The sequence below is a fragment of the Thalassophryne amazonica genome, chromosome 8 (assembly GCF_902500255.1).
Source record: "Thalassophryne amazonica chromosome 8, fThaAma1.1, whole genome shotgun sequence".
Classification (NCBI taxonomy): Eukaryota; Metazoa; Chordata; class Actinopteri; order Batrachoidiformes; family Batrachoididae; genus Thalassophryne; species Thalassophryne amazonica.
In genome coordinates, this window is record NC_047110.1 from 5,484,566 (window position 1) to 5,628,744 (window position 144,179).

The following is a 144,179-nucleotide window of genomic DNA, read 5'->3' on the forward strand; positions in this document are numbered from 1 at the left end:
TAAGGTGGCAGCTCGAGGGGGAGCCATCGTCACGTCTTCCGAAGAGGAAGCAGAGACTGGGGACTCAGAGGCGGACTCATCCATTACCCAGGCTGAAGTCACCGAGGTGGTTAGAAAGCTCCTCGGTGGCAAGGCTCCTGGGGTGGATGAAATCCGTCCTGAGTACATTAAGTCTCTGGATGTTGTGGGACTGTCTTGGCTGACACACCTCATCATCGCGTGGCAATCGGGGACAGTGCCTCTGGATTGGCAGACCGGGGTGGTGGTCCCTCTGTTTAAGAAGGGGGACCGGAGGGTGTGTTCCAACTATAGGGGGATCACACTCCTCAGCCTCCCCGGTAAGGTCTATTCCAGAGTACTGGAGAGGAGAATTCGACCGATGGTCGAACCTCGGATTCAGGAGGAGCAGTGTGGTTTTCTTCCTGGTTGCGGCACACTAGACCAGCTCTACACGCTCCATCGGGTGCTCGAGGGTTCATGGGAGTTCGCCAAAACAGACCACATGTGGTTTGGGGATCTGGAGAAGGCGTTCGACCATGTCCCTCGGGGCACCCTGTGGGGAGTGCTCTGGGAGTACGGGGTCCTTTGCTAAGGGCTATCCGGTCCCTGTACGACCACAGCAGGAGCTTGGTTCACATTGCCGGTAGTAAGTCAAACCTGTTTCCTGTGCACGTTGGCCTCCGCCAGGGCTGCCCTTTCTCACCAGTTCTGTTCATTATTTTTATGGACAGAATTTCTAGGCGCAGCCAGGGTGTAGAGGGGGTCTGGTTTGGGAACCACAGAATCTCGTCTCTGCTGTTTGCGGACGATGTGGTTCTGTTGGCTTCGTCAAATCAGGACCTTCAGCGTGCACTGGGGCGGTTTGCAGCCGAGTTGTCATGTATTGTGTTTATCCTCTATTGTGTGGTTGGGTTTTGGTTTTGGATTATGTTGCTTTTCTGGCTGGGTGTGCTTTGCTTGGGTTTTCTGGTCCGTATGTCTCTTGGCTGCCTTCTTTGAGCTTGGTGGGGGGCGGTTCACTTTGGTTGGGTCACGCCTTGTTCTGGGTCTTTCTGCACTTATCACTGGGAGTATTTAAACACCACTGGTTGCACCGGGTTTTTGCCTGATCGTTGTGCCCTGTGCCATCGCTTCTAGCTCTGTACCTTGCTCTTTCTAAGTCCTGCTTCCACCTTGTGTTTTGACCACCTGCCTGTATTTTTTGACCACGCCATTGCCTGATGTTTTGGATCTGTTTGCTTCTCTTGGACTGCCTCTCTGTGTACCGAACTCAGCTAAGCCTTTCAGTAAACGCCTCAGTCCTGCATTTGTCTCCAGCCTTCTTTTTCTGACAACCCTGATATAACAATCAGGCCAACAATGGAGACAGCGGACTCAAACCCGTTCCAGTTAGCTGTTCGTCACCATAGCCACCAGCTGGCAGAACAAGAGGACCGCATCACCGCCTTAAGCACCGGAATCTCTGACCTGGCCAAGAGACAGGACGCCTTCATGTCCTCAGTGAGCACACAGATTAACCAGCTTATAACCTCCCTGACACCTCAGGCTCCATCCGCCTCTGCCTCTACCAACCAGCCACCGACAGGACCGAGTGCGGCCCCGCCGGTACCTACAGCTGCCCCTGTCGTCTGCAACCAGCTGTCTCGACCTGAGCATTTCTCCGGAGAATCCGGAGACGTCAAGCCCTTCCTTACACAATGCGACCTGCACTTCGAGTTAATGTCAGCAATGTTTCCGTCCGACAGCACGAAGACGCAGGCAGTCTCCGGCGTGTGGATCGCTCCAGGCATTCAAGACCGCACTCCTCCAGGTCTTCCAGCATACGTCACCGGGCCGCGAGGCAGCCCGTTCCCTGATGCGTCTTCAGCAGAGAAACAGACGTGTCACCGACTACACCATTGATTTCCGCATTCTCGCGGCGAAGAGCGAGTGGAACCCGGCCGCACTCCATGGTGTGTTCTTCCAAGGTCTATCAATGCAGATCCAGGATCAGCTGATAGCCGTCGATCTCCCGGAACAACTGGACAAGCTTATTGCACTAGCCATCCACACTGATCGCCGGCTGGCGGACCGGCCCCGACGAGATGTGCGCGCCTCGTCCCAGCACTTGGAATCTTCGTCCGCTCATCACGTCGGGTCCTCTGCTTCCAGCTCCAGCTCGTCTCATGCAGCTTCAGAAGACGGGTACGCCGGGTAAGTCAGTATTCTATCACTTCTGTTACTCCTCATTTTAATTTCCGATCATTCATCATGCTCTGTTCCGATATTTATTGATTCAGGTTCTGACGCAAATTTAGTGCAATCTTCTCTCGCCATCTCTCACGGCCGCTGGTAATGCATGCCGTGGATGGTCATGTGTTGGGTCACATCACCCACCGCACTCAGTCTGTTCAGTTGATCATAGCCGGTACCCATTCAGAAACGATAAGCTTTCATGTATTTGATAAAATGACTCACTCCGCCATTCTGGGGCATCCCTGGTTAAAAATACATTGTCCACAACTAAACTGGTCCAACGGACGAATCACTTCCTGGGGCTCCGGGCGCTGTTTCGCGACGTCCGCGAGGATCACTAATCCTCTTAATCCTGATTTGGCAGGAGTACCTACTGAGTACCACGATCTTACAGAAGTATTTAGCAAAGTCGAGGCAAAGTCGCTGCCACCACATCGTGCTTATGACTGTGCCATTGAGCTACTTCCGGGCACGAGTCCCCCACGGTTAAAACTTTTTTCTCTGACCGGTCCTGAACGCATTGCCATGAACGAATACATCCAGGAATCCTTGGAGGCCGGTTTGATTCGCCCATCATCATCTCCGGCAGGGGCGGGGTTTTTCTTTGGTATAACTCACAAACTCGTAGCTTAAAGCAGATAACCCGTAAGTTGGAGAGGAAATGGCGTCTCACTAATTTAGAAGATCTTCACTTAGCCTGGAAAAAGAGTTTGTTGCTCTATAAAAAAGCCCTCCGTAAAGCTAGGACATCTTTCTACTCATCACTAATTGAAGAAAATAAGAACAACCCCAGGTTTCTTTTCAGCACTGTAGCCAGGCTGACAAAGAGTCAGAGCTCTATTGAGCTGAGTATTCCATTAACTTTAACTAGTAATGACTTCATGACTTTCTTTGCTAACAAAATTTTGACTATTAGAGAAAAAATTACTCATAACCATCCCAAAGATGTATCGTTATCTTTGGCTGCTTTCAGTGATGCCGGTATTTGGTTAGACTCTTTCTCTCCGATTGTTCTGTCTGAGTTATTTTCATTAGTTACTTCATCCAAACCATCAACATGTTTATTAGACCCCATTCCTGCCAGGCTGCTCAAGGAAGTCCTACCATTATTTAATGCTTCAATCTTAAATATGATCAACTTATCTTTGTTAGTTGGCTATGTACCACAGGCTTTTAAGGTGGCAGTAATTAAACCATTACTTAAAAAGCCATCACTTGACCCAGCTATTTTAGCTAATTATAGGCCAATCTCCAACCTTCCTTTTCTCTCAAAGATTCTTGAGAGGGTAGTTGTAAAACAGCTAACTGATCACCTGCAGAGGAATGGTCTATTTGAAGAGGTTCAGTCAGGTTTTAGAATTCATCATAGTACAGAAACAGCATTAGTGAAGGTTACAAATGATCTTCTTATGGCTTCGGACAGTGGACTTATCTCTGTGCTTGTTCTGTTGGACCTCAGTGCTGCTTTTGATACTGTTGACCATAAAATTTTATTACAGAGATTAGAGCATGTCATAGGTATTAAAGGCACTGCGCTGCGGTGGTTTGAATCATATTTGTCTAATAGATTACAGTTTGTTCATGTAAATGGGGAATCTTCTTCACAGACTAAAGTTAATTATGGAGTTCCACAAGGTTCTGTGCTAGGACCAATTTTATTCACTTTATACATGCTTCCCTTAGGCAGTATTATTAGACGGTATTGCTTAAATTTTCATTGTTACGCAGATGATACCCAGCTTTATCTATCCATGAAGCCAGAGGACACACACCAATTAGCTAAACTGCAGGATTGTCTTACAGACATAAAGACATGGATGACCTCTAATTTCCTGCTTTTAAACTCAGATAAAACTGAAGTTATTGTACTTGGCCCCACAAATCTTAGAAGCATGGTGTCTAACCAGATCTTTACTCTGGATGGCATTTCCCTGACCTCTAGTAATACTGTGAGAAATCTTGGAGTCATTTTTGATCAGGATATGTCATTCAAAGCGCATATTAAACAAATATGTAGGACTGCCTTTTTGCATTTACGCAATATCTCTAAAATCAGAAAGGTCTTGTCTCAGAGTGATGCTGAAAAACTAATTCATGCATTTATTTCCTCTAGGCTGGACTATTGTAATTCTTTATTATCAGGTTGTCCTAAAAGTTCCCTAAAAAGCCTTCAGTTAATTCAAAATGCTGCAGCTAGAGTACTGACGGGGACTAGCAGGAGAGAGCATATCTCACCCGTGTTGGCCTCTCTTCATTGGCTTCCTGTTAATTCTAGAATAGAATTTAAAATTCTTCTTCTTACTTATAAGGTTTTGAATAATCAGGTCCCATCTTATCTTAGGGACCTCGTAGTACCATATCACCCTAATAGAGCGCTTCGCTCTCAGACTGCAGGCTTACTTGTAGTTCCTAGGGTTTGTAAGAGTAGAATGGGAGGCAGAGCCTTCAGCTTTCAGGCTCCTCTCCTGTGGAACCAGCTCCCAATTCAGATCAGGGAGACAGATACCCTCTCTACTTTTAAGATTAGGCTTAAAACTTTCCTTTTCGCTAAGGCTTATAGTTAGGGCTGGATCGGGTGACCCTGGACTATCCCTTGGTTATGCTGCTTTAGACGTAGACTGTGGGGGGGTTCCCATGATGCACTGTTTCTTTCTCTTTTTGCTCTGTATGCATCACTCCGCATTTAATCATTGGTGATCGATCTCTGCCCCCCTCCACAGCATGTCTTTTTCCTGGTTCTTTCCCTCAGCCCCAACCAGTCTCAGCAGAAGACTGCCCCTCCCTGAGCCTGGTTCTGCTGGAGGTTTCTTCCTGTTAAGAGGGAGTTTTTCCTTCCCACTGTTGCCAAGTGCTTGCTCACTGGGGGTCGTTTTGACCGTTGGGGTTTTTCATAATTATTGTATGGCCTTGCCTTACAATATAAAGCGCCTTGGGGCAACTGTTTGTTGTGATTTGGCGCTATATAAAAAAAAAGTTGATTGATTGAAAAGAAAGATAAGTCACTCCGTCCCTGTATTGACTATCGCGGGCTAAACGACGTCACTGTAAAAAACCGTTATGCCCTGCCACTAATAGCTTCCGCGTTTGAACTACTAGAGGGTGCCACAATCTTCACCAAGCTCGATCTCCGCAATGCCTATCATTTAGTGCGGATCAGACAGGGAGATGAATGGAAGACCGCTTTCAATACTCCCACTGGCCATTATGAATATTTAGTCATGCCCTTTGGCTTAACCAATGCACCTGCAGTATTTCAGAACCTGATCAATGACGTGTTACGAGATTTTCTAAATAAGTTTGTGTTTGTGTATCTTGATGATATTCTGATTTTTTCCCCGGTTGCAGAAACACACTCTCGACATATGCGTACAGTGCTTGAGACCCTGTTACGCAATCAGTTATTCGTAAAAGCACAAAAATGCGAATTTCACAAGTCCACCGTATCATTTCTAGGATTCATAATTGCACCAGGGTCAATTCGGATGGACCCAGCTAAGGTAGCCGCAGTGCGTGATTGGACAACCCCAAAGGATCGCAAGGAGCTCCAAAGGTTTCTAGGATTTGCAAACTTTTACCGGACGTTCATGGTCGAAGTGGACGCTTCCGATGTGGGGATCAGAGCTATCTTGTCTCAGATCCATCCCACTGATAAGAACCTTGCTCTTTCTAAGTCCTGCTTCCACCTTGTGTTTTGACCACCTGCCTGTATTTTTTTGACCACGCCATTGCCTGATGTTTTGGATCTGTTTGCTTCTCTTGGACTCCCTCTCTGTGTACCGAACCCAGCTAAGCCTTTCAGTAAATGCCTCCTTGAACCAGAGCTACGTAAGCGAGTCCTGCATTTGTCTCCAGCCTTCTTTTTCTGACAACCTTGATACAAGTGTGAAGCGTCCGGGATGAAAATCAGCACCTCCAACTCCGAGGCCATGGTTCTCGACCAGAAAAAGGTGCTTTGCCCTCTTCAAGTCGGTGGAGTGTCCTTGCCTCAAGTGGAGGAGTTTAAGTATCTCGGGGTCTTGTTAACGGGTGAGGGACGGATGGAGCGTGAGATCGATAGACGGATCGGTGCAGCATCTGCAGTGATGCGGTCGCTGTATCGGACCGTCGTGGTGAAGAGAGAGCTGAGTAGGGGGGCAAAGCTCTCAATTTACCGATCGATCTACGTTCCGATCCTCACCTATGGTCATGAGATTTGGCTCATGACTGAAAGAATGGGATCTCGAGTGCAGGCGGCCAAGATGAGTTTCCTCCGCAGGGTGGCTGAGCGCTCCCTTAGAGATAGGGTGAGGAGCTCGGTCACTCGGGAGGAGCTTGGAGTCGAGCCGCTGCTCCTCCATGTCGAAAGGAGTCAGTTGAGGTGGCGCAGGCATCTTTTCCGGATGCCCCCTGGACGCCTCACTGGAGAGGTGTTCCGGGCACGTCCCATTGGGAGGAGGCCCCGGGGAAGACCCAGGACATGCTGGAGGGACTACATCTCTCAGCTGGCTTGGGAACGCCTTGGGGTTCCCCCGGAGGAGCTGGGGGAGGTGTGTGTGGATCAGGAGGTCTGGGCGGCTTTGCTTGAGCTGCTGCCCCCGCAACCCGACTCCAGATAAAGCGGAAGAAAATGGATGGATGGATGCTTTTGAACTGTGTATTGTGTGTACCAAATTAAAGGCATGTTATATTTATGATTACATTTGCTTTTGCTTTAAGTTTTGCTTTTGCTTCATTATTTTAGTTTCTTAGCATGCTGTTATAAAGATGATTTACTTATATAATCATTTTCAAAGTGTTGTAAATGTGATGTGTCCCTTTTTCAGTGAGGCCCAGAAAGATACACTGAGAAACATCCACATGTTGCAAACAGCACATGGAACAGGATGTCAGTACTGACCACTAACAGTCAGATAACGCGGGTATGATTAGACTTGTTTGTTAGAATGTTGTTCAGTTTTGAGATGTGCTAATGTTCTTGTGGTATAACCGCGGTGATGAGACTTGCTGACAGTCTTTCAGTTAGCAGTTTTCTGGCCCAAAACAATTTCCTATCAGTTTAGGCACAGGTGTCACTTTAGGAGAAAGAGGAAGCAAGAACACTCCACGGCACACGTGGGCAGGACCAATGCCACGAAACAGAGGGATGAGACCACTCAGATGAAGGACAACACCTCAGATTAGCATGAATCACTGTATTAGCATAGGAAGACAGAGGAGTATATAAACAGAGCCCATCCCACTGTTGGGGGTTCCTCTTTGCTGAGAGCTTGCTGGAACACCAGCCACCTGGTTGGAAGCTCTCAGCTCCTGGGACCCTCAGAACATCTGGGTATGATGTCATTCATTATGTAAAACTTGCATTCTGTTAAATTCTGTGACATTTAAACTCTGTTTAATAAATCTCTGAGTGGTGGTCTCGCCCTCAGAGTAATTATGTTCACACTTAAATAACTACTCAAAACCTTTCAAATCATTGGACGTGTGGGATAAGAGAGACACGGGACAGCGAGGACACTGGAGACCCCTGAATTATCCCAAGAACTGGTGAACCTGACGTAATTTGAAGAAGGTAATTAATGAATTAAAATTGTAATGATTATTTGTTGAAATTCTTTTTTTTCCCGGTGACTGGGCCTCTACAGATAATTCCATGAAGATTCAGTGATGGTGACTGAGCCAACGTGAATGACATTGAATCCCTTCAGACATCAAAAGGACCCTATTTGTAAAAGGCAAGCAGAAGCCTTTTTAATAAAATTGTGCATTTTGGACATTGTAAAAATTGATGTCTGTAAGTGAGGCAAATGTCCCGTCGTTAAAATAGAGTGAGTGAGATTTGGGGAAGATGCGCATAACAAAAAGAGATTTTGAGTTAAGGTAACCCACAAAAAAAGAGATATTGGGCTAATGTAAGCCACAAAAAAAAGATACTGGGTTAAGGTAACCCACAAAAAAGATACTGGGTTAAACCTCTGGGGCCGACGTCATCGTATACGACAGCTAAGACCAAGCTTTACTAAATTATAAATAACTTTTTAATGAAATGAGATAGAAACTTACTTTTTTTGCTGAAAAATTAACTCCGTGGACTTTTGAGCCAGCCATTGGACATCTTTGTACTCCTCATAGAAGCTGTGTCTGACGTGCGCAATGTGAGTGTCCAATCAGAATTGGTTCACCGTCACATGGTTTTCCAAAATCCAATCGTAGCGCAGATTTACCTCACGTGAAAAGCCAAAGATCGTTTTCAGGAGTGATATATTACTAGTTGGTCTGTTTGAGTAGCCCCCTGGGTGCTCCAATGAGTACATACTATTAGTACATACTCAGTGTGCCCTGCGTAATTATGCACAGCGATCAGTGAAAGCAGGAGCACATGGAGAGCCTCTGATGACAATCTCACGTGCTCAAACAAAGAGAGTGTAACTATCAGGATTGCTCCACTAGTTTGCATGTGAATGTTACTGGATAACTCTGTTGCTTTCTCTGCATAAAGCACTGTTTACCATATCAATGGACAACAAAATGCATAAACCATTTTGTATATATTGTTCAAAATGTGCATTTGTGTTTATTGTTTGAACCTTTTTGTTGTACAGTCTTTCACACAAGACCTCAAATTACCTTTATAAAATGTCCAAACAGTTGTTTATTATAGTTTGCTCTGTGTTTTGAATAAATGTGTGTGGAAAATTATTTCCCGCTTTACTTTTTCCTTTCTTATTTCTGATTGTAAACCTTTATTACAGTTATAAAATGCATATATATTATGAAAGCACAGGTTGTCCTGAAAAAAGAGGCATAAAACTTGATTGTGGGATGCAGGGAGAACTGTTAACAGCAATAATAAAACATTTGTGCCAGGCGAGTGAACTATCCAAAAAAATGCCCTTGGACCCCAGAGGGATAAGGTAACCCACAAAAAAGAGATATTGGGTTAAGGTAATCCACAAAGAGAGAAATAAAGGTAAAATGTATGTTATAAGAGATAGTGAGATATTAAAAAAAAAAAAACCTGGTACCTTGCGAAGCTTTATAAGTTGCTGTAAATTGCTGAGCTTTATAATTTGGCAAAATATTATTGTGTGTAATTGCCGTGAATATAATTCTGTGACTTTATTTTGTTAAGAATTAAAAAAAAAAAGACAGGAGGGAGAAGTAAGATTCTGCCTGGCCTGTGGATATTGTGTATTGTGGGGTTTGGGTGTGAATATGACTAACTCAACATGACGGACAAACACCTGTTCATAACCTAAGACTAACACTGGCTGTTTAAGAATCAGTGTACCGCGGATGTCTGTTGTTGTCATATGTGTGTTTGTGTATATGTGTGAGTCTGTGTCCAGGGTGAAAAGAAAAAATCTTTAAGGGGAAAATTCTGAGAAAACCCTATTAATGAAGTAAATTTATTCAGCTTGGTAAGATGATAACTCAAAAACAATAAATACAATTACCTTCTTACTTACCTGGGTGGTTGGCTCTCACTGCGGTATTGTATCACTTCTTGTTCCGGAGCACAGCGGTGTTTTGCTGTATCTGTTAGCTGTTTAGTCTGCATAGTTAGATTGATCTAGATAACTAGATAACGATTTGTTTCACAGTGTAATCTTCACGTGCCTTAACTAAAGCACTCCCGCTGCTGAATTCACCTCTAAATTATTTACACATTATTCACTTTGTGTGTTTTTAGTAGTGTTTTGGGTAGGTTTTAGACTACCCAGCAGTGGGGAATAAGTTTCATTACAGTAGGTCTTTCGGCAAGCACTGTAACTACGTTTAAGGATATGATTCATTCTTTATGTTCTCCAATGCCATATACCAACACAGGGCAGAGTAGCTACCTAAACTCTGTGAGTGAGATAGATTATCTCGTCAGAAAAACACCCCTAAAGCATGATGCTTCCACCCCCATGCTTCACAGTAGGGACGGTGTTTTTGGGATGGTACTCAGCATTCTTCTTACTCCAAACACAGCGAGTAGAATTAAGACCAGAAAGTTCTATTTTGGTCTCATCTGACCACATAACTTTCTCCCATGACTCCTCTGGATCATCCAAATGGTCATGGGCAAACTTAAGACAGGCCTGGACGTGTGCTGATTTAAGCAGGGGAACCTTCCGTGCCATGCATGATGTTAACTCATGACATCTTAGTGTATTATAGTAACCTTGGAAACAGTGGTGCCAGCTCTCTTCAGGTCATTGACCAGCTCCTCCCGTGCAGTTCTGGGCTGATTCCTCACCTTTCTTAGGATCATTGATACACAGGTGGGATCTTGCATGAAGCCCCAGTCTGAGGAAGATTGACAGTCATGTTTAGCTTCTTCCATTTTCTAATAATTGCTCCAACAGTTGATCTTTTTTCACCAAGCTGCTTGGCAGTTGCCCCGTAGCTCTTTCCAGCCTTGTGGAGGTCCACAATTTTGTCTCTGGTGTCTTTGGACAGCTCTTTGGTCTTAGCCATGTTAGCAGTTGGAGTCTTACTGATTGTGTGGGGTGGACAGGTGTCTTTATGCAGCTAACCTGTTGTGAAAGTGTAGGGACACGGACCCACAACAGGGGGCGCAAATGAACGGACACTGGAATAAGCCAAAATATAACAATTTAATGTTGTGAATGTGCACAACAGAGCAACAGACAAAAAAATTGAGATCAACAGTAAGTAAGTCACGGTGACGTATGGGCAGGCTCGAGGATAGAAGACGTCCGTCCAGAAAAGAGCCGGATCCCACACGCTTTCCACTGCCACTGGATCTGAAGCACCCCGGAGCCACCAAGCGCTGGGTCCCCAGGTGGCCACTGCCTCCGGATGTCAGATCGGGTACTGCTGGCAGGAAGAACAGACAGGTGATGGTGGGTGCGTGAACACCCAGCAAACAGTCAGAAAGGGTGGGAAACACCTCCACCTCTCAAGCACAGTCACACAGGAACAAAAACGTGCAGCGCCTGAAGGACTACTTATCCGAGGAGCGAAGATGTCGTCTCATTGTATTACAGACAAGAAACCACAATCGACTAAAACGTTTTTTTCCCCCCAAAATGAGACCTGCTGCCTTACGCGTAGCCAAGGGTGGGCCTGGATGGGCCTGGGCCCGCCCACTTGTCAGCCAGGCCCGTCCCATCCAATGAGAAGGCTGAGTCAACACTCGACAGTCTCCTGTTGTTGCCTCATTGTATTCCTATGATATGGTATTGCATTAGCACTGAGCAACAATTAATAAATTTTGTCAAAAAAAATCTGATTCATCTTCTGTGATTTTTATTAATTCATTTTCAGAGTACAGTGGTCCCTCGATATAACGCAGTTCACCTTTCGCGGCCTCGAAGTTTCGCGGATTGTTTTAGTGCAATTTTGCATGCTTTTTTTTTTAACGGTGCATTGTGTTCTGTGTCCTTATCAGGCGGGCCGTTCGCGGCACTGGTCGGCATCACCGCGATTGCTCTCACTGCCTCCGATGCGCTTTCTGCGGGCTCGGTAAATGCAGCAGCGGGCCACCTCCTCCTGTCTGCTGTGCGGAATTGCGCCAAATCTGGCAACAGGTCCAGAGATACACTCGCTGTTTTGATGCGGATGTTGATCGCAGCCACAGAGCTCCGTGACCACCGAGAGAGGACTTGGATTCTTTGCGGGTCCCGCATCCGTACCTCCGGAGGCAGTGAGCGAAGGGAGAGCTGCGCATTGTGTTCTGCGTGTGTCTGTTTATAATCTTCTCGCCCAGAAGAAAAAAGAGAGTGTTTACACTGGAGGGAAAAGTGAGAAAATGTTAATGCCTGTTTGAGAAAAGTGTATAAAGTGTGTAGTGAGGGGTTTTACAGCCTTAAAACATCTATAATAATTGTAAAAACTAACGCTGACTACTTCGCCGGATTTCGTTTATCGCAGGTTATTTTTGAACGTAATTCCCGCGATAAATGAGGGACCACATTTTTCCTCAAATAAATAGTCTTCTGCGGGCCCTCATCACAATGTCAATAACAACATGCACCGTCGAACGGCTGTTTTCTACTGTTAAATGGATAAAAACGTCCACCAGAACATCCATGTTGACTCACAGACTGAATGCACTCTCCGTGCTTTCCCTTGAAAGAGAACTGACTGAATCGTTGGACTATGATGACGTGATAAGAGAGTTCAACAAAAACCCTGTCGTCTCCTGCTGTAGCATTAAAAGGATTCGTCAAATGTAAGTGTGAGACCATTAATTACTTTTTTCTTCTAAATAGGCCTAATTGTTAATATTATATTGCAACTGCCATGAATCATGTTGGTGTCCGTTCTGATGGTTTTTAATTTGGTTTCCATTGTTTATCAATTTCATAATTTGGCCGCCGAGCCAACCTGTTTTCATGTTGCGGATGTATTTTGAATTTTTATTTTAAAGGACTTTACATAACTAAGCGTCGCGTTGCTGCTTGCATTGTCCATGGGGTGCTTGTGTCTGACACTTTGCATCTGTGTAACTGTGCACACAGCATCTGTGCAGTTGGCTGAGATGTGTTCATCATTAAACGTGGAATTCAGTTTTGAAACAATGCCTTATTTAAATACCTATTGACGTTTTGGGTTTAGGCCGAGCCAAGTAGGCTCCCAGACTTGAACTGAATGTGTGTGTGTGTGTGTGTGTGTGTGTGTGTGTGTGTGTGTGTGTGTGTGTGTGTGTGTGTGTGTGTGTGTGTGTGGCGCCATGAAGAGTACTTGTGTCTGACGTGTTGTGTCTGTGTGCTCACTTTGCCAGTGCTGTAGGCTAAGTGATAACGTTGCTTGCGATGTCCAAACGAGGCACACTTTTTCAAACGGTGTATTATAATACCTACACCTTACCTACAACCCCAAAGGTTGGGCCCGTCTGATTTTTTCTGGGCCCACCCATTTTATGATTTCTGCCTACGCCCCTGCCTGCTGCATTCTTTACAAATTACATGCTGACATGCAAGAGCTCAGCTCAAATGTATGGAAAGACATTCATGCCAATAATGTCTGAAAGGAAATGCTTTTGACAAAAACTACAGATTTTGTTTATTTCTATTCATGTCCAGAGATCAAGGATCCACCATGTAGAGTTTATTATGTCCAAAGTTTAAGGATCCAGTGACCAATTTCATATTTATGTTATGGACTGGGGTGTTTGGCTGGCTTTGGTTTTGTTTTCTGTCTCTCCCACCAGGTGGTACGTGTTCAGTGCTGAGTGGAGGAGTAATTTGTGACTGTGAAGAAGGACCTCACCCTCATCACCATCATCACCTGAAGCTTATTATCACATGCAGTTCATCACGGCTTAATCAGGACTCACAGCTGCGGTGCATCTTTCCTGATCAGGGCATGCTGCATTTAAACCCTGAATACACAGTGCATGATTGCCAGACTCGACTTTGTGACCAAACGTGTGAGATCGACATTGTGAGAACAACCTCGTTACAACGGACGCTGAGGCCGCTCCAGGTTTGACGCCACTTTCTGTGATAGAGGATTGGGTGAGGTCTCACGCTCTACAGCACACTTCCTGCGGTACTTTGGTTTCTGTGATTCTCATTAATTGAAGCCAGTAAATTTGGTGTCCCTCACGCCTTGCTGTATTGAGCTGCTGTGCTATACTAATTGCTTAATCAGCTTCTAACTGAAGTTGAGATTTGAACTTAGTTGTTCCGTGCCTGCGGGGAGAAAGGTGATTCTAAATTTAAGCCTGGAAGTGTTTGCTGACTGTGTGCACCTTGGAGCTGTCCCTCTGTGTGGAGAGTGTTGGACTCACCTCACTTTTTCTTCTTTCACAGACTCGGGGGTGTCAGCGGGGTTCCTGGGTCCAGAACTGCTGTGGCTCCGGTCCTTTTGCGCTACTGGGAGCTGTTGTGCGGGCCGCTGAAGAGGAGGTACTGCTGGCCCACCACCACCAGATGGCGCCCTGTTTGGAGTGCGGGCTCCAAGCACGAGAGGGCGTCGGAGCCGCTGGAAGTGACAGCTGTCATCTATCAACACCAACTGTCACCAATCACCACCACTATAAAGACCGGACTGCAACTCCACCTCCTCGCCGAGAAATCTTCTACCTTACAGGTAACTTTCTCTGCTGACTCAAAACATTGAGTAATAACCTGAACTTCTTTGCAGCCGTTTTCCTGTGGTGTGTCCTTATCTGTGGGATTGGCGTTTGGTGTGATCAGCAACGGCTTCGCTTCACACCCCAACCAGATAAGTGGTTAGACAGGAGCTGCACGAGTGTGTGATTGGAGGTGGAGGTGCTCCCTCCTTACTGAACACAGACTGTGGGATTACTGAGTGTGCGAACTCACACTCATCCAGAACTGTTTCTGTTTTCTGCCAGCAGTACCGGGTCTGACTGCTGAAGACAGTGGCCACCTGGGGCGCAGGGCTTGGCGGCTCCGGTGTTCTTCAGGTCCGTTGGTGGTGAGGCTTGTGTGGGTTCCAGCTTTTCTCTCGCCGGACGTCTCCTATCTTCGAGCCTGCCACACGTCACCTTTTTTGTCGGATTGATATAACGCATATTTGTATCTGTCTGTATTACGTTGTGCACCTTCACAACATTAAATTGTTACTTTTTGGCTATTCCATTGTCCCTTCATTAACGCCCCCTGTTGTGGGTCCGTGTCACGACACTTCCCAAACAGGAGCGCCCCGTTCTCCACCTCACCAGACCGCTGACTCTTGGTTGATTATCACCTTATTCACTATTTGTTAATTAAAATCTGTTTTCCTTTGAACCGCTCTCTGCTTCTTTCACGCTGGGTCCAGTCAAACACTGGGTCGGTTCTCCACCTGCGTCCAACACATAATTTATTTATTTTAAGACTCAAAATGTTGTTCAATTTCAATTTAATCGGCTTATAAAGCGCCAAATCACAAGAAAAGCCATCTCAAGGCACCTCACATAGAACAGCTAAACATAAAAAACTGAAATAAATAAAAAAAAAAAAAAAAAAAATTCAAATACATAATTAAAAACAGAAGTAAAAGAATAAAACAGATAAAAAATAAAAACTATTCATAAGAAAAAGAATACAAATAGGCTTTAAGTCTTGACTTAAAAATGTCCATGGACTCCGACTGTCTCACGGTCACAGGAAGACCGTTCCACAGAGTGGGTGCATGATAAGAAAAAGCTGTTTGACCCGCTGACATAGAAAACCTGTAAAGCCTACTTTTAGTACACAAAAAAATTCACAAGAGGTATCGATAAGGGAATCGATAAGGAATCGGATAAATAAGTGGAACTGATAATCGTATCGATATAATCTTACCAATACCCATCCCTAATAAACACAGAGGCGAAGTCGAGGATCATCGACATGCCAGTGTTATGTGTAAGACGCAGGTGGAGGAGCGGTCCAGCGTCTGACTGAAACCCAGCGCTAAATAACCAGAAGCAGTTCCAAAAAGAAACAAATTTATTTTTCTTCCCACTGTGCTATACACAAATACAAAGTAAATGAGTCTGGTGGGGTGAAGAGGTGGCGCGCTCTCCCCGCGCCTCAACGGATCGGAGCCCGAACATTCTGGACTCAAGAGTTCCGCCGACACCCCCCAGGTGGCTTTTCCCGAGACTGTACTCTGCGAAGGAGGAACAGAGGTAAGGTTATTCAGTACTTTTATCAAGAAAAACTATTTAGAGGCACACTTATCAGCAACACGTTCAGGACTGATTTCAGGCTTAATTCAAAAGAACAGCTGCTCACAGCTTGTGGAGGATTATCAATCCACACGCCACAGCCACGAGGAGCAAACGAGACGATTCTCTTCAATACTTAATTTTAGCTGCGCACAATGCCACGTTATATTCACAGATAAGCTTATACGGATAATCACCTCTGACATGTGCTGACAGCGCTTGCCTCTCACCCTCGTCCTCCTTCACAGACACAATGTCAGATTCTGGAGCGGCCCTCAGCATCCTCAAACGGTCGTCACACGGTCGTATTCTCCGGCAATTAAGCCCAGATCACTGCTGGCTTAAATGCAGTTCTTCATCTCTTCATTGGTACCAGCTGAGAGTCCTCAGAACTGCACGTGAATGTCACAGGTGTCATAGATCGTCCTGATTAGAGAATCGCACATGAGTGCAACAGGTGCAGCAGATCACTGTGACAGAGGTGAGAGACTCTTCTGCAGCACATTCTCCCCAGAGATCAGCCCCAAACCACCTGGGAAGGAAAACAAACACAAAAACCACAAAACAATGTCCAGCCAAGCCCCCCAACACACAACAGTACCCCCCGTCAACGGGAAGCCTCCCGGCGACCGCACAGACCCGACCCGAAAACCGCCCCTCTCATCGGGGTCCAAAACAGGAGGCAGGCAGTGACGACGCTCCCCAGAGTCCACAGTAGGCAACAGGGCCAGGAGATGCGGCTGGAAGGCCAGCTGGCAACAAAACAAACACACCCCCAAAAAACCCCAAAAGAGTCCCAACACAACCCAACGTAAAACAAAAACACAAAAAAAGCCCCCAGCATCCCCCCCAGAGAACACCACTAACACACCGGGGAAAAACACAAAAGAAAAACATAACACCCAACCCAACACCTCCCCAGGGGACCGTCCCATCAAACCCCGGGGAGAAACGAAAAACATACAACCCCAAAAACCCCAATAAAAACCCCCCAACGCCCTCCCCCAACATGTGGAGCCCGACTTCCCCCAGGGGACATCGTCGTCAACCCCAGGAGCAACAACCACGGCAGGAGCCATCCAGGAATCCCCAGGCATACACGGGAGCCTTAACGTCCCCCAGAGGACCGTCCCATCAAACCCCAGGAGACACCCCCACAACCCAGGAACCCCACCCCAGCCCAACCCCCCACAGCCAACCTCCTCCCCAGAGGACCGTCCCATCAAACCCCGGGGGGAAACAGGAGGAAACAAAAACCCCAAACCCCCAGGGATTCCCAAAAACCACCCCAGGAGCAAACAAAATCAACGGGAAGCCCCGTTGACCTCCCCAGCACCCCGAAAGACCCCGGAACTCCCCCAGAGCCTATCAGCAGACACGTCGTGGCAATCGGCTCAGGACTACTGAGCCGGGGAAGACAACAGGAAAAACGCAACCCAGCTCCACCCCCAAGGGCAGGGGAAAACCGGCAAGATGGCCGGTGTCGACCCCCCGACTACACTCCAGCCTACCGGGAGGGGTGGGCAGCGGAAAAGGCGTACGGCACTGATCGGCCCCACCGCTCCGACTGGAGTATATCCCCACTGCCCTACACCTCAGTGACGCCAATGGCGAACGGTCAGAGGCTCACTGAGGCTGGAGTGGAACTGGGAATTAACTAAATCCAAGAAAAAAGCCCTGGACCCCCCCCCAGGTGCAGAGGTCCTCATGGAAATGCGCAGTAACCAACCTGCACCACCCCACAACACTAAAGACGAACGGTCAGAAGTGTGTGAGGTTGGGGTTAGAGGACAGGGAAATAAAAAAAAACAAAACAAAACGACCCACTCCGCTAACTAAATCTAAACAACTATAAATAATGAAAACTCACGCTTACCTGAGTCCAAGCGAACTCCGATCAGCTAGCCCGTTCACTCCACCAGAACTGCCTCAAGTGCTGTGCAAATAAACAGTTTACAAAAACCACCCATTTAAGTCCCACTTAATTCCCCAAAACACCTGGAGCCATGTTACAGTCCTATCTCCTGACGCTCGTTTGACCGGAGCAATATGGCTGTTCAACCCTTCCGAGTTGAATTGGCTCGTCCACTAGAGGAGCTAGAGGTCCCGTCGGAGGAGTCTCAGTGGAGCGAAGAAGAGGCGGTCCGAACTTATGTCGGGGAGCGCCTCGAGACACAAACCCCACTCGGACGCTTGCCCTCTCTTCCGTCCACGCTCCTTAATCCGATCGTCTTGACGACCAAAGAAGGATATAAACTCTTTTACATCATTCGGTTCGTCCCGGACGACTAGCTCGTCTTTCAGGGAAAGATTCAACCCGTCTACAAACACCCCCCTCAAAGCAGCTGCACTCCAACCGGACTGCGCGGAAAAGACTCGAAAATCCACAGAATAATCAGCTGCGCTTTGTCGCCCCTGTCGGAGGACCAGCAATTGCTGAACCGCAGCATCTATCTGCTTAATTTGAATCGATAGGTGCTGTACTTGCTCCCAATTCATCTCCAGGTGTTTCTGGAATTTTTATTTTTTTTTCTGAAAAGGAACTGCTTCTGCTGCTGGGTCCATACTGATTTGGCCGGAGAATTCTGTTATGTGTAGGACGCAGGTGGAGGAGTGGTCCAGCATCTGACTGAAACCCAGCGCTAAATAACCAGAAGCAGTTCCAAAAAGAAACAAATTTATTTTTCTTCCCACTGTGCTATACACAAATACAAAGTAAATGAGTCTGGTGGGGTGAAGAGGCAGCGCGCTTTCCCCGCGCCTCAACGGATCGGAGCCCGAACATTCTGGACTCAAGAGTTCCGCCGACACCCCCCAGGTGGCTTTTCCTGAGACTGTACTCTGCGAAGGAGGAACAGTGGTAAGGTTATTCAGTACTTTTATCAAGAAAAACTATTTAGAGGCACACTTATCAGCAACACGTTCAGGATTATCAATCCGCACGCCACAGCCGCGAGGAGCAAACGAGGCGATTCTCTTCAATACTTAATTTTAGCTGCGCGCAATGCCACGTTATATTCACAGATAAGCTTATACGGATAATCACCTCTGATGTGTGCTGACAGCGCTTGCCTCTCACCCTCGTCCTCCTTCACAGACGCAATGTCAGATTCTGGAGCGGCCCTCAGCGTCCTCAAACGGTCGTCACACGGTCGTATTCTCTGGCAATTAAGCCCAGATCACTGCTGGCTTAAATGCAGTTCTTCATCTCTTCATTGGTACCAGCTGAGAGTCCTCAGAACTGCACGTGAATGTCACAGGTGTCATAGATCGTCCTGATTAGAGAATCGCACGTGAGCGCAACAGGTGCAGCAGATCACTGTGACAGAGGTGAGAGACTCTTCTGCAGCACATTCTCCCCAGAGATCAGCCCCAAACCACCTGGGAAGGAAAACAAACACAAAAAACACAAAACAATGTCCAGCCAAGCCCCTCAACACACAACAGCCAGTCTGCAACATCGGCACTGGTGAGGCGTATTTTCAATACACTTAATGAAGTTCTGAGGTATGTTTTATTTTGTTCATTATATTTATTTTTCAGAATTTTATTAATGTATTTCCATTAGTGACACCCAGTTGTTGTTTCTGTAAAAAATAACTAAATTTGACACATTCATCGACACATTCATTGACTCTCATCAGCCATTAAAATTTTCACAGAAAACCAGCTGAATTTCTCGAATCGTGTCCACTTCAATGTGCCTCACAGTCTTTGAAAATTTTTGATCAAGCAAAGCATCAGTCTCTCAGGAAGTTCTCAGACAAAGAGATTCAGACGGGAGGGGTGGACCACTCCTCACTCAAAGCCAGCCCACAGGCGAATGACGTAACCGACAGGCGTGAAAAAACTCTCGCATGCCCACGAGGGTACAAGCTTGTTTGATGTAATTGCACGTGAATCAAATCCATATAGTTTTTGAAAAAAATAAAAAGGTCTGATACTTTTCTAACAGACCTCGTATTGTGCATATCTTATTGTAAATTGGATGTTTAATTTTAATATGTAATCATCCTTTTCATATTGTATAAACCCCCCTTCATCATAAAATGAGGGCCAGGTTTAAGATTAGTATTAATTAAACTGGCTGTTGTCAGTCTACATTCTATTACCTGTAAACCATCAATAAAATAAAGATCATTATTATTACGTAATATTATCATTAATATTTTTTTATTTTTGTATGCAAGCATACGCCACTGACACTTCTTGCTGGGCGAATAGTGAAATGAGAGTTATGGACACAACCGCCGTGCGAATAGGGTCGGCCTTACCTTAAAGGTACACCGCACACCAACATACCACACTTACAATAAGTTGTAGCGGGAAGAAAGTCCCGGGTCCCAATTGGAAAGACGTTCCCACTAGCTTGGCTAACGGGGAGTTCCCCTTTGGCTGACCTGGTATTTTTTCGGCCTCTACTGGTGGTTGGCTCTCACTGCAGTATTATATCACTTCCTGTTCCGGAGCACAGCGGTGTTTTTCTGTATCTGTTAGCTGTTTAATCTGCACAGTTAGATTGATCTAGTTAACTAGATAATTTGTTTCACAGTGTAATCTTCACGTGCCTTAACTAAAGCACTCCCTCTGCTGAATCACCTCTAAATTATTTACACATTATTTACTTTGTGTGTTTTTAGGAATCCGCTAGCTTAGCGCAGTTACTAGCTCTTAGCCGGTTTAGCATGGTGGCTTCTCCTGTCTCTCCCGCACTTTTCTGCTCTGGGTGTGAAATGTTTAGTTATTCCTCGGCCTCCTTTAGCAGTAATGGTACTTGTAAAAAGTGTAGCTTATTCGTAGCTTTGGAGGCCAGGCTGGGCGAATTGGAGACTCGGCGCAGCACCTTGGAAAATCCTACAGCTAGCCAGGCCCCTGTAGTCGGTGCGGACCAAGGTAGCTTAGCCGCCATTAGTTCCCCTCCGGCAGATCCTGACCAGCCGGGAAAGCAGGCCGACTGGGTGACTGTGAGGAGGAAGTGTAGTCAATCAATCAATCAATTTTTTTATATAGCGCCAAATCACAACAAACAGTTGCCCCAAGGCGCTTTATATTGTAAGGCAAGGCCATACAATAATTATGTAAAACCCCAACGGTCAAAACGACCCCCTGTGAGCAAGCACTTGGCTACAGTGGGAAGGAAAAACTCCCTTTTAACAGGAAGAAACCTCCAGCAGAACCAGGCTCAGGGAGGGGCAGTCTTCTGCTGGGACTGGTTGGGGCTGAGGGAGAGAACCAGGAAAAAGACATGCTGTGGAGGGGAGCAGAGATCGATCACTAATGATTAAATGCAGAGTGGTGCATACAGAGCAAAAAGAGAAAGAAACAGTGCATCATGGGAACCCCCCAGCAGTCTACGTCTATAGCAGCATAACTAAGGGATGGTTCAGGGTCACCTGATCCAGCCCTAACTATAAGCTTTAGCAAAAAGGAAAGTTTTAAGCCTAATCTTAAAAGTAGAGAGGGTGTCTGTCTCCCTGATCTGAATTGGGAGCTGGTTCCACAGGAGAGGAGCCTGAAAGCTGAAGGCTCTGCCTCCCATTCTACTCTTACAAACCCTAGGAACTACAAGTAAGCCTGCAGTCTGAGAGCGAAGCGCTCTATTGGGGTGATATGGTACTACAAGGTCCCTAAGATAAGATGGGACCTGATTATTCAAAACCTTATAAGTAAGAAGAAGAATTTTAAATTCTATTATAGAATTAACAGGAAGCCAATGAAGAGAGGCCAATATGGGTGAGATATGCTCTCTCCTTCTAGTCCCCGTCAGTACTCTAGCTGCAGCATTTTGAATTAACTGAAGGCTTTTCAGGGAACTTTTAGGACAACCTGATAATAATGAATTACAATAGTCCAGCATAGAAGAAATAAATGCATGAATTAGTTTTTCAGCATCACTCTGAGACAAGACCTTTCTGATTTTAGAGATATTGCACAAATGCAAAAAAGCAGTCCTACATATTTGTTTAATATGCGCTTTGAATGACATATCCTGATCAAAAATGACTCCAAGATTTCTCACAGTATTACTAGAGGTCAGGGTAATGCCATCCAGAGTAAGGATCTGGTTAGACACCATGTTTCTAAGATTTGTGGGGCCAAGTACAATAACTTCAGTTTTATCTGAGTTTAAAAGCAGGAAATTAGAGGTCATCCATGTCTTTATGTCTGTAAGACAATCCTGCAGTTTAGCTAATTGGTGTGTGTCCTCTGGCTTCATGGATAGATAAAGCTGGGTATCATCTGCGTAACAATGAAAATTTAAGCAATACCGTCTAATAATACTGCCTAAGGGAAGCATGTATAAAGTGAATAAAATTGGTCCTAGCACAGAACCTTGTGGAACTCCATAATTAACTTTAGTCTGTGAAGAAGATTCCCCATTTACATGAACAAATTGTAATCTATTAGACAAATATGATTCAAACCACCGCAGCGCAGTGCCTTTAATACCTATGGCATGCTCTAATCTCTGTAATAAAAGTTTATGGTCAACAGTATCAAAAGCAGCACTGAGGTCTAACAGAACAAGCACAGAGATGAGTCCACTGTCCGAGGCCATAAGAAGATCATTTGTAACCTTCACTAATGCTGTTTCTGTACTATGATGAATTCTAAAACCTGACTGAAACTCTTCAAATAGACCATTCCTCTGCAGATGATCAGTTAGCTGTTTTACAACTACCCTTTCAAGAATTTTTGAGAGAAAAGGAAGGTTGGAGATTGGCCTATAATTAGCTAAGATAGCTGGGTCAAGTGATGGCTTTTTAAGTAATGGTTTAATTACTGCCACCTTAAAAGCCTGTGGTACATAGCCAACTTACAAAGATAGATTGATCATATTTAAGATCGAAGCATTAAATAATGGTAGGGCTTCCTTGAGCAGCCTGGTAGGAATGGGGTCTAATAAACATGTTGATGGTTTGGATGAAGTAACTAATGAAAATAACTCAGACAGAACAATCGGAGAGAAAGAGTCTAACCAAATACCGGCATCACTGAAAGCAGCCAAAGATAACGATACGTCTTTGGGATGGTTATGAGTATTTTTTTCTCTAATAGTTAAAATTTTGTTAGCAAAGAAAATCATGAAGTCATTACTAGTTAAAGTTAATGGAATACTCAGCTCAATAGAGCTCTGACTCTTTGTCAGCCTGGCTACAGTGCTGAAAAGAAACCTGGGGTTGTTCTTATTTTCTTCAATTAGTGATGAGTAGAAAGATGTCCTAGCTTTACGGAAGGCTTTTTTATAGAGCAACAGACTCTTTTTCCAGGCTAAGTAAAGATCTTCTAAATTAGGGTTGCCGTGCTGTTCTGTCCCTTTTGCCTAAGAAAGGGGATCTAGCTTCGTTACAGAATTGGAGGCCAGTCGCACTTCTTTGTGCGGATTACAAACTTTTTTCTAAGGTGTTGGCGAACAGGTTAAAGACTGTTTTGGATTTGATCATTCATAAGGATCAGTCTTATTGTGTGCCTGATAGAACTATTTTGGACAATCTTTTTTTGATGAGAGATATGTTTGATTTGTGTACTATGGGGGTCTTGGATTGTGGGTTTGTGTCACTGGATCAAGAAAAGGCGTTTGATCGGGTTCACCACGGGTTTTTGTTCTCTGCTTTGAGGGCGTTTGGTTTTGGTGACGGGTTTATTTCTTTTGTTAAGGTACTGTTCCACGGGGCTTCAGTTTTGGTTAAGGTAGGGGGAGGGCTGACCTGCCCTGTCCCCGTGACACGGGGTATACGACAGGGCTGCCCCATTTCGGGTCAACTGTATTCTATAGTCATTGAACCGCTTTTGTGTCGCCTCAGGGCCCGGCTGTCTGGCCTTGTTTTGCCGGGCTTTCACCAAGGTGCTCCTCTGGTGCTCTCGGCATATGCAGATGACATCATGGTTTTTGTTAAGAATCAGGCGGATGTTGATGAGTTATTGGATAGTTTACGGCTTTATGAGACGGGAACCGCTGCCAGGGTAAATGGGGGGAAGAGTGAGGCTGTTCTGATGGGGAGGTGGCGGGACGCTGCTGCTCCCCGTCTGCCGCATGGTTTGCGGTGGGGAGTGGAGAGGTTGAAGGTGCTGGGTGTGTTTCTGGGAACGGAAGGGTATTGTCAGAAGAATTGGGAGAGCATGGTGGAGAAGGTGTGTGCCAGACTGTCCAAATGGCAATGGTTGCTGCCCCAGTTGTCTTACAGGGGGTGGGTTCTGGTCGCTAATAACTTGGCCGCTTCGGCGCTGTGGCACAGACTGTTTGTTCTCCCTCCACCACACGGCCTTATTGAGCAGCTGCAGCGGATGTTGGTGGATTTTTTCTGGTCGGGTCATCACTGGATCAGGGCTCCCGTGCCGTATCTGCCTCTTCACGAAGGAGGTCAAGGGTTGGTGGACATTGCTGCCCGGGTGTCGGCCTTCAGGCTGCGGGCTGCTCAGAGACTGTTGTATGGCTCGGGTTTGAGCTGGCAAGATACTGCCCGTGTCCTGCTGAGAAGGGAGGCTGCTTTGGGATACGACAAACATCTGTTCCTCCTACGTCAGTGGGACGTCGGTGGGACGCGTACCTCAGTTTTTTACCGTTCTGTTCTCCAAGCATGGCGGGTCCTCTCCGTGTGCAGGGACGCTGTCGGTACACCAGGGATGTGGCTGTTTGAGGAACCCCTCTTCTTCAATGACTTTGTTTGTTCTCCTGCTTTGTCATCTGCCACTCTGCGGTCCCGCTTGAGGGCGGCGGGGTGCACCAAACTGGGTCATCTGCTGCGCACGTCTGTTGGGAGGCTGAGGGAGGCGTCGGGAGTTCGGTCCTCCAGGATGCTGCTTAGGGTGGTGGAGGAGGTCTGTGCTTCCCTGCCGGGGCCCCACAGAGCGTTTGCTGAGACTCGTATTCTGTCTGACCAGTGGGATGATGACTGTGAATACGTGTTCCCCTCTCTAACTGTCTCGCCCTCGGTGGGGGGGGTGGCAGGAGGAGCAGGGGGCTCTCCTATCTTTCAGGTCACCTGTTTTGGGAGAGTTTGAGGATATTGACAAAAAGGCACTCTACTTTGCCTGCGTTAAGGTGTCACACTTACGCTCGTTGGCAGGGTTGGCGTCGTCGAAGTGGTCGGGGTTTTTTGGTGCCGCCGTGTCTCGTCGCAGATGATACCCAGCTTTATCTATCCATGAAGCCAGAGGACACACACCAATTAGCTAAACTGCAGGATTGTCTTACAGACATAAAGACATGGATGAGCTCTAATTTCCTGCTTTTAAACTCAGATAAAACTGAAGTTATTGTACTTGGCCCCACAAATCTTAGAAACATGGTGTCTAACCAAATCCTTACTTTGGATGGCATTACCCTGACCTCTAGTAATACTGTGAGAAATCTTGGAGTCCTTTTTGATCAGGATATGTCATTCAATGCGCATATTAAACAAATATGTAGGACTGCTTTTTTGCATTTGCGCAATATCTCTAAAATTAGAAAGGTCTTGTCTCAGAGTGATGCTGAAAAACTATTTCATGCATTTATTTCCTCTAGGCTGGACTATTGTAATTCAATATTATCAGGTTGTCCTAAAAGTTCCATGAAAAGCCTTCAGTTAATTCAAAATGCTGCAGCTAGAGTACTGACGGGGACTAGAAGGAGAGAGCGTATCTCACCCATATTGGCCTCTCTTCATTGGCTTCCTGTTAATTCTAGAATAGAATTTAAAATTCTTCTTCTTACTTATAAGGTTTTGAATAATCAGGTCCCATCTTATCTTAGGGACCTCATAGTACCATATCACCCCAATAAAGCGCTTCACTCTCAGACTGCAGGCTTACTTGTAGTTCCTAGGGTTTGTAAGAGTAGAATGGGAGGCAGAGCGTTCAGCTTTCAGGCTCCTCTCCTCTGGAACCAGCTCCCAATTCGGATCAGGGAGACAGACACCCTCTCTACTTTTAAGATTAGGCTTAAAACTTTCCTTTTTGCTAAAGCTTATAGGTAGGGCTGGATCAGGTGACCCTGAACCATCCCTTAGTTATGCTGCTATAGACTTAGACTGCTGGGGGGTTCCCATGATGCACTGAGTGTTTCTTTCTCTTTTTGCTCTGTATAATTTATAATTTATTAATTTATATAGCGCCAAATCACGACAAAGTCGCACCAAGGCGCTTCACATAATTCACAACAACACAAATTAATCTAAATTCAAAATTAAAAGCAAGAAAAGCACAGTTAAAAGATAAAACACAGTAGAATAAAAAGAAATTACAAAGCAAACACAAACAGAGTAAAAAATTAATGATAAGACAGTCTAAAAAAGTGGGTCTTCAGTCTTGATTTAAAAATCTCCACCGTGTCAGACTGCCGAATAACAGCAGGTAGATCATTCCAAAGAGCCGGACCACGGTAGGAAAAGGCTCTATACCCCACAGACTTTTTGTTCATCCTCGGAACACACAGAAGCCCTGGGCCCTGCGAACGCAAAGGCCTCACAGGTACGTAGGGCTTAACCAAGTCCGCCAAGTAGGAAGGCGCCAGTCCATGAACAATTTTATAAACCAACAATAAAACTTTAAAATCCAATCTGGCAGAAACCGGTAGCCAATGAAGGGATGTGGTCAAACCTTCTACTTTGTGTCAAAATTCTGGCAGCAGCATTCTGCACCAACTGAAGTCCTCGAATGCTAGACTGCGGCAGACCAGAAAATAAAGCATTACAATAATCCAATCTAGAAGAGACAAATGCGTGAATCAGAGTCTCAGCATCAGCCATAGACAGGATGGGGCGAATCTTTGCTATATTTCTCAGATGAAAGAAAGCAGTCCTCGTAATGTCCCTAATGTGGACAACGTAGGATCAAAGATTACCCCAAGGTTCCTCACTTTGTCAGTATGATGTATAACACATGAACCTAGGCTAAGCGCCAGCTGATCAAATTGGTGCCGATGTCTTGCTGGGCCAAGAACCATCATTTCAGTCTTATCGGAGTTCAAAAGTAGAAAGTTGCTAGACATCCAACTTCTCACTGCTGCAAGACAGTCCTGTAAAGATTTTATGTATGCACCACTCTGTATTTAATCATTAGTGACTGATCTCTGCTCCCCTCCACAGCATGTCTTTTTCCTGATTCTCTCCCCTCAGCCCCAGTCAGTCCCAGCAGAAGACTGCCCCTCCCTGAGCCTGGTTCTGCTGGAAGTTTCTTCCTGATAAAAGGGAGTTTTTCCTTCCCACTGTCGCCAAGTGCTTGCTCACAGGGGGTCGTTTTGACCGTTGGGGTTTTTCCGTAATTATTTTATGGCTTTGCCTTACAATATAAAGTGCCTTGGGGCAACTGTTTGTTGTGATTTGGCGCTATATAAATAAAATTGATTTGATTTGGTAGAGGAACGGTGTTTTGTGCGAGCCGCGTGGGTTCGATCCCCACCGTTGTCCCAGCCACGAAGGTCCTGCTGCTTCAAGTTAATTTTTAGATTTGCCTTCATACTGTGCATCTGACAAATATTAACATGTCTAACTAACACTTCCACTGGCATTTCACAGTCATCAGCGTCCAATCAATCCCCAAAATGAGGTTGCTGTGTTCAACAGTAATGTGTGGGGCTCCAGGAAAAGACTGCAACTTCGAGAAAGAACAACTTTAATACGGACTATTTACAGCTGCTTTCATTTATCCCGTCACTGCCTCAGAGGAGGATCCAGCCTTTTAAAGGGCTGAGGCCCCCTGCTGGTTCAGTCTAGACACCACAGTCCTCCCCTGTAAACCATTACTGCACTTTTTTCTCTCTCTCTCTTTCAGTTTGTGCAGTAATCTTTTATTTTCTTAGACAAGGTTCAGTTTCTCACAGATTCAGTCTGTCCGGTGGTTTAATGACCCTTTTGGTCTTCCGACAGTCTGTGCTACAGAAACTGGTTCCACAATCTCCAGAAGAACTGGTAGTGTCTCAAAAACAGGACACCTAAGTGGGTTTAATGAGGTGTGGGTTTTATGGGGTTTAATGTGGCGACACATTAAGCCCTCAACTATGACTGAACTCGAAGTCAGACTGCCTGAAATTTTGGCTTCAGGTTTGGAGAATGTACAATCAGTGGATAGTCTTGCAGATGGCTTGAATTCAGCGCTCAAGGTTACACTGGATAAGGTTGCACCTCCTCTTTTAAGGCCACGCCTTCCCAAGAGACAGTCACTTTGGTTCAGTGGTTACTTGTGTGACCTTAGGCAGAAGGCTAGAGGTTTGGAACGGAAATGGCGTAGTTCCAAATTAGATGTGTTCCACCTTGCATGGCGTGATGCTATCTTAGATTATAAGACTGCTTTACTGGCTACAAAGCATGCCTATTATTCTGATTTGATCATTAAAAAACAAGCATAACTCAAAGTTTTTCTTTGAAACTGTAGCATTTCTCATTCATGGATGGCCACCTGTTATTCACTCTCCCTTTTCAGCACAGGACTTCTTGGATTATTTCAAGAAGAAAATTGAGGATATTAAATTGAGCATATCTCAGCAGGCCATGTTCCAACCACCGCATCCTGCTATGGGGGTGGATGCTCCCACTGAGGTGTTACCCAGATTTACAGATTTTGATGGTATCTCGCTAGGCGCGCTGACAAAGCTTGTGATGTCTACAAAAAGCACAACTTGCTTATTTGATCCTGTTCCGGATCTGTTCCTAAATGTTTCAAGTCTGCAGTGATTAAACCATTACTTAAGAAATCCAAGCTTGACCCTCATGTATTGAAAAATTATAGACCGATATCAAATCTATCATTTTGTTCTAAAATCCTAGAAAAAGTGGTTTCACAACAGCTTGTGGACTGTCTTACTGAGAATAATCTTTTTGAGCCATTGCAGTCTGCTTTTAGAAAATATCGTTCCACAGAGACAGCACTTACTAAAGTTGTGAAAGACCTTTTGCGAGCAATGGACTCGGATACCACTACAGTCTTGGTGCTGTTGGATCTCGGTGCTGCATTTGATACTGTGGATCATTACATTTTACTCGACAGACTGGAGAATCATTTTGGGATTACTGGAACTGCCCTTGCATGGTTGACGTCATACCTGTCCAGTCGTTCTTACTGTGTGTTGTGCAATGGCACTTCCTCTGATCTTAGGGACATGAAGTTTGGGGTTCCACAGGGATCTGTTTTAGGCCCCCTGCTTATTTCCCCTTTATGTAGCACCCATTGGGAATATACTGCAGCGTTTGGGGATTGCCTTTCATTGCTATGCTGATGACACCCAATTGTACATGCCAATAACTGCTGGTAATCTCATTCACATAAAATCTTTGGAAGATTGCCTTGCATCAGTAAGAAGCTGGATGTCTAGTAACTTCCTGCTTTTAAATTCTGATAAGACTGAAGTGATGGTTCTTGGTCCAGTGAGGTATCAGCATCAATTTGATCAGCTAGCACTTAACTTCGGTTCATGTGTTATACATCATACGGATAAAGTGAGAAATCTTGGGGTAATTTTTGATCATGTCCTTTGACCTCCACATTAGAGACATTATGAGGACTGCTTTCTTCCATTTGTGAAATATAGGGAATATTCGTCCCATCCTGTCTATGGCTGATGCTGAGACCCTGATTCATGCATTTGTTTCTTCTAGATTGGATTGGACTATTGTGATGCTCTATTTTCTGGTTTACCGCATTCCAGTATTAGGGGTCTTCAACTGGTTCAAAAAGCTGCTGCCAAACCTTTGACACAAAAGAGAAAGTTTGACCACGGGGCTTCCGGTATGACGTCACACTGAGAGGAGCAGCACCAGAGAGCTCCCGATAAAATTTTCCAAACTTTAAAGTTTTAAGATTAAATTGGTTACCACTTGATATACAAGAAGTCGCTGTGATTATATAGACATGTCTGGCAGCAAAGGAGCAGACGGTACCGAAAGGAGGCCCCCAAGAACCGAAACCAAGCTAGCACTGAAGCTACCGTTGCAGCTAATGAGGAAGGAACAGAGGAAGCTAGCCTAGCTAAGCCAGGCTATCTTTTCGATATCTCGGCTTTAACGGCGGATATCAGAGACACAGTTGCCGCTGTCGTGGAAGAAAAACTGGCAATTATCACTAACAAACTTGATACAGTCCAAACGTCATTGGATGGCCACGACTGGAGGAGGCTGAAAACCGTATTTCTGATGCAGAGGACACACTGCAAATATGGAGATAAGAATAATGGAGGCGGAGAATAAGCTGGCTAAGATCAGAATCTTTGGGGTAAAAGAAGTCATCAAGGGAAGGATGCAGCCCTTTATTTTGAAACCTGGCTGCTGAGACTGGTCAACATGGAAACCAAGAAAGGCAGGATCCGGTTGGACCGCTGCCACAGGAGCCTGGGCCAGGCGAGACCAGGAGTACCAAGGGCCGTCATCGTGAAGCCTCATTACACAGTGGATATGATGAGGGTGATGGCTCTCAGCAGGAAGGCGAAATAACTTTTTGAAGGAGCGCCTATTACCATTCGCCAAGATGTGCCACAAAAGGTGCTTCAACAGCAAAGAAGGTTCAACCCCATCTGCCAGAAACTGATCACCAAAGGCATCCGGTTCAAAATGCTCTACCCAGCTACCCTCTGTTTCTCGCATAACAGTAAGAATTTTTCTTTTGACTCCCATGAAGAAGCATTAAGTGCCGTTGAGGCATTGGATGAGCCATGCGAGTAACTGAACAGTATGAATAGGTCGTCGCCAGGGAGGGGGTGAGGGTTTTTTTTTTTCTCTCCTCCTCCAATCGATACTGAGTAATGATTCATCGGTGACTGATATGCCATTTTCTTTCTGTTTTTTTTTTTCTCTTTGTATGATTGCATAAGGTAACGCTTACTTTTGAATGAAAGTTTTGTCGGGAAGGTGCGGGAGCCGTCATGGGAGCGGAAAATGGGAGTTTGCTCTTTGACGCGCGTTTACAACAGGTGCCGTTTTCTCCCAGGCCTGGGGGGCCTGAATTATTTTCCATGAGGACTGTTCTACCTCAGTTAGTTGTGTATGCTGAACTGTTTTCCAATGAGCATATCTATTTATTACCCAAGTTGTTTCTTTTGTTCCTTTTTTGTGTGTGTCTGAGCAAATCTGAGTGCTGGTTGTTATGCAGTTTTCTCCAGTTTATTAGGTGCCTTTACCTCTTCTACTGTACAAAATCTGTGACATAACTAAATATACAACTTTTATTTTGTAATGAGTACAATTAAGTATATCTCTTTGAAAGTTAAAGCAATAAATAATGCAGTTAAACATAAAAAAAAAAATACTAATGTGGATTAATAAGGAGAAGGGGAACATAGCCCTTTTACAAGAAACACCTTATTGATGATGAGCACAAAAAGCTTAAGAGAGAGTGGGTTGGACAAGTGTACTATTCATCGTTCTCATCTAGTAAAAGAGGTGTGGCAATATTAATTAATAAAAATACTCCATTTATGTTAGAAAAATGTATCACAGACAATCATGGTAGATATGTTCTTATTAGTGGGAGTAGCAAGATGGCGGGTGGCAGTGTGTCGGGAGAATCCACTGCTTGCCTTAGTGCTAATCCTGAAGTTTTTAAAAACCAATTTGGAAAGATTATTGTCGTGGATGAGTTCTTGAACTTAATTTCTGACAAAATGAGGACTCTTGACCACAATGAAATCATCCTGTTGGCTACAAACAATTTTTCATTGGAATGGATTGCAAAATCAAAGGATTTCCTGTTTGAGGTATGTCGGACAACAACACAACGGAAAATTAATTATATGGGAAAAGACAAGGACGTTAAAAACGTGAAGGCATGCTTGAGATTGTTTAATGAGTTTGGGGAAGATATGCCTATGTTTGTCTCGCACCGTTTGGACAAACTTCCACCTGTTGGTTTTGGCAGTATCGACGCCTCAGCCCTGCTTAGAAGAATAGAGCAACTAAGCAATGAAGTTTCTGCCTTTGCGCAGGACCACTGAAGCACAGGCGGATGTGAATGAGAATCTGATGGCAGCTACTGTGGCTGTGAATCGCCGGGTGAAGGCGATGGAGCAGAGCTGCACTCTTAACCTGGACCGCAGGGCCGCTGTGGCTGCTGCAGGGGAGGTGGAGGTGCAGAGGAAGACAGGCTCTGCTCAGCAGGCAGAGATGGCGTTACCGTCTCCCCATGCTGCGGCTACAGAGAACGTTCAGCCTTGCACATCAGGTATGTCACCACCGTGGAGTTTTGTTGTGAGCAATGGACGTAAAATGCCGGACATTAATGTCACACCTAAGAGGCGACCCATATCCACTCAGGGGAAACGTGAGCGAAGGAATAGGCCTCCCGGAATTATTGGCACTGGCACAGAGAGCCACATTCCTGTGATTACAACTAAGAGAGTGAGTATATTTGCCACCAAATTTTCTCCAGATGTGGATGCTGAGACTATCTATCTGAGAAACTGGTCAATAAGTCTGTGACATGTAGGAAGATAGAATCGCATCGGAGCAGATTCGGCTCATTTCATGTCACTGCAGATTGTAAGGAGGTGGCTGACATGTACAGTTCCCATATCTGGATAGCAGGGGTGTATGTGAGAAGGTATTTTGAACTCCGTGGGCACAGAGGCTCTGCTGGCAATATTCCTGTGGGGAGAAATGAACTGCTGCAGTCAGAGAATAATGAAACTGTGGCTACGTCCTCCTAAACTGTGATGCGGGTTGTCTCTTATAACTGTCATGGGCTGCATGTAGGTAACAGCGCTGGGGACAGAGCCTGACGTGTTGTGGTGGATAAAATACTTCAAAGTTGTGACATTCTGTGTTTACAGGAGACTTTCTTTTCCAAACAGGATTTGGGAGGGTTGAATTCTGTTCATGATGACTTTCACGGAGCTGGTGTTGTGTGGGCCGCCAGAAGAGGAGGTACTGCTGGCCCACCACCAGAGGGCGCCCTGTCTGGAGTGCGGGCTCCAGGCACCAGAGGGCGCAGCCGCCTCACAGGAGCAGCCAGGGTGACAGCTGTCACACATCACCTGCAACAGCTGTTACCAATCACCTGATCAGCAGGGGTACATCAGCAGGACGACGTCTCCACCTCTTTGCCGAGATATCGTTCTACCTGGAAGGTAACGTACCTCAGCTGACTGTTTTGACAGTATCCTTTGTGACTTTGTGCATTATATTGTGGACTGCTTTTCCAACGAGAGGTGGAGGTAGCTTTCCTGCCGTACTGATTCCTGGGTGCAAACGCATCCTCAGTTAATTGCTCTTTTATGGTTTTGTCTTTTTATTGTTTTTAAATTTTAATTCAGTTTTTTCTGTTTTTATTACACTGTGTGAACTGCTGTGAGGCGATCTCATCGCGAATTGGCGCTATATAAATAAATTTGACCTATCAGATGGTGCTCTGAGCGCCATCTGACCACAATTCACATACAGTAGTGTTCAGAATAATAGTAGTGCTATGTGACTAAAAAGATTAATCCAGGTTTTGAGTATATTTCTTAATGTTACATGAGAAACAAGGTACCAGTAGATTCAGTAGATTCTCACAAATCCAACAAGACCAAGCATTCATGATATGCACACTCTTAAGGCTATGAAATTGGGCTATTAGTAAAAAAAAAAAGTAGAAAAGGGGGTGTTCACAATAATAGTAGTGTGGCATTCAGTCAGTGAGTTCATCAATTTTGTGGAACAAACAGGTGTGAATCAGGTGTCGCCTATTTAAGGATGAAGCCAGCACCTGTTGAACATGCTTTTCTCTTTGAAAGCCTGAGGAAAATGGGACGTTCAAGACATTGTTCAGAAGAACAGCGTAGTTTGATTAAAAAGTTGATTGGAGAGGGGAAAACTTATACGCAGGTGCAAAACATTATAGGCTGTTCATCTACAATGATCTCCAATGCTTTAAAATGGACAAAAAAAAACAGAGACACGTGGAACAAAACGTAAAACAACCATCAAAATGGATAGAAGAATAACCAGAATGGCAAAGGCTCACCCATTGATCAGCTCCAGGATGATCAAAGACAGTCTGGAGTTACCTGTAAATGCTGTGACAGTTAGAAGACGCCTGTGTGAAGCTAATTTATTTGCAAGAATCCCCCGCAAAGTCCCTCTGTTAAATAAAAGACGTGCAGAAGAGGTTACAATTTGCCAAAGAACACATCAACTGGCCTAAAGAGAAATGGAGGAATATTTTGTGGACTGATTGTTATGTGTCGGACGCAGTCGGAGTACCGACCAGCATTTGAAGTAGGACCCAGCATAAAGGAAACAGAGCACGGTTCAAAGGATAACAGAATTTAATGACATAACAGTGAGTGCTAATTAATAACAAATAAGTGCGCGGTCTGGCGAGGTGGAAGAACGGTGCGCTCCCAGCAGCACAAACGGTCCGGAGCCAGAACAGTTCGGACCCAAGGACCCCGCCGACACCCCCCAGGTGGCCGCAACCAACCGAGTCTCAGGAAGTGTGCTGACGAGCGTGAGACCTCACCCCCTCCTCTTTCACAGACCATGGCATCAAACCTGGTACGGTCTCTGCGTCCATGATGATGAGATGGTTCTCTAAACGTCGATCTCACCCATCTGGTCACAAGGTCGAGTCTCTGGCAAATACACACTGTGTACTCCAGACTTAAATGCAACCATGCCCCAATCCATAAAGATGCACCACAGCTGTGAGTCCTGACGAGCTGCACATGACCAGCCTCAGGTGATCAGGGTGAGGTCCTAATAACTCAGCCACACAGTCCTGAACGCATGCCACCTGGAAGGAAAAACAAAAGACAGAGAACAGAAGACAGAAACAAAAGGCAGCCAGGCACCCCAGCCATACAACACTGATGAGAGTAAAATTGTTCTTTTTGGGTCCAAGGGCCGCAGACAGTTTGTGAGACGACCCCTAAACTCTGAATTCAAGACACAGTTCACAGTGAAGACAGTGAAGCATGGTGGTGCAAGCATCATGATATGGGCATGTTTCTCCTACTATGGTGTTGGGCCTATATATCGCATACCAGGTATCATGGATCAGTTTGGATATGTCAAAATAATTGAAGAGGTCATGTTGCCTTAAGCTGAAGAGGACATGCCCTTGAAGTGGGTGTTTCAACAAGACAATGACCCCAAGCACACTAGTAAACAAGCAAAATCTTGGTTCCAAACCAACAAAATTAATGCCTCGCAGATGTGAAGAAATCATAAAAAACTGGTTATACAACTAAATACTAGTTTAGTGATTCACAGGATTGCTAAAAAAGCAGTTTGAACATAACAGTTTTGAGTTTGTAGCATCAACAGCAGATGCTACTATTATTGTGAACACCCCCTTTTCTACTTTTTTTTACTAATAGCCCAATTTCATAGCCTTAAGAGTGTGCATATCATGAATGCTTGGTCTTGTTGGATTTGTGAGAATCTAGTGAATCTACTGGTACCTTGTTTCCCATGTAACAATAACAAATATACTCAAAACCTGGATTAATCTTTTTAGTCACATAACACTACTATTATTCTGAACACTACTGTATTCTGAAGGCGGCATAAACAGGATCTGAAACAATTTTAGTGTGTATGAGGGACCCTTGAGATGGATCGGGCATGACAAAGCCTGCCGGCTCGACACTGACATGCCACTTATCCACTTAAGCCCCGTTTACACATAGACGGTAAGAGCTCCCGGAAGCATCCCGGAAGAGTTTTTGGCCGTCTTAAGGATCAAATGCCGTTGTTAACGCCGGCACTAGGGGGCATGGCTTAGTTCCGGCTTTACCGGGAATTGTCGAAAAAATTATTCAACATGTCGAATAATTCTGGGAGCGCTCCCGGAGAATTCGCGTGACGATGGAGACAGCACGAACAACGGCGTTTGATACTTTTTAATCGCCCTTTCATCCTGCCCCTTCCTGTAGTGCCGCGGTTTACACCTGTTGTGTGGGCCGCTGAAGAGGAGGTACTGCTGGCCCACCGCCACTAGAGGGTGCCCTGCCTGGAGTGCGGGCTCCAGGCACCGGAGGGCGCTGCCGCCTTACAGGAGCAGCCAGGATGACAGCTGCCACCCATCACTGGAGACAGCTGATCCCAATTAACAAGGAGGTATATCAACAGGACGGCATCTCCACCTCATTTGCCGAGATATCGCCTTACCAAAGAGGTAACCATCTCAGCCTGCACACACGTGTGACTTTAATTGTATTCTCGTTTGATTATCTGTAGGACAGCTGACTACTAGACAACATTCGGATAAGTACTCACCTTCCTACATTGTTGTTGACCAGAGGTGGAGGTGGACTCTCCACCCTCCGTGTTGCTGGGTGCAGCCGCATCCACACCTGACTGTTTCTGTTTCTTGCCAGCAGTACCGGATCCGACGAGCGGCGGCAGTGGCCATCTGGGAATTCGGGACTTGGCGGCTCCAGTATTCCCGGGGTTCGGTGGCAGAGGAAATCAGGTTGGTTCCGGTTCGACTTGGACAGACGTCTCCTATCGTCGAGCCTGCCCACACGACACCGTTGTAATTGGACTCCATTTCAATATTGTAATCGGTTGTATTTGTTGTGCCTGTTTCACAGCAGTAAAAGCAGTGTTATTCGACTCCTCCATTGTCCGTTCATTTGCGCCCCCTGTTGTGGGTCCGTGTTCCTACACTTTCACAACAACACCGCCATAATTGGTGGCCGGCGTTGTATCCCTAATCAACGGCGTGTAAAACAGCGATAGAGCCCACATCAGCGTCCTCAAGGGCATTTTAACCGGCGACAGGGGCAGACAAAACGGTGGCGCTAGCAGACAGTACGCCATTCTAAACGCCACCTCCCGCTTAATGGCGTTCCAAACGGCCGATAGGCGGCGGTCAGTATAAAAACGCTAGCGCGCTGCATGCAGGCCTCTCACTCGCGGCCAGCTCCAGATATTTTTGCAGAGAAGCTCCACTATGCCTCCTAAAAGAAAATTGGCAAGGACTTACCAAGAGGTCTGGTTCAGAAGCAGAGGGAGGCCTGTGGTGGAGACGGAGCAACATGTTGAGGAGGGGAAAAGGAAGGAGAAGAAAAGGCTGAGGATGATCTCCCTCCCCCTGCAGTGACAGAGGCATGTATAATAGGTATACATGCCTATTATACATGGCATGGCATATATAATAGGCTGCTTCAGCCTATTATACTCTGGGGGCGGTGCCTATATGCAAAAGTTCCTGGAGTAACGCAGGATTTGCCTGGATAAAACCAGCGGTACACAGGGCATTATCAGCGGCAGCAAAACACCGCCGTTCTCACGCACGTCTTAACCTGCAATTGTAAAGGATAGAACTGGGTATTAACCCCCGTTGCCTGACGTGTGCCGGATGCTACGGCGTCAAAATGCCGCTTTATTCAGCGGATTTAGCGGCGTTTTATCCACGTATTTGCGGCTAGTACAGCGGTCAAAACGCCGGCGAAATGCCCCGCCCCTTTCCACCGCGAAAACAGCCGGAACTACCGCGAACTTCGGTCTACGTACTACCCACCGACAAAACCGCCTATGTGTAAACGGAGCTTTACAATGTCCACCTCTACTGCCCCCCACCCCCACCCCCGGAGCACAAAGGAAATGTTGATCATTGATATGTATGTGGCACACAGCCATCAATGTGCAGGGGATGTGAACACAGCGTGAACAAATCAAAAGCACTGTGTCCACTATGGGTCAATGTGTCACACGGAGCTGCAGATCTGGACAGGCTGTTATATCCATAATAGACCTTACGGTAGATAATATTCCTCCTCATGGACGACGTAAATAATGTGAATATTGTCTCCATCATAACTGTATATAACACAGGCAGCTGCACCTCTCCGTGGTGCACAGTAACTCTCGGGCTCAGAGCTGAACAGATCTCACGCTGTAAGATATGATCAACCTCTAACTCTGTAGGAGATATGACATGGAACTGTTGTGCCAGGCCATTACAGTATTCATAAACATGAATCTCACCTCCAACAGTGGTCCAGAAGTGTTTCACAGTGCGGACGTGGAGCTGAAATCCTCTCACCCAAAATAAAAAATAAATCCCATGTGATAATCATTGCGGTGTCCTGAGTTGAGTTGTGCTCTTGAAGTGAGCAAAAAAGAAAAAAGAAATTCAAGTTCCCTGGAAAAGTGGGACAGCATGGCACACTGTCAGCAACCTTTCAATGAAGCAGTCCAGTGGCACTAAGCGCGCGCGCGCCCTGCCCTGGCTCATGCAACGTTATGCACACATACGTACGCACGCTGAGTGGTAATTGCAGCCTGTTGTCTACATGCGCTTTGGATGCCATTGTGCAGGTGTGGACGAGGTGATCCGGATGCGTTCTTACATGGCTGACCACATCTCTTTTCCTCCCGACTGTCGGATTATGGCAATATTTGCCGTACCGGGACAGGTTTCTGCACATTCTTGCTATGTGTGACGGGGGGGGGGCTTTAGGTTTCCCTTTCAGTTTGAGAATTTTTCTCGGTTTTTAGCATTCTCGAAGCAAAAGCTATAGGTTTCTCACTTGAGTCTGACATTTTGTGAGAAATCACTGCATCCACATGGGTGATGCATCACATCTCAGAATCAGTGGCAGATCAGGGTTGTAGTGAACTAAAACTGTTTGAAATTAGCTGTATTTTAGCTTCTTCAAAAGTCCTGTCACATGACTCTGTCCACTCACATTTTCCCTCTTTCTGTAGCAACCCTGTCATTGGTGCTATCACTGTTGACAAATTCCGTATGAATTTCCCGTAGTAACTCAACAAGGGCAGGAAAGACCTTAACTCTGTCAAAGTACTTTAAGTTTTCGCTTGAGAAATAGCCTCACGTTTGTCCTTCAGAGGGTGAATTACCTCAGCAACAATCACATGCCACAAATATGACACGCTGTGCTGGAAAAAGTTACATTTGTCACTGGTTGCTCTATTGTGATTTTTCAATATTTTCAGCACAAATTTCACGTGTTGCTCATGGTCCTTTATTGTGATCAATATCTGTAGTTTCTCCAAAACTATGAGTCCTATCAACATTCCATTTTGGCTGCATTCATCCTTGAACCAAAACACATAAACATACCAAACGGCAAACGTCAGCTCTTCCCATTTTCTCCGTGATCTAAGCCACACCCAAACACAAACTCACAACACACACACACACACACACACACACAGGCCACTTGGCTTTTTATAATATAGATTAATCCATTCACTCATTACAGTCAACTCACCTCCCCATGACAAGTGGACGAACTTGCACAATGGAAATATCGCATTTTTATGAGTTGTCTTCCTCACACAAGTTCAGAAAAAGACGGCTGTTTGTCTGAATTAATAACTGTTGTTAATTCATAAAAAAGGGGATTTGGGTTTTTCTACGTGAACACATAATGCCTTTGTTTGACTACATGAATAAATTAAAGTCTGATGCTGAGGGATGTGGCTGAGAGTGAAATTTAATTATTTTTGGTGATTTTTGGTTCAGTTATTTCCTGAAAAAGGCGGGTACCTTTGAAGGAAAAACTGGTGAACAGGCATCGTTTAATTCAGTTGTTTATATTACTGGCAGCAGTTATTTTTTTGTTGTTCATGGTGGACGTTATTATTCATGTTGTATTTCTTAAATGAATGTCTTCTCTCCTGTATCACGTAGTTTGTTTGTTTCTGGTCCTGTGAAACTGTTCTTATGTAGTTCAGGGTCCCCGAGGACTAGGTTCAGGATCCAATGCTTTGTTTACTTTAAAATGTTAATGTGGGTCTAACACTGTGCACAGTGACAGAGGTCAAGGGTCAGAGTGTTTTTTTTAAACACAGGAGGAGGAAAAATAAAGTTCCAGTGTTTTCTGTGCATTTATTTTTGGTTCTTTTTGAATAAATGAGTAAAAACACTGTGGGTTCAGGTTCTCAGGGCACCAGAAGAGTCTGTAGTTCAACGTCACAAAGACGCTGTCGTCAGGAAACCAGGAGCAAAACCTTCACGTGGCAAACTTCTTCTGCCGGACAGGTGCAGGCAGCTGAGAGCGGATGTCCAGTAGGGGGCGCTCTATTACAACCAGAGACAGGTCCTCCAGTAAGCAGACATACATCAGGTCCTGCGGGGGACAAACAGCAGACGTGGGTCAGTAAAGACGCTCCAAAGCAAACATCTGCACAAAACCTGAAGAGTCACATGAACACCAACGTTCTGGACATCAGCGTCCGTCCAACTGCCCTGAAACACAAAGTGCTGTGAGTCCATTAGTCCAAAATCAGGCTCAGGGTTTGTTTACAACCAGGGTTGAAAGTGGGCCATGGGGGGAAAATATAAGAAAAGAAAAACTGAAAATGTTTGGCACAGGCCAAAGTCTCGAAGCCCCTGGCGGGGGGTGTGGGGGGGGTTCTCCCCCAGAAAAATTTGAGATCTCAGATGCATTCTGGTGCATTTTCAGGTCTATTTACCCACCAAACAAATCTCCAAAAAAAAAATTTTTTTTTTTTTTTGGTGGGGGGCACTTAATGTATCATTACTGAAAGAAATACGCATATAGTTACTGATATACTTGTCCGGGCTGTGTTCTCTGTGTTTTTAATTTAACATCGTGTGCACTGAGCCATTGTTCTGTCGAGATGAGGTGCGTCGCATAACTGCACGTGTGCACTGAAAAAATTACATGACAAAGTTCGCTTATTTTGATGGGCAAGTAAATGTATAAATTGTTCATCCGAACGTAGTAATGTATAAAATCTACTCACTATAAAACAATAAGTATTTTTAACCTGGAGTTAGCTTATTTTGACAGGCAAAATATACATATACATACATTTATGGTCCTAACGTAAAATACAGAAAATGTTTTATTTACCAGGTTATAAATACACTGAATGCAATTAATAAATAAATAAAAACTATTACGGAAAAGACAAAAACAAAAAAAAAAACAATGCACATGCGCAGTTGCACGTCGAGCGAATTACATCATCTCCCCATGTGTAGTTGAGCGAGGCACCTCATCTCGACGGGTGACGTCTTCCAAGTCCGGGGTAGAGCGTACTGCGCATGCGTAGCGCGATGCATCTAATCTCGACGTTCACCTCATCTCAACGGGACACCGTCATTTCCAGCTGTCAGCGAGTCACTGGTGGGCGATCCGCTGAGAGGTGCCTTGCCGTACGCGCTCAGATGTAGCTGGTCAGTCCCCATGTGATCTTGTCTGTAAATAATTATCAGCATATCATGACGGCATGAGAGCGTGACCCAATGTTGGTTCATGGGAATGGTGGTGAGCAACACACTTGCACACCACACGTGTAATGGAGGAAGGGGAAGCACACTTGCATGACATACGTGTTGCTTGGTAACGGCACACTTGTGGGGCACTTAGACATTTGCACAGCGTGGCTTGAATGTGGTCGCCTGCCCTCCACTCTCATGCTGGCTGCGCAAACAGCCCCGCCTTTTCTAAGTGCCCCACAAGTGGTGTTGGATGTTCATGGGTGGCACCTGGACTCCGGCTGACACCTGCCGAGAGGGAGTCGAATGGGCACTCCGCCGTCTTTTGGCCGCTGGTGTGAAGGCTGCCTCGATCGTGTCATTCGGCCACGGTGCGACATGGGTGATGATTCGTGCAGCCCATCATGCCATCTGAACTACGTATGACATGCTGTGCGAATGCTGCGAACACAATCAGCTGACAATGTGACCTCATCTTGCCCGTGATTGGAATGGGTTACAGGTGTGAGCAGCACATGAATGTAGAGTGCATGTGCTGCATGCAAATGGTTGTGGCAACAGCTGTATGAGGCGTTCAAGGCGGCTCAGATTTTTCAAGAGTGGCATGCAATTTCTCCTTCCTGCCCCCATGTAGGCACAGCAGTATTACATTAGCGGTAACAGGGAGTCCGCCCTCTAGCTTTCATATATGTAACTATGCATTTTTCACATCAATATCTGGCTTCTACGAGCATGTTAAATATTTATCATATTCACCTGATTTCAAGTTGATGTAACAGAAGAAACCATAAAATGCAGATTTAGCAGGCTAACAAACGTTTGCATGGAGACCGTTTGAAATCAATTCATCCCAAAGACAATTTAATTTGTGTAAAGTAACTTGAATAACTTCAACTGCAAATGAATTTCATCAAACACACGATATAATGAGATCAAAGACTTAACGGGATCGTTAATGTTTCCATATAAATGATGAATAATAAGTCGGGGCAGCGTTTTGGTCCTTTCTGGTTGAACCAGCCCCATTTGAATTTATTTCTGATGAACTTTAAATCATCTCCCAGCAGCAGAACAACGTTTCATCCTTTTCACTGTCGTTTCAACACGATGCGGAGTTCACGGTAAAATCTGTAGCATCGTGTCTCATTGGCTGCTGTGTGGACAAGCGGCGCCATGTAACATTATCCTTCAGTGTTGGATCAGGACATGAAAACGTGAGACTAAATATCCACTTTGACGTCTCATCAGAGATGTTTCCAAACAATTTTACAAATACAGACCAGAGACTAAATCTGATACGCAACAGAAAAACAAAAAAAACCCTTCTTTCGAGTTTAATGGCAGTTTGCAAACCAACACGGTGCATTACCGCCACCAACTGTTTGGCTGTGGAACATTAACGGATTCTGGCGTATGCTATCAAAAATAACCCGGAAACATTCACCACGTAAGTAAAAACCCGGATTTCCGTGAATTTACAGAAAACCTCCATCACTGACAACTCAGTGAATTCATCATGTTTTCAGACAGAACGATTCTGCTGTTGGAACCTTCGTGAGGACGCCGTCTCTTTTCTGTCACCAACATACAGTAGTGTTCAGAATAATAGTAGTGCTATGTGACTAAAAAGATTAATCCAGGTTTTGAGTATATTTCTTATTGTTACATGGGAAACAAGGTACCAGTAGATTCATTAGATTCTCACAAATCCAACAAGACCAAGCATTCATGATATGCACACTCTTAAGGCTATGAAATTGGGCTATTAGTAAAAAAAAAAGTAGAAAAGGGGGTGTTCACAATAATAGTAGTGTGGCATTCAGTCAGTGAGTTCATCAATTTTGTGGAACAAACAGGTGTGAATCAGGTGTCGCCTATTTAAGGATGAAGCCAGCACCTGTTGAACATGCTTTTCTCTTTGAAAGCCTGAGGAAAATGGGACGTTCAAGACATTGTTCAGAAGAACAGCGTAGTTTGATTAAAAAGTTGATTGGAGAGGGGAAAACTTATACGCAGGTGCAAAAAAATTATAGGCTGTTCATCTACAATGATCTCCAATGCTTTAAAATGGACCAAAAAAAACAGAGACACGTGGAAGAAAACGGAAAACAACCATCAAAATGGACAGAAGAATAACCAGAATGGCAAAGGCTGACCCATTGATCAGCTCCAGGATGATCAAAGACAGTCTGGAGTTACCTGTAAGTGCTGTGACAGTTAGAAGACGCCTGTGTGAAGCTAATTTATTTGCAAGAATCCCCCGCAAAATCCCTCTGTTAAATAAAAGACGTGCAGAAGAGGTTACAATTTGCCAAAGAACACATCAACTGGCCTAAAGAGAAATGGAGGAATATTTTGTGGACTGATGAGAGTAAAACTGTTCTTTTTGGGTCCAAGGGCCGCAGACAGTTTGTGAGACGACCCCCAAACTCTGAATTCAAGCCACAGTTCACAGTGAAGACAGTGAAGCATGGTGGTGCAAGCATCATGATATGGGCATGTTTCTCCTACTATGGTGTTGGGCCTATATATCGCATACCAGGTATCATGGATCAGTGTGGATATGTCAAAATACTTGAAGAGGTCATGTTGCCTTATGCTGAAGAGGACATGCCCTTGAAATGGGTGTTTCAACAAGACAATGACCCCAAGCACACTAGTAAGCCAGCAAAATCTTGGTTCCAAACAAACAAAATTAATGCCTCACAGATGTGAAGAAATCATGAAAAACTGTGGTTATACAACTAAATACTAGTTTAGTGATTCACAGGATTGCTAAAAAAGCAGTTTGAATGTAATAGTTTTGAGTTTGTAGCGTCAACAGCAGATGCTACTATTATTGTGAACACCCCCTTTTCTACTTTTTTTTACTAATAGCCCAATTTCATAGCCTTAAGAGTGTGCATATCATGAATGCTTGGTCTTGTTGGGAAAGTGTAGGAACACGGACCCACAACAGGGGGCGCAAATGAACGGACAATGGAGTAAGTCAAAATAACAACGCTTTACTGTTGTGAATGTGCACAACGAATACAACCAATTACAGAAATGGACAACAGTCAATACACAAAAGTGTCGTGTGGGCAGGCTCGAAGATAGGAGACGCCTCTCCAAGGTAAGACCGGAACCACACGGCTTCCTCCGCCACAGGACCCCGGGAATACTGGAGCCGCCAAGTCCCGAACTCCCAGGTGGCCACTGCCTCCGCGTGTCGGACCTGGTACTGCTGGCGAGGGAAAAAGAACAGTTAGATGGGGGCGCGTTTGCACCCAGAACTCCGAACGGCAGGAAAGGTACCTCCACCTCTCGTTGGAACAGTAATCCAATAAACTAGCTCAGTCAAGAATATGTACTCTGTATGCTTCGATAAGTTACCTCTCCGGTAGAAGCGATATCTCGGCGATGAGGTGGAGATGCCGTCCTGCTGATATACCCCAGTGATAATTGCCGTCAGCTGTCTCAGGTGATGGGTGACAGCTGTTACCGAGGCTGCTCCTGTGGGGCGGCGGCGCCCTCTGGTGCCTGGAGCCCGCACTCCAGGCAGGGCGCCCTCTGGTGGTGGTGGGCCAGCAGTACCTCCTCTTCAGCGGCCCACACAACAGGTCTTGTTGGATTTGTGAGAATCTACTGAATCTACTGGCACCTTGTTTCCCATGTAACAATAAGAAATATACTCAAAACCTGGATTAATCTTTTTAGTCACATAGCACTACTATTATTCTGAACATTACTGTACAAACACAACGCTGAGACACCATCTTCGGACACTTTGACTATTACATGAGTAATAAAGTATCCAGATACAGTCAGGATGTAATCAGATTACACTGAGCGTGGAGACGTACCTGGAAGTTCTTGCAGATCTTGAAGGCGTGGCTCTGTGTGACCCGCTCAGACTCGGGCAGACTCTGGAGTGTCAGCTGGTTGTAGAACAGGCTCGTAGGTCCAGGAAGAGGCTGCGCGGAGAAAGCGGTTACCTCACAGTCCAACACGCTGCAGCTAAACGCACGCAACACTGAGAAAAGTCTCGTGTTAACGTACCAGACTCTGATCCAGCACGCAGAACATGTAGGTGTCGTGCAGAATGATGTGGGCTGGGTTTTTTGGACTGAAGGCGATGTGGGTGACGGGCGTGTCCCTCTCCAGCCACAGGCGGTGCAGTCCTTGTTTCTGCAGCTTTCGGCTCCACGCGGTGTACTCCTTCTGAGCCAGCGAGTACTCGAAGATCTGCACCACACACAAGGAGGCGATCAGAGCGAGACCCGCCACTCAGCCAAAAGCATCCACAATAATACAACACAACAAAACAGCGCCAGAGCGCCCACGCACACGCTGTAGGCGCTACACACCACAACAGGAACACACGTCTGTGTGTAACAGTGTGTTTGACTGTGTGACTTCATTCTGAAGTCATTCATACAAATCAATCACAAATATTTTACTGATCAATATCTGCTTGCAATCATCCATCTTTGGGTCTTGGTTCGCGTCCTTTCAGTCAGTCACGACACTTCCAGTGTTATGTCTCTATCAACTGCCGATTACACAATTCATGCGTTTGGCAGAAAACTAGTGATGCACGATTACATATCAGTATTAGCAAAAAAAAAAAAAAAAGAGCTTAAAAATGCAGTTTTTTGTTTTATTTTTCATTGTGAGCACATATGAAAATTAGTGCCAATGAAGCTTTCTGACAGAGCAACATTCAGAATGTAGAATATGAGAATAACTTCGTACGACTTCCAGGACTCCTGTACTGTGGTTGTTGCAGTTAAATCTGAATTCATTTGCTGTATCAGGTTTCCTGTTCTGAGCGTTTCAGGGCTCCAACCCCGGTGGATACCTAACAGCGGGAAAGCTTCCCAACAACCTGAACCAACTCTTCGCCGCGGAAACACGTGACACGCAGACGTGCCGTCAGGGACCTGGGTGCAGTGCCTACCTGTCTATCAGCGTGCACGATGACGAGGCTGCCTGTCGTCGGGTGGATGCCGATGGCAGTAGGGCAGGAACTGCACACTGGAACTCTGCAATGGAACTAAACACACAAACAACACTTACTCATAGTGGTGAGAAAAACTATTCATCTCCCTGACATTTTTAAAATTAACTTACAGGAACTGAAAATTAATTAAATTGTTGTTATTAATTTGGATTTTTATCACAGAAAAGAACTAATATCAGTGAAAATATTGACACAAAAGGACAAATATGAATGAAATTCTGAAGATAAAATAAATGTTTAAATACAGTAGTGTTCAGAATAATAGTAGTGCTATGTGACTAAAAAGATTAATCCAGGTTTTGAGTATATTTCTTATTGTTACATGGGAAACAAGGTACCAGTAGATTCAGCAGATTCTCACAAATCCAACAAAACCAAGCATTCATGATATGCACACTCTTAAGGCTATGAAATTGGGCTATTAGTAAAAAAAAAAAGTAGAAAAGGGGGTGTTCACAATAATAGTAGTGCGGCATTCAGTCAGTGAGTTTGTCAATTTTGTGGAACAAACAGGTGTGAATCAGGTGTCCCTTATGTAAGGATGAGGCCAGCACCTTTTGAACATGCTTTTCTCTTTGAAAGCCTGAGAAAAATGGGACATTCAAGACATTGTTCAGAAGAACAGCGTAGTTTGATTAAAAAGTTGATTGGAGAGGGGAAAACGTATACACAGGTGCAAAAAATTACAGGCTGTTCATCTACAATGATCTACAATGCTTTAAAATGGACAAAAAAACAGAGACGTGTGGAAGAAAACGCAAAACAACCATCAAAATGAATAGAAGAATAACAAGAATGGCAAAGGCTCACCCTCTGATCAGCTCCAGGATAATCAAAGACAGTCTGGAGTTACCTGTAAGTGCTGTGACAGTTAGAAGACGCCTGTGTGAAGCTAATTTATTTGCAAGAATCCCCCGCAAAGTCCCTCTGTTAAATAAAAGACATGTGCAGAAGAGGTTACAATTTGCCAAAGAACACATCAACTGGCCTAAAGAGAAATGGAGGAATATTTTGTTGACTGATGAGAGTAAAACTGTTCTTTTTGGGTCCAAGGGCCACAGACAGTTTGTGAGACGACCCCCAAACTGAATTCAAGCCACAGTTCACAGTGAAGACAGTGAAGCATGGTGGTGCAAGCATCATGATATGGGCACGTTTCTCCTACTATGGTGTTGGGCCTATATATCACATACCAGGTATCATGGATCAGTTTGGATATGTCAAAATACTTGAAGAGGTCATGTTGCCTTATGCTGAAGAGGACATGCCCTTGAAATGGGTGTTTCAACAAGACAATGACCCCAAGCACACTAGTAAACCAGCAAAATCTTGGTTCCAAACCAACAAAATTAATGCCTTGCAGATGTGAAGAAATCATGAAAAACTGTAGTTATACAACTAAATACTAGTTTAGTGATTCACAGGATTGCTAAAAAAGCAGTTTGAACATAATAGTTTTGAGTTTGTAGCATCAACAGCAGATGCTACTATTACTGTGAACACCCCCTTTTCTACTTTTTTTTACTAATAGCCCAATTTCATAGCCTTAAGAGTGTGCATATCATGAATGCTTGGTCTTGTTGGATTTGTGAGAATCTACTGAATCTACTGGTACCTTGTTTCCCATGTAACAATAAGAAACATACTCAAAACCTGGATTAATCTTTTTAGTCACATAGCACTACTATTATTCTGAACACTACTGTATCTGGCAACAAGATTCCTAAAATCCTGAGCGGATCACTTGGTTTTAGGAATAATTCTGAAACTTCAGAGGAGCTGCCTGTGGTTGGAGGTGTGTTACAGTTTCCTGGGCGTTGACCGCCAGATTGTTTGGTTGATTCCTGACCTTTAGAGTGTGAAGATTGTAGATGTGGATCTCACAGTCCGTGTTGGCGGCGGCGAGCCATTTCCCATCATCACTGGTACAGAGCAGGTGGGCGCGCTGCCTGCTGCCTGGAAAGGAAATGCAAACTGCGGTCAGACACAGTGACCGCCTGCTCCTCCTCACCGAGAGCTGCCACAACACACGTTCACAGCACGTGGACAACAGCCTCACCGCGTTCTCCTTTGTCAAGAGCAGAATTATGAGGGAGAAAATGCTACAAACAGCTTGACAGGTCTGGAAGCTGGAACGGAATCCAGACAAGAATCATCATCAATCATTTATTTTCCAGCTGGAGATCCCAAGAGTTAGGGATCTCCTAGGAAGAGTTAGAGGACATGGCTGAGGAGAGGAAAGTGTGGGATTTCATGTCAAAATACCATGTGTTTAATATCCAAACAATACTTAAATGTTCTGATACCAACAATGCCACCATCACCTCCTTATTATCAACAGGTCCATGAAAAGAAAAATAAAGCAAATCTGTCCATGGTGCAAAAAAGGTTGTGGACCCCGTCCTACACAGCTCAGAACTTCCATCAAGCCGTGTACAACTATTCCTCTAAATGATTCAACAGTGCCCAAAGATACTAAACACCACCTCCTGTGGACACCTTCAGTATCACGAACTCCCACATTCTACTCAGATCACTAGTTGCGTCCATGTCCGCGAGCCTTCCAGCCATATAGGCAAGATAACAGAACTATAAGCCATAACGTCTGGCACATGGATCAGAATATTGACATTGGACTGTTATTGTTCTCTCTACATTCATCTAAACATCTATCTTTGTCCATTTGTTTTTATAATAACTGATAGCGTCATAAATTAAAATAAAATCTGATACAAGTAAAGCTGCATCGAGTGTTCATGAAGTCACCAATATCACTTTTAGTTCTCAGGAACACTGATTTGGGTTTAAATTAGACTCTTATTCATTTCTATAAATGGGAAACACAATAAAACAGATTTTTCCATCCAGTGCTGACGTCAGTATTTCTTGGAGACTCAAAACTTCAGTGTTTTTCACATCAATATTTGATTTCTATGAGTGTGTTAAATATTTATCATATTTTAACTCACATTAATATTTCACGTCCATGTAACAAAAGAAACCATAAAATGCAGATTTAGCAGGCTGACACATCACGTTTACGTGGAGGCAGTTTGAAGTCGATTTATCCCAAAGACAGTGTTTGATTTGTATGAAATAACATCAACTGACAACAACAAATTCCATCAAAAACAAGATATAATGAGATCAGAGACTTAAGGGGAGTGTTAATGTTTCTGTATAAATGATGCTTAAAATGGTTTGGTCCTTTTTGCTTGATCCTTTATTCCTGATGAACTTTAAATCATCTCCCTGCAGCAGAACAACGGTTTAGCCATTTTTTTTTCTTGTAGTTTCAACACGATGCACAGTTCACGGTAAAATCTGTAAAAGTGTCTCTCATTGGCTGTTGTGTGTTGTGTTGTGAGTGGTGGCTTGTTACATTTACCCATCAGTCTGAGATCAGGATATGAAAGTGATTTTACAAACATGAACATCATGAAATCAGACCACAGTCTAAATCCGACAAGGGCCAGGAAAACAAAAATAACCTGGAAATGTTTGCCACGGAAATAAAAACCCCGATTTCTGTGAATTCCCAAAAAACTCCCATCACTGGAGAGGAATACCACGTTCAGTGGTGAGTCTCTGGACACTGGTATTAGGTTCCAGCAACATGTAACCCCCAACATTTTGCAAAGTCAAAGAGCACTGAACCATCTGGATACAGGAACATTTCTAAGTCACTGGCCTTCATTGACATCAATCATCAGGTCATACAAACAGTATGGCACTGTACGGTCCCTCTGTCTGTCTGGTCAGTGCAGGTCCTGGCCTCACCTGACTTGGGTTTGAGGGTGTGAAGGTATTTGCACTCAAACGTATTAAGGACAACCACTATGACTGATGAATTCATGGATGAAGCATAGAGTTTGGAGGAATCTGAAGAGAAGCAGAGCTGATTGGTTTTGCAAAGGACTTTTGGCAGCTTGGACACCTAAAGAATGGAGAGAAAGGAGACAGAGGGACAAATGTCATCAGCTCGATTTTCGTGCTTTAGAGACACATTAGATATGAAGACAGTAGTGGGCACAGCTAACCAAAACATTAGCTTTGATAACCGCTAACCCGCTAACCTTAAAAGTTGACTTTTATAAAGTTAAACCGATAAACCATTTAGCCAAAGTTACAGTTAATTGCTAACTGCTAACTTTAAATATTGAGTACAGTACACTGGCAGTTTAAACACCGCCAACGCTTCTGAGTAAAATCAAAGGCGATCACAAAACCAACACAAACAAGTCATAGCTTTTGTCTTTGAATGCCCTGCCCACTGTAAGGAAGTCTGTTTTACTTTCAACATGGAACAGCACAGACGTGGCAGAAGACATCAAAAGCAAGGCAGTTTTCACTTATGGTTTGATTTAGGGCTGAAACGATTAGTCGAGTAACAAAACATTCTGTGCCTCAAAGCTTTGTTTAACATTGTAGTACATATGCCAGGCCTGTGTGTGGTGCTGCAACGACCCCAGAACAACAACAAAAAAAAAGACAGAAGAAGACAAGAGCATAACAGCTAATCAAAATAGCAACAATAGCTACACCTTTCCAACACGACACACAGATTAAATAAGAGCCTTTTAAGAGAAAGAGGGTCCACACTGATCATCTGAAATAGACTGACCGCGCATTTAAAGCGAAGCAGTGTGTTTGTCTATTTTTAAAAAACACACGGTCCGCTCTAGGGGGGGAGTGATTGTTCGCCCACTGGCCGGCTCCTGTCTCTCTGCCCGGTGTGAGGGGAGCCACTCACACAGCTACAGCCTCGTTCCCGGCCACACAGTTTCTGAAAGAAGATCCTCTCAACAGAAGTCCACTCACAACCTGCGCCTGTGTTATGTGCACCTGCACGTGCGGGGCTGCAGGTCTGTTTGCTCGATTGAGTGTGATTTTGGACTTTTGTGCTTGTTTTGGGACTCTTTCTCTGATTCTAGTAATGCAAGTCAGCATTAATATATTAGTTTACACAAGAGAGGAGTTATGGGCACTGAGAGACTATGCGAAGATGGGAATACTCCATCAGATTCCACCGGAGCTAAGGTGGAAGTATCGGGGTTGCCAAACTGGACATAAACACAAGGCTAAAAAGAAGGCTAGAATCACCAGGCGGAGGCTTGTTAAACCACCGATCCCCTCGATTGTTATGGGGAATGTCAACGCGCTAACGAACAAGATGGATGAGCTTACCGCGTTGTTGGGGATCAAGCGAAGTTATAGAGAGCTGCTCTCTCTGTAGCTTCACGGAGACATGGCTAACCAGCTACACACCGGATGCTAATGTAGATCTACCTGGCTTTTCCACTGTGCGAGCGGACCGGGATCCCAACTCCAGCGGAAAGAGCAAAGGTGGGGGACTCATCTTGTATGCTAACAAGAGATGGTGCCATCCAAATCATCTGACGGTTAAAACAGTGATATGCAGCCGTGATCTGGAGCTGTTAGCTGTTAGCATCAGACCATATTACGTACCACGTGAGTTCTTGCACGTTATTGCGCACTGTGTGTACATTCCTCCGAGGGTGGAGGTAGGGTTGTCACGATTAGGAAATTTCTGGAGACGATTAATTGTCAGACAAATAATTGCGATTGATGAATATATTGTCTACTTTTTTCCCCTTCTTTATATTCTACTATCGTAGTATAATTACACAACTCTGGAAGAACGTTTGGCTTCTGTGAGTGGAGAAACTAGGAATAGTGCAACATTTTTATTTTTATCTTCATTTTACATACAGTCCCAACTTTTCCTGATTTGTGGTTGTTTCTGTTGCATTTCCGAAACTGTTTCTCCTCATCAGTCACGTTTTGTGCTTAAACACTACATTAAGCTCAAGATTGAACAAATAAATACCTTTGGAAAATAACAGCTGTTAAAGTTCAGAGTTCTCACCTGCTTTTTGTGATCTGTGCGTCTGAACATCACCACAGCTTCTCCACGTCAGGGTTTTTTTTAAAACTCATGTATGCATAATTTTTGCTCAGTTCATTCATATATTCTCATTTTTTAAATATGTTTTTAAAGATATCTGACCGTTTATTTCATCTCATGATCTCATAAATTCAGCATACAACGCACACATCGTGTGAACAGGACAGTAACGGCAGAATCACACCGGGAGAGAAAGTTCAGAGAGAAGTAAAGGCAGCTCCACAGTTTGGTTTTGTTTTTTTAACATGTTCACTTGGGTTAAAATCCGCTCTCTGCTCCGCGCTCGCTGTCTCACGTGCACTAATGGTTCTCAGACTGTAACGTGTCGTGCCTCCATTCAGGAATCTCCCTCCGCCACCCCCTCCCTCGCACTCTGCAGCCTGTTGACTCCACGTGCACACACACACACACACACACACACCGACAGCTCCTTCAGTAACTTCCGCATTTTAGACGGCTTTGAAGAAGACGGTCACCATTTTATCGGCTGTCTTATCCAAATGGCAGGACGGATCGCTCCTCAGCCTCCATGTTATTGTCCTGCCTTAAGATGAGAGCGAAACAGAGTGAGCGAGGCTGCAGCACAATGATGTCAGATTCTGAGTCGTTTTATGCTTTGTGGATAAAATAAATAATTCAAGGTAATTGTGAATATGACAAATAAACGCGATTGGTGAATATTGTAATAATTGTGACTACCCTAGGCAGAGGCGCCGCTTGAGTCCATTCACAACATCACTACGGTGCTACAGTCACAGCATCCAGACACATTTTTCATCATATCGGGTGATTTTAACCATGTCACTTTGGACACTACTCTCCCTTCTTTTCACCAGTATGTGAACTGTCCCACAAGGAAAAATAGGACCAAATGCCACAGATGCATATAAAGTGTCCCCTCTCCCTCCTCTGGGGAAATCCGCTCATAACCTCATCCATGTGCAGCCCATATATATTCCCAGAGTGAAAAGGCAACTTGTAACTACTAGGCAGGTCAGAAAGTGGTCCCCTGAAGGGGAGGAGGCACTTAGAGACTGCTTTGCCACCACTGACTGGAGTGTGTTTATGAATGTACATGGTGAGGACCTTGAGGGGGTGGTTGGGTGTATAACTGACTATTTGAACTTTTGTGCGGATGTGGTGGTGCCCGTGAAACCAGTAAATCGTGGATAACCTCTGACGTGAAGCAAGTCCTAAATAAAAAGAAGGAAGAGGTTCAGGAGCAGAGACTGTGAGAAGTTCAGGGAGGTGAGGTTAAAATCTGACTGAAGGAGGCTAGAGAGGCATACAGTAAAAAGCTGGAGAGGAAGCTGGGTGAAAACAACATGCTGGAAGTCTGGAATGGTATGAAAGCCATTACAGGCTGCAGCAGCAAGGGCAATGTGAGCTGCATGGACGTCCAGCAAGCAGAGGAACTGAACACCTTTTTTAACCGTTTCAGTTCCCCCCAATGCCCTGCTCACCCCCACAGCCCTCTCTCTCCAGGCTCCTCTGACCAACACTCTCCTGCAGTACCTTTGTGCGCCTCTTTATCTCTGACACAATTGCTCTCTACTCCCACCTCAACTCCTCCCTCAATCACAGCAGAACAGGTGACCAGGGAGCTGCGACATCGGCATTCGAGGAAGGCCGCGGGTCCAGACCAGGTCTGTCCAAGGCTCCTAAAGGTGTGTTCAGCGGAGCTGGGTGACCCTCTACAGCAGGTCTTTAATCTGAGTCTGCGGCTGGGGAGCGTCCTCTCACTGTGGAAAACATCCTGCATCATTCCAGTTCCAATGAAGTCTCGCCCTCAGGAGCTGAGTGACTACAGCTTGTGCGACCAAAGTGCAGTCAGTGAGGGACCCTCTCCAGTTCGCCTACCAGGAGAGGGTGGGTGTTGAAGACGCTGTCCTCTTCCCCCCCAATAGAGCGCTTCGCTCTCAGACTGCAGGCTTACTTGTAGTTCCTAGGGTTTGTAAGAGTAGAATGGGAGGCAGAGCCTTCAGCTTTCAGGCTCCTCTCCTGTGGAACCAGCTCCCAATTCAGATCAGGGAGACAGACACCCTCTCTACTTTTAAGATTAGGCTTAAAACTTTCCTTTTTGCTGAAGCTTATAGTTAGGGCTGGTTTTTCCGTAATTATTGTATGGCTTTGCCTTACAATATAAAGCGCCTTGGGGCAGCTGTTTGTTGTGATTTGGTGCTATATAAATAAAATTGATTTGATTCCTCCTGCACCCCGCCCTGACATACCTGGATGTGGGGGAGATGCATTGTAAGGATGCTTTTCTTTGACTTCTCCAGTGCTTTTAATACAATACATCCCAGCCTTCTCCAAGAGAACACTCTCCAAGATCAGGGCAGTCCTGTCCAATCAGAGCCACCCCCTGAACTCTGTGATATCCAAGCAGGGGAGCGCCTTCAGTTCCAGATTCCTCTCCCTCAAATGCTCCACTGACAGACTGAAGAACTCTTTTGTCCCTTGGGCCATCAGGCTGTATAATGTAGGGTCAGCAGACGGGAGCTATAAATGCCTAAACATTTTCTGCTTGGGACTCCGACGAGGGCGGTCACATTTCTTCCACTCTCCCTTATCTCTGTTCTCTTCTTTTGACCTTCAAGTCCCTACTTCACCAGACTGTGAATTCCTCAAATTATATTGGATTCTGGATCTATTGGACTACTATTGAATTAACCATGGAATTGATCAGCTGGTCTCTGAATGCTATTGACACCATTTTTTCTACAAGAAGGTTGGGATCAGGGATCCTACCTGCCCAGATGGAAAGTATCCTGCGGACTATGTCCTCGACTCCTGGGGGTCTTGGCGTGTTGCATGCTTGGCACCTTTCTCCGTTGAGGACATCGAGGATTTATTCATTTTTGGTCTCATGGTAGCAGAGCTGGTACTTTTTGGCTTATGTGCTGCCCTGATCTACCGGAAAATTGGCAAGATGGCAGCATCAAGAACCATGGCTCCTCACTTGTCCATCATGATTAACGAGGTTGGCAAGGCAGTGCATTCGCAGACTGCGATGACTCTTGAACTCAGACGCAAATTGGATGACATCTTGGAGCAGATGCGTGCCTTGCAGTTGAAGCTGAAGATTTCAGAGGCCGGTGAATATTCTTAATTCATAATTGGGAATATTCTTAATTCATAATTGGGATTTGGTTGTGCAAGTGGAACTGTTAAAAAGTGTTTTTCACTACTGTAACCATAACATTACAGGCTTATCAAGCCTTAAGGTCAAATTGCCCGACTGTTTTTTACTCCAGAGGGATTTGTTTTGGCCTGGGGAACATTGGCTGTTTCTTATCTCATCTCACAAAGACAAACTGCTTTTCACAGGACTGAAGCATGCTCCATTCCCTCCCCCCACCCCCTCCTTCCCCCATCAACGCCCCCCTTTCCGGCGACTGCTACGTCACTCCTTCCCCCTTCGGCAGGGGCGGTGCAGTTTTTGCTGCAGCCCTTGTCCTCCCCCAAGCTGATGGCGGCACATCTCAGGGTTGCTGTGCGGCCTTCACCCACATGCCTCAATTCGGATAAGGGACTTCTTCAAACTTAGGGCACATAAACAATATCAAATGTGTATGTGTTGCCTTTAATTCTGATGTGTGCCACTATTACGGTAAACAAGTAATAATTGTGGACTAATTGCTGTCTGAGGTAACTGGAGTGTAAACATAATTTCTCCACTGTGAGATCAATAAAGTATATCTAATCTAACATAGTGTCAGGTGCCATGACTCCTGTAACTTGTTGCACTTTATATATTGTTTTTGTACTACTTATTTATTAATTTGTCTCGGTGCTGTTTTTATTCATTAACTTATTTTTTAACTTGTGTAACTTTTATATGTATGAATAAGAGCAACAGACGCCACACAATTTCCCTTGGGATTAATAAAGTATCTATCTATCTATCTATCTACTTTTAGCGCAACGAATAGCGACCGTGTGATCGTTGGCCGATATTTACATTCCCACCCAGTAGATGGCAGTGTTCTATGCATTTTGACCCAAAATCCAGTTCCTCTCCTATGTAGCGAATATGTCCAGAGACATCTTTAACAAAACAATTGCCTGCCCAGACAGGTTGGAATGTGAAAGTTGAATGACTGTGTTATCACTTTGCTTGTTACCAGGCACCAAGGATCTTCCAGCCATCCTTAATGTGAAAAAGGGTGGACAGTCCCGATCTTGGATAACTGATCAAATGACTCTTGCTCCAAACTGTACTCTTGTTCTGGCCAACCCCAGTTCAAAAAAGGATTTATTGGACAGTTTAATGAAACCTGTCTAATTCAGAGAACTTCCCAACCCAGAACAGCATTTTTTGCCAATAACATCTCAAAATGCCCTCCCTCCTATCAAACTGAACTCAAGATATAAACCAGACATGTCCTCAACTGACCCTGCGATGGAACCACAGTGCCCTCTCAAGGACATCTGTGGGAACTATACTAAAACCCAAAACCAAAAGAGTGAGCAGTTGCATAAAATAATTATTTGCCCAAGAATTATATTCTAATTTACTCCTTGACATATTTTAACCACTTAGTTTAGCTTCTCCTCCTCGTGACTTTTGCTCCATAATTTTCTTTGTTTGATTCCCGTGTTTTTCTGTATGGGCCCCTTCACACATTACACGACTGAAGCCGACAAGCACATAAAGGAGGAATAGCATGGCATTCATGAAAAATCTGAGCCGCCTCAAATGCCTTGTACAGCTGTCGCTACAACCATTGGCGCACACAAGCGGTCGAAAGACTGCGAATGCCCTGCACGTGCTCATTCAATCCCCCTCTCGGCAAGTGTCAACCAAGTGTGCTCGCTGCACACTTAGAAAAGACGGGGCTGTTCACACTCCTGGTATGATAACAGAGAGCAGATGATCACATTCGACCTGTCTGTGAAAAGTGTCGAGGTGCAACGCGAGTGTGGTGTCACCAAGCAACATACATGGGTGCAACTGTGCCGACCCCCCCACCCACCCACACAAATGGCGTGAGGAGTGTGTTGCCACCCCCCCATCCCCAAACGCATACCATGAATCCAACATTGTGAGCTGTGGCTGAAGGTCCCGGAGTCCAGTCACTTTGCTCATAGGCTTTGCTGTGGACACAACGCCTGTCAGCAGTGCACGTGACCGTGCACGCAAGGTGTCAAATTAAAAACAGACATCAGACAGATGCAGGACCAACACATAATAATACATACATTCAATTAAAATCACAGAACAAAGCAACAGAGAGTGAGCCTTTATTTTGTGTGACCTGCCGAGGTCTGCTGACAGAGGTGGGCGTGTCCCCCTGCAGTGTGCAGCTGGTCAGATATCTCTGCTCGCAAGTCACAGCTCGGGAACACCTGTACTGGCTTGTAGGATATTAAGTCGCATAACTACAGCGTGAAGCGTGGACGTCAGCATGCTGTCCTCACATGGAAATAAATTAAAACACATATTGCTCCAGCTGACTGCTGCACCAGCGCACTGCAGCGCTGGTGAATATCATGCCATGCAGGAAATCACCCCACAGGACGCCGCCGTATTTTGTCAGTTATTACGGTGGTTTTCTCGCCATAATTAAAGACTTCATTTTCGTCTACATCATCTAATTTCTCTCTTTTAAAAAAAAAAAGTTTATCTCCTTGTTGATTTTAGGAATTTTACACTCCTGTTATAGGACAGCGATGGTAGTGCAGTGGTAAAGTTTCCGTCTGTTAATCAGAGTTTTTGTAAACTGCAGGTTGTATTTTTTCTTTTTTGTTTCTCCACAGCAGCGGCGCGATGTGGTTCCACACACGCCACTGTGCAGGTGAAATGTTTCGTGGTTCCCCATCTTGTGTTTGGTTCATGGATTTCCTTCTGGTTTCTGCGTCTTTTGTGTTATGTGTGAAGGGGCCCTTAGCCGTGCCTCTTTGATTAACCTAATTTTGAAGGCAGCATTAATTTGTTTTTTCTCCACCTTCAAGTAACTTTTAAGGTGTGAGTCAAGTCATGTAAGCTTTGAAGACAATTTCCGAGCTGTGTTTTTCAGTTAACTTTGCCTTGTGTGTGAATCCGTTCAAACTGTATTGTGTGTTAATAAACGGCTCTGCTCTGGACTGGAGGGTGTTGCTGGGACTCACCCTGGTGATGCTGATGTCGTTGTTGTTGAACTGTAACCTGTAAAGACGAACGCTGGAGACGGTGGAATACGCCAGCCAGCCTCCACACGGAGACAGAGCGCTGCAGCAGATATGATCCTTTCCCTGCAGACAGAAAACACCAGTCAGCATTCAGCTTCACATCGTGCAGCATCCAGAGTCCCAGAATGCTGGAAGCTGGAAGTGATTCATTTGTAAACACGAGCACATTTCCCCAGTATCAGCCTCACTCCACTGGCTGCCCAAATGTTTTATGATTCAATTCAAAATTCTTTGATTTGTTTTTAAATTCCTGAATGCTCTTGCCCCACCCTCCCTCTCTGAGCTCCTGCACCCTTATAAACCCTCCCACTTTCTCAGGTCAGCTGATCAGCTGCTCCTGAGCCGAAAACTAATCAGTAGCTCAGAGAGGACTGAACATTCACTGTTAAGGCTCCAAAATGATGGAACGTCCTGCCTCAGCAGATCAGACAGGCCTCATCTCTGTCTGCTTTTAAATCTCTTTTGAAAACCCATCTCTTCTCCTTGACCATTGGCACCTACTAAGACATTGACTTCATTCATTTATTTGATTTTATTGTTTTTATTAGGAGTGCAATGATTCATCTACTAGATCGATGTTTTGATTTAAATTCCTATGATCCAACTACATCGATCTGTGTTCAGCACATTGGCCTTCCGGACGACTTATATTGATCTAATATGGTTTCAAAAGCTAATCAATCCATTGTATCAATACAAGGAAATAACTCATTGGATTTAAGCACAGCAGATTTTACATAGATGTGGATTTTTTTTAAATGTTAAATGTTATTTGATTCAGTCTGCCTGTCTGATGTCATCACCACATGCCAGCACACAACAAAACACAGAATGGCAGCTGCAGAGGAGAAGCCGGCGAGCGAGAAACTATCACGCTACCACAACAGCTCTGCACGTGGAAACACTTTGGCTTTTGCAAAGACAGAGATGTTCTACACAAGTCGATCGCTATTTGTGGGATGTTTCATAACACAATGAAGGAGCAGCGATAACAACGGATAGCTGGACATTGTGATCAAATCAATGGTGGAAAATGAAGACCTTTGTTCTGCAAACTGGAGATTTAAATTAAGCTCATACTGGTACAAATATTGGCGCATTACTGTGTGAAGCTGCACAGGGTGTCACAGATAACAACAGGAACACCACTTCAGTCCACACATTACACACAACTATCCAGGTATTTATTTCAGTCACAACACTGGCTGAATTTGATTTATCTGTTCATTTCATTCATTCATTGCCATCTTCCATAAGACTTCCTGTTCATTGAGCCCTCCCAGCAAACAGCCTCAATTATTCTGCTTCACATTTCAGGTGTTTTTTTTTTTTTTTTTTTGGTTAATTGTATTTGCGGAATTTGCAATATGAGGTTTTGGATAACACACAATATAACACAAAATAATAAAATACTATCACACAGACTGTCTTCAGAGTCTGAGAGAGGCACTGAGGAGCCGGCGGACTACAGAGCAGCAGTGAACTGAAACCAGAACAGACGTGTCTAAGCTGTAGTGCTGCTGAGGTTTTTAAACAAGTTTTAATTTGTTGCCCTCATGCATATTTGCAGGTTATTTATTTTTTTTTTTTGCATTTCAGTGTGTGGCTAATCAACTTGCTAACATTTCCACCAATTAGCCACAGCGGCTAACAGTTTTTGAACCCGAGAGAACCCTGGGCATCTGTAACCATGGTGATGAGACGTACAGCCTGAGGAGAATAAAAATCCCTTTGTTCTTCAGAACAAAACTACAAATGGAACAAGTGCAGCACACACACCTTCCTCTTCAGCTCCATCACCTTCTCTGGCTTCCTCTTCACGTGGAGGCACTCACCAGGCTTCCCTGGGAATGAAAGCAAGACAGAGAACTCACAATTTACCACCGAGACCAATCAGATCAATCTGAGCACACGCCATCATCTCCACATTAAACTGGAACCAGAGTGTCCAGACAGAGGAAACACACACAGAATAAAGACAATAAGATGACTAAAATTTGATCAACTTCATCCATACAGTTTTATTATCCTTATATAACATGGCATCCACCTGTCTGCCACCTGCTGGCTGGTTAGTGGTACTGGATTAGGAGCAGGTGTGGTTGTCAGTGAGTGAGACAGACAGACTGTTTCTGCATAGAAATGTACTAACAGTAAGGTCAGGGACCACATCCACACACATCCAGGCCTGCCTTGGGGTCCTGGATGGCAAACACCCAAGCAGAAAAATGGTCCATCCCCATGTCTTAAAAGCAGCATCTAACATGGACACGTCCTTGGCCCTGTTCAGCTGTTAAAGTCCTCAGCACTGAGACACATCTCCCCTGGCTGTGGTGGGTCGATGGTTTCTTTGGGAGAGGTGGGGATGGACCAGTCTTCTCCCTGGGTGGCTGCCATCCAGGACCCAGTGCACAGTGGAAGTGGTGATGCGCGTCAGCAGTGGACACCCACAGACATTCATAAATAGTACAAGTAAACAAAACAAAAACTAAACCATTAAGTCGTGTGTTTGTGTGGTCGTGTTCTACAAGTAAAGAAACGCAGTCGGAGTTTCCCCCACACAGTCGTACAGCCTGCAGAAAGGACGCTTCCTCCTCCTCCTCTCTGTCAACGTGTGTGTGTGTGCGCACACCATTTGTAGGAAATGCCCAGGGGGCATTTCCAAAACCTAGCCCTGGTGGGCACCAAGGCTTCTGCAGCTGGTCTAGTTGGTCTAGTCTGGGGGGGGGGGGGGGGGGGGGGGGGGCTATAGGTAGGTCAGTGGTGTCCAAAGTATTCCAGAAAGGGCCAAGAGGGTGCAGGTGATGAACATCACTTTGAACAGATGGGATGAGTTCATCACCTGCTGGAGTCAGTGGCTGCAGAGAAAACCTGCCCCCTCTTGGCCCTTTCTGGAACACTTTGGACACCACTGAGGTAGGTGATTTAACACAGAAACCTGAGCAGTACTGGGGACTGCAGACTCCATCGACCACCAAACGTTATGGAAACGAGCGATCCCGGTTCCACTGACACATCAGCTGATGTCCTCACCGTGTCCGTCGCTCTCACCCAGTCGCCACAGCTCCAGATGATCAGGGAACTGAAAGAGCAACATCCCCGCTCTCTTGGCACAGGACACCAGCCTCCTCTGCAGCCACAAACCAAACAGTGGTGCGTCACAGGCTGTGCTTAGGCCAAAAAAATTAAATCTACACATGAATAAAAACAATAATTAATCTCACTCTATACAGTCAGCAATTACAAATGGACCTGCTGACACTGACGCTGTGCATCACGCCGTGACAACAACAAGCTTCACAACATCGACAAAGAGAAAAGAAAGCAGTTCTACAGGATGAAAAAAGTTATACACCCGAAAAACCCTAATTTAAGGAAACAGGAAAAAAGCTCCAGCCGCTAATTAAAGACATTTCCCAGTTTATCAGCGTGCACTAGATCAGGACCCGATCAGGTCCCCGAGCACCTGCTGAAACAGCGTCCTGATCTGATACTCCGATCGGATGTGACACTTCCACAGAGCACATTAAAGTCAAACCAGTTTATACGCTTTAACAGCTCTGTCGTGTATTTATCTATATTATATTAGCCACGTGGCCTCTGTGTGCGTGGCTTCAATCACACAAAAAACGGGGAGCGCTGACATTTGCTGTTTGGCATGGTTATGTATTTTGGGTGAAGGATGAACGCTGTGAATATTTTTGGAGAAATGAGCTATTTTAGCTAACCATTAAACAATGGACATTGTGCTGCAATGCACCATGGGAGTTTGGGGTTTTGAGATTTTAAATGTTGCTATTGTGGCTTATGTTAGTTTAACAGTGTTGTTAGAGTTATTGATTTATTGTGTTTTTGTAGCTCAACTGATTTAGTCAGTTAAGTCTCATGCTGCTCTTACCATGAGTGACTTAGGTTTCATGTTGATACATGAGTGAAATGTGAAGTGTTTTTAAACTCTTCTGCCACTGCCTTTGTTTGTCAAATTAAAATCACCTCTGTACACAAACACACTTAATATCACATGAACCCTTTTGGGATTAAAGAGTTTTGTGTACAGCTGCTGTGCGTGCGTGCAAATTCAATCACAGAGAAATTGTGGACAGCTGACATTTGCCACTTGGTATGCTTATGTTTGAATCAAGGATGAATGCTGCAAAAACAGAACAATGGATGATGCTAACTACTTTCTGGACTCACACACCATTCCATTTGGGCAGCACAGTGCCTTAGTGGTTCGCACTGTTACCTCACAGCAAGAAGGTAATGGGATCAATTCCCACCTGTGGCCTTTCTGTGTGGAGTTTGCATGTTCTCCCCATGTTTGTGTGGGTTTCCTCCGGGTGCTCCAGCTTCCTCCCACATTTAAAGACATGCAGGTTAGATGGACTGGAAACTTTAAAGTGTCCAGGTCTCCCTTACAAAATATGTCTCGATCTCAATGGGGCTAACCTGGTTAAATAAATGTTAGAGTCATCTTTATATTAAAAGTGTGAGTGTAGTGAGCGATTGTAAGTTCAATGTAAGTACATAAAATAATTGTAAATACATTAAAAATACATGGATGACATAAGAAAGTGAAAACACTTATTTCCATTGTGATCCATTTAAAAATCAAATGACAAAACAGAAGTAGAAATAAAATAATAATAATAATAATAGTGTGTACATGATAACAAGAACTGAAACAATTTATAAATACATTAAGATAGTAAATTAACATTAAAAATTACATAATTAACAGGAAATAAAAAGGTTGAGTTCCTTTTCTAAAAACTGTTGAGGTTTAAGGTTCAAAAAACATTCTAGACTCAAACGCCATTCCAAATCATTATAGAAACTTTGAACAGTTTATTACCACCCTTGGAAAAAAAACACTACCCAATCTAGAGCCCGTGGATCCCCACGGGCAACATGCCAGTTAAAAATCAATACAAACAACCTTCGCGCTGCTCCTGACGTTTTGCATCCATCTTCAAATGCTTATCCGGGATTATTAAAAAGAATTTACTGATTTATTTTTTATATGCCTCATCAATTCCACTGAGTGTCTTATTGTAGCAATCAAGGGTGCAATTTAGAACTAGAAATTAGGGGGGATAAAGTGTGAGGCCCGCAGGGCCGAAGCCCATAGGCCGGGGGTCTGGGGGCCGCTTTAGGCCCCCAGAAGCCAATGGTTTCTAGATAAGCTCAGATGCATTCTGAGCATCCAGAACAGTAATTTTAATGTTTTGAGAAGACCATAAAGTGGTCACCATTTGACTTATGCAATTTGAAACTGTGGATATAAGTACTTTATTCTGAGAATAGCCAGCATTGATTTTATTAACATCCTGGTGTAAATAAGGTTATCACCACATGTGTAGAACTCAAAAAGAATGATAGGTTGAGTTTTCATTAAAAAAAACAACTGCAATGTGGTAAAATGTATTTATAAATATGAAAGAACAGGCTCTTAATAATTATTAACTATCGCATACTGTATTTTTTTTCGCAAGAGTTGTTTTTGCATAAGTTTGAAAAAACAACAGATCATATGTTTACGATAAATTACTTATCATGAATTTAATTTTCGAAGTGGCACTAATGACAACACTCATACTGAACATAATTTCGCTTGCATAGACTGATTTTGGAGATCAAGCAATAATTGCAGATGGGCTTTCTGAGGTCCCAGATAGCTTTTCTGATTTCCTTTTCTAACTTTCAGAATTTAGTAAATTAGCATATGGTCCATTGATACTTATGTGTAGACACTAGTCCCTAGAGGCAACTATTTTTGGTTTCATATCTGGGCAAATGCAGTCCCAGAAAATTCTGAATGTGACAAACAAGAAACAGGTGTAAACAAGTCAATGCTGCTAAAAATACAAACTTGCAGAAACAAAGATACTATTCTGACATGGTTTTCCACATAGCATGTTTCAAGTACACACATATATGTCAGAAGGTGGGGGAGGGCATACCATATTCTGCTCCCCCTGGTTGAAAAGGTGTGGGGGGGGGGACATGTCCCCCCTATCCCCCACCAAATTGCGCCCATGGTAGCAATAAAACCTGGACACTGTAATACTAACTGAACAGGACTTTCACTGCTACAGATACATGAACATTTTCTTGTACTTCATCTCCACCAGTCATTAAGAAAAACAAACAGTGTGGTACCGCAGGGTAAAATCCATGTGGCGTATGATCTCCCTGCATCAATAAAACAGTCAGATTATGTTGAGACTTTCAAGTCCAGACTAAAGACGTACTTATTTTCCCTTTTGTATGGCTGACATACTGGTATAGTATGTTACTATACTTTTTACTCTTTTAAATCATTTTATTAGTAAACGTAGCAGGCCGTGGCCTCAACTTTATCTAAAGTCTGGGTCTTTCAGCGAAGCTTAAGGCTAGTGGCCGGTGATCACCTATTCGATCATCTAGTTTTCTTGTTCCTTAATGCTGACAAATAATACCTTATTTGTTGTCTTTCTGATGCCTGATTCAGTTTTTTTTCCTCTCTGTTTAAGGTGCAGCTCCATCCAGAGATGGGTGTGGTGTCAGTTTCTGCAACCATCCTGTCCTGTGCACTGGCAAAATTTCCTGTATATTGGTTTGTCAATTATGTTGGTAGCATGGCCCAAGCAGAGGGTCGCCCCTTTGAGTCTGATGTGCTTGAGGTTTCTTCCTCAAATCATCAAAGGGAGTTTTTTTCTTACCACTGTTGCCTGTGTTCTTGCTCTGGGGGTTGTAAGGTTAGACCTTACTTATGTGAAGCACCTTGAGGCAATTTTATGGTTGTAATGCTATCACCACAGCTCTCCACACCACGCAGAGCCATCTGGAGCACCAGGGGAGCTATGTGAGAATACTCTTCCTGGACTTCAGCTCAGCCTTCAACCACATCATCCCGGAGACCATGGTCCAAAAGCTGACACATCTGGGCATCTCAACCCCCATCTGCCAGTGGATCAAGGACTTCCTCATGAACCGCCCACAGTCCAAGAAACTTGCCCCCACCTTTCCTCCACCATCACACTCAGCACCGGTTCCCCTCAAGGCTGTGTACTGAGCCCCCTCCTGTTCACCCTTTACACTCACGACTGCTCTCAGACCCATCTCTCAAACACCATCATAAAGTTTGTGGATGATACCACCATGGTTGGGCTCATCTCAGGAGGGGATGAGTCTGATTACAGAGAAGAGGTCAACCAACTGACAGCATGGTGTTTAGCTAACAACCTGCCGCTGAACACCACAAAAACAAAAGAAATAATCCTGGACTTCAGGAAGGGCAGGGCTGACCCAGCCCTGCTCTACATCCAAGGGGACTGTGTGGAAAAGGTCAGCTCCATCAGGTTCCTGGGAGTGCAGCTCTCTGACAGCCTCTCCTGGACTGCCAACACCACAGTGGTGGTGAAGAAAGCCCAGCAGCGAGTCCACTTGCTGAGGGTGCTCAGGAGAAACAATCTGGAGGAGAAGCTGCTGGTGTTGTTCTACAGAGCCACCATCGAGAGCATCCTGACATACTGCATCACAGCGTGGAAGGGTGGTGCTCAGCAGCAGACAGGAGAGCGCTGCAAAGGGTGATCAAAACGGCCCAGGGGATCACTGGCTGCTCTCTGCCCAGCCTGGAGGACATTGCCAGCTCTCGCTACCTCAGCAGAGCTGCCAGCATCAGCAAAGACACATCCCACCCCAGCAACCACCTGTTTCACCTACTACCCTCTGGCCGACAGTATAGGTCAATCAAAACTAGGACAAACAGACTCAGGGACAGCTTTCTCCCCAGAGCGATCACTGCTCTGAACAATAACAAATCACTCTAATCCGCACCTTCAAGTTTCTTGTGCAATATCTGTAAACCATGTGCAATATTTCCCGTGCAATATTATCCCACAGTCATACATAATTTCTCACTTTACATTTTATATTTTGTCCACATTTTATCTTTAGTAGTACATGTATTTAGATAATTTTTTTTTTTTTTATTTAAAAACCAATAAACAAAACAATACATAACAAGCAGTCAAGCACGGGCTCTAGTGTCTACACCACCGCTTCCCCGGGCCAGCGCAATTTCTGTTCAGGGGCTGACTGTCATCACACATGGGAAGTTTCAAGTCAATCAGACAAAGCATGAAGGAGTTATTACAACTTGATGTTCCATGGCAAAGGGTCAAAATGGTGGCACCATAGCGACCATACCCTTTGACACAGAAAAAAAAGCTTTTGATAAATTTTGATCAGTATAGTCTCTGGATGATCTGAAAGAAATTTTAAGTGCATTGGACAAAATCCCTAGGAGGAGCTCGTTCAAATACAATGTGTGGAAATCACGCCAAATTTACACCGAAATTAAATCAAATCAATTTTATTTATATGGTTCCATGGTTAATCCAATTGTAGTCCAATAGATCCAGAATCCAATATAATTTGAGGAATTCACAGTCTGGTGAAGTAGGGACTTGAAGGTCAAAGGAAGAGAACAGAGATAAGGGAGAGTGGAAGAAATGTGACCGCCCTCGTCGGAGTCCCAAGCAGAAAATGTTTAGGCATTTATAGCTCCCGTCTGCTGACCCTGCCTGATGTGGCTACATTATACAGCCTGATGGCCCAAGGGACAAAAGAGTTCTTCAGTCTGTCAGTGGAGCATTTGAGGGAGAGGAATCTGGAACTGAAGGCGCTCCCCTGCTTGGATATCACAGAGTTCAGGGGGTGGCTCTGATTGGACAGGACTGCCCTGATCTTGGAGAGTGTTCTCTTGGAGAAGGCTGGGATGTATTGTATTAAAAGCACTGGAGAAGTCAAAGAAAAGCATCCTTACAATGCATCTCCCCCACATCCAGGTATGTCAGGGCGGGGTGCAGGAGGAATCAAATCAAATCAATTTTATTTATATAGCGCCAAATCACAACAAACAGCTGCCCCAAGGCGCTTTATATTGTAAGGCAAAGCCATACAATAACTACGGAAAAACCTCAACGGTCAAAACGACCGCCTGTGAGCAAGCACTTGGCGACAGTGGGAAGGAAAAACTCCCTTTTAACAGGAAGAAGCCTCCAGCAGAACCAGGCTCAGGGAGGGGCAGTCTTCTGCTGGGACTGGTTGGGGCTGAGGGGAGAGAACCAGAAAAAATACATGCTGTGGAGGGGAGCAGAGATCAATCACTAATGATTAAATGCAGAGTGGTGCATACAGAGCAAAAAGAGGTGAATAAAAAGAAACACTCAGTGCATCATGGGAACCCGCCAGCAGTCTAAGTCTATAGCAGTATAACTAAGGGATGGTTCAGGGTCACCCGATCCAGCCCTAACTATAAGCTTTTTCAAAAAGGAAAGTTTTAAGCTTAATCTTAAAAGTAGAGAGGGTGTCTGTCTCCCTAATCCGAATTGGGAGCTGGTTCCACAGGAGAGGAGCCTGAAAGCTGAAGGCTCTGCCTCCCATTCTACTCTTACAAACCCTAGGAACTACAAGTAAGCCTGCAGTCTGAGAGTGAAGCACTCTATTGGGGTGATATGGTACTATGAGGTCCCTAAGATAAGATGGGACCTGATTATTCAAAACCTTATAAGTAAGAAGAAGAATTTTAAATTCTATTCTAGAATTAACAGGAAGCCAATGAAGAGAGGCCAATATGGGTGAGATATGCTCTCTCCTTCTAGTCCCTGTCAGCACTCTAGCTGCAGCATTTTGAATTAACTGAAGGCTTTTCAGGGAACTTTTAGGACAACCTGATAATAATAAATTACAATAGTCCAGCCTAGAGGAAATAAATGCATGAATTAGTTTTTCAGCATCACTCTGAGACAAGACCTTTCTAATTTTAGAGATATTGCGCAAATGCAAAAAAGCAGTCCTACATATTTGTTTAATATGGGCATTGAATGACATATCCTGATCAAAAATGACTCCAAGATTTCTCACAGTATTACTAGAGGTCAGGGTAATGCCATCCAGAGTAAGGATCTGGTTAGACACCATGTTTCTAAGATTTGTGGGGCCAAGTACAATAACTTCAGTTTTATCTGAGTTTAAAAGCAGGAAATTAGAGGTCATCCATGTCTTTATGTCTGTAAGACAATCCTGCAGTTTAGCTAATTGGTGTGTCCCCTCTGGCTTCATGGATGGATAAAGCTGAGTTTCATCTGCGTAACAATGAAAATTTAAGCAATGCTGTCTAATAATACTGCCTAAGGGAAGCATGTATAAAGTGAATAAAATTGGTCCTAGCACAGAACCTTGTGGAACTCCATAATTAACCTTAGTCTGTGAAGAAGATTCCCCATTTACATGAACAAATTGTAATCTATTAGACAAATATGATTCAAACCACTGCAGTGCAGTGCCTTTAATACCTATGGCATGCTCTAATCTCTGTAATAAAATTTTATGGTCAACAGTATCAGAAATTAAAAATCGCCGACTTCCTGTTTGGAGTAGACCAATGGTGCAAGACGTTTTTGTAAATCACATTGTATGATTTTTAAATAATTAATTTGCATTTTATTGCACAAAATAAGTATTTGAACACCGACCAACCAGCAAGAATTCTGGCTCACACAGACCTGCTAATTTTTCTTTAAGAAGCCCTCTTATTCTGCACTCTTTACCTGTATTAATTGCACCTGTTTGAACTTGTTACCTGTACAAAAGACACCTGTTCACACACTCAATCAATCACACTCCAACCTGTCCACCACAGCCAAGACCAAAGAGCTGTCTAAGGACACCAGGGACAAAACTGTAGACCTGCACAAGGCTGGGATGGACTACAGGACAACAGGCAAGCAGCTTGGTAGAAGACAACAACTGTTATGATTATTTATTAGAAAGTGGAAGAAACACAAGATTGACATGACTGTCAAGCTCCCTCGGTCTGGGATTCCATGCAAGATCTCACTTTGTGGGGTAAGGATGATTCTGAGAAAGCTCAGAACTACACAGGAGGACCTGGTCAATGACCTGAAGAGAGCTGGGACCACAGTCACAAAGATTACATTAGTAACACATGATGTTGTCATGGTTTAAAATCCTGCAGGGCAGCAAGGTCCCCCTGCTCAAGTCAGCACATGTCCAGGCTCGTTTGAAGTTCACCAGTGACCATCTGGATGATCCAGAGGAGGCATGGGAGAAGGTCATGTGGTCAGATGAGACCAGAATAGAGCTTTTTGGAATCAACTCCACTTACCATGTTTAGAGGATGAGACCAATCCCAAGAAAACCATCCCAACTGTGAAGCATGGGGGTGGAAACATCATACTCTGGGGGTGCTCTTCTGCAAAGGGGACAGGACGACTGCACCGTACTGAAGGGAGGATGGATGGGGTCATGTATTGCGAGATTTTGGCAAACAACCTCCTTCCCTCAGTAAGAGCATTGAAGATGGGTCATGGCTGGGTCTTCCAACATGACAATGACCCCAAACACACAGCCAGGGCAACTAAGGAGGGGCTCCGTAAGAAGCATTTCAAGGTCCTGGAGTGGCCTGGCCAGTCTCCAGACCTGAACTCAATAGAAAATCTTTGGAGGCAGCTGAAACTCCAAACCTGAAAGATCTAGAGAAGATCTGTATGGAGGAGTGGACCAAAATCACTGCTGCAGTGTGTGAAAACTTGGTCAAGAACTACAGGAAACGTCTGACCTCTGTAATGGCAGACAAATGTTTCTGTGCCAAATATTAAGGTCTGTTTTTCTATGGGGTCAAATACTTATTTCATGCAATAATATGCAAGTTAATTATTTATGTGTTTTGTTTTGTTATTTTAAGATTTTGTATCTCACAGTTGAAGTGTACCTACGATAACAGTCACTGACCTATTCATTCTTTGTAGGTGGAAAAACCTGTAAAATTGACAGTGGATCAAATACTTACTTGCCTCACTCTACATGTCGGTGCATACGGAACCACATGCGGAAAAACAGATTTCACAATAATGATTTGAGTTTAATTACTTTTTTACAGTGGTATGTAGATTTATTACATTTTTTTTATATTTAAGAGATTAAAATCATTGATCAGAAAAAAAGGAGCTGCATGTCGATAGTGAAGCTGTAAATCTGTGTTGTGTGTTCATACTCACATGTGGAAAAGTGATTTTACGCAGCGATGATTCAAGTGTGTTCTTCTCCACCTTGTCCAGCAGAGGGCGCACAACCAGCTGGGTGTCCATACCTGACAGGATGACATCATGACATCATCAGGCTCAATAAGAAGTCACTACGACAACTGCTGGTGTGAGACGTAAAATAACCACGACTGGCTTTTCTGCGTGTTCCTCTTTGCCGATATACCACATCTCATCTGACGGTGGCAGCAAAAAGCACATCTGCCAAACGGCATTAATTACAAAGAACTTGGCCTGAAACGATCAGTTGAGTAACTCGACTACAAAAAATGTTTGTGGTAAATTCTGTGCCCCAAAGCTTCATTTAACATTGCAGTACATATGCCAGGCGTGTGTGTGGCGCTGTAACGTCCCCAGAAAATCAAACAGAAGAAGACTAGAGCACGCCCATATACCGTGTAACTGCTAATCGATTAGCGTGAAAGGCTACCACTTTCCAACGTGACAGAGTAAAAAATAGCCTTTTAAGAGAAAGAGAAGATCATCTGAAATAGACTGACTGCGCATTTAAAGTGAAGCAGTGTGTTTGTCTATTTTTAAAAAACACACGGTCCGCTCAACGGGGGGAGTGACTATTCGCCCGGCGGCTGGCTGCTGTCTCTCTGCCCGCTGTGAGGGGAGCCACTCACACAGTTACAGCTCCATCCCCGGCCACACTGACAAACAGTCTCTGGAAGAAGGCCACGCTTTCTTCTGTGTTTTTTGCTGAGACTCGCACTGGGTGTTTCACTTTTTAATTTTTGTGTTTTTGGGCAACACACAACGCTTCACAAACACTGTAACTTAAATGTAAGAATTAAAAAAACTACCTGCAAGACTTGCATGTTCAACATCCAGCTGAAATGCATCTGCTGAATTGCAGAAAAGAGGGATTTAAAAAACAAACAGGGACCCAGTCCACCAACCTTAAAAAAACAAACAAAAAACTTAAAATGCTTAAATTTTACAAGTTGGGGAAAACAAAAAAACAGCTACGCCATTTCAGCAAAATGTCAAGACTTTGGTGCAGCGACATTGTGCCATTGCTTAGAGAGAGCCCTGGATGATGATGTTTAAAAACGCAAAAGCTCTTTTTATCCAATTACTTGATTAATCACCAGAATAAGCAATAATCAATAGCTGCAGCCCTACAAAGAACAAGACGGTGGTGATCTTCCTTTTGTTCATAATGTGTCAAACAGTTCAAAACGCTGCATCAGGAAAAAAAAAACAATACAGAAATGAAATCATTGAGGCCCCAGAGTGAGCGGTACAGCACATCTAGTGACATTTAAATGTGGTACTCAAAACATCCAGAGCAACAGATGAAAATATCAAATAGGGCTGACACGATTAATCGAGTAATTTGAATAATTCGATTACAAAAAATGTTCTAGGCAAATTCTTTGCCTCGAAGCTTCGTTTAAAGCTGTACTACATATGCCAGGCCTGTAGGTGGCACTGTAACGCTCCCACAAAAAAACGAAAAGAAGACCATAGAGCATGCCCATAACTAATGTAAGCGCTAATCAATGCAGCAGGTGATGCTACACGTTTACAAAGCCACATGCTGAGTAAAATAAAGCCTTTTAAGAGAAAGGGGCTGTGCTGATCGTCAGGAAACGGACTTATGCATTTAAAGTGAAGCAGTGTGTTTATATATATATATATATATATATTTTATTTTATTTTTTAAACGTGGTCTGCTCCACTGGTTACTCTCCACCTCCGCAGATGAAGCGAAAGGAAGCGCACTTTAATCATGTTTAACTATTCAAAAAAATGCTTATATTCAGATGTGATAAGAGTTTTTATCAACAAGCTGTAGAGTTAATTCATCAGTGCAGCTGTTGTGGAAATGTTGCACTCCACAGCCATTTTTTCAAAGGCTTTGTTATTTGCCAAATATCCACAGTAAACAAGGAATTTGACTTCGGTTTGAGCTGCTCTGTATGGCATGTAGAAATATACACTAAACACTGAATAAATCACAGCAATAAAAAGTGCAAATGAAATGTGCATTAAAAAAAACACAAAACAAAACAAAACAAAACAATGTCCTGTTCGCAGACTAAAGATTTCACAGAGCACCTGGGCTTATGGTTTGGCAAGGCTCCAAAACTCTTAATAATGTGAAAAAAATAAATAATTACCTGGGAAAACAGAGACAGAGGGAACATCCTAAACTTAAAAATCTGCATGATGGCACAGTGACATTGTGCCATTGCTTAGGGAGAGCCCTGTCACTACTGATATTGTTTAAAAATACAAAAGTACTTTTTTTATCCGATTACTCGATTAATCGATAAAATAATCGATTCCAAAACTATTCGATAGCTGCACCCCTAATATCAAACTAAAATAACAACTGGTGTTGCACTAATAACAATGTTATTTGAGAAAGTATAATCTGGACCATTGTCACTTTCAAACCTGCTCCTTCAAAGTTAAACTCTAGATTTAAAAAAAAAATCTGTGGCTGCTGAACTAATGCTCAGTAAGGATCCTGTCTCACTGGGCTGCAACAGCCTGCAAACAGTATTTGCGAGGAAATTCACGAGAATTTAGACAATTAAATATATCCCTGAGAAGCCCTCTGAATGTCAAAACATGCAAGAACTTTGTGAGGGGTTGGCACACACTTTTCCTTTTAGGTGATCGGAGAGGAACAGCCAGCGAGTCCAGCAGCTTCCAGCCATGTGGCTCTGCAGCCACGCTGGCTCTAACTTGCCGTGCACACAAACGACACCTGTCGGGCACCGGAGGAGTTGTACAATCCATTTGAAGGAAGGTTTATGCGCGGCTCCTCTCACGCCCACTTATGTCCGTGGGCGTCTTGCTGGCATCCATTTCAAAACAAGCAAATATTTGCACAAATCAATAAAGTTTATCAGTTTGAACATTAAATACATATTATATATATGTCTTTGTGGTGTAATTAATTGAATACAGGTTGAAGAGGATTTGAAAATCATTATATTCTGTTTTATTTACATTTCACACAACGTCCCAACTTCATTGGAATTGGGGTTGTACGAGCTTTTGACAAGAGCAGAAGTTGTGCAAATCGATGAATATTTGTAGATCGCCCTCTGTGCATTTTCTGGTATTGCTGTCGTTGTTGTCCATTCGGCTGCTCCCGTTTTGTTTGGGGTCACCACAGCGGATAGATCCACACTGGTACTTGGCACAAGTTTTACGCCGGACGCCCTTCCTGACGCAACTCCAGTGTTCCCTGGAGAAACACGCACAGCTGCTGGTGTTCCAAGTACTAATCAGATGCCGCACTGCTTAGCTTCTGAGATCTGACGGGATCAGGCTGACACAGAGCAGACCGGCTGCACTGTGCATTTTCTGGTAATAATGAGACAAATTTAACTCCATAGAAAGTTAGCTCTGATTTTGCAGAAGTTAGTGTGTACGCTAAAGTCCGTGAATTGTCTTGGAAATCAGTTCAGAGGTTCACATAACATGAGAAAGGTGTGATTTCTAGCCATAAACAAAGTGAAGTTAGCAGCTAGCGACACCAGGAAATGACATCACCATGCTAACGTCCGCAAGATCATACCATAAAATCAGGTTCAGAATGTGACTTTTAACCTGTTAAAATAGGTCAAGGTTAGCCACCTTGGAACTTGTCTATGGTCTGTGTCCCAAGAATGTTCCCTGTCAGTTTGAAGACTGTGGCAGTAACAGGACTGGAATACTGAGCACAGAGAAGACCGATGAGAAGCCTTTGTAATAACCAAAGGTCATATTTGATGGCCTCGGGTAAAAAGGGTAGAAAGAATTTAATAGTTACATTTATAAACAATGTAGGTTAGAAGCTGTAAGTTTTACAGTGCTGTCAACAGTTAAATATGAGGTCAAGAAAGACTGTCTTTTTTTATTCTTTATAAAACACGTATATATGTTCACTGAAGTCAAGAAAGACTGACTTCATTTCATGTTTTGGAAAAACTTTTTTTTTTTTTCAGGAAAAGTTCAACTTAAAATGTCAGGACACACACTGTTTATGTTACTGTTAAAAAGCCCACTTTCAATAAAGTGAGTATTGGCAAAGCGGGTTGTCATTTTGATGTTGAGGTGGCAGGGAGGCTGTCGTCGGCAGCTGTTCAAAGTAACTAACAGGTAACTAGTAATCTAACTTAAAAAAATTACTACGTTACTTTTTCAAAGAGTAATCAGCAGCTGAATTACTTTTTCAAAGTAACTGTGGCAACACTGGTTGTCGGTACCAATTCAGTGAGAGGCCAACTCAGAATTTATCGCCAATTCGTATGTTCTGTCACAAATTCATGTCTCCAGCTACAATCCCACAGCTGCAGCCCAGTGAGATGGTACGTTAAGGATTAAACGGGTATGCAGCGCAAACGTCCGCTGGCCCACACAACACAATCACAGTTCTACAATACTGCCATGACTTTAACTTGACCTAGTGGCCAACTGCATCTGTATTTAACGTGATGGGACCCGTGTGGAGCTCAGCAGGCGAGAAAACAAAACGAAGCTCTGACCATCACAAGCTGAACAGTAAGAAAATTCTTTATGTATGTTTAAGTCGGCTGTTGATTTCTCAGGATGTTGACAGTACTGCAGCGTCCATGTGGTGGCGCACTGTCATACCGGCGATTACCTTCACACCAAATTAAATTAATGTGCCAAGAAGAAGACAGCACGCCCTCTGACCCGCCCTCACCTGAAGCTAGGCACAGCTTTAGTTTGTTCTTATGTTTTCTTTAGCTTTAACTTCCTGCACTTACAGAGTGGACAGAGTTGGGGCTGAATGTGCATGACACGTACAGGACGTGGAACCAGTGGTGGGCACAGATAACCAAAAAATTAACTTCAATAACAGATAATCAGATAACTGAAAAGTTATCTTCGATAAAGATAAAACAATAAGCCACCCAAAAATTTATCGGAAGTTACAGATAACCGATAACAGATAAATTCTAATATTATCTCTGGCACATTTACAACTACTAGTAAAACAAATTTAATAGCTTCTAATAATATTAAAAATAACAACAGACCCAAACAATAAGACCATATTTTTTTCTTTCAACAGTCTGCCCCTGCTGGAAGCTCTACAGCGCTCCGAGCACAGACAGAGGCACCCTGAGACCCAAACAATGAGACCAAACTTTTTTCTTTCAACATTCGGCTCCTGCTGGAAGCTCTTGTTTATTACAACCCTCTCAGCACAGAGGCACTCTGAGAGCAGCCGTAAAGCCAGCCCTGTATCAATTATAAAGGTCCGGTCATGCGGAGGTCTTGAAAAATAAAGCAGTGCTGACTTATGGTTTTGATTTATAAATAACATTAATACAGATAGAATAACTCCATTAATGTCAATTCTGTCATTTGTACAAAGTTAAAATATAACATATATCTTTTAATGTTGAATAATGCACTAATTCTGGGGTTTTGTAACAAAGAGACAGATCGCAAAGGATTCTGGGTAAAGGTGCCTGCTAAACACTGATTGGTTCAGTCATTCATTATGTAAACCAACACGTTAATGTGACGTCTGTTGTGTGTTGGTGTTTAAATGTGCCTTTGTAAAATATTCCATTTTTTTTAATTTGTAAAAACAGGCATTTTTACGGAGCTCTGGAAGTGTCATCGCAAATTTTTTTGCATTTTTTTTTTGCATTCTTTTTTTTTATTATTTTTTTTGCATTCTCTCTTTACATTCATTTGATGTTGTAAAACATACTTTACACTGTGCGAGATGATTTTTCATGCAGGAATTTTTTGGACCAAGTTTCAGGTTAATCGTGCATCCTGCATCGTGTAGTGTTCATGGAGTATCAAGCTGCGGTCAACATCTGACGACCACCTCCTGATCGCCGATCCTATAGTCGAATGAGAATCAAACCTGTTTGATATATTATTGTGGTCGGCCGTCGTGAGGTTATCCTGCTGCTGAAAGCTACAAGCAGCATCCAACCGTTCGCACTGTGCCTGTGCAAACACTGCAGAGCTGTCTTGTAATAATGTTATTATTATTATTATTATTATGCAGTTGTTTTGTTTTTAAACTTCATTTGTAAAAAAAAAGCCATTTGCAAAGCAAAAATTTGATTTGACAATCATCTTTCTTTCTCTTTCTTTAATATTTATTTCATTCATTTAAAAGAAAAAAAACAGAAAAAACAGAAATAAAGCATCACAATCACCAGAATGAAAAGGAGCAGAGAGAAGAACAAGTCTTATATCTGACATAACCGTCAAAATAAATAGAACACTGCCATCTACTGGTCCCCAGACACTGCCATGAACACTACTGGCCAGTAGATGCTAGATGGCAGTGGAGGCTTTCAAAACAAATTCTAGATAATCCCTGTTTGTTCACATTTAAAATGCGTGGAATTTAACAAACGCAATTAAAAAAATCAACGTCTATAAACGTAGAGAATATATTCAAGAGAGTTTTAGGCACTAGAGTTTAATGCTGCTGTCCTTGGAGCCTGAACAGAGTGTCTGAAATGCATTTGTCCTGTCGTGACGTACTGAGATTACATCATCCTACCCATAATGCACTGCGGGGCAGAGCATGTGCTCACAAAACCTTAAAAATTAACACATTACTTTAAAACTAAAACATATATCTGTTTTTTTACTTTATACAACTTCAGACATGACAGTAATTTTAAATAACTTGTCCAAAATTAGTTTGGTTAAAATTTGAACCATAAGTTAAAAATGTATGCCTCTGGATGACTTAGGTCATATTGCCAGCATATCAGTAGTGTTAAAGGAAATGTTTTTTTTTTTCTTTTTGGGGTTGTTTTTCCTTTGTCTGCAGAGGATTGAGATGATTTTTATACAAGCAGTTCTCTTCTGTTTGCAAAGGTTATAAAAAATGAGGTGGGCTTCATAGATAATTGGCAAAGCTTCTGGGGAAAACCTGGTCTTGTTAGGAGAGATGGCATCCATCCCACTTTGAATGGAGCAGCTCTCATTTCTAGAAATCTGGCCAATTTTCTTAAATCCTCCAAACCGTGACTATCCAGGGTTGGGACCAGGAAGCAGAGTTGTAGTCTTACACACCTCTCTGCAGCTTCTCTCCCCCTGCCATCCCCTCATTACCCCATCCCCGTAGAGACGGTGCCTGCTCCCAGACTACCAATAAAATCTATTTAAGCATAAAAATTCAAAAAGAAAAAATAATATAGCACCTTCAACTGCACCACAGACTAAAACAGTTAAATGTGGTCTATTAAACATTAGGTCTCTCTCTTCTAAGTCCCTGTTAGTAAATGATATAATAATTGATCAACATATTGATTTATTCTGCCTTACAGAAACCTGGTTACAGCAGGATGACTATGTTAGTTTAAATGAGTCAACACCCCCGAGTCACACTAACTGCCAGAACGCTCGTAGCACGGGCCGAGGCGGAGGATTAGCAGCAATCTTCAATTCCAGCTTATTAATTAATCAAAAACCCAAACAGAGCTTTAATTCATTTGAAAGCTTGACTCTTAGTCTTGTCCATCCAAATTGGAAGTCCCAAAATCCAGTTTTATTTGTTATTATCTATCGTCCACCTGGTCGTTACTGTGAGTTTCTCTGTGAATTTTCAGAACTTTTGTCTGACTTAGTGCTTAGCTCAGATAAGATAATTATAGTGGGCGATTTTAACATCCACACAGATGCTGAGAATGACAGCCTCAACACTGCATTTAATCTATTATTAGACTGAATTGGCTTTGCTCAAATTGTAAATGAGTCCACCCACCACTTTAGTCATATCTTAGATCTTGTTCTGACTTATGGTATGGAAATTGAAGACTTAACAGTATTCCCTGAAAACTCCCTTCTGTCTGATCATTTCTTAATAACATTTACATTTACTCTGATGGACTACCCAGCAGTGGGGAATAAGTTTCATTACACTAGAAGTCTTTCAGAAAGCGCTGTAACTAGGTTTAAGGATATGATTCCTTCTTTATGTTCTCTAATGCCATATACCAACACAGTGCAGAGTAGCTACCTAAACTCTGTAAGGGAGATAGAGTATCTCGTCAATAGTTTTACATCCTCATTGAAGACAACTTTGGATGCTGTAGCTCCTCTGAAAAAGAGAGCTTTAAATCAGAAGTGCCTGACTCCGTGGTATAACTCACAAACTCGCAGCTTAAAGCAGATAACCCATAAGTTTGAGAGGAAATGGCGTCTCACTAATTTAGAAGATCTTCACTTAGCCTTAGACCCCATTCCTACCAGGCTGCTCAAGGAAGCCCTACCATTATTTAATGCTTGGATCTTAAATATGATCAGTCTATCTTTATTAGTTGGCTATGTACCACAGGCTTTTAAGGTGGCAGTAATTAAACCATTACTTAAAAAGCCATCACTTGACCCAGCTATCTTAGCTAATTACAGGCCAATCTCCAACCTTCCTTTTCTCTCAAAAATTCTTGAAAGGGTAGTTGTAAAACAGCTAACTGATCATCTGCAGAGGAATGGTCTATTTGAAGAGTTTCAGTCAGGTTTTAGAATTCATTATAGTACAGAAACAGCATTAGTGAAGGTTACAAATGATCTTCTTATGGCCTCAGACAGTGGACTCATCTCTGTGCTAGTTCTGTTAGACCTCAGTGCTGCTTTTGATACTGTTGACCATAAAATTTTATTACAGAGATTAGAGCATGCCATAGGTATTAAAGGCACTGCACTGCAGTGGTTTGAATCATATTTATCTAATAGATTACAATTTGTTCATGTAAATGGGGAATCTTCTTCACAGACTAAGGTTAATTATGGAGTTCCACAAGGTTCTGTGCTAGGACCAATTTTATTCACTTTATACATGCTTCCTTTAGGCAGTATTATTAGACGGCATTGCTTAAATTTTCATTGTTACGCAGATGATACCCAGCTTTATCTATCCATGAAGCCAGAGGACACACACCAATTAGCTAAACTGCAGGATTGTCTTACAGACATAAGGACATGGATGACCTCTAATTTCCTGCTTTTAAACTCAGATAAAACTGAAGTTATTGTACTTGGCCCCACAAATCTTAGAAACATGGTGTCTAACCAGATCCTTACTCTGGATGGCATTACCCTGACCTCTAGTAATACTGTGAGAAATCTTGGAGTCATTTTTGATCAGGATATGTCATTCAAAGCGCATATTAAACAAATATGTAAGACTGCTTTTTTGCATTTACGCAATATCTCTAAAATGAGAAAGGTCCTGTCTCAGAGTGATGCTGAAAAACTAATTCATGCATTTATTTCCTCTAGGCTGGACTATTGTAATTCATTATTATCAGGTTGTCCTAAAAGTTCCCTGAAAAGCCTTCAGTTAATTCAAAATGCTGCAGCTAGAGTACTGATGGGGACTAGAAGGAGAGAGCATATCTCACCCATATTGGCCTCTCTTCATTGGCTTCCTGTTAATTCTAGAATAGAATTTAAAATTCTTCTTCTTACTTATAAGGTTTTGAATAATCAGGTCCCTTCTTATCTTAGGGACCTCATAGTACCATATCACCCCAATAGAGCGCTTCGCTCTCAGACTGCAGGCTTACTTGTAGTTCCTAGGGTTTGTAAGAGTAGAATGGGAGGCAGAGCCTTCAGCTTTCAGGCTCCTCTCCTGTGGAACCAGCTCCCAATTCAGATCAGGGAGACAGACACCCTCTCTACTTTTAAGATTAGGCTTAAAACTTTCCTTTTTGCTAAAGCTTATAGTTAGGGCTGGATCAGGTGACCCTGAACCATCCCTTAGTTATGCTGCTATAGACTTAGACTGCTGGGGGGTTCCCATAATGCACTGAGTGTTTCTTTCTCTTTTTGCTCTGTATGCACCAGTCTGCATTTAATCATTAGTGATTGATCTCTGCTCCCCTCCACAGCATGTCTTTTTCCTGGTTCTCTCCCTCAGCCCCAACCAGTCCCAGCAGAAGACTGCCCCTCCCTGAGCCTGGTTCTGCTGGAGGTTTCTTCCTGTTAAAAGGGAGTTTTTCCTTCCCACTGTCGCCAAGTGCTTGCTCACAGGGGGTCGTTTTGACCATTGGGGTTTTTACGTAATTATTGTATGGCCTTGCCTTACAATATAAAGCGCCTTGGGGCAACTGTTTGTTGTGATTTGGCGCTATATAAATAAAATTGATTGAAATTGATTGATAACTGTGCGTCTGGTACAAAACTTTTAACAGGTGGGTGCTGAACTAATTTTAAAAATGCTTGTCACTGTTCAGCTTTGTTTATTTTGTTTATCGGTTTAAAAGTTATCGGACAAAAATTCATCGGAAGATAATTAGTCCGATGATGGTCTTTAAAGTTATCTTAAAAGATAATCCGATAATGAAAACATTATCTTCGATAATTATCTGTTATCGGATTATCGGAACTGTGCCCACCACTGCGTGGAACATTAAACACTAACCTCCAGAAACCACAGCAGTGTCAGTGTGAGCCAGAGCACGGACATCATGCGTGTGGTTTTTAAAGGTCCTGGTTCTGATCCAGTTCTTGTCTTGCTGGTCCACAGTGGAGGAGAGGAGCTGGAACTGGACCACGGTGCCCTCTGATGTTCCAGCTATTAGACTGCTCTCATCCTGTTAACAAGATTCACACAAAGATCAACAACATCAGTTGCTGGTGGAAATGAGGTGGGCATGTAGTACATGTCTCACTCAACAGAGGGCGCTTTGTATCGTCAACCTAACCTGAGTATTATCTGATGTCACCTCTGTTTCAAACAGCCACAAGAAAAAACATTAATGGTGGATCCAAAAAAATCCGCAGAGATCAAACTGGCCACTGATGATTATTTAAAGGAGTGGCAGCCAGAGTGCAAAAATTAAAGAAGGGGGCAATAAGGGTAAGGTTGAAACTGAATGGGTGATGATGAATGTCATCAGGGGATAAGCCCAAGTGGTGTGATGTTAAATTTGGATGAAAGAGTGGTGATTAGAACGGACCTCAACGGGCATGGTGGTGAAGGGAACAGAGGTGATGAGGAAGTAATAGGGAGATATGGTGTCAAGGACAGGAATGACGAAGGATAGATGGTGGTGGATTCTGCAAGACAATGGAAATGTCTGTCTTAATACTTATTTTAGGAAGAAAGAGGAGCACAGGGTGACAGAGCGGAAGAAGGTGTACGCAGGTGGCCTACATACTGTAGAAAAGACGAAACAAAGAGGAAAATCAGAGACTGTACCCATCTCAAAAAAATAGTATATCATGAAAAAGTAATAAATAAATAAGTTGATTATCCTGGAAAGAGAAGAACTTACATATTCTAGAGTCATTACATATAAACAAAATATAACAATGCTAAAATACCCTCGGCTGTATGAGCACAAAAACAAAAAATTAAAACAAAATATGTTGTGAGGATTCTGAGTGTTTTGACAATTAAACGTTGCCTCACACAGTCAAATATTTCAAGTCATATGTCCAGTGTTTCTAATTTCTCTTTTGTCCATACATTTGTTTTCTTTTTTAAGGATGCACAAGGAGAGAAGAACAATATAAGGCGATAAAGCAACGTAGACTGTGATAATACTGCAGAAGTGGTGAGTGAGATGGCTTGGAAGGTGGTGGATGTGACTCATGGACAGAGACAGGGAAGACAAGGAGATGTGGTGCTGGAATGAAGACATACAGGAAAATATGAGAAGACGGAGACTGGCAAAAAACAACAGTGATAGTCAAACAAGGCAGACAAACAAGGAAGAGTTAGAGGACAGCAGGGGATAGGGAAGAGTGGGACGAGCTGCTTCGCATGCTGCCACCGGGACCCTGACCCAGAAAAGCGAAAGAAAATGAATGAATAAACATTTTAATAATCCCAAACTTACCGGAGAAACAGCCAGGACCAGAACATCCCAGTTTGTTATCACGTGAGTCTGGATGAGTGTTCCCATGAGTCCGTCCCAGAACTGGACCTTCCCCGCTGAATCTGCGCTGACCACGGTGTGGTCAGACAGAAAGAGGACGCTCCACACAACCACGTCTCTGCTCTTGGACGCCCTCGAACCTCTGTCCACCAGCAGTCGGTGCGTGGCGTGACCTGAAAGAAAGCGGAATATAAAGCACTGCCACTGGGTACACACTTCCTCTCCTGTTGGACTTCACGGTGTGTAACCACGGCAACAATCGACTGCTCCTATCACGTCCGTGTGCTTTAGAAGTGACGTTAACTGTGGTCGTGTAAACCAAGTGGGTGAGGGTTCTGAGCCAAACTGACACAGGACAACATCCACCAGCAGAGTTCCTACAACCCCTCTGATGTGCATGAGGTGACAAAGCGTTGTTCCATTCAGCAGTAACGCTCTGCGACGGCATGCAGCGGCTTCGTCACGGCACAGCAGAGAAACAAGCTGCAACCAGTACAGAACACGACACCTCAAAAACACCAGCATGACACACGGATCAGCACCTATGACATACAAACCCAAATCACAAAGAGGGGACAGGATGGAAATCCCCCCCCAAATAAAGTGTCTATTACATGAACTTTGACCTCTATTTGATTGCAGACTGTACAAACCCAAAATATTTCATGTGGTCAGCTTCATTAATATTCATCCAATCCTGCATTATTCATTCCAAATAAAGGCGGGATGCTAAAACTTTTACCGCACTGTAATGCTGCTATTCCTTCTCACATTTAAAAGACATTTTGTCCATTGACGACACCGAGAGATGAAGTGTTTCAGGTGTCATTTTGTTCAGTTCTTTCCACAAACACATCTCAAAATGTACGGAGTCGTCATCATTGTTTCATACGTCTCCAAACATTCTCTGTTGGGGACAGGTCAGTACCGCAGTTTGAGACACGTCGGCACCGCAGGCAGGGACAGGTCAGCACCGCAGTTTGAGACACGTCGGCACCGCAGGCAGGGACAGGTCAGCACCGCAGTTTGAGACACGTCGGCACCGCAGGCAGGGACAGGTCAGCACCGCAGTTTGAGACACGTCGGCACCGCAGGCAGGGACAGGTCAGCACCGCAGTTTGGGACAGGTCAGCACCGCAGTTTGGGACAGGTCAGCACCGCAGTTTGAGACAGGTCAGTACCGCAGTTTGAGACAGGTCAGTACCGCAGTTTGAGACAGGTCAGTACCGCAGGCAGGGACAGGTCAGTACCGCAGTTTGAGACACGTCAGCACCGCAGGCAGGGACAGGTCAGTACCGCAGTTTGAGACAGGTCAGCACCGCAGGCAGGGACAGGTCAGTACCGCAGTTTGAGACAGGTCAGTACCGCAGTTTGAGACAGGTCAGGACCGCAGGCGGGAGAGGTCAGTATCCACCCCCTTTTCCTTCAGCAGCCACGCTTTTGTAATGTGCACAAAAAGTGGCTTTGCAATGTCTTGATCAACCGGATGTTGCTGAACTGGTCTTGATGGCATCATGTGTCGTTCCACAATCTCAGCGTACTTTTCTGCATGAATCCATCACAGAAGCAGAAATTACTTCATGCAAGAGGACGGACACGACTCCATACCATGACAGACGCTGGATTTTGGACATATTGCTGACGGTTCTTTTCGTCCTTGGTCCGGTGAATGCCGCATCCATGTCTTCCAAAAAAGATCTGGAATATTGATTCATGTGACCAAGACACAAACGTTCCCTGTGTTCATACCTTGGTGTACCAGGTGAAGTGGATGTGCACCGCCGAGTGCAGCACGTCATTTGTTTCCTCTTACCCGAATCAGCATCGAAGACTCTGATCATGTCAATCATCCCAGCAGCGATGAGCGTGCCAGACGGATGCCAGGACAGACACATGACACGACCTGAAAGAGCAAAGTGGGACGGAAACAGAAAGACCTTCACTCATGATGTGTTCGAGCAGGTCAGAGCTGTGAGCCAATCAATACTGGTTACATCAATTAATTAATCAATTCAAAATTAAAAGGGAAGACATGCAAGACTTTTTGTTTTTAATCATCTGCTGGTCCTGAGGCCAGAAGGGGGAGACAGAACTGCACTCCAAGCTGGAGGACTCTGTTTTTTTTGTTTGTTTTTTTTGTGGGGGGGAAGGCTCAGCTACAAAGCAAAAACCATGACTCAAACACACTCCGTTTGATTTGTTCATTACCTTTCTGCCTGTCGAGGTTTCTTTGAAACTGAATCCTGTCCGCCAGTATTTCAAACATCTTCACTGACCCGTCCTCACAGCCAACCTGGAAAACAGGAAAGAAAAAAAAACAAAAAAAAAAACATCAGGCCTGTTTATCAAGTATCAACTTCCATCTCTCACTTTGAAGCCTCAGCGTGGAGAATGGCAGCGCCTCAGCGCGGAGGACCGCAGCACCTCAGCGCAGAGGACCACAGCGGCACCTCAGCGCAGAGGACCACCGCGGCACCTCAGCGCAGAGGACCACGGCGGCACCTCAGCGCAGAGGACCACGGCGGCACCTCAGCGCAGAGGACCACGGCGGCACCTCAGCGCAGAGGACCACGGCGGCACCTCAGCGCAGAGGACCACGGCGGCACCTCAGCGCAGAGGACCAGCGCGGCACCTCAGCGCAGAGGACCAGCGCGGCACCTCAGCGCAGAGGACCAGCGCGGCACCTCAGCGCAGGGGACCACTGCGGCACCTCAGCGCAGAGGTCCACCGCGGCACCTCAGCGCAGGGGACCACCGCGGCACCTCAGCGCAGAGGACCTCCGCAGCACCTAAGCGCAGAGGATCACCGCAGCCCCCTCAGATCAGCCACAGCAGATCCACATGTTGGACCCACATGTTGGATCCACATGTTGACTTGGCACAAGTTTTACACCAGATGAGCTTCTTGATGAAACTCCACAGACATGGAGAACGGGCAGGGGTGGCTTTAAACTGGGAACCTTCTGCACCAGTCTCGCAGACTCAAATGGTCCTCCCCTAAAAATTGGTCCTCCCTGCCTTCATTGCGCATGCGTCATTTGGGACCACAGCAGCTCGTCTGAGTCTGACTCTCTGAATCTGACTCACTTTATCCAAAGCGATCAAAGGTAATAAAGTGATTATTAACCATCAGATGACAAAGTAAAACCTCTTAAATCATTCTAAAGTCAGTTTTAAGAAGAAATTAGTCCGTTTTAAGCAGAAAGGAGTCGATAATCAGTGACGATTTGAAATGACGAAGGCGCAGTGAACGCAACAGGAGCAGCTCGTCATTGTTGTGGTGCTCTGATCGCTTCCTCCATCTGTTATTATGAAATAATGCTGAATTTATGTAGAAATGACTGTTGTACAAAAGCTTCAGATAACTGTCACTGAGACAGATGATGAGTGGAGGCAGTTTGAGGCAGAAACGAGGTGATAATCAGTGAAATACTGCTGACGCTCCAAAATGACGCATGCACAGTGAAGGCAGGTGCGGACTGATTTTTAAGGGGACCATTCGGTCTGTGACACCGGAAACAAGCGCACGAACTGCTTGGTCACCACCCCTGCATGTTGACTAGGGTTGGGTATCGAGAACCGGTTCTTTTCGAGTATCGTTAAGAAATGATTCGATACACCGTTATCAATAGCCTTTTTGCTTAACGATTCCCTTATCGGTCCTTCAGAGCGGCTGTTGTTTTTGAGGGTGTTTGTCGGGGAAATGATCATTCCTCTACATTGATTACAGACCCTGTAGCGGCTCTGTAATCAACCGTTTCTGCATCGTGACACCACTTTGAAGCGTGAACCAATGAAACAATGCTTTGATCCACTAGTTTGTTGATTCTTTGATTCGCTGCTCTTCAGAAACGGCAAGTCCGCTTCTTAACACCTCTCAAAGCCATTAAAATTTTGTGAGTCACTTTTGTGTGGATTAGAGTCACTAACTGGGACTCAAAGCCGCCAAAAAAAAAACATTCTGTTGGCACAGCTCCAAACGCTGAGCGGCTCTCTGCCGAGACAGAGTCCGGTTGAAATTAATAACTTCAAAACGAATCGCCGCTTTAAATAAAATGACACCTCTTTATAAACGTTGTAATACAGACAATGAACTACAATCGACTAAAACATTTTTTTCCTCCCAAAATGAGACGTCCTGCATTCTTTATAAATTACATCCTAATGTGCAGCACAGCTGTAAGAGCTCAGCTCAGATGTATGGAAAGACATTCATGCCAATAATGTCTGAAAGGAAATGTTTGAGAAAAACTACAGATTTTGTTTATTTCTATTTATGTCCAGAGATCAAGGATCTACCATGTAGAGTTTATTATGTCCAAAGTTTAAGGATCCAGTGACCAATTTCATATTTATTTACTTTAAGACTCAATAAAATGTTGTTCAATTTCAATTTAATTGGCTTATAAAGCACCAAATCACAACAAAAGCTGTCTCAAGGCACCTCACATAGAACAGTTAAACATAAAAAAATTTAAATAAATAAATAAAAATTAAAAAAATTTGAATACATAATTAAAAACAGTAAGTAAAAGTAAAAGAATAAAACAGATAAAAATAAAAACTATTCATAAGAAATAATAAAAACAGGCTTTAAGTCTTGATTTAAAAATGTCCACGGACTTCAACTGCCTCACGGTCACAGGAAGACCATTCCACAGAACAGGTGCACAATAAGAAAAAGCTCTTTGACCCGCTCACATAGAAAACCCGTAAAGCCTATTTTTAGTACACAAAAAATTCACAAGCGGTATCGATAAGGGAATCGAATCAAAAAAGGTTTAGATATCGATAAAATCTTATCGATACCCATCCCTAATGTTGACAGTCACTTTTTATCTTCCAGCTTTAAGTCGTGTCGGCTTCCAGCTTTGTTCATTGTTTTTTGTGTCTTTGTGCTCTGTGTGGCGGTGCATGCTGTGTGTGCCAAAGCAGAGCAGGTGGTCTGAAGACGTCACAAAGCATTAAACAAAAGTGTTCCGTCACACTGACTCTGCGTTTCATGTGTTGCTATATGTTTTTATCTGCATGCAGCGGTGTGTGGTGCATGCCATAAGTGCAACACGTGGTGTGAAAACACACAGAGAAAGAACGCACAAAGACAGGAGGTGCTGATGTAACCATGATAAACATGATTTTGAAGCCAACATGTGTGTCAACAGGTTGATACAGAAATTCTAAAGAAATATGTGAATGTCACATCTCTGCTGTTGGTGAGCTGATTATCTTCACATGACTCTTTAAGCAGCTCCATGCTTGACATAAACAACAGAAAACTCCTTTTCCACCAGATTTTACTGATGAGATGTAACATGAGGTCATGCCTATGGATCATTTTACAGAAGGTAAAAAATAAAAAATAAAAATCACAACAGAATCTTTACAAACACGGAACCACACAGTCCGTAAAGAAGACCGACACGGTGCATTCAGATGGGACTAAAATCACTGGGAAACTCTGGTCATTATTATGTTATTCTGCCTCAATAACACTGTGACTTTCACGGGTAAAAATGCTTTTATTGTGAAGCACATCTGCTACCTGTAGCATCAGAGACTGATGCGTCTATCTTGGTCACATGAATCAGTATGCTGGACTCTGGTTATTAAATTGGCATTTTGGTAAAAGAGGGGGCACACGAAGAGTAAAAAGAAGATGTAGCGCCCATTACCTGGTTTAGAAGACCCCCTGTACGGCATGTGTTAGTTCCATTCAGTTTGATTATTTTGTTTCTAGGTTCATTCGGGTGTACGACACCAAAATCTGCATTGTGACCAAATTCAGTAGATACCAATAGCAGAGAAACCAGGAATATACTGGTAATGGATCTCAGTGCCCAACCCTGGTTATCATGTTAAACAGGCAGGAACAAACTTATTTATCGACCAATTCCCTCATGTGCAGGGCTGCACTTTACAAGTTACCAATACCAAAACCTTTCCAAAGCCTAGGAATGTTTACAGCTGTGATCATAGAGTATTTGATGACAGCTGATTTGGTGCTACGGGTCCACGTTTCATATATCAGCACAGACAAACCCTGCTGTGTAGAATAACAAGTATAAACAATGATGTTTCATGGGATTAAAATCATCAGTATCAGAAATTCCAGCAGCAGCTGACTGACCGCGAGCAGTGTTCCCTGGTTGTTGCCGACGACGGTCCAGATAGGTCCTCCATAGGCCTCCACCCTGTACCTCGACTCTAGGTTGTCCAGGTCATACTCCAGAATCTCTCCATTCAGACCAGCAGCAAAGAGTCGCTGACCCACCCAGCAGACGGCCTCGACAGCCCGTCCGTCCTGTCCAGGGATCACCTGCACACAATCACATCAGATTAAGAAGCAACTACCAGCATGGGCTTACACCAGCTGCAGTCCAGGGTTCCAACAATCTATGGTCCTGCAGAAAGAAGGGATACAAGTAGATCATGTCGGATCGTCACGCAGCTTCAAATGTCTGAGGTCATCTGAACAAAAAGTCTGTCCTAAATCAACCCCACAACTTTTCATTTATTTATTTGCTTTTTCTGTCCCACAAAGACAAGATATAGTTTACAAGGATTTAATGATCAGATTTAAGCAATCAGTTATTCCATTATTCAATGATGGCATTTTCCTGACTAAAATGTGGTGGTGGAACAGCTTATGGGGGAGGGTTCTCACCAGCGCAGATGAGCATAGGGGCCCCCATGATGTGATCTGTATTCCCTATTCTGTGATTTAACCAGCATAGGGGGGCTTTTCTTTGTTTATTTTTTAATCTTTATAAAGGACATGTCGCACGTTATTTAACGTTAAAATTCGGAAGACAAAGTGGACCTCAAAATGCAGGAAAAAGTGTTTCAAAGGGTTATAAATTTAAACATTTTCTCAGGGGGATGCCCCCGGACCCTCTGACAATACTTGCAAACTCATTGCGTGGCTATGCCCTGCTAAGTTCCCCCCATGCTGTGAAAAAATCCTGGTGAGAACCCTGCGGGTGATCCGTGGACCCCTTCCATGCACAAGAACAGTGATCTTAAATGCAGATTTACGGTCATGGTGACTTGTTCTTACAGTAATAACTGCGTAAATCTGGTCATGTGAACAGAGCCTGTTCAAAGCACACAGCCTCTGCAGACTTGTGCCTACTCAAGTCTGCCTGGATGCGGGCCATGGTCCAAGCACCTAAATAATCACTCCAAAATAGCAAGAGTTAAGAACGGAGTGTGCCCACGAGGGGCAGACTCACACTGGACCTAATAACAGTGAAGTTACTGAGTAATATAATGTGAATGAATGAATGAATGAATGAATTTATTCAGCACACACACACACACACACACACACACACACACATAGTCCAAAACAACAATGACATATTGATTGATTGATATTTGTACATCGTTTGAGTTGATCCGTCAGGTTATTCCATATTCTAGGGCCACACATTGCACCAGCAATTTTAAAATGATACAAGCCCTGTAAATTATATTTTCCCTCTCTCTCAGTAAAATCTTATAACGGGGAAGTTATTGAGTAATATAACGTAAAACATTGCATCTTATAAGGAGGAAGCTACTGAGTAATATAACGTAAAACATTGCATCTTATAACGGGGAAGTTATTGAGTAATATAACATCTTATAACGGGGAAGTTATTGAGTAATATAACGTAAAACATTACATCTTATAAGGGGGAAGTTATTGAGTAATATAATGTAAAACATTGCATCTTATAACGGAGAAGTTATTGAGTAATATAACATCTTATAACGGGGAAGTTATTGAGTAATATAACGTAAAACATTACATCTTATAAGGGGGAAGCTATTGAGTAATATAACGTAAAACATTGCATCTTATAACAGGGAAGTTATTGAGTAATATAACATCTTATAACGGGGAAGTTATTGAGTAATATAACGTAAAACATTACATCTTATAAGGGGGAAGTTATTGAGTAATATAATGTAAAACATTGCATCTTATAACGGGGAAGTTATTGAGTAATATAACGTAAAACATTACATCTTATAACGGGGAAGTTATTGAGTAATATAATGTAAAACATTACATCTTATAACGGGGAAGTTATTGAGTAATATAACATCTTATAACGGGGAAGTTATTGAGTAATATAACGTAAAACATTACATCTTATAAGGGGGAAGTTATTGAGTAATATAACGTAAAACATTATATCTTATAACGGGGAAGTTATTGAGTAATATAACGTAAAACATTACATCTTATAACGGGGAAGTTATTGAGTAATATAACGTAAAACATTATATCTTATAACGGGGAAGTTATTGAGTAATATAACGTAAAACATTACATCTTATAACGGGGAAGTTATTGAGTAATATAATGTAAAACATTACATCTTATAACGGGGAAGTTATTGAGTAATATAACATCTTATAACGGGGAAGTTATTGAGTAATATAACGTAAAACATTACATCTTATAACGGGGAAGTTATTGAGTAATATAATGTAAAACATTACATCTTATAACGGGGAAGTTATTGAGTAATATAATGTAAAACATTACATCTTATAACGGGGAAGTTATTGAGTAATATAACGTAAAACATTACATCTTATAACGGGGAAGTTATTGAGTAATATAATGTAAAACATTACATCTTATAACGGGGAAGTTATTGAGTAATATAACATCTTATAACGGGGAAGTTATTGAGTAATATAACGTAAAACATTACATCTTATAACGGGGAAGTTATTGAGTAATATAACATCTTACAACAGGGAAGTTATTGAGTAATATAACGTAAAACATTACATCTTATAACAGGGAAGTTATTGAGTAATATAATGTAAAACATTACATCTTATAACGGGGAAGTTATTGAGTAATATAACATCTTATAACGGGGAAGTTATTGAGTAATATAATGTAAAACATTACATCTTATAACGGGGAAGTTATTGAGTAATATAATGTAAAACATTACATCTTATAACGGGGAAGTTATTGAGTAATATAACGTAAAACATTACATCTTATAACGGGGAAGTTATTGAGTAATATAACGTAAAACATTACATCTTATAACGGGGAAGTTATTGAGTAATATAATGTAAAACATTACATCTTATAACGGGGAAGTTATTGAGTAATATAATGTAAAACATTACATCTTATAACGGGGACGTTATTGAGTAATATAACATCTTATAACGGGGAAGTTATTGAGTAATATAACGTAAAACATTACATCTTATAACGGGGAAGTTATTGAGTAATATAACATCTTATAACAGGGAAGTTATTGAGTAATATAACGTAAAACATTACATCTTATAACGGGGAAGTTATTGAGTAATATAACATCTTATAACGGGGAAGTTATTGAGTAATATAACGTAAAACATTACATCTTATAACGGGGAAGTTATTGAGTAATATAATGTAAAACATTACATCTTATAACGGGGAAGTTATTGAGTAATATAACATCTTATAACGGGGAAGTTATTGAGTAATATAACGTAAAACATTACATCTTATAAGGGGGAAGTTATTGAGTAATATAATGTAAAACATTACATCTTATAACGGGGAAGTTATTGAGTAATATAACATCTTATAACGGGGAAGTTATTGAGTAATATAATGTAAAACATTACATCTTATAACGGGGAAGTTATTGAGTAATATAACATCTTATAACGGGGAAGTTATTGAGTAATATAACGTAAAACATTACATCTTATAAAGGGGAAGTTATTGAGTAATATAATGTAAAACATTACATCTTATAAGGGGGAAGTTATTGAGTAATATAACGTAAAACATTACATCTTATAAGGGGGAAGTTATTGAGTAATATAATGTAAAACATTACATCTTATAACGGGGAAGTTATTGAGTAATATAACATCTTATAACGGGGAAGTTATTGAGTAATATAACGTAAAACATTACATCTTATAACGGGGAGGTTATTGAGTAATATAATGTAAAACATTACATCTTATAAGGGGGAAGTTATTGAGTAATATAACGTAAAACATTACATCTTATAACGAGGAAGTTATTGAGTAATATAACATCTTATAACGGGGAAGTTATTGAGTAATATAACGTAAAACATTACATCTTATAACGGGGAAGTTATTGAGTAATATAACGTAAAACTTTACATCTTATAACGGGGAAGTTATTGAGTAATATAATGTAAAACATTACATCTTATAACGGGGAAGTTATTGAGTAATATAACGTAAAACATTACATCTTATAACGGGGAAGTTATTGAGTAATATAACATCTTATAACGGGGAAGTTATTGAGTAATATAACGTAAAACATTACATCTTATAACGGGGAAGTTATTGAGTAATATAACGTAAAACATTACATCTTATAACGGGGAAGTTATTGAGTAATATAACGTAAAACATTACATCTTATAAGGGGGAAGTTATTGAGTAATATAACGTAAAACATTGCATCTTATAACGGGGAAGTTATTGAATAATATAACGTAAAACATTACATCTTATAACGGGGAAGTTATTGAGTAATATAACGTAAAACATTACATCTTATAACGGGGAAGTTATTGAGTAATATAACGTAAAACATTATATCTTATAACGGGGAAGTTATTGAGTAATATAACGTAAAACATTACATCTTATAATGGGGAAGTTATTGAGTAATATAGTGTAAAACATTACATCTTATAACGGGGAAGTTATTGAGTAATATAACATCTTATAACGGGGAAGTTATTGAGTAATATAACGTAAAACATTACATCTTATAACGGGGAAGTTATTGAGTAATATAATGTAAAACATTACATCTTATAACGGGGAAGTTATTGAGTAATATAACGTAAAACATTACATCTTATAACGGGGAAGTTATTGAGTAATATAATGTAAAACATTACATCTTATAACGGGGAAGTTATTGAGTAATATAACATCTTATAACGGGGAAGTTATTGAGTAATATAACGTAAAACATTACATCTTATAACGGGGAAGTTATTGAGTAATATAACATCTTATAACAGGGAAGTTATTGAGTAATATAACGTAAAACATTACATCTTATAACAGGGAAGTTATTGAGTAATATAATGTAAAACATTACATCTTATAACGGGGAAGTTATTGAGTAATATAACATCTTATAATGGGGAAGTTATTGAGTAATATAATGTAAAACATTACATCTTATAACGGGGAAGTTATTGAGTAATGTAACATCTTATAACGGGGAAGTTATTGAGCAATATAACGTAAAACATTACATCTTAGAACGGGGAAGTTATTGAGTAATATAACATCTTATAACGGGGAAGTTATTGAGTAATATAACGTAAAACATTACATCTTATAACGGGGAAGTTATTGAGTAATATAACATCTTATAACGGGGAAGTTATTGAGTAATATAACGTAAAACATTACATCTTATAACGGGGAAGTTATTAATATAATGTAAAACATTACATCTTATAACGGGGAAGTTATTGAGTAATATAACGTAAAACATTACATCTTATAAGGGGGAAGTTATTGAGTAATATAATGTAAAACATTACATCTTATAAGGGGGAAGTTATTGAGTAATATAATGTAAAACATTACATCTTATAACGGGGAAGTTATTGAGTAATATAACATCTTATAACGGGGAAGTTATTGAGTAATATAACGTAAAACATTACATCTTATAACGGGGAAGTTATTGAGTAATATAATGTAAAACATTACATCTTATAAGGGGGAAGTTATTGAGTAATATAACGTAAAACATTACATCTTATAACGGGGAAGTTATTGAGTAATATAACATCTTATAACGGGGAAGTTATTGAGTAATATAACGTAAATCATTACATCTTATAACGGGGAAGTTATTGAGTAATATAACGTAAAACATTACATCTTATAACGGGGAGGTTATTGAGTAATATAACATCTTATAACGGGGAAGTTATTGAGTAATATAATGTAAAACATTACATCTTATAACGGGGAGGTTATTGAGTAATATAACATCTTAGAACGGGGAAGTTATTGAGTAATATAACGTAAAACATTACATCTTATAACGGGGAAGTTATTGAGTAATATAACGTAAAACATTACATCTTATAACGGGGAAGTTATTGAGTAATATAACGTAAAACATTACATCTTATAACGAGGAAGTTATTGAGTAATATAACATCTTATAACAGGGAAGTTATTGAGTAATATAACGTAAAACATTACATCTTATAAGGGGGAAGTTATTGAGTAATATAATGTAAAACATTACATCTTATAACGGGGAAGTTATTGAGTAATATAACATCTTATAACGGGGAAGTTATTGAGTAATATAACGTAAAACATTACATCTTATAATGGGGAGGTTATTGAGTAATATAATGTAAAACATTACATCTTATAAGGGGGAAGTTATTGAGTAATATAACGTAAAACATTACATCTTATAACGAGGAAGTTATTGAGTAATATAACATCTTATAACGGGGAAGTTATTGAGTAATATAACGTAAAACATTACATCTTATAACGGGGAAGTTATTGAGTAATATAACGTAAAACATTACATCTTATAACGGGGAAGTTATTGAGTAATATAATGTAAAACATTACATCTTATAACGGGGAAGTTATTGAGTAATATAACGTAAAACATTACATCTTATAACGGGGAAGTTATTGAGTAATATAACATCTTATAACGGGGAAGTTATTGAGTAATATAACGTAAAACATTACATCTTATAACGGGGAAGTTATTGAGTAATATAACGTAAAACATTACATCTTATAACGGGGAAGTTATTGAGTAATATAACGTAAAACATTACATCTTATAACGGGGAAGTTATTGAGTAATATAACGTAAAACATTACATCTTATAACGGGGAAGTTATTGAGTAATATAACGTAAAACATTACATCTTATAAGGGGGAAGTTATTGAGTAATATAACGTAAAACATTGCATCTTATAACGGGGAAGTTATTGAATAATATAACGTAAAACATTACATCTTATAACGGGGAAGTTATTGAGTAATATAACGTAAAACATTACATCTTATAACGGGGAAGTTATTGAGTAATATAACGTAAAACATTATATCTTATAACGGGGAAGTTATTGAGTAATATAACGTAAAACATTACATCTTATAATGGGGAAGTTATTGAGTAATATAGTGTAAAACATTACATCTTATAACGGGGAAGTTATTGAGTAATATAACATCTTATAACAGGGAAGTTATTGAGTAATATAACGTAAAACATTACATCTTATAACGGGGAAGTTATTGAGTAATATAATGTAAAACATTACATCTTATAACGGGGAAGTTATTGAGTAATATAACGTAAAACATTACATCTTATAACGGGGAAGTTATTGAGTAATATAATGTAAAACATTACATCTTATAACGGGGAAGTTATTGAGTAATATAACATCTTATAACGGGGAAGTTATTGAGTAATATAACGTAAAACATTACATCTTATAACGGGGAAGTTATTGAGTAATATAACATCTTATAACAGGGAAGTTATTGAGTAATATAACGTAAAACATTACATCTTATAACAGGGAAGTTATTGAGTAATATAATGTAAAACATTACATCTTATAACGGGGAAGTTATTGAGTAATATAACATCTTATAATGGGGAAGTTATTGAGTAATATAATGTAAAACATTACATCTTATAACGGGGAAGTTATTGAGTAATGTAACATCTTATAACGGGGAAGTTATTGAGCAATATAACGTAAAACATTACATCTTAGAACGGGGAAGTTATTGAGTAATATAACATCTTATAACGGGGAAGTTATTGAGTAATATAACGTAAAACATTACATCTTATAACGGGGAAGTTATTGAGTAATATAATGTAAAACATTACATCTTATAAGGGGGAAGTTATTGAGTAATATAACGTAAAACATTACATCTTATAACGGGGAAGTTATTGAGTAATATAACATCTTATAACGGGGAAGTTATTGAGTAATATAACGTAAATCATTACATCTTATAACGGGGAAGTTATTGAGTAATATAACGTAAAACATTACATCTTATAACGGGGAGGTTATTGAGTAATATAACATCTTATAACGGGGAAGTTATTGAGTAATATAATGTAAAACATTACATCTTATAACGGGGAGGTTATTGAGTAATATAACATCTTAGAACGGGGAAGTTATTGAGTAATATAACGTAAAACATTACATCTTATAACGGGGAAGTTATTGAGTAATATAACGTAAAACATTACATCTTATAACGGGGAAGTTATTGAGTAATATAACGTAAAACATTACATCTTATAACGAGGAAGTTATTGAGTAATATAACGTAAAACATTACATCTTATAACGGGGAAGTTATTGAGTAATATAATGTAAAACATTACATCTTATAACGGGGAAGTTATTGAGTAATATAACGTAAAACATTACATCTTATAACGGGGAAGTTATTGAGTAATATAATGTAAAACATTACATCTTATAACGGGGAAGTTATTGAGTAATATAACGTAAAACATTACATCTTATAACGGGGAAGTTATTGAGTAATATAACGTAAAACATTACATCTTATAACGGGGAAGTTATTGAGTAATATAACATCTTATAACGGGGAAGTTATTGAGTAATATAATGTAAAACATTACATCTTATAACGGGAAGTTATTGAGTAATATAACATCTTATAACGGGGAAGTTATTGAGTAATATAATGTAAAACATTACATCTTATAACGGGGAAGTTATTGAGTAATATAACGTAAAACATTACATCTTATAACGGGGAAGTTATTGAATAATATAACGTAAAACATTACATCTTATAACGGGGAAGTTATTGAATAATATAACGTAAAACATTACATCTTATAACGGGGAAGTTATTGAATAATATAATGTAAAACATTACATCTTATAACGGGGAAGTTATTGAGTAATATAACGTAAAACATTACATCTTATAACGGGGAAGTTATTGAGTAATATAATGTAAAACATTACATCTTATAACGGGGAAGTTATTGAGTAATATAATGTAAAACATTACATCTTATAACGGGAAGTTATTGAGTAATATAACGTAAAACATTACATCTTATAACGGGGAAGTTATTGAATAATATAACGTAAAACATTACATCTTATAACGGGGAAGTTATTGAGTAATATAACGTAAAACATTACATCTTATAACGGGGAAGTTATTGAGTAATATAACGTAAAACATTACATCTTATAACGGGGAAGTTATTGAATAATATAACGTAAAACATTACATCTTATAACGGGGAAGTTATTGAGTAATATAACGTAAAACATTACATCTTATAACAGTGTGGGTTTTTTTTTTTCGTGTTTCTCCGTGTTTGCACTTTGTCGACGGTCCCTGCGTAGATCAGAATCTTAATCGTTTCAGCTCGTTGGTCGCTTCAGTTTGATTAAAGTCATTTTGTATGAACAGTGTGTGTTTCGTTTTCTCTGGTTTGCTCTTCTTTGCTCTCGGTTTCTGACCTTTTCTTGGAAGTAGTTGTCGCTGAAGTTGAAGACCTCCAGCGCCCCGAGCTCCCGGACCACAGCCAGCCGCTGGCTGCTGCCGTTAAAGGCCACCGTCCTGACGGCGCTGGGCATGTAGTCAAAGAACCGGACCCGGTGTACTCGGAACTCACCCATCGTCCCCACTGAACGGCACCTAATAACCGCGATTCACCGATTATCACACAAACTCCACAGAACACACGGGACCCACGTTGATAGCCCTTGAACCGGAACCGAATCGACCACATGTGGCATGAACCGGAAGTGCATCATTTCTTTCTAAATAAATACGGCTCAGTCACTGATCTGTATATATTACTGGATCGCTCATTGGCCCGAGTCACAGATCTGTCATAGCCTCAGTCATGGTCAGCCATCTTACCACTCCCATCCAAAGTGGGCTGAACCGTGTTCAGTGTGATCATTTTAGTAAATATCTACGTCTATAATGATGAACATAAAGTAACACTTTGCTGTATTAAGTGTCAGATATTGTAGATGAATTACATGGTAACTTTCCAAATGTGAACATATATTGATAGGAGGAGACTTAAACGTAACTCTGTGCTGATGAGCTGGCCCCAGTCTTCACGGGGATCTTCAACACCTCCCTGGAGTCATGCCATGTTCCAGTCTGGTTCAAATCCTCCATCATAGTTCCAGTCCCCAAGAAACCACGCGTCACTGGACTTAATGACTACAGGCCTGTGGCTCTCACGTCCGTAGTCATGAAGACCTTCGAACGCCTGGTTTTATCCCACCTGAAGTCCATCACCGACCCCCTCCTGGACCCCTTGCAGTTTGCCTACAGAGCCAACAGGTCTGTAGATGACACCATAAACCTGGCCCTGCACTCCATCCTGCAGCACCTGGACTCCCCAGGAACCTACGCTAGGATTCTGTTTGTGGACTTCAGCTCTGCATTCAACACCGTCCTTCCGGCTTTGCTCCAGGACAAGCTATCTCTGCTCCACATGCCCAACTCCACCTGCAGGTGGATCACAGACTTCCTGACGGACCGGAGTCAGCGTATGAGGCTGGGAAAGAATGTCTCAAACACTCGGGCTCTCAGCACAGGATCTCCACAGGGCTCCCGCCATAAGAACAGTTTCTTCCCCTCTGCCGTTAGACTCATGAACACCTCATAACTCAGTCACCTTAAGCTTAACTCTGTCACTTTATCATTTTATCACAGGTCACTTTAGACAATGTACTTTGGTTTTTAATTGCACTCCTCCCACTGCACTGTTTTTCTGTTCTTCTGTTGCACACAGCCTTTCATATTTCATATTTTATCTATATTTCATCTTATTTTGGCACATATTTTATATTTTATCTTAGCATTTTATATTGCTCTCTCCTTAATGTTGCACCATTATATCAAAGCAAATTCCTAGTCTGTGAATCCTGTTCATTGGCAATGGCAATAAACTTCTTCTGATTCTGATTCTTCTGATTCTACCGTCGGTTTGTGGCTTTTTACAACAATATTGCCCGCCGGTTTGTGGAATTTTCTCCACAGGGGCTTGTTTCAGATTCAGTAAAAGCCTGCTAATGAGTCTTTGACTGGATTCAGGTGTGTTGGAACAGGGAGACAACTAAGAGTGTCAGGAAGGTAGATCTCGAGGACCGAACTTGGGCACCCCTGCCATAGACATTATAAAGAGTAGAGGCCACATCGATCGCTACCACCAATTGGCGCTGCCATGGGGCCACCATTTTGGAACAGGTCATCTGACCGTTCCACTGCATGAACTTAATACCCCTAACTTTGTTACAAAGTTTATTGGGGATGTGGTACCATGTAGAATGAGGATGAGTGATACAGTCTTTTAGCCATTTCAATCTCCTGCAATAATTCTAAAATTCTAAAGTTTTTAACCCCCCATTTTCATAATGTTTAACGATCTGAGACTTTCAAATATAGTGTGTTTTATTCTTCCAGACAAACTTGAACAATAAGGAGTTAAAAGGACCTTATCATTTTAGAGGAGGTGTATAGAGAGTGACATGGATAAATAAGCCCCGATAAGTCTTCTGTTTTAAATGTTGATTTTAAATCATATCATACTCAGGACAAAACTTGCTAATATTATTGATAAGAGCATGAAGACTGTCAGCAAATTTGGCAGAAAATCATGGTCAATAATCACTAATTATTCATAAAACATGTCTAAAAATACAATAAAAGCACACATCATTCATCATTTAAATAAAGCATCATAGTAAAACTCAAATATTAAAGGATTATTAACCCAGCACAAGGACTGTACAGGGAAATATCAGACCGACGTGTTGTCAGTACAGACTAAGCAATGTTATGTGCTTTTTATGAACAAGCAGGAGAAATTGCTGGGATTATTCCAACATCACTGCACTCCAACAGCATGAAGCTTTTGAAGCCCATAATCCAACCCAACCACTCACTTATGATGTCATGTTGTTTCATAATTTAGACATCAAAAACATTTACGGACATAATTTTAACAAGATCTAAGAAACTTCATCATGTTCACCACAGCAGTACCATGCAGCATTGCAATCTGCAAAATAAGGACACATTTATTTATCAGTACATTTTACCCAGAATGCATTGCACTGGTCCAACTTGAAGTGATGGCCGATGATTGTTCACGTTTCAGCGAGTGTGCATTGGTATTCCATTCCATTTGATTTATTTAACAGTGAATATGGTTTTGTCTATTTGACTCCTTTACTTCTTATAGAAGTGTTTTTCTTCTTTTATTTTCTTATTGCTCCAATAACCCCAGATCAAATTCCTTGTATGTGCAAACTTACTTGGCAATAAATTCGATTCTGATTCAAACTCAACTCAGGTTGCCAGGCCAGCGACTTCAAACCTATAAAAGATGAACTCAAAGCTGCAGAGAGTGACATTTAGCTCTACTGGACTTTTTTTTTTTTTTAACTGTTTTACATACTGTGCAATAAATAAATAAATTAATTAATTAGGATTAATTAATTAATTAATTAATTAATAAGAAAGAAAAAAATGCACAGCACTCTACAGGACTCAAAGATGGGCTGCACATTCATGATAAGTTTATGGCAAAAATAAATAAATAAATAAAATAGATCCCTCTCTGATATTTCCCCAGAGTTGACAGGTTTGGTTAAGTGGCAGTTCAGACTAAGCCTGACACTTAGCTTGGTCAGACCAGATTAGTTTGCCAGCATATGTTGCTGTGGTAACTTAGAACTATGCTGAGTTTGCTTTATGAAACCACTGGGAACTAAGACAGACTAATGAAATAAGCCTGGTTTATTGGGTAATCCTGTTGTTTGGAACAGGCTGCAGGTCACCTCCTCTGCATCAGCCATGGTTATGTAGGTTTGTTAGTTGTGCAGACCGCTTTTGGTTTTTCATTTATCTTTGATGTCTTTTTAGTAGAATGCAATGGGCCCCAAACCTGGGGTCTAAAGTTGCACCCTAGGCTCTATAGTTATCCTAACCAGATCTGGCATTGTATCCGAGGGCTCTCTTCAAGATGGTGATCGTTCCCTTAATCGCAGACAACTGCACCTCACGTGCACTTGGGTGACCGGGGATTGCCTCAAGGTATTTCTTCAGGTTCTTTTGTCCTTTTTTTTTTTCATTTGCCTTGAATTTCCTTCTACAAGAGTGCAGTGGGCCCCAGACCCGGGGTCTAAAGCTGCACCCTTAACATTACTGGCTTTGTATCCGAGGGTTCTCTTCAAGATGGTGACCTTTCCTCTCCTCAAATACTGCCTTTGATCTCCTGCCCCACCTCTCAAGTTTGAGTAGGGGAAGCAGTGAGAGATCTTTTTCTTCTCCCCAATGGACCAATTTACAATGATGCAGTTTCACTGGATTCTTTTAGCCCATTGATGATGATGTTGCTGGGGTCCAGGATCAGAACTATGTGGTGGTGGATGACACCGCTAATCTGGTGGATGTCCCAGCTGAGTGCTGCTACAGAGGAGATGTCTCCCCACAGCACTGGGAGAAGCTGCACCATTTTCTTCATACGCCCTGGTGCCTAGGCACTTTGTGGAGGTTTTAGCTGGGGTTTGTTTCTTTTGAAACATCCTCATACCAAGATCTCTCCTGGCAAACCCCTTCACAGTGGGACCGAGGACACTCGAGGCTTGTGTCCAGTAGGAACTCCGTATGGGGTATAACGTGTGCAGTCAGGTTGCCTAAATGGTTGCAGAGTGTTTAATCTTGTCATTCCACTTGAAAAACTTGTGGTTGTGGTTCACCGGGGCTGACGCTAAGAATCTCCAGGTGAGAAACTTGGACATTCTTGAACTTTCATGAAAAGACTTTAAAAAAATACTGACTGGTACATAAAATATTCATGTAAGATGGTACACTGAATGTGATGGTGTACAGTGGTGTCCAGGAGTGACAGTCCAGATACCCGACGGAGGAACCTCATGCGTGTATCTGCAATCTTATTCTTTCAGTCATCACCCAAAGTTTATGATTGTTACAGATTCTGAAGGTAAAGCGACACTTTGTGTGTCTAAAGACACAGTAGCAGGTTTGTGTGTAACATTGTCAGTCCTGTTACATCTTATATTTATATTTTGCTTTTTTGGACTCATCTTGGCTGCTGAATGGGGATGTGAAAACAATAAAAGTTTTTTTCTTGTATTTCAGTTAGTATTCTGTTTATTTTTTGTCTTCACTTAAATGATCTTTTGTCTTCTTTTTGGGGCGTATTTTTGGATCCACACTATCGATCCACCTACAGGGTTTTTGGCCACTTAAATTCTTGACATTGGAAATCCAATTTCTGTTCAAGGCCCTGATTCCAACAATGTAAGATATTAATTATTATTAAATATTACATAATATAAAATATGATGTTCTGGACAGAAATTAAACCTTGTAGTCAGCTGTTTGCTAATATTTATGTCTTCAAGTAACCCACAGCCTTAATTCATTAAAGCTTTTCGCATGCAAATTTTAATGTAACAGTCTAATTAAATTTGATCTCACGTGAGAATATTAGATTGATTTTAAAACGTTGACTGCAGCTGTGCACAGCTTGTATGAAGAACGGGAGTAGCAAGATGGCGGATGACGGGGCGCTGAGTGATCCGGATGTTTTTTGTGGAGGTCAGTGGGCAGAACCAGCACGCGCGACTGGCGCCAATTCTGTGAACGACTGACGGAACCGGGAACCTGTTGAGTCACTGACACCAGGAACCGAGAACCGGAGACAGACCTCAGCTGGAAGACCATGGTCCAGATCGTTATCAGGTAAGAACTACACGGTTACCGTCACTTTGTGGCTGTCCAGCAACTCCTATCTGTAACCAAACTTACCGGAATGTGCGACGTTTAGGTTTTTCTGCGTCGTTTTACACCCAAAAACAACTTTATTAAAATCAAAATTAGGCCCAGTCCTTAAGCCCTGACCTCTGACCCCACCCCCCACTTCGCTCTGGGAATGCGCATGCGCGACCAGGTTGGTTCAAAGGTCGAGAAGAGTAAAAACGTAAACAGACGCTTGGTCGCTGAAACAACCATCTAAATCCATAATAAACATAATTTTACAGATGCTTGTAAGAAGGAGTGAAAATGCAACTGTTTTACCAAGACATTACAATATAAATATTATAAATAATTACCTTTGAGATGATCCCAAATGCTTTTTCCACCCGCACCTTTGGGGAGGTGGTGGCGTAACAGCTTGCACGTTGGACTGGGATGCCAGCGACTCGGGTTCACTTCCTGATCGCAGCCACGCTCCCGACTGGCAGTTTATTGACCAGGATGTCTGAGATAATGGTGTTAAAAAGCGGAGGAATAATCCACAAAGAGCATCCTGACATAAGTGTTCCTGCATTCCAGGTGATGGATATGGCATCGTCCGTGGATCTGTTTGGCCTTAAGTCAAACTGGTGGTGGTCCAAAGATGGAGGGAGGCTGGCTTGAATGTGTTTGAGTACCAGTCTCTCAAAGCACTCTGTTATGAGGGGGTGAGGACCACAGGTCTGTAGTCCCCTAGGCTACTTGAACATGGATTTTTCGGAACAGGGATAATTATTGCTGATTTTAGAGAAGGGGGGACGGAGGGATGAGTTGAAGATGGTGGTGAAGACAGGAGATAGTTCATTGCAGCATGCCAAGAGTACCTTCCCAGGTACCCCTGAGGGCCGGCAGCCTTCCTAGGAGTCACCACTTTGAATACCTGCCTCACCTCGTGCTCTTGGATCATGAGGGCCGGTTTGTGGGTGACCAGAAGGGGTGGAATGGAGAAGCTTTTGGTCTCAAAGCAGGCAAAGAAGTTGTTCAGCTTCTCTGCCAGCAGGGCTCTGTTTGTTGTAGTTACCATCTTTATGCTGCCTTTGTGATTGGTGAGATTCTGTAGCCCGGCCACACACATCTCGGATCATTATCAGAGACCAAGTCCTCAATTTTGCAATTATAGCCCAATTTAGCAACCTTAATCCCTCTCCTCAGATCAGCTCTAGTGATGGAGTAAAGATCTTTGCCCCCTGACCTGAAGGCCATGTCCCTTCGAGTTTAGATTTCTTCCTGTGACCACGGCACTGCAGCCGGCATACACGCATGCGCGACCCGTCCATGAGTGGACGTCTTGATGTTCTCCGTGAGTTACATTGGATGTGGGCATGTCCTGTCGCTGGCAATCGGTCTGTCTGATTGGACTTTATTTAACACAATCGTGAGAAAACTTGAGGAGGTAAGCACCGAGGAGCTGCAGCCAGGCTGCAATGAGTATTTTTTCTTTTAATTGTTCACATGTGCTCTTTGAGGGTATAGTTTTACTGCATTATGTATATGGTATAAAAAGTTTGACAACATTCCTGCATGATTTATAGCTCAGCAACAACGGAGCACAGCAGGAATCATTAATTGGTGTCGGGTGGCATTATATTGTGTGGGTGTGGCACAGGGGCATAGGCCCAGAAAAAAATCAGACGGGCCCAACCTTTGGGGTTGTAGGTAAGGTGTAGGTATTATAATACACCGTTTGAAAAATTATGCCTCAGTTGGACATCGCAAGCAACGTTATCACTTAGCCTACAGCACTGGCAAAGTGAGCACACAGACACGACACGTCAGACACAAGTACTCTTCATGGATAATGCAAGCTGCAGTGCAGCGCCACACACACACACATACATTCAGTTCAAGTCTGGGAGCCTACTTGGCTCGGCCTAAACCCAAAACGTCAATAGGTATTTAAATAAGGCATTGTTTCAAAACTGAATTCCACGTTTAATGATGAACACATCTCAGCCAACTGCACAGACGCTGTGTGCACAGTTACACAGACGCAAAGTGTCAGACACAAGCACCCCATGGACAATGCAAGCAGCAACGCAACGCTTAGTTATGTAAAGTCCTTTAAAATAAAAATTTCTAAATATATCCGCAACATGAAAACAGGTTGGCTCGGCGGCCAAATTATGAAATTGATAAACAATGGAAACCAAATTAAAAGCCATCAGAACGGACACCAACATGATTCGTGGCAGTTGCAATATAATATTAACAATTAAGCCTATTTAGAAGAAAAAAGTAATTAATGGTCTCACACTTACATTTGACAAATCCTTTTAATGCTACAGCAGGAGACGACGAACCAGAAGATGAACCAGATTTTTTTGACAAAATTTATTAATTGTCGCTCAGTGCTAATGCAGTACCATATCTTAGGAATACAATGAGGCAACAACAGGTGACTGTCGAGTGTTGACTCAGCCTTCTCATTGGATGGGGCGGACCTGGCTGACAAGTGGGCGGGCCCAGGCCCATCCAGGCCCACCCTTGGCTACGCGTAATGTGTGGCATCCAGTCACCTTAAGTACTGTTAAGTTGCTTCAACTTGCAAGAAAAGTACTTCCTTTCTGCGTCCTGTGCTCAACACAGAAAAAATTAAACCTGTTTAATTCTTTGCGTCTTTCACTTCACCCTTTGCGTCCCTCATGGTATTGTGGCATTAGGTTGCATCAACTTGGCGTCATCATGACGCAACTCGAAGTAGACCCGATGTGAAAGGGGCTTTAGAGTAGTGAGGGTCCCAAATATTTGTCCTCTGTTGTGTCCCTGATGTCAGTCGTTCAAACTCGTTGGTGGCTTGAGTTCAGGTGTGAGTTGCTGTTGTTCAGACTGGGGTTGGCCATCTGGCTGAGCTGGATTCAGTCAGAGTTGCTTTCTCGCCAGACAGCGTTCAGACTAGTTTTTGAAATGGGTGGGGGGGTGGGTTGGTGTGGGTTTGTGGGGGTGTGGAGGTGCTGGGTGTGGTCTTTGTGAGTGAACCAGTTTCTGTCTGATAACTTCGAAAAGCACAGGAATGTTTTTCCCGTTGAAGATCCTCCTCAGTTTCTCAGCAGTTCCATCCACTTGTTTGTTCTTCTTTTCTTAATGTCCATCACATGTTGATGATGAAACACTTGTCATGCCTGTTTCCCGCCTGTAGGGGCAGCGTGGACGGTAGCAGTCCACCAGAGTGGCTGCTGCTGGAGCTGCAGGGAGAAATGGTGTCCAGGTACAACTCGGGCCTCGCAGGAAACGTGATGGGAGACCTGCTCTACACCAAAGAGGTACACAGTGACACCTGCAGGACCTGTGTCACAACCGCATCCACGTACACATCCGCTTCACATCTTTATTACTACAACCGTCAGGTTGATCACCGGGGTCTGTGTCTGTCTGATAGCAGCATAACACAAAAGCAAGCAAAACACAGTGGAAGCACAGGACACGACCAACGGGGTACATTTAGGTACGAATCCATGTTAAGGGGCGGAGACTGACTTTGATTAATAGTGGACTTTACAGGATCAACACAGTCTGATCAGAATCTGCATTCAGTGATCAGCGGGGCTCCACAGTAGCGGTTCTGGGATGGTCCTGGACCGGGTGAAGTGTGTTGGACAGGCAGACTTAAATAAACACGTGCTATGATTGAACAACGCCATGTTGGCGTTAAGGCTGAAATGATTAGTCGAGTAACTTAAATAATTTGATTACAAAAAATGTTTGAGGCAAATTCTGTGCCTTGAAGCGTCGTTTAATGTTGTAGTACATATGCCAGGCCTGCTAACACTTTCCAACGTGTTGGAAAGTGTTAGCACAGAGTAAAATAAAGCCTTTTAAGAGAAAGTGGGTCCACATTGATTATCTGAAATAGACTGACTGCACATTTAAAGTGAAACAGTGTGTGTTTGTCTATTAAAAAACACACGGTCCGCTCGACGTGGGGAGTGACTGTTGACCCGGCGGCCAGCTGCTGTCTCTCTCTGCTCGGTGTGAGGGGCTCTCAGACCGGGTGAGTCACAGCTCAGTCTCCGGCTACACTGACAAACAGCAGAAGTTCACTCTTTCTTCTGTGTTTTGCTGACTCGCCTTGAGATTTTCTCTTTTTTGGGCAACACACAATGCTTCACAAATACGTAACTTAAAGTGGATATGACACCTAAAAAATTAGGCAAAACTGATATAAATATCAAAAATATACATACAGTATAGTAAGTTGAAAGTGGTTTTAATTATTATCACTGAGAAATAAAGTTTGTACAGCTTCTCAAAAGTGTGTTTCTTGGAAAGCACTCTGGCACCGTTCCATCAGCGGTCACATGATGCCATGATGTCACAGCATGTAGAGTCCCGTCTTTGTCTGTTAGATTGACAACAGGAACAGATGGACCTCAGCATGGACAGTGACGAGATCGAGAACTTTTCTGACTCCTCTTCAAGTGTGGATTGTTTCTGTGAGGAAATCAAGACTGACTCAGATCCTGAGGATGTCACAGCAGTGATTAGACCCTACAGATTGGAGCCGTATCTTTCGGACGAACATTCAAACCAGGACCATTCTGGCAGTGAAAATATGGCCGACTGTGCTTATGGCAGAGCCGAAGCAGAGGCAAGAGACGTGCCAATTCTGATGGATTTTGAAAGGCTGCAGAACATGGAATGGTAAGGGAGGCTTTGATTTTTGTTGCTGCTGTTTATAACACTACAATTATAGCATTTTCGATTCTAGTGTCTGTTTACTGCCTTTGTTATTTTTCCGGAGCCGCGATAGTGTAGCTACTACTTGCAGAACGCCGTCATTACCTTCAGGTTTTTGTCATTTTCGAGTGCCAGGCATTGCATTCATCTGTGTTTACTTATGTTATTTTCACGAAAGAATAGGAAATAAATGGCAAAAGTTTCGAAAAAGATCGCCGAAAACAACAGTGAACATGGCGCCGCCGTGTTTACTACGTATTGCACTGATATAAGTTCCTTGACCATTTTAAGATTATTGTGAACGTATTATTTGGGGTTGACATTTAAGGTGTTCCTGTGAGCGGTGCGAGAACATGGAGACAGTAGAGGAAAGTGTCTGCTGTCAGGAGCAAATGCGGGTGTGCGAGCGGAGGAAGTAGCAGCCCAACATTTCGTGCAACACCGCGGCTTTCGATCAATCTGCCTGGACTTGAAAAGGCTAAAACCTTTCGCCTGTTATGTGTCGACGCAGATTGAGGAGCGAACCTGCGTCAGACAGGACCCAGCACTAAAAATAACCAAGAAGCAGTTTCATCAACAAAAAACAATTTATTTTTCACCTGTGCCTAAATAAATCATACAAAAAAAAACCCAACCCAATGTCCTTCAGGAGGAGTGACTGCTGGCACGCTCTCCAGTGTTCACGGGGAGAGAAGTCCGATGCTCCTGGACTCACTACCAACAAACAGACACCCCCCAGGTGGACACGTCAAACTGATTCTCTGTTGAAGCACAGAAGATGTGAGGCACGTTAGCTATTATAGCAATTTCTTTCACAGAACACATGCTATCAGCAACACATCAAGGTTTATACTTTTTATCTTTATGCACATGAGCAGCTTCTCACAATAAGTGGAGGATCACTTATCCTGCACGCCACAACAGTGAGAAGCAAGCCACACCATTCTCATCACAATTTCACGTATACTATGTAGCAAAACCTCAAGTTATTATCTACAATTAATCCAACAGTTAATTACCTTTACTGTGTGCTGACAGCATGTGTCCTCACCCTTCCTTGCTTCACAGGCTTATTGTGTCAAACCCAGGTGCGGTCCTCAGCGTCTCACAAACGAACATCACAAGGTCGAGTTCCCAGCAGTTCTGCTTGGCTCACACCTGCCTTAAAAGCAGAACGCCATCCAATTATCTGCTACAGCTGAAAGTCTTTAGGGCTGCACGTGAGCACCAGTCCCAGGTGCCTCACATGATATTGACGAGGGTGAGGATTCTTCAGCCAGCGCCTTCTTTTCCACAGACAAATCAGCTTCCATGCCACCTGAGGAGCAAAGAAAAGAAAACAACACCAAAACCTCCAGCCACACCCCCCGACACACAACATCGCCCTTGTGTTTGTGCAGTATGCTGCGACACACTGGTCAGGCATATCAACAAACAAGTCCCTGAGAGCTGTGTTTAATCAAAGTTTCTGCCGCTAAAAAAGTGGAAACAACGGCCGCCAGGCGCACAAGCCGATATGGTCTACAGGCAGTGATGTATTTCAGGTTTGGTGCTCAGTGGGAAGCTGGTCACGGGGCGTGCCCATTTTTCAGTGGCAGGACCTTCAAATGTTGTATATAACGGGAGAACCGCATCCATCTTCCCAAAGTTCTTAGGTTGACCGAATTATATAACCTTTGTTACATGTAATAATACTATGTTGTCTTTAGTGTCATATCCACTTTAAATTAAATAACAATTTAAAAAAAAAACTGATTGTGAGGCTGCATGTTCAAAGTCAAGAAAATATGACGATTCATATCTCGCCCTCGGCTTCACATGTACAACGGTGGGTAATGAAGAGAGACCACAGTGTGTGCTTTGCCTCAAAGTGCTAGCTTCGGACAGCATGAAGCCAAACAAGCTAAAGCGTCACTTAGAGACCTTACATCCTGCACACACACAGAAGCCTGTGGAGTTCTTCAGGAAAAAACTTCTCAGCTGTCGTGCACAACAGAATACGTTTACAAACGCAGCTGTTTCTACATGAAATGCGCAACTTGCCTCTTATAAAGTAGCCTACAGAGTTGCAAAATGTAAAAAACCACACACCATCGCTGACGAATTAATACTGCCTGCAGCTATTGATATGGTTTCCACGATGATTGATGAAACAACTGCCAATAAACTAAAGACTATACCTCTATCAAACAATACCATTGCAAGGCGCATCTATGACATGTCAAAAGATATGGAGGAGCAGCTCAATTGGAGTGGAGAAGGAGTACCCACTGCTGGGCAGGAGAGCCTTGACCACACTTCTCCCTTTTGCCACATCCTACCTGTGTGAGATAGGTTTTTCTGCTGTTGCCTCCATCAAGACAAAGTACAGATCAAAACTGGACATTGAAAATGAACTGAGAGTGGCTGTCTCACAGCTGCACCCAAGACTGGGGAAGATATGTGACACAAAACAAGCCCACTGTAGCCACTGACTTATTGCAGGGCTGGAAGAAAACATATTCAAGATGTTCAATGTTTTATTCACAGGGAAATGTTCATCCTCAGACATTCAGAATTTTAAAAAACAGTTATAAGCTGTGGTTGTTATTATTTCTACAAAAGTTCAAAGTTTCATTGAGGTTTATTCTATATAAACAATAGCAGTTTGTGACTGAGTGTGTTTGTCATACATTTACATGTTGATGTGTATGGTCAGGGGTAGGGGGTGCCTGAGACAATTTTGATTGGCCAAAGGGGGGCCTGGCAGAAAAGGTTTGGGAACCACTGGCTTAGAGAGAGCCCTGGACTACTGATGTTTAAAAACGCGAAAGTACTTTTTATCCGATTACTTGATTAATTGCAAGAATAATCGATAGAATACACAATTACTAAAATAATCGATAGCTGCAGCCCTAGTTGGTGTCACTCTTACATCCAATCGGCAAACTTATTTTTCATTATGGCAGCTGAGGAAAAAAAATGAGCATCACTAGACATTTTCAGTGAAATGAGAGCGTGAGCGACCGCATGTGTACACTGGGTTTGTCCTCTCACGATAACTGTCCTTCTGTGAGGCTTTTCTGAGAACTGTAGTTCCAGTTCATGGTGATGCAGCAGTAAGTCCCACTAAGTAATTCCATTTTGTTTTTTAGTCCAGTATTGCTGAAACACTGTCTGTCATGTTTAACCATCTGTACATCTCTTACTTTGTCCACGTGTATCCCGTCGGGTATTTTAGAATGTCATGTGACCTGTGAGAGTGAAGAAAGTGGTTCTGTTGCAGTTTTTTAAAAGAAAGAATTTTTGACTTGCCTGGAAAACCACCTCGTGAGTGTAAAAACACAGACAGCCCCGGCTCCTCGCCGTGTTGCGCTCTGGGCCGGCCGCATGTCTGCGCACAACTCCAGTCTCATTGACCCTGGTAATCAAAATTGATTTATGAGCCAATTATCCTCATTTGGAAGTACATAAATCCTCGTGTTCCCTGAATACTCGCTCACATCAGATGTTTTTATATCCATCCATATAATTTCAAACGTGGGTGTGTTAAATGTTCATCAGTCTCTCTGATGTGCACGTCACTCTGATGACTTCATGTTTTCACAGTATTAACGGTTCCCAGCGTCACCTCTACGTGTCGGCAGAGGAACAACAGCTGTAGAAATGTGTGTCACGCCAGCCATGAGCTTGGCGTGACACACCGCACATTTCCACAGTCATTTTACTTTTGACACATCTGAACATTGGCGTGGAGACGGACGTACGCCATGTTTTGTGCGTATGCAGTCTTTGTACAGGAGGCTTCTGGTGCTTCCTGTCAGCAGCTGGATGTCTTTTGGACTTGGTCTCTCAAACACTGCTGGAATGACTTTGTGTCAAACAAGCCGTTTGTTTGTGAGACTCTGGTGAGGACGATCGTTCACATTCTCAGAGAACATCAGCTACCATGTTTTGTTTTGTTTTTTTGACCATGTGGTGCGCTTCACTGGACAGGATCCAGCACGCGGGTGTCTGAGTGTTGAGGACTTGTCCAGGTTATGGATGCTGGATCTCATACCTTGCTGTTCTTCATCTGTCCAACAGGGGGTGCCAGTGCTGATCATAGGACATCACATTCTGTATGGGAAGCAGGTCAAGCTGGAGAAACCCTATGCTGTCCTCACCAAACATTCCACCCACCAACATTCCCAGGTCACCATGGAAACAGAGGAGGAGGCGCCCTCCTCCACCTCATACACGGTGTCTGCCCTCATCAAACGGAAACTCATATTCAAGACGCGGCCAAAACCCATCATCACCAATGTCCCCAAGAAAGTATAGCAAGTCTGACTTCATCACTGGTTCCGAAGAGGACTCAGACCCCTTTCTGGACTGCTGTAGTGGACAATTCATCAAAATGTCCTTACTGAGCCCGATTTAGGAAGTTTAGTGTTTTACCTCATAGTTTAAGCCATAAAAAGTCAAACCGTAAAGTTATAAAAAAACAAACTTTTTAAACCGCTCAGTTCTCTGCAACAGCTTCAGACATGTCCAGCAGGTGGCAGTGTTCAGATGGTGGTAGGCAGTTCAAACTGTTAATTTTCCGTTGATCCAGCGCATCAAAGTTAAACTTTAATCCATTTATCCTCATTGTGTCATTTTTTACTTTGTTGATCAACAAGATGAGGACAGTGAGTTTTTGAGATACAGTAAAACTCGCCTAAACCGTCATCGTATAAACCGGATATTTGCACTCACCGGACAAAAGCAACAGACCCAAGGCTTTGTGTAGGTTTCCATGTAATAAACACCACATATAACGGATTTTGTATAACGGATTTTCGCTCACATCAGACAAAACGTCCTGCTGCATCAAAGTGTTTCCCTTAAAATCTCCTTGCATGTATTGGACACAGCAGTCTGGATGTGCCCCATAACAGAGGTACAAAATGAAGTTCAGCAGTACTGTATTTCTGTCATTAAAAGCCCGGCTGTTTATTTTTTCAAACCTTGTTCAGACACGGGACCTAAACGAGGCAGGATGTAATTCAAGGTCGGTGATTAAATTGCTGCTTGCTGCCTGCACTGTAATATGGTGTTAAGTTTCACACGTCTCTGGGTTTGACGAACCAAACCGCTTTAGATCAGAGCCCTCTGTGGGGCTGAGAACCCTCCCCAGAGCCTGACAGGCACCTGCTAAATGACGGAGACTGCAAAGGGCTGTGATTGGTCACTTTTCTGTTTTCACTCCTTCCTCTCCCGTCATATTTAAAAGTTTTTGCAGTGCGCACACTGACTACATTTCAATCATAGATCAAATATGTTTGGCAGAAGAGTCCGCAAATATGACCAACTTTACAACAGCGTCTCAAACGTCATTGCATGGCCACAGAGTTACAGAGCTGGAGAAGCATATAGTAGTGTTCAGAATAATAGTAGTGCTATGTGACTAAAAAGATTAATCCAGGTTTTGAGTATATTTCTTATTGTTTCATGGGAAACAAGGTACCAGTAGATTCAGTAGATTCTCACAAATCCAACAAGACCAAGCATTCATGATATGCACACTCTTAAGGCTATGAAATTGGGCTATTAGTAAAAAAAAAAAAAAAAAAAAGTAGAAAAGGGGGTGTTCACAATAATAGTAGCATCTGCTGTTGACGCTACAAACTCAAAACTATTATGTTCAAACTGCTTTTTTAGCAATCCTGTGAATCACTAAACTATTATTTAGTTGTATAACCACAGTTTTTCATGATTTCTTCACATCTGCGAGGCATTAATTTTGTTGGTTTGGAACCAAGATTTTGCTGGTTTACTAGTGTGCTTGGGGTCATTGTCTTGTTGAAACACCCATTTCAAGGGCATGTCCTCTTCAGCATAAGGTAACATGACCTCTTCAAGTATTTTGACATATCCAAACTGATCCATGATACCTGGTATGCGATATATAGGCCCAACACCATAGTAGGAGAAACATGCCCATATCATGATGCTTGCACCACCATGCTTCACTGTCTTCACTGTGAACTGTGGCTTGAATTCAGAGTTTGGGGGTCGTCTCACAAACTGTCTGCGGCCCTTGGACCCAAAAAGAACAGTTTTACTCTCATCAGTCCACAAAATATTCCTCCATTTCTCTTTAGGCCAGTTGATGTGTTTTTTGGCAAATTGTAACCTCTTCTGCACATCTTTTATTTAACAGAGGGACTTTGCGGGGGATTCTTGCAAATAAATCAGCTTCACACAGGCATCTTCTAACTGTCACAGCACTTACAGGTAACTCCAGACTGTCTTTGATCATCCTGGAGCTGATCAATGGGTGAGCCTTTGCCATTCTGGTTATTCTTCTATCCATTTTGATGGTTGTTTTCTGTTTTCTTCCACGCGTCTCTGTTTTGTTTTGTTTTTTTGTCCATTTTAAAGCATTGGAGATCATTGTAGATGAACAGCGTATAATTTTTTGCACCTGTATGTAAGTTTTCCCCTCTCCAATCAACTTTTTAATCAAACTACACTGTTCTTCTGAACAATGTCTTGAACGTCCCATTTTCCTCAGGCTTTCAAAGAGAAAAGCATGTTCAACAGGTGCTGGCTTCATCCTTAAATAGGAGACACCTGATTCACACCTGTTTGTTCCACAAAATTGACGAACTCACTGACTGAATGCCACACTACTATTATTGTGAACACCCCCTTTTCTACTTTTTTTTTTTTTTTTTACTAATAGCCCAGTTTCATAGCCTTAAGAGTGTGCATATCATGAATGCTTGGTCTTGTTGGATTTGTGAGAATCTACTGGTACCTTGTTTCCCATGTAACAATAAGAAATACACTCAAAACCTGGATTAATCTTTTTAGTCACATAGCACTACTATTATTCTGAAAACTACTGTAAATCAGGCTTTAGGATTTTAAGGTACGACTCTGCAGCGGACTTAGAAAAAAGAGTGACTCGACCAAATTTATAATGCACATAATGTCCGGCGGCGTTTATTTTTTCAGAGGAAGTTTTGACCCAGACATTAAATGAGGCAGGTCCCGATTCAAGATCAGTGTTTTAATCAAGGAAATGCATGAGCCTAATTGGTGCTGGAGATTCCCCGTAGATTGTTTAGCACCTCCTGACTGGAACTAATCGGTTACATACATATAACTGATTTAGTCCATTTTATACATATAGCAGATTTAGATTATAATGGACAAAATTCGCTGGTCCACCTGAATCCATTATATGGAAGTTTTGCTGTATTGTGTTGATGAACTGGACTCATTCGTTCATCGATATTCATTCACTGCTGTTTACAGGCCACGTGCTGAGGTTTTGGGAACAGTGCTGGCTGAGGAAAGCCGGATGTTGTGCTCATCATTAGAGTAGCTGAGCAGAAGGGGAGATGATGGTCCAGGGGTGAAGTGTTGGGCTTCAGACCAAAGGATCCTCGGTTGAAACCCCAGCCAGAGTTTCCAAGATTTATCTTCTTTTGTTCCTTCTACATGGAAATTTTTGTTCATGAATGAATAAAGAAAAGTAACCATGACCAGAAAATCACTAAGGGCCCTTTGGCAAGGTACCTAATCCCCGAGTTGCTCCCGGTGTGTAGTGAGTGCCTCGCATGGCAGCACCCTGACATCGGTGTGTGAGTGTGTCTGTGTGAATGGGTGAATGTGAAGCGTCACTGTAAAGCGCCTGGGGCGTCTGATGCAGATGGAAAAGTGCTATATACATGCAGTCCCTTTACCATTTAAAAGACGAGTGTGACACCTGTAGATCCTTTTTCTAACGTGTGTTAAATGTTTATCTGTAATTGTGTCTGTAATGTCAGTTTTGGTTGACCATCTCCAGTGTTGGTTTTTTCTTTTCTTTTTTACTTCCCAGTAAAACGTAAAACCTCTCAGATGGGGAAAAACAATCAGTTTATTCTGTGAAAAAAAAAAAAAGCAATGATTTTGAGTGACTGCTGCATGAGATGGTGGTGCACGGGACAGCCACGTGGCTGCGGCTGTCTTCTAAAACATGAGTAGCAAACTTCATGACGATCACACATCAAAATAGAGCCCCGCGTTCGCAGAGCGCAAACCTCCACCAACACCAGACATCAATTCAACAAAATTTTACTCTGGAAAAACTTTTCATGTTCAAAGCCCTGTTAGAATGTGTTTTCATAAGATAAAGTTTGTTTTTTGTTTTTTTTTTTTTCCAACTTTTTCAGTTTCTGAATTCTTTTTCGGATAATTTTCATAGAACATTGGTTATTTCTGCTGTGCACAATTTGTCATTGCTTTTTGGCACTTGTTTCTGACTGATAACTGGAAGACAAACAGGGATAAAAGTGGAACCTCTGTCCAATTTTGGTGGTGTCGTTAACTCCAGAACAGCAAAAATGAGACTGAGGCACTTTTGATTGAGATATAACGCAAAATCTACACCAAATGGACTTTTCAATATTAAAATCAAATGTCCACAAAATCCCCAATCCAGATCAGATCTGGTGTCACCAACTGAATGATATCCCTTAAAAATCGGTCCGTCCTGCCTTCACTGCGCATGCGTCATTTCAGACCACAGCAGTGTCATTTCTGCGTGTTTACCGCGGTGCACCGATTATCGCCTCGTTTCTACTTCAAACTGCACTCCAGTCTTCTATGTCAGTGACAGATAACTGAAGCTTTCGTACAACAATCATTTCCACATAAATTCAGCATTATTTCGTAATAAAAGGTGGTGGAGTGATCAGAGCGCCTCAGCAGCACGTCTGAGTCTGACTCTCTGAGTCTGACTCTGCATCCAAAGTTATCAAAGGGCATAATGTGATTATTAACCAAAAGATGGCAAAATAAAACATCTTAAATCATTCTACAGTCTGCAACACCAGATAAAACTTTGTCAGTCAATGGAATTGAATTTATATTTACGTATTCAGCACACAGATGAACAATAACAAACTCACAAAAAGAACAACTTAACAGTCAACCTGTGGGGCCAAAAGGGAGAAGGCAGAAGCCAAGCTTATAAATACCCTCCCCTTATACCTCAGAAAATAAAGAATGTGTATACATACACTCAACAAAAATATAAACGCAACACTTTTGGTTTTGCTCCCATTTTGTATGAGATGAACTCAAAGATCTAAAACTTTTTCCACATACACAATATCACCATTTCCCTCAAATATTGTTCACAAACCAGTCTAAATCTGTGATAGTGAGCACTTCTCCTTTGCTGAGATAATCCATCCCACCTCACACGTGTGCCATATCAAGATGCTGATTAGACACCATGATTAGTGCACAGGTGTGCCTTAGACTGCCCACAATAAAAGGCCACTCTAAAAGGTGCAGTTTTGTTTTATTGGGGGGGATACCAGTCAGTATCTGGTGTGACCACCATTTGCCTCATGCAGTGCAACACATCTCCTTCACATAGAGTTGATCAGGTTGTCAATTGTGGCCTGTGGAATGTTGGTCCACTCCTCTTCAATGGCTGTGCGAAGTTGCTGGATATTGGCAGGAACTGGTACACGCTGTCGTATACGCCGGTCCAGAGCATACCAAACATGCTCAATGGGTGACATGTCCGGTGAGTATGCCGGCCATGCAAGAACTGGGACATTTTCAGCTTCCAAGAATTGTGTACAGATCCTTGCAACATGGGGCCGTGCATTATCCTGCTGCAACATGAGGTGATGGTCTTGGATTGGCACAACAATGGGCCTCAGGATCTCGTCACGGTATCTCTGTGCATTCAAAATGCCATCAATAAAATGCACCTGTGTTCTTCATCCATAACAGACGCCTGCCCATACCATAACCCCACCGCCACCATGGGCCACTCGATCCACCACATTGACATCAGAAAACTGCTCACCCACACGACGCCACACACACTGTCTGCCATCTGCCCTGAACAGTGTGAACCGGGATTCATCCGTGAAGAGAACACCTCTCCAACGTGCCAAATGCCAGCAAATGTGAGCATTTGTCCACTCAAGTCGGTTACGACGACGAACTGGAGTCAGGTCGAGACCCCGATGAGGACGACGAGCATGCAGATGAGCTTCCCTGAGACGGTTTCTGACAGTTTGTGCAGAAATTCTTTGGTTATGCAAACCGATTGTTTCAGCAGCTGTCCGAGTGGCTGGTCTCAGACGATTTTGGAGGTGAACATGCTGGATGTGGAGGTTCTGGGCTGGTGTGGTTACACGTGGTCTGCGGTTGTGAGGCTGGTTGGATGTACTGCCAAATTCTCTGAAACGCCTTTGGAGACGGCTTATGGTAGAGAAATGAACATTCAATACACGAGCAACAGCTCTGGTTGACATTCCTGCTGTCAGCATGCCAATTGCACGCTCCCTCAAATCTTGCGACATCTGTGGCATTGTGCTGTGTGACAGAACTGCACCTTTCAGAGTGGCCTTTTATTGTGGGCAGTCTAAGGCACACCTGTGCACTAATGGTGTCTAATCAGCATCTTGATATGGCACACCTGTGAGGTGGGATGGATTATCTCAGCAAAGGAGAAGTGCTCACTATCACAGATTTAGACTGGTTTGTGAACAATATTTGAGGGAAATGGTGATATTGTGTATGTGGAAAAAGTTTTAGATCTTTGAGTTCATCTCATACAAAATGGGAGCAAAACCAAAAGTGTTGCGTTTATATTTTTGTTGAGTTTATATTTTTGTTGAGTGTATATATAAATATATATACTCATAACAATACCAGAAAAGAAAAGAACAAAAAAACAATGTGCATGAATCTTAAAATTAATCAATGCACAAAAAATTCAAAACACAACCAAAAAAAGCAATAGTACACAATAACAAAATCAGTAAACCTAATTCTTCAAACTATAATGAGTAATTTTATTATTTTTGTAAAGCACTTTAAAGGTGACTAAGTAATCTAATATTATCAGGACAATTATTCCAAATGTCAACACCTTTAACAGAAACAATTACTTTTTTATGGTAGTTTGGATCTTTAATTTCTCCATCCTACATAACACTGTCAAACATGAAAGAAACCTTTTTTGACAGAATTATTTTGAAAATTGCAGGGGTTGTGGCCAAGTGGTTAATGCGCTTGGTTTCAGTGCAGAAGGTTCCTGGTTCAAATCCCACCCCTGCCACTGCCACATTTCTCCATGTAATGTGGAGTTGCATCAGGAAGGGCATCCGGCGTAAAACCTGTGCCAATTCAACATGCAGATCCTTGGATTTGCTGTGGCGACCTCAAGTGCGAAACAAGGGAGCAGTCGAAGGGACTTACTATGAATTTTTGAAAATTAATTCAGTGTTAAAGACGGATTTTTCCATTATTTTTTCTGACTTTGACCTTTGACCTTGAAAATTGAATCGCTCCTTTCCTATCAGGATATGAATCTTCCGTAAAAAAAATTCCTAACAATGTATGAAAAGTTGTGGGCTCTGAGCTGCTCACTTACAAACAAACAAACAAATGGGTTAAAACATGAAGCATCAGGCAGCACTTGAGTGCCACTGTGTGGGTATAGTCTGATGGTACATAGAGTGCCGTGTCGGGTCCAGTACTGAGGTGAAGCAGTAAGTCTCACTGGATCATCCTCCAGAAAAGACAATAAACCTGAAGCCGCTCTGGAGGTGTCTTTGTGTTGGACGGCTGGGGCCTGTTGTTGGCCTGATGTGAGTTGGTTGACAGGAGTGTGGACGGCAGCATGTGAGGTTTTTCCCACACGGTGTCTTTTCTCTGGATCTGTGATGGTGTGACAGTGACACGGCTGAGAGCTGTGGAAGAGGTTAAAGGTCATCGCCAGGGTCACCACAGGTTGAAGAGTGTGTCCTTTGCAAGGTTGGGTAGGATTACTTTGAAAGAATACATGTGGATTACATGTACGTATGTACATACATTTGGATGACTTGTAATCCGATTACTTTTGGATTATATTTCAAAGTAATCCTACCCAGCCCTGGTCCTCTGAGGGCCATCGGCACGTGCCTGTCCTCATGAACTGACCCCGGGGTGAAGATGTGAAGGTTCGTGCGCAGAGACGCTCTGCTGGTTATTTCTGCAGATGAGGAACATCTCGACGTGTTCAGCGTGTTTTTCTATCAACCAGAATAAATCATGACCCCCCCCCCCGCCCACGTGGTGGCGGTAATGAGCCGTCAGCTGGTTTGCAAGTTGTCATTTTTAAAGAGGGCGAAGGAGGAGGCGTCACGTGGTATCAATGTTGAGGCGGAAATGAAAGTTGATTAACAACAGAAGGAGAACACGGCTGCAGAAGGTTTGTAAAACACGGTTTGGACTCTGATTGTGTCTCCTGTCAGCTGCCGGAGCGCTTCGTGACGCCGGCGGCGGAGCTGTCAGCGCCGCCGCATGGCTGTGGCTGACACGGCAGCTTTTAATCAGGCTAACTGCGTCAGCTAGCAGCTCGTCCTGACTGCGGGGTTCTGCGCGAGCGCCGCGCGGTGACGTCACAGTTCCCGCTGTTTCACTGGTCTGCGTGACGTTTTTGTAATGACGCATGAAGTGATGCTGCTTCTGGCACCTTCAGACGTCATAAAGTCTCCAGAGTGGCTGCAGGAGCCAGAACCAATTGGCCTGAAGGTTGTTTAGCAGCTAGTTTTTAACAACCCGGAGGAGGTTCCAGTGGCGTGTGCGATCGGCCTGTGCAAATTTAACCAACAAATAATCTGATGACAGCACAGAGTTTTGTTAATCGCTGTGAGGTGTTTGAGATGAACAGTTCTCATTTGTTTTGCTCACTTCCTCATAATTAGCGAGACACACGCTAACAAAGCTTCAGCTAATTAGCCCACCTGTCCGTATCACTTTAAAGGTCTTGTCAAGCTTTACAATCCCCCGAGGCCTCAGTGTGCCCATCGCAACGTTTGCAGGAGATCATGTTCAGACCGTAAGCTAACTTTGACAGGAAGTTAAAGAAACTTGAAGAATACTCTTCTTTGGGGGGGTGCCCACTTTGTTATTGCTTCTTTCTGGTGGTTGATACAACCCCTGGCAAAAATTATGGAATCACCGGCCTCGGAGGATGTTCATTCAGTTTAATTTTGTAGAAAAAAAGCAGATCACAGACATGACACAAAACTAAAGTCATTTCAAATGGCAACTTTGTGGCTTTAAGAAACACTATAAGAAATCAAGAAAAAAGATTGTGGCAGTCAGTAACGGTTACTTTTTTAGACCAAGCAGAGGGAAAAAATATGGAATCACTCAATTCTGAGGAAAAAAATTATGGAATCACCCTGTAAATTTTCATCCCCAAAACTAACACCTGCATCAAATCACATCTGCTCGTTGATATTGACCCTACGTGTCTTTTTGCAAGGAATGTTTTCACAGTTTTTGCTCTATGGCAAGATGCATTATCATCTTGAAAAATGATTTCATCATCCCCAAACATCCTTTCAATTGTCCAAAATATCAATGTAAACTTGTGCATTTATTGATGATGTAATGACAGCCATCTCCCCAGTGCCTTTACCTGACATGCAGCCCCATATCATCAATGACTGTGGAAATTTACATGTTCTCTTCAGGCAGTCATCTTTATAAATCTCATTGGAACGGCACCAAACAAAAGTTCCAGCATCATCACCTTGCCCAGTGCAGATTCGAGATTCATCACTGAATATGACTTTCATCCAGTCATCCACAGTCCACGATTGCTTTTCCTTAGCCCATTGTAACCTTGTTTTTTCTGTTTAGGTGTTAATGATGGCTTTCGTTTAGCTTTTCTGTATGTAAATCCCATTTCCTTTAGGCGGTTTCTTACAGTTCGGTGACAGACGTTGACTCCAGTTTCCTCCCATTCGTTCCTCATTTGTTTTGTTGTGCATTTTTCAATTTTTGAGACATATTGCTTTAAGTTTTCTGTCTTGATGCTTTGATGTCTTCCTTGGTCTACCAGTATGTTTGCCTTTAACAACCTTCCCATGTTGTTTGTATTTGGTCCAGAGTTTAGACACAGCTGACTGTGAACAACCAACATCTTTTGCAACATTGCGTGATGATTTACCCTCTTTTAAGAGTTTGATAATCCTCTCCTTTGTTTCAATTGACATCTCTCGTGTTGGAGCCATGATTCATGTCAGTCCACTTGGTGCAACAGCTCTCCAAGGTGTGATCACTCCTTTTTAGATGCAGACTAACGAGCAGATCTGATTTGATGCAGGTGTTAGTTTTGGGGATGAAAATTTACAGGGTGATTCCATAATTTATTACTCAGAATTGAGTGATTCCATATTTTTTCCCTCTGCTTGGTCTAAAAAAGTAACCGTTACTGACTGCCACAATCTTTTTTCTTGATTTCTTATAGTGTTTCTTAAAGCCAGAAAGTTGCCATTTGAAATGACTTTAGTTTTGTGTCATGTCTGTGATCTGCTTTTTTTTCTACAAAATTAAACAACTGAATGAACATCCTCCGAGGCCGGTGATTCCATAATTTTTGCCAGGGGTTGTACTATGAAAAAGATGTTTGGGAGATTTTTTTTGTAGATCCACTCACATGTGGTTCAGAAGGCACGTGAGCTGCAGATAAGTTGCACAGTGTACATGTGTGATTCTGTGTAATGGTGACTTGATTTTAAAGTCATAATAACTGATCATGTTGATGCAGTCACAGTTAAAAAAAAAATGGAGAAAAGGGGCTTCCCTTCACATTATATAAGCAGGGTGGTGGCCAAGTGATTTGTGCACTTGATTTCAGTGCAAAAGGTTCCTGGTTCAAAACCATGTAATGTATAGTTGCATCAGGAAGGGCATCCGGTGTAAAACTTGTGCCAAATCAATATGCAAATCCACTTCAGCTCTGCTGTGGTGAGTGAAAACAAATTTATAAAAAATAGGAAAGTTATTCCAGTGGGGCATTTTATTTAAAACTTTTATCTTTTTTCAGAATCAAAACATTTTTACAACCGTGTCGACTCACAGTTTTTACTCTTAATAAAAAGTGACTTTAAAAATGTGTAACTTTTATTTTTTTTTAAGATAGAAAACCAATTGAGTATTGAACTGAACAGTACCTGTGTAATAGTACTCATCTTTTGTTTTGACCACAAATTACAAACAGATGATTTTTTTAATTATCCCCTGAAATGAGAAATAAAATGAAGGAATTTACAGTGCTGAAAAAACTGAGCCTTTATTAAATCCATTGTTTCATAACAACTCATTAAAGATTAATATCCATCAAAATATGACCAGGAACATTTGTTAAAATTTCAAACAACCTCAGTTGAAATATGTCACTATTTAGAAATAATAATTAATAATGATAATAATGATGATGATGATTTCTAACTTGGTGCTTCAGTTAATAATAAGTTCAATTGAGGATCTGCATAACTGTAAGACTTCAGTTCCAGTGTCTTGTTTTCCAAGTTGTTGTTTTTCATGTGTAAATGCAGTATTGTAATATATTTTCAAACAATCAAACAATGTTTCTGGTAGAAATGGCTGAGGAAGTTAATTTATTACTACAGCATCTACCAGTAATGTGATTTAAGTGGGGAAATGTGAATAATTATATTGCAGTACAATTTAGGTTTACACCCCAAAGCACTCAACTTGTGCTCCTAAAATTTCAGTAAGGGGGCTACATTGCTGCTACTAAAAATTTAATCTGGAGCCCTGCACCCTTCTGGACAGTGGTCATGTTCAGTTTCATGCAGAACAACCATTGGCACCAATAAAAGGATATACTGCAGTTAGTTTGGCCATTGGCAGATATTTTTATTGCATGAGCTGGTCGATACTTAAGGACATGTTAGCCTTAGGGGCTAATTTATAACCACACAGAATGTAATATTTTGAGCTTCAGTGGTTCCTGAGATATTGCAATGCTTCTGCTATAATAATGCCCTCTGTGGACGGAATGTCACCAAATTTGGCATGCATCTTATTTGAATTACTGCTCGACAACAGAGCAGTTTACAAGAGCACGAAGTTCTTCACAGTTTTCCTAATTTTACCAGTAAACTGCAGCAGGTTGATGCATTTGGCTTTAAAGTGTACAGAATTTTCTACCCACTAAGTGGTGGTATTTCCACCTCAGTGCTGCTGTGTCACATTTTTGACTCAACCATTAGATTAGAGATAGAACTTTATTAATTCCTTGGGAAGACTCCCTCAGGGAAATTGAGGTTCCAGCAGCATTGTATAGCAGCACACAGAGTAAGAAGCACACAGAGTATCAAAAGTGAAAGTAAAAAATGGTTTGCAATTATAAATGCCAGAAATACTGCTCCCTAATGGTGTACTGGCTACTACTGTTCCTCTCCTTAAATGGTGAATGGACTGCATTTATATAGCACTTTTCCATCTGCAACAGATGTTCAAAGCACTTTACAATAATGCCTCACATTCACGCCAGTGTGAGGGTGCTGACTTAAAAGGTACTCACTACGCACGGGAGCAACTAGGGGATTAAGGACCTTGCCCAAAGGCCCTTAGTGATTTTCTGGTCAAGCTAGGATTTGACCCGAGGATCCTGTGGTCTCAAACTCAACGCTTAACCACAAGACCATCGCTTCTCCTCCTCCTCCTCTCCTTCCCGTCCTCTGTCTTCCTGTTACTCCTCCTCCCCCTGAGTAAGGAGTTGTACAGTCTGATGGCCTGAGGGACAAAGGAGTTTTTCAGTCTGTTGGTCCTGCACTTTGGAAGGAGCAGAAGAGTCCTCTGGTTGCTGATGACGGTGTGCAGCGGGTGACTGGCATCGTCCATAATGTCCATTTTTAGATCAGGAGCTAAGTGGAACAAGGAGTTGGACTACCAACATGACCTGGGTTTGATTCCTGGTCACACTACCTATCTGTGTTCTTGAACAAGTCCTTTCACCTGCGTCCTCGCAGTGCTCCCAGCTGTACATGGGTCCTGGCCTTCGCTGGGGAAGGAAGCTGTGATGGACTGGTGTCGTCAGCTTGTGTTCAATTCATTAACTTAGTGCCAAAGGGTGGTTCCATATTAGAAAGTGAAATATTGATTAAAAAAAGGAATGTGTTGAAAACTGTACAAAAAACAAACAAACAAAATATCACGTGAATTAGAATAAAACAGGTTTTCATCAGGAGCTTGATTAAAAAAATCTATGTTGTGGACTCCAGAAATGTTCTTGTTCCTAATTGTCAAAAAAAAAAAAATTACTTTTTGTTTTTCTCCCACTAATGTGCAAAATATGTGGGTCTTAAAACATCCCAGTGTTACGAGTATGTACAGTAATGTTTGTACAGAAATACATTCTTGATTATCTGCCTGAATTTACTGAATGACAGTTTGTGTTATTTAGGTTGGCCTTGGTGGGTGTGTCCCATACGCCACCACACAAAGTCAGGTCTAATGTTACCGGCTCAGACATTTATTAACCATATGTTAGCAGATTTGCTTGGATTAATTGCATATAATTAAGATTTCAAATTTGTGGTATATGCCACATCGTGTGGCTTTAAGGAAAATATATCCATTTAGATTGATTATATTACTGATTGTACTGCAGTTTATTTTCAGATATAATAGGCCTTCACCAAAAAAGTAAAGCAGCTTAATTTGTTTTAAAAAATGAATTGATGAATTGCGATAAATTTGTTGATCCAGCTGAAAACCAAATGATTACTGCAGTTTCATGAATAGCCCATAGAGGGCTTGAATTCAGGCTGGATGCCTAGAAGACAAATCTGAATAAATTTCTAGCCAGGCAAGTAATAGGTGCTCTCAGGTATTAGATTATTGATAATGTAACTTCTATTTCTGGTAAATTAGCATGAAGTGGATGGAAAAGGAATTTTGACAGTTGTGTTTAAAAAATATAGGCAAACTGTCAACAATATTTGAAAATGATAGCAAGTTGCAAGCTCCTAAGAATATCTAAGGCCAAGGCAACATCTGATTTAGCTTTTTGGTGAGTGGTGTGTTATTATCTATGAAGATGAACAATTTCCTCTCTGAGTCATGCATTGTCAGATTTGGGGTTCCGCAGGGTTCTGTTTTAGGTCCACTGTTTTCATTGTATCGAACACCGCTGGGTTGCTTTCTCTGTGTTTTTCAGTTGGATTTCCATTGTTATGCTGATAATCTGCAATTGTATATCCTGTTGACTATGAATGATGCCTCTGAAACAGCTAAGTTGGGGCCTGTCTAACTGCTGCAAAGTGCTGGTTATCAGGAAATTTCCTGCTCCTTAACTCAGCCAAGACAGAAATGCTCATTATTGGACCTGCAAAAGAGTTGCCTTTATGATTGTGGATGATTGTGTTATTCATTGCAAAGATGAAGTTAAAAATGTTGGTGTGTTAGTTTTTTTTTTTTTTTTTGACAAAACACTTTCCTTTCATTCTCATATTAAGGAGGTTGAGAAACATTGCTAAGGTTAGACCTGCCTTGTCTTTTAAGGATGCTAAGATCCACTCTTTTGTGACTTCATGATAGGATTATTGTAATGCCCTTTTATCTGGTCCAAAGAGGACTACTCAAGGTCTTCAGAATGCAGCAGCTGGTATCCTGACCAGAGCTGGCAAATTTGAACACATCACTCCATTGCTGGCTTCTCTTTATTGGCTCCCAGTTCAGGTTAGAGCAGATTTTAAAGTGCTCCTTCTTACTTATAAAATTGTTAATGGTTTAGCGCCATCTGTATTATAATCACCAAGTGGCCTGTGTGTGTGTGCGTGTGTATGGGTTTGATCACGGAGAAACTGGGCAGAGCTGCAGGGTTCTCACCTGCGTTAAAATAAAAATTACACTGCAGTTGGGCCGTTACGTTGTTTTTGAGGGTGTCTGACGGGAAAATAATCATTTCTCTATGTTGATCTTGGACCCGCTGGTTCTGATTTAGATTTTTATTTATTCGTCATTAATGTGCATTTTTTTGTGGGGCAGCCCACGATGAGGTTCTCTGCCGTGGACTGGAACATTAATATCTCCTGCTTTTCTGGTTCCTAAACTAAGGTTACTGTCCCTCATGAAAATAATAATGATAATGATACTACCCCCCACTCCGTATGTGTTGTGGGATTTGCGCTGGCTCTCTGCCAAGTAAAAGTAAAGCGACGGATCATTCTGGAATCAGTATCTTCAAAGTGAATCGCCGCTTTTAATTCAAATGACACCTCTTTCCAAACGTTGTTAAACAGACAAACATACTACAACCGACCAAAACTGTTTATCCCCAAAATGAAATGTCCTCTGTTCCATCGGGGAGAACTTATTCAGGTGCCACAGTCTCAGCGCACCCCCAGTCTGAGCACAGCTGCCCTGCAGGTGTGAGTATTGTAGGGGAGACTGGTGTAACAGTATAACTTCCCACCCTGGATAGCTAGGATATCCTAGGACATCTTACCACCCACACTGGAAATCTTCCACCCCACTCAGCAGAGACAACATTCCAACTTTCCACTCTTGGAATTAACTCCAAAATGAGTTTAGACTGAAAGAGCTAGTGCCACTTAACACTTTTAAATCACTCTTGAAACAAACCTGTAGATGTTTTACCTGATTGTATTAGCTCCTTCAAGTGTCAGTTTTCTATGTAAATGTAACTGTGTGTGTAACTCTGCTCTGCCTCTTGGCTAGGACACTCTTGAAAAAGTGATTCCTAATCTCAGTGAGTTTTATCCTGGTTAAATAAAAGGTTAAAAAAAATCCTACAGGGCAGCACTGATTAACCCAAACTGTGATAATCAGGATAGAGCAACCTTTAAACTCTATATTTCATGGATGTTTTATGGTCCCAGATGAAGCAGTTTGATTGATGGTGAATGATATTCATATTCTTTCTGTATGTATCTATAGCTCTCTACAATAGTAATACTTCCAATTCTGAAGTATCTTTAAATCCTCCTTCCAAATATACTCTACAAATATATGGACCTGATTGACAACCTGAAATATGTGATGTGATGGAAAATACTCCAGTTTAGTTTTGCATAAAATATCCACAGTATATGTACAGAACACACAGCAGTGTGTGTGCACACACACACAAACACATAAACACAGACACAATAGTATGCAAAGAAACATATGTTTAAGAAACATAATGAAAATGAGGGGCCCATAATGTCTGCCACTTTTCTCAAATCTCTTTTGTACAAGCTAGGTCATAAATATAAAGAGTGAAATGAAAAGATTAATAAATGGAATAGTTTTGATTGTGTTGAATGTTTGGTCTCCAAAGTAAAAGTCAAACAAGGTTGATGTCCATTGGATACTATGACAGGTGACCAGGGCTGGACTGGGGAAATTTTGCAGGCCGGGCATTTTTAACCAAGACCAGGCCACCACCAGGTATCGAAGGGGAAAAAATTAAGCCTGCTGTGACAGTGTGGGGTTTTTTTTTTTTTTTTTTTGGTCCCTTAACCGATCAATGTGCACCAGGAGACACATACATTTTAACACTATAAGAATCATTATGAAAAGTTCTCCCGAAATATAGTTATCATAGGCTTATCAAAAGTACGATCTATTGACAGTAGGTCACATTACTTTTTAGACATAATAAGCCATCATTTCATTTAGCCTTGTTACTTAAATTTAGAAATAGAAATTATATAAAAACATTTGTTATAGAAATACTGTAGGCTATACTATAAATAATATATCATTACTTGTGTGATACAATTCATCATATAAAGCAAGAAATGACTGGATGACTGGACCAATGACTGGATACAAAGGTTGAACTTTTGAAACTGCAATACACAAAAAGGCAACAAGATGGAGACAGTTGTCTATCTCACTACAAGCTACAAGTAACATCAAGGATTTCTTTTATTACTAATTTGTGTTGCTATAAAACTTAGAGAATGACTCTCAATTTAAAGTAAAATGTTAGGTATGTGAAATTCTGCCAGGACTTGGGAAAATACATTTTAGACAGGGACGCCGTTATACCACGCCACCGCACTGCAGACTGTGCAAAACAGCATACTTCATATGACCGACGCACGACCGTCATACAAATAGAATAAAGAAACAACCTGGCGGTGGCAGCATGGTAGCTAGCCATGCACACCATTTGCACAGGTTACATTGCTAGGCTAGGTTACGTGACTGGCAGAGTTAGCACGAATGAAAATAATATCTAACCTTAATTCATATCTGAGTGACCCAGTTAGACAGCACTTTACTTCGGACCAGAAGATCAGAATGTCTCTCTCACACACAGATGTCTGATTTATGAACAAGTTAGGTTGCTGTTCATCAATTATTAGCTGAAGTTAACCTTCACTTACCGTCATGGCCATAGTGGTCCCCACCTCGTCCACCTGTTGAACTTCTTCTCCGCCACTTGTTGAGGCTGCCTGCCGCAGATGTGGATGCTCAGCGTCCACGCGAAGCAAACATGTCTGTTATTTTAAGACATTTTGCAGCATCTGCCTGAAGGGCTACTCTCTTCTGATCCCTGGCTCTTTCAGCGCCACCTTTCCTCTTCTTGCCACCATCCATATCGCTTGTTATTGCTCTGTCCGGCATTGGCGCACTGTGTAGCCCAACCGAGGCCTGAGATGGAGGGGTAATTGGCCTGCCCGTCACCTCATTGGTCCAGGCCACAATCAATCATGACTAAAGGGCCGATCTACCAGTTTATGCACCAATAGGAGGGTTTATATACTGGTATCCAGTGTTGCCACAGTTACTTTGAAAAAGTAATCTGATTACTGATTACTCCTTGAAAAGTAACTTAGTTTCTTTACTGATTACTCAATTGTAAAAGTAACTAAGTTAGATTACTAGTTACTTTTTAGTTACTTTCCCCAGCTGCCCACAACAACCCTCTGCCACCTCAACATGACAATGATACTTGTTTTGCCAGAACTCACTTTATAGTCACCCTTTCTTGACTTCAATGAAAATATATACTTGTTTTATAAAAAGTAAAATAAAGACCTCTTTCTTGACCTCATATTTAACTGTTGACAGCACAGTAACAGTAAAACTTGTAATTTCTAACCTACATTGTTAATAAATGTAACTATTAAATTCTTTCTAACATTTTTCTAACATTTAAATTTTCTCTAAACATTTTACTTGTCAAAATTATTATTATTTTAAGTAGTATTAGTAGTTGTAGTAAAAACAGGCTTCAAAACTGGACCTTTAATCTAGGGGTGTTGTGTGGGGGGGACATCCTTGCCCCACGCCCCCATCTGGATTCGCCCCTGCTTTGGCTTTTGAGCACAAAGAATGGATAACATTTATTTATGCAGAAAACATGACCAGATTTACAGGTAAGAAAGTTTTATTGTGTTTTCACATCATGTGGTCCTCAGAAAGAGAGTTTAGGTGCATTTGAGTGGAAAATAATGTTAGTTGTTGACGCGTCGCAGAGGATCAGCTGTTTTAATGTGCAGATACGGAGCAGCTCAGCTCTAAATAAAGTAGGAAAAAAAGCATAAAAATGTCTTTGTAAAGCTCAGTGCAGGTGTGCTGTTATCACCGCGCTTTAAGAGGTGACGACGAGTCGTAGCTGCTACAAAAAAAAAAAAAACGTGGATGAAAAGCTCACAGCTCGCTTTACTTCGTTTAAAAAAAAAATCTGCAGGTTAGTAGGCCATCAGGCCAGCGGGCAAATGCCCGGTGTGCAATACTATCAGTCCAGCGGTGCAGGTGACATATGTAACGTGATAACTAATCAATCAATCAATCAATTTTTTTATATAGCGCCAAATCACAACAAATAGTTGCCCCAAGGCGCTTTATATTGTAAGGCAAGGCCATACAATAATTATGTAAAACCCCAACGGTCAAAACGACCCCCTGTGAGCAAGCACTTGGCTACAGTGGGAAGGAAAAACTCCCTTTTAACAGGAAGAAACCTCCAGCAGAACCAGGCTCAGGGAGGGGCAGTCTTCTGCTGGGACTGGTTGGGGCTGAGGGAGAGAACCAGGAAAAAGACATGCTGTGGAGGGGAGCAGAGATCGATCACTAATGATTAAATGCAGAGTGGTGCATACAGAGCAAAAAGAGAAAGAAACAGTGCATCATGGGAACCCCCCAGCAGTCTACGTCTATAGCAGCATAACTAAGGGATGGTTCAGGGTCACCTGATCCAGCCCTAACTATAAGCTTAAGCAAAAAGGAAAGTTTTAAGCCTAATCTTAAAAGTGGAGAGGGTGTCTGTCTCCCTGATCTGAATTGGGAGCTGGTTCCACAGGAGAGGAGCCTGAAAGCTGAAGGCTCTGCCTCCCATTCTACTCTTACAAACCCTAGGAACTACAAGTAAGCCTGCAGTCTGAGAGCGAAGCGCTCTATTGGGGTGATATGGTACTACGAGGTCCCTAAGATAAGATGGGACCTGATTATTCAAAACCTTATAAGTAAGAAGAAGAATTTTAAATTCTATTCAAGAATTAACAGGAAGCCAATGAAGAGAGGCCAATATGGGTGAGATATGCTCTCTCCTTCTAGTCCCCGTCAGTACTCTAGCTGCAGCATTTTGAATTAACTGAAGGCTTTTTAGGGAACTTTTAGGACAACCTGATAATAATGAATTACAATAGTCCAGCCTAGAGGAAATAAATGCATGAATTAGTTTTTCAGCATCACTCTGAGACAAGACCTTTCTGATTTTAGAGATATTGCGTAAATGCAAAAAAGCAGTCCTACATATTTGTTTAATATGCGCTTTGAATGACATATTCTGATCAAAAATGACTCCAAGATTTCTCACAGTATTACTAGAGGTCAGGGTAATGCCATCCAGAGTAAGGATCTGGTTAGACACCATGTTTCTAAGATTTGTGGGGCCAAGTACAATAACTTCAGTTTTATCTGAGTTTAAAAGCAGGAAATTAGAGGTCATCCATGTCTTTATGTCTGTAAGACAATCCTGCAGTTTAGCTAATTGGTGTGTGTCCTCTGGCTTCATGGATAGATAAAGCTGGGTATCATCTGCGTAACAATGAAAATTTAAGCAATACCGTCTAATAATACTGCCTAAGGGAAGCATGTATAAAGTGAATAAAATTGGTCCTAGCACAGAACCTTGTGGAACTCCATAATTAACTTTAGTCTGTGAAGAAGATTCCCCATTTACATGAACAAATTGTAATCTATTAGACAAATATGATTCAAACCACCGCAGCGCAGTGCCTTTAATACCTATGGCATGCTCTAATCTCTGTAATAAAATTTTATGGTCAACAGTATCAAAAGCAGCACTGAGGTCTAACAGAACAAGCACAGAGATGAGTCCACTGTCCGAGGCCATAAGAAGATCATTTGTAACCTTCACTAATGCTGTTTCTGTACTATGATGAATTCTAAAACCTGACTGAAACTCTTCAAATAGACCATTCCTCTGCAGATGATCAGTTAGCTGTTTTACAACTACCCTTTCAAGAATTTTTGAGAGAAAAGGAAGGTTGGAGATTGGCCTATAATTAGCTAAGATAGCTGGGTCAAGTGATGGCTTTTTAAGTAATGGTTTAATTACTGCCACCTTAAAAGCCTGTGGTACATAGCCAACTAACAAAGACAGATTGATCATATTTAAGATCGAAGCATTAAATAATGGTAGGGCTTCCTTGAGCAGCCTGGTAGGAATGGGGTCTAATAAACATGTTGATGGTTTGGATGAAGTAACTAATGAAAATAACTCAGACAGAACAATCGGAGAGAAAGAGTCTAACCAAATACCGGCATCACTGAAAGCAGCCAAAGATAACGATACGTCTTTGGGATGGTTATGAGTAATTTTTTCTCTAATAGTTAAAATTTTGTTAGCACAGAAAGTCATGAAGTCATTACTAGTTAAAGTTAATGGAATACTCAGCTCAATAGAGCTCTGACTCTTTGTCAGCCTGGCTACAGTGCTGAAAAGAAACCTGGGGTTGTTCTTATTTTCTTCAATTAGTGATGAGTAGAAAGATGTCCTAGCTTTACGGAGGGCTTTTTTATAGAGCAACAGACTCTTTTTCCAGGCTAAGTGAAGATCTTCTAAATTAGTGAGACGCCATTTCCTCTCCAACTTACAGGTTATCTGCTTTAAGCTACGAGTTTGTGAGTTATACCACGGAGTCAGACACTTCTGATTTAAAGCTCTCTTTTTCAGAGGAGCTACAGCATCCAAAGTTGTCTTCAATGAGGATGTAAAACTATTGACGAGATACTCTATCTCCCTTACAGAGTTTAGGTAGCTACTCTGCACTGTGTTGGTATATGGCATTAGAGAACATAAAGATGGAATCATATCCTTAAACCTAGTTACAGCGCTTTCTGAAAGACTTCTAGTGTAATGAAACTTATTCCCCACTGCTGGGTAGTCCATCAGAGTAAATGTAAATGTTATTAAGAAATGATCAGACAGAAGGGAGTTTTCAGGGAATACTGTTAAGTCTTCTATTTCCATACCATAAGTCAGAACAAGAGCTAAGATATGATTAAAGTGGTGGGTGGACTCATTTACTTTTGAGCAAAGCCAGTAGAGTCTAATAATAGATTAAATGCAGTGTTGAGGCTGTCATTCTCAGCATCTGTGTGGATGTTAAAATCGCCCACTATAATTATCTTATCTGAGCTAAGCACTAAGTCAGACAAAAGGTCTGAAAATTCACAGAGAAACTCACAGTAACGACCAGGTGGACGATAGATAATAACAAATAAAACTGGTTTTTTGGGACTTCCAATTTGGATGGACAAGACTAAGAGACAAGCTTTCAAATGAATTAAAGCTCTGTCTGGGTTTTTGATTAATTAATAAGCTGGAATGGAAGATTGCTGCTAATCCTCCGCCCCGGCCCGTGCTACGAGCATTCTGACAGTTAGTGTGACTCGGGGGTGTTGACTCATTTAAACTAACATATTCATCCTGCTGTAACCAGGTTTCTGTTAGGCAGAATAAATCAATATGTTGATCAATTATTATATCATTTACCAACAGGGACTTAGAAGAGAGAGACCTAATGTTTAATAGACCACATTAACTGTTTTAGTCTGTGGTGCAGTTGAAGGTGCTATATTATTTTTTCTTTTGAATTTTTATGCTTAATAGATTTTTGCTGGTTATTGGTAGTCTGGGAGTAGGCACCGTCTCTACGGGGATGGGGTAATGAGGGGATGGCAGGGGGAGAGAAGCTGCAGAGAGGTGTGTAAGACTACAACTCTGCTTCCTGGTCCCAACCCTGGATAGTCACGGTTTGGAGGATTTAAGGAAATTGGCCAGTATTTCTAGAATGAGAGCTGCTCCATCCAAAGTGGGATGGATGCCATCTCTCCTAACAAGACCAGGTTTTCCCCAGAAGCTTGCCAATTATCTATGAAGCCCACCTCATTTTTGGACACCACTCAGACAGCCAGCAATTCAAGGAGAACATGCGGCTAAACATGTCACTCCCGGTCCGATTGGGGAGGGGCCCAGAGAAAACTACAGAGTCCGACATTGTTTTTGCAAAGTTACACACCGATTTAATGTTAATTTTAGTGACCTCCGATTGGCGTAACCGGGTGTCATTACTGCCGACGTGAATTACAATCTTACCAAATTTACGCTTAGCCTTAGCCAGCAGTTTCAAATTTCCTTCAATGTCGCCTGCTCTGGCCCCCGGAAGACAATTGACTATGGTTGCTTGTGTCGCTAACTTCACATTTCTCAAACAGAGTCGCCAATAACCAGAGTTTGATCCTCGGCGGGTGTGTCGTCGAGTGGGGAAAAACGATTAGAGATGTGAACGGGTTGGCGGTGTACACGGGGCTTCTGTTTAGGGCTACGCTTCCTCCTCACAGTCACCCAGTCAGCCTGCTTTCCCAGCTGCTCGGGATCTGCCAGGGGGTAACTAATGGCGGCTAAGCTACCTTGGTCCGCACCGACTACAGGGGCCTGGCTAGCTGTAGAATTTTCCACGGTGCGGAGCCGAGTCTCCAATTCGCCCAGCCTGGCCTCCAAAGCTACGAATAAGCTACACTTATTACAAGTACCGTTACTGCTAAAGGAGGCCGAGGAATAACTAAACATTTCACACCCAAAGCAGAAAAGTGCGGGAGAGGACAGGAGAAGCCGCCATGCTAAATTGGCCTAAGAGCTAGTAGCTACGCTAAGCTAGCGGATTCCTAAAACACGCAAAGTGAATAATGTGTAAATAATTTAGAGGTGATTCAGCAGAAGGAGTGCTTTAGTTAAGGCACGTAAAGATTACACTGGGAAACAAATTGTAATCTAGATAACTAGATCAATCTAACTGCACAGATTAAACAGCTAACAGATACAGAAAAACACCGCTGTGCTCCGGAACAGGTAGTGATACAATACCGCAGTGAGAGCCAACCACCAGTAGAGGCAAGCAAGAGGATCAAACAATAATTTGTATCATTTTTTTATGTCATCAAATGATGTCATAACTTAAAACCTTTGCTATATTCTGGATCCTCTCATCAAGCCCTTTAATTTGGTGTATTGCACGACATGTTTTACTGTAGTCTGAAGTTTGACCTTATTTCAGTGACATTTGCTTATCCCAGGTAATGGCTTATGGGCAAGCCCTATCACTATGTTCATGTCAAAGTTTTAGGCAAATTTCAAAAATTGTGACCAGGAAAGTTGTTCATCGAATTTGGTGTTTGACCTTCCTGTGACCTTGACCTTGAGCTTGATCCTTTTGTGTACTGAAAGGTACCTACTAGGGCTGCTATATTTCAAAAATTTCAATCAGGAAAGTTGTTTAGTTTAATTTAGTCTTTGACCTTTCTGTGACCTTGACCTTTGACCTTGAGCTTGATCCTTTTGTGTACGGAATGGTACCCTGCTTATATGTGAACTTGCAAGAGTCTGCGATGTAAACTGTGCTGCACAGTGAGTTTAAAGGTGAAAAATGCACACAGTTATAAATAAACAACAAAAAATACCCCCATGTACATACTGACAAACATATCTTGCAAAACTTCAATTTGGCCTTAAAAGCCAAGTGACCTCTGTGTATATGTATGCGTGCATGTTTTGGTAAGATATCGGGTGGGTGGCAAGATATCCTAGGACACCTTCTCCCCCGGGGGGCAAGATATCCGGGGGGGGGGGGGGGGGGAAGATAAACTGTTACACTGGGGCCAAAGAAACGTTTTAAATTTATAACCCTCTGAAACACTATTGCCTGCATTTTGACAGCCAATTTTGTTAAGTAAAGCCATAGTTTTTTTTTTTGTTTTTTTTTTTTTTAATTAATCTTTGTTACAGCCTTACTTTAACCCTCTGGGGTCCGAGGGCATTTTTTTGGACAGTTCACTCGCCTGGCATAAATGTTTTGTTATTGCTGTTAACAGCTCTCCCTGCATCCCACAATCACGTTTTATGTCTCTGTGTTTTCAGGACAACCTGTGCTTTCATAATATATATATGCTTTTGTTGTGTTTTATAAGTGTAATAAAGGTTTACAATCAAAAATAAGGAAGGAAAAAGTAAAGCGGAAATAATTTTCCACACACTTTTACTAAAAACCACAGCAAACTATAATAAACAACTGTTTTGACACTTATAAAGGTAATTTGAGGTCTTTTGTGAAAGACTGTACAACAAAAAGGGTCAAACAATAAACACAATGCACATTTTGAACAATATATACAAAATGGTCTATGCGTTTTTTTTTTTTTGTTTTTTTTTTTTTTGTCTTCATGGTAAAAGTAACAGAGTTATCCAGTAACATTCACATGCAAACTAGTGGAGCAATCCTGATAGTTACACACTCATGTTTGAGCACGTGAGATTGTCATCAGAGGCTCTCCGTCTGCTTTCCAGTGATCACTGTGCGTAATGGCACAGGGCGCATTTGGAGCCAATAGTATGTACTCATTGGAGCACCTAGGGGGCTATTCAAATGGGCCAACTAGTAACATATCACTCCTCTAAAATGATCTTTGGCTTTTCATGAGAGGTGAATCTGCCTTATGATGGATTTTGTAAAACCCTGTGACGGTGAACCAATTCCGATTGGACACTCACATTGCGCATGTCATCGCACAGCTTCTATGACGGAGACGGCCAATGGCTGTCCGTGGAGTTAACCTTTCAAGCAAAAAAAAAGTACATTTCTATCTCATATCATTAAAAGTATTTATAAGTTAGTAAAGCTTGGTCTTAGCCATCGTATACGACGGTGTCGGCCCCCGAGGGTTAAAGCCAAAAGAAATGAGGCATCAGGCCAAAACATGGAAGAGTGTGTCAGAGGAGCTCAGAGCTGCTCATTTATACACAGCAGTTTAGAAATCTTTACAAATGTTTTTTTTTACTTCAAGATTACAACCCAAATTGATAGATTTTTTTGTTTTGTTTTTGTACAATTTTTTGCTCATTTTGAAATGGATGCCTGCAACACATTTCAATAAAGCTGGGGCAGGGGCAACAAAAGACTGGGAATACTCAAAGAACACCTGTTTGGAACATTCCACAGGTGGACATCGTTAATTGGAAACAGGTGAGTATCACGATTGAGTATAAAATGAGCATCCCCAAAAGGCTCAACCGTTCACAAGCAAAGATGGGATGAGGATCACCACTTTGTGAACAACTGCGTGAAACATAGTCCAACAGTTTAATAAACATGTTTCTCAACATTCAATTGCAAGCAATTTAGGGATTCCATCATCTACAGTCCATAATCTGAAGATTCAGAGAATCTGGAGAACTTTCTACACATAAGCGGCAAGGCCAAAAACCAACATTGACTGAAGTTAAAACTCTACTATGCAGAGGGAAAAGTCATACATCAACAAAATCCAGAAATGCCGCCGCCTTCTCTGGGCCCGAGCTCATGTGAAATGGACAGACGCAAAGTGGAAAAGTGTGCTGTGGTCTGATGAGTCCACATTTCACATTGTTTTTGGAAATCATGGACGTCGTGTCCTCTGGACAATAGAGGAAAAAGACTATCCAGATTGTTACCAGCACAAACTTCAAAAGCCAGCATCTGTGATGGTATGGGCCATCCAAGCAACGTCTTTTTCAGGGACATCCCTGCTTATTTCAGCAAGACAATGCCAAGCCACATTCTGCACGTTACAACAGCGTGGCTTCGTAGTAAAAGAGTGCAGGTACTAGACTGGCCTGCCTGGCAGTCCGACCTGTCACCCATTGAAAATGTGTGGCTCATTATGAAGCGCAAAATACGACAACGAAGACCCCGGACTGTTGAACAACTGAAGTCGTACATCAAGCAAGAATGGGAAAGAATTCCACCTACAAAGCTTCAACAATTAGTGTCCTCAGTTCCCAAATGCTTATTGAGTGTTGTTAGAAGGAAAGGTGATGTAACACAGTGGTAAACATACCACTGATCCCAGCTTTTTTGAAATGTGTTGCAGGTATCCATTTCAAAATGAGCAAATATTTGAACAAAAGCAATAAAATTTATCAGTTTCAACATTAAATATCTTGTCTTTGTGGTGTATTCAATTGAATATAGGCTGAAGAGGATTTGCAAATCAGCTATTCTGTTTTATTTACATTTTACACAACGTCCCAACTTCATTGGAATTGGGGTTGTAATTTCTGATTACTCTACATTTTGAAGTTTAAAAACACCAAACAAGGTCCTTCATGAGCCCATAAAGCAAAAGTTTCAGCAGTGTCGAAGCCTAAAGGCCTGGTCACACGGCACTTAACGAAGGGCAACGAAGCTCAAACGAAACAAGAAATCTGGACTTTCGTTGGCATTGTTTAATCTTTGCGCAGCTTCGTTCCTGCAGCTGGAACTTTGTCACTATTTTTAAACTCAAAATTTTAACGAATGCCTCCGAAAACCTCAATTGTCCGTATTTTGTCTTTGCTAGTGTTCTTGTGGTTTTCTATTGTTTTGCTTAGTTTTTGTAATGTTAGCACTTAGTTCGACTTCGTTCGGACCAAATGAATGTTTTCACACAGTGCAGAAGCCGATTTGTGAGCTCTGCTGCTCCTCCACAGCAGTGAGGGTGTGGGTGTGGGGCTTCTGCTGCTGCGTGTGATGGGGCGAGTGTGGCTTGCTGTAAAAAAAAAAAAGGCAGAGAGAGAGAGCGCTATCTCTTTTTCTCTTTCTCTCTCTCTCTCCCCCTCCTCCCCCTTTCCTCTGTCTATCTCTCTCTCTCCCTCTGTTCGCTCGCAATGCTGAAACAAGAATCTTTCAATTTGCTTGTGAGGTTTAAATGGAAATATTTTCTACTTTTGTTGTGGGGGGAGTCAAGAAGGACTCTGAACTTTGTGATCTGATGTTCCCAGCCCTGACAAGGAAGCAATGTGTCCGCTGTACATGATCTGGAAAGTGTGTGCCGTTTGCTTTACCATTTTGAGAACGGAGTGGATTTCTGCAATGCAAAAAATATATACAGTAGTGTTCAGAATAATGGTAGTGCTATGTGACTAAAAAGATTAATCCAGGTTTTGAGTCTATTTCTTATTGTTACATGGGAAACAAGGTACCAGTAGATTCAGTAGATTCTCACAAATCCAACAACACCGAGCATTCATGATATGCACACTCTTAAGGCTATGAAATTGGGCTATTAGTAAAAATAGTAGAAAAGGAGGTGTTCACAGTAATATTAGCATCTGCTGTTGACGCTACAAACTCAAAACTATTATGTTCAAACTGCTTTTTTAGCAATCCTGTGAATCACTAAACTAGTATTTAGTTGTATAACCACAGTTTTTCATGATTTCTTCACATCTGCGAGGCATTAATTTTGTTGCTTTGCTCCTTTACTAGTGTGCTTGGGGTCATTGTCTTGTTGAAACACCCATTTCAAGGGCATGTCCTCTTCAGCGTAAGGCAACATGACCTCTTCAAGTATTTTGACATATCCAAACTGATCCATGATACCTGGTATGCGATATATAGGCCCAACACCATAGTAGGAGAAACATGCCCATATCATGATGCTTGCACCACCATGCTTCACTGTCTTCACTGTGAACTGTGGCTTGAATTCAGAGTTTGGGGGTCATCTCACAAACTGTCTGTGGCCCTTGGACCCAAAAGAAGTTTTTCTCTCATCAGTCCACAAAATATTCCTCCATTTCTCTTTAGGCCAGTTGATGTGTTTTTTGGCAAATTGTAACCTCTTCTGCACGTCTTTTATTTAACAGAGGGACTTTGCGGGGGATTTTTGCAAATAAATTAGCTTCACACAGGCATCTTCTAACTGTCACAGCACTTACAGGTAACTCCAGACTGTCTTTGATCATCCTGGAGCTGATCAATGGGTGAGCCTTTGCCATTCTGGTTATTCTTCTGTCCATTTTGATGGTTGTTTTCAGTTTTCTTCCATGCATCTCTTTTTTTTTTTTTTTTTTGTCCATTTTAAAGCATTGTAGATCATTGTAGATGAACAGCCTATATTTTTTTGCACCTGCGTATAAGTTTTCCCATCTCCAATCAACTTTTTAATCAAACTACGCTGTTTTTCTGAACAATGTCTTGAACGTCCCATTTTCCTCAGGCTTTCAAAGAGAAAAGCATGTTCAACAGGTGCTGGCTTCATCCTTAAATAGGGGACACCTGATTCACACCTGTTTGTTCCACAGAATTGACGAACTCACTGACTGAATGCCACACTACTATTATTGTGAACACCCCCTTTACTACTTTTTTTTTTTTTTACTAATAGCCCAATTTCATAGCCTTAAGAGTGTGCATATCATGAATGCTTGGTCTTTTTGGATTTGTGAGACTCTACTGAATCTACTGGTACCTTGTTTCCCATGTAACAATAAGAAATATACTCAAAACCTGGATTAATCTTTTTAGTCACATAGTACTACTATTATTCTGAACACTATATATATTTGAGTTGAGCAAGCGCTTCAGTTTTTTTTTTTTTATTGGAGCAAGACGGAGCACGCAGTGCATCATCAGAGTTTGAACCAGACAGTGAGGATTCTGATGATGGAGATAGAGCTGAAATGATTAGTCAAGTAACTGGAAAAATTCGATTACAAAAAATGTTTGAGGCAAATTCTGTGCCTCAAAGCTTTGTTTAACGTTGTAGTACATATGCCAGCCCTGTGCGTGGCGCTGTAATGTCCCCAGAAAAGCAAACAGAAGAAGCCTAGAGCATGCATGAGCCGTTTAAGCGCTAATCAAATGAGCACAATACCTACAGCTTCCCATTGCGACACACAGAGTGAAATAAAGCCTTTTAGTAGAAAAACAGTCCACACTGATCATCTGAAATAGTTTACTGCGCATTTAAAGCGAAGCAGTGTGTTTGTCTGTTTTTTAAAAAACAGTTTCGTCCGCTGCCTGCTGTCCGCTCTACGTGGGGAGTGCCTATTCACGCGGCGGCCGGTGGCTGCCTCGCTTTGCCCGGAGTGGGCAGCTCAGCACTGCCCTCACATGGCCGTCCCGACCACACTGACAGTCTCTGGAGGAAGTCCACTCTTCCTTCTGTGTTTTGCTCAGACTCGCACTGTGTGTTTCGCTTTTTTCATTTCGCTTTTTGGGCAACATACGCTTCACAAACATGGTAACTCAAATACAGTAATAATAATTTTAAAAAACTGACTGCGAGGCTGCATGTTCAACCTCCAGCTGAAATGCATCGACTGAATCGTAGAGAAAGAGGGATTAAAAAAATCACGAGGGACCCAGTTTACCAACCTTAAAAAAAATTTAAAATGGTTAAATTTTATAAATTGGGCAAAAGAAAAAACAGAAAGCCACATCCCATCGCCATTTAAGCAAATTGTCAAGACTTTGGTCCGACTTTGGTTGAGCTCCTGACACCAGGAAAGATCCAAAACTGGTAAAGAAGGTGAAAAAAATAACTATCCAGGAAAACAGACAGGGATACACTAAATTCGACAATCTCCGTGATGGCGCAGCGACATTGTGCCATTGCTTAGGGAGAGCCCTGGACTATTGATGATGTTTAAAAATGCAAAAGTTCTTTTTATCCAATTACTCGCTTAATAGCCAGAATAATCGATTACTAAAATAATCAATAGCTGCAGCCCTAGGAGGAGATGATCCCTCTTTTGTTCTGGACGAGCAACCTGAGTAGGGCTGAAACGATTAGTCGAATAATTTGATTACAAAAAATGTTTGAGGCAAATTGTGTGCCTCGAAGCTTCATTTAATGTTGTAGTACATATGCCAGGCCTGTGTGTGGCGCTGTAATGTCCCCAAGGGTTGAGTTCTTCTGGACTCACACACTATTCCAACTCATTGTAGAAACTTCGCATAATTTATTGCCACCCTTGAAAAATGCCTATTTTATCAACACGACCCAGTCAAGAGGCCATGGATCTCCATGCCCATCGCTCTAGTTGTACTTATCCGACCAGGTGAAGTCACGTTTGTCTGTTCGTGCGCTGCGCTCCCAGGATTCTGGTCTTCTGTGCATCCCAGAGGTCCAGAAAAAGACTGTTGTGAGTGAGCTTTTTCCCTTTGTGCATGAACTTTGTGGACCAGGCTGAATCTTGACATCAGGCAGGTTCTGTTGATTTATTTAAAACCAAGTTGAAGACCCACTTATAAACTTCGACATATGAGTCATCGGTTGTGGTGCTACCGCTGTGATTATATTAACTTATGAAATTGTAATTATATCATAATTTGATTGTGATTTTAACCTTGTTCTTGTTTATTGATGGAAAGAACTTTACAAATAAATTTATTATTATTATTATTATTTATTTATTTATTTTTTGCTGGTCAGTGGTTTGAACTAGATTTCTGTTTGTTAGATTTTAAAGTTTTAATAACCATTAGACTGAAAATTGGGTATGTTGAAACTTTTTTTTGCTGTAATAATGGTCGATTATTGTTAATGTCCAGTACACCAGAATGGATTTAATTAACATGTTGTTGCAATAAAGCTGATATTTATTAAAGTCAAAGTCGGCTTTATTGTCACTTCTTCACATGTACTAGACATACAAGGAATCAAAATTTCGTTTCTCACCTTCCCTCAGTGATGACAGGACAAGACATTTCTACAATAAGGACAAGTATTTAGTATTTACAGTATAGTGTCTGAGGTAGTAAATGTGGAAAGTGCAGTACTGCAAACCATTCAGTATTTGTAGCAGCAGCAGATTTTGTTGACACTGTGCAAGGTGTGATAGTGATAAAGTGAAACAGTGCAGGACGTTGTCATGGGCAACAGATATATATATATATATATATATATATATATATATTAGCATCTTGAAAGCCTGGGTGCAGCTGGGGGGAGAGAGTTCAATAATCTCACAGCCTGGTGGATGAAGCTCTTTGTGAGTCTGGTGGTGCAGGACCGGAGGCTCCTGTACCTCTTCCCGGAGGGCAAGCGCTAAACAAGTTGTGTGCAGGTGGCTTGCATTACCCACAATTGTGGTTGCTTTGCGGTTGAGGTGGGTGGTGTATATGTCTTGCAGAGAGGGGAGTGAGGCACCAATGGAGTCATTCCAGGTGCATTCACTATGCGCTGCAGGCTTCCTGTTGTAGTCAGTGCAGCTTCCACCCCCACACAGTGATGCAGCTGGAGAGGATGCTGTCAATGGTGCCACGGTAGAAAGTGCTCATGATGGTTGTTGGAGCACTTGCCCGCTTGAGTTTGAGCAGGAAGTAGAGACCTGCTGGGCCTTCGTTGCCACTGATGCAGTGTTGGTGGTCCAGGACAGGTCCTCACTGATGTGCACCCCCAGTAATTTGGTGCTGCTCACTCTCTCCACAGCAACACCCTCGATGGTCAGTGGCAGGTGTTGGGTGTGACCTTTCCGGAAGTCAACAATAATCTCCTCGGTCTTGCTGACATTCAGCAGGAGGTTGTTGTTTCTGCACCACGTGGTCAGAAGGTTGACCTCTTCCCTGTAGTGAGTCTCATCGCCCTTGGTAATTAGCCCCACCAGAGTTGTGTCATCCTCAAACTTCACTGTGTGGTTTGTGCTGTGGGTTGTTGTGCAGTCATGTGTCAGTAATGTGAAGAGCAGTGGACTGAGCACGCAGCCTTGGGGAGCCCCTGTGTTCAATACAATGCTGCTCGAGGTGTTGTTGCCAACACGGACTGCTTGTGGCCTCTGGGTGAGGAAGTCCAACAGCCAGTTGCAAAGGGAGGTGCTGAGCCCACTTTGTCCAGTTTGCAGATGAGCTGTTGAGGTATTATGGTGTTGAACGCTGAACTGAAGTCTATGAACAGCATTCTCACATATGAGTCCTTCCTGTCCAGATGGGTGCAGGGCTGAGCAGATTGTCCTCTGTAGAAAGCTTGGCTCTGTATGCGAACTGGGAGGGGTTAGGGTGGGGGGAGGATGTGACATGACTAGCCGTTCAAGCACTTCATGATGATGGGTGTCAGTGCCACTGGACAGTAGTCACTGAAGCAGGATGGAGCTGATTTTTTGGCACAGGTATGATGGTGGCAGCTTTGAAGTATGATGGAACAACAGCTTGCTTCAGGGAAGTGTTAAAGATGTCTGTGAAGACATCCTTAAGCTCCTCTGCGCAGTCCTTCAGCACGCGAGCAGGGATGTTGTCCAACCTGTTTTTGCGGGTGTTGATGGCCTCCAGTGTCTTCTTCACGCTGGTGACAGAGAGGCACAGGGTCTGGTCGTGGGAGGGGGTGGGGTCTTCTGTGGCTGTGTGGTGTTCAGTGCTTCAAAGTGTGCAAAGAAGCGGTTCAGGTTGTTGAGCAGAGAGGTGTTGCTCTCACAGCTCTGTGGTGCTGGCTTGTAGTCAGTGACGGCCTGAA

At 42.5% G+C, this 144,179-nt stretch overlaps 3 protein-coding genes across 5 annotated transcripts in view; 2 read left to right on the forward strand and 1 right to left on the reverse strand.

The window, feature by feature from the left end:
• Window positions 1–39,585: 39,585 nt before the first annotated feature.
• Window positions 39,586–97,853, reverse strand: utp4 (UTP4 small subunit processome component). Its single transcript, XM_034175699.1, has 16 exons — window positions 97,598–97,853; window positions 88,145–88,333; window positions 84,227–84,311; window positions 83,832–83,921; window positions 81,980–82,191; window positions 80,557–80,728; window positions 70,122–70,213; window positions 61,087–61,183; window positions 59,833–59,897; window positions 57,994–58,116; window positions 49,731–49,887; window positions 47,800–47,906; window positions 45,888–45,983; window positions 44,987–45,172; window positions 44,791–44,901; window positions 39,586–39,827 (listed from the first exon to the last, which is right to left on the reverse strand). Exons 1-16 carry the CDS (start codon window positions 97,754–97,756, stop codon window positions 39,711–39,713), a joined length of 2,058 nt encoding a protein of 685 aa, XP_034031590.1. The 5' UTR covers window positions 97,757–97,853; the 3' UTR covers window positions 39,586–39,710.
• Window positions 97,854–102,746: 4,893 nt separating this feature from the next.
• On the forward strand, window positions 102,747–112,790 carry chtf8 (CTF8, chromosome transmission fidelity factor 8 homolog (S. cerevisiae)). The gene is made up of 3 exons (XM_034175571.1): window positions 102,747–102,875; window positions 106,066–106,189; window positions 111,669–112,790. The coding sequence occupies exons 1-3, from the start codon at window positions 102,856–102,858 to the stop codon at window positions 111,903–111,905; spliced, it is 381 nt and encodes a 126-aa protein (XP_034031462.1). The 5' UTR covers window positions 102,747–102,855; the 3' UTR covers window positions 111,906–112,790.
• Window positions 112,791–119,729: 6,939 nt separating this feature from the next.
• The window catches only part of wwp2 (WW domain containing E3 ubiquitin protein ligase 2), a 236,231-nt gene continuing 211,781 nt past the window's right edge, over window positions 119,730–144,179 (forward strand). For all 3 annotated transcript variants that reach the window (XM_034175700.1, XM_034175703.1, XM_034175701.1), the window contains exon 1: window positions 119,730–119,826. The gene's annotated coding sequence lies outside the window, so the exon portion shown is untranslated. The remainder of the gene's footprint in view (window positions 119,827–144,179) is intronic.

Bases quoted from the DNA above. Each gene is read 5' to 3' on its own strand.
- chtf8 (XM_034175571.1), top strand. From the start codon at position 102,856: ATGGTCCAGATCGTTATCAG. The intron at 102,876-106,065 runs GTAAGAACTACA...TCCCGCCTGTAG, and splicing joins ATGGTCCAGATCGTTATCAG to GGGCAGCGTGGACGGTAGCA. The intron at 106,190-111,668 runs GTACACAGTGAC...TCTGTCCAACAG, and splicing joins ACCTGCTCTACACCAAAGAG to GGGGTGCCAGTGCTGATCAT.
- utp4 (XM_034175699.1), bottom strand. From the start codon at position 97,756: ATGGGTGAGTTCCGAGTACACCGGGTCCGGTTCTTTGACTACATGCCC. The intron at 45,984-47,799 runs GTCAGGAATCAA...TTGTGTGTTTAG, and splicing joins ACAATCTTCACACTCTAAAG to TTCCATTGCAGAGTTCCAGT. The intron at 44,902-44,986 runs GTACGTTAACAC...TTCTCCGCGCAG, and splicing joins GCGTGCTGGATCAGAGTCTG to CCTCTTCCTGGACCTACGAG.